The sequence below is a fragment of the Neolamprologus brichardi genome, chromosome 18 (genome assembly GCF_056152115.1).
Source record: "Neolamprologus brichardi isolate AB-2024 chromosome 18, ASM5615211v1, whole genome shotgun sequence".
NCBI lineage: Eukaryota > Metazoa > Chordata > Actinopteri > Cichliformes > Cichlidae > Neolamprologus > Neolamprologus brichardi.
The window spans coordinates 25789953-25900046 of record NC_142121.1 but is presented as its reverse complement, the minus strand read 5'-3'; the positions used below and the strand labels follow the sequence as shown (position 1 = coordinate 25900046).

The following is a 110094-nucleotide window of genomic DNA, read 5'->3' as shown; positions in this document are numbered from 1 at the left end:
CGTTTGTCTGTGGACTTGCGCATCCTCTCAGAGGCGAAGAGCACCGGGAGGGGACGGGGGAAAGAGCCGTTTTTTGACTACCCTGCGCTGCTTGGCAGGGTATACTAAAGAATGACCCAAAGGGACACACTGGTTCATTTGTTCGCTGGAGGGTAAGCCACATCAGTTTCCTCTATAAATTTTACCTAATTTGAAATATATATTTTGAAACATGACCCCCGTCTGCGTTATCTAGCTAACCCGCCATTTATTTTTATTTTTTAAGGCAGCGCGTGCGTGCCCTTCCAACCTTGGCGGTTGTGCGCACGCGACTGTCAAAAACGGTTCTAGTTGAACTTCCGGTTAACCTTTAAAATATTACCAGTGTTGCTGAAAGTATTCATGTGAATGTGCCAGAAAGCGCATTCGAGCTCATTATACCCAGACAGCACAGAGCAGCTCGCCTCTTATTTCATCGTCCTTTAGATGCCGGCTGTTTCTGCACAAGTGAGAGCCTTTTATTTTGATGACAAGTGGAATTCATTTCCGGGCTCGTTGTAGCTTTCTCTGAATGACTTGACCAAATGCATCTGCAACAACAGCCATTGACGCTTATTTTTCTGCTGCTATTTTGTAATTTAAGAAGTAGTTGCATAATGCTCACCTATGTGGATCCAATTAAATAATTTCTTTATTGTATTCCCAAATGAAATGAACATTTACATCTAATCCATACTGAGAAACCCCCCCCCCCCCCCCCAAACACAATTTTTCTGTCGGCTCAGTTAAAGCATTAGATTACAGTCTTGCAGATATCCATCTAATCAAAAAAGGCTTAATTAAATGTAAAAAATAAAACACTTTGAAGTTTTTGTGTTGCGTAACTACCGGCTCTGGGTGGAAGTATGGTTTAAAGAGAAACTTACTGGTAAAATTTAGTTTCTCTGCTGCTTTTCATTATGTAACAGAGCATTTGAATTTTGTACTTCAAATCTTAAAGTTGAAGCTCACACCGTAGTAAAGCAATCCTTCTGATTCATAGTTGTGTAAAGAGGCCTGACAACCAGTTCATTAAGGACAATGAAAGCACAAATGTGACATTTAAGTGGATTGGCCCAGTATAGATTTTTGTTTTAATCCATTGTCTTTAGTTTTAGTTCACTTGTTAATTTTTTTAATCTTCCCATTTAGTCTGTGACCTTCAGAATGGGGGATCCCACCATGCCACAGCACTTCTTCTTTATGTCTCTTGTTATTGCTTTTAAATCTGAGAACTACCCAAGAGACTTTGAATCAGCTTTACCCAAAAACTTGAGCTGGAGGCCTCAGCCTAGTGCTGCCTCCCACAGCCTCGCATTAGAGAGGCACACATGCAACAGCCAGTGTTGCCGAGAAAGTAGGCCAAGGGTCACCGCTGCCTCTGAGCATGAATGTGGGTTGGTCTTGTGAAAGGTAAATATAGCTGGTGCTGCTCAAAAGAGACAGCAGCAAGCGGAATTCACTGCCAGGATGTCAACATATACTACCATGGCTTCTGTAACCTTTATCCGAGTTCTATAATGTGCAACTGCGATCACCAGGAAGCACTTTTCAGCTGTGCGGTGGTTTGGTTTTGAAGCTTTGTCTACATGTCGAAAGCACTGAGTCTTTGGTGAATGCAGAGGGGATCAACAAAAATGACACTATAGCGTATGAATTATCAAATAATACACTAATTTATATCACATGAGAGTTTTCCTGGTTTTGTGTGCACATAAACACGATTTATCCCCGTGGTTAGTCCAAAAAGGTCTCTGTTAATTAATTAATTTCAAACCCATTTGATGACTAAAAATAGGTTAAGTTTGACTAAATTAAACCTCACGCTAAAAAACATAGTGTTTATTTAAATACTTTGAGAGGCCTGGTGATTTTCCTTTGGGGGAAGGCCAAAACCTGTTTGGTGGGCGCCAAAAATGTTTGTATGATGGAAAAAACAACTCATGATGCAGTTATATTTGCACACCTTGATGTGTTAGGATATAAAGTGGATATACGTTTTTGTATTTGTGACCAACTTGGTTTTTGTTTATGTTTATCAAGTGAGCTAAACAACGATCTAATTTGATGACTTCTTATTCTGGGCTTCTCAGGTGGCAAAACTCAGCAAATGAGCTGCGGTCAGTTTCTTCTGAAATGAATCATGAAACCAGCTGTTTGTTTTCATATGTCAGTATCTTGGATATCACAAAACCAGGTCGCGGTGTGTGTATGTGCCCACGCTCATAGATAATTTGGGAACAACAGATTGTGTTTCTGCTGATTAGTGTTTCAAGTGACTCGGCTTATGTTAGTATAACTTGATTTTTGCTGTTTTTGGGGGTTTTTTTGGGCGGGGGTGTGTGTGTGTGGGTGGGGGGGGGGAGGACGGGGACGTATTTGTTGCTACAACAAACTTTTTTCCCGGTCTTGCTTCTGTTCTATTTTCTCACTTTTTTCTCAATACTTGCTGCTTCTTTACTAGATGCGGTGGTACAGTGGGCGCCATTTTAACTTGTCCTCTGGAAGTGGTGAAGACCAGGCTGCAGTCCTCTTCCATTACACTCTACGTCTCTGAGGTTCAGCTCAGCACAGTCAACGGAGCCAGTGTTGCCCGTGTTTCCCCGCCGGGGCCTCTGCACTGCCTCAAGTAAGGAGAAAGATTAGCTGTGCCTAATTGATGTCCACTGAAATTAACACTAGAAAACAGTTATGATGTGGCTTCAATGTTGTCTTTTCTTGGTTTAAGTATTATTATTATTATTATTATTATTATTATTATTATTATTATTATTATTATTAGTATTATTTTGTCCATTAGCTGGCTGCTTACATTTAAAAGGTCTGTGTGTGCGTCTTATATTATTGTAACTTTAATGTAATGAGTTATTTTCTTCTAATAAAATGACTCCTTACTGGAACGTTGCATCACTGCAATAACAAACAAAACTGTGAAATGGCTCAGAAACACTGATAACAGATTTATCTTGTTGCACAGTTCCTTTAATATGTGCACCGTGAGTTGCAAACTGATGTCAAGTTGCTCCTAATTGAAAATGTTTTCTTCAAGAATGCTTGGGCTTTCCTGGGGAGTGAGTTTATTTGAATTGCCAATGCGCTTCTTTTTCTTTCTTATTTTAATAGATGTTATTGTTGTTATTAGTGCCTTTTTTGTTTTTTGGTGGATTCTTTGTTTGTTTGTTTATTTTAGAGAGCAACTTTAACCGAGACAAGAAGATAAACATTTTGGTTTCAGTGGTTATTTTCTTTGACATCTGTAGACAAAATCAATAATTTAAACCTCATGTTGACCTTATAGCTCTTTGGTTGTTTTTGATACTTTCTCTCTGAAACTTATGTAAGATATCCACAAAGAATGGTTCCTGTTTTTTAGGGGGTTGTTGTTGTTTTTTTCTTCAATATAAATGTAAGTAATCTTGTCATTGTGCAGAGTGGAATTTTGTCAGAAAGATGAAGTAAGAGTGACAGTAGAGGGGAACTCAGCATTTGCTTAGAACCTGCTGGAAGCTGATGTGGCTACTTGTAATGACCATTAACCACTGCAGGATTAGCAAGTAAATGTTCAGCTTGCCTTTATAAATATGGACCTCTACTATTGTGCCTTGGCAAGCTGCTATACAAGAGCATGTCAGAGAGCATGTCACTCTTACATAATGCATAAGCGGCTGTGTGTGGAATTTTCCACTGCTGAATGGTGCCGTTAGTTATTTTGTAAATACTTTTATATTTGACAAGCCTCTTATGTTTGGTTCTGTATCACAGGAATATAAAATGCTTTTTATATTTAGAGTATTTATAATTGGCAGGCTACACAGGCAACATGCTGATCTTGCACTTTTGTAGTTCCCCTTTAGCTATAACGTTCTTTAACCATGAGCCTAAAACTTGATTTGTTCTGACAGTAGGTCTGGGATGTTAGTCTGTCAGGCAGTGCTCTTGTCAGGATTTTGTTTAATAACAGTTGACTACTACTTCATTTGGAGAGATTGCAGCTCATGTGGACATTGTTTTGGGCTCTGTATCGGTGTTGTGGCAACATAAGTCAACTTCTTGTGTTGTCTTCAAAATAAGCAGCATCTTGCAGCAGAAGTACACCAACACTATTTCATGGTACAGAGTGGAGAAGGATGGAAGCACGAACTGCAGCATAGCTAACGAGGGGGGTGGGAGGACACACGTCAAAGTGGGTCAACGTGCAGTGTGGTGCATGCCAAGATCCCTTTTAGGGCGGAGGACACCTTCACTCCAAATCACGTGTGTTGTCTGGTTTTAGACTCATTTCTTTCTTGAGGATGTGTCATTTGCTATAAATAATGAAGAATCAGATAACATAATGAATAATAATGAAATAATAAAATGCAGAAATCATATAAGTGGGGCAGAAAGGCAAAGTCTATAAATAGAATTTTTTATTTATTTATTTATTTTTTAGCTAATTAACTTCTTCCAGAAGGATCCGAGCTATGTCCTTTTTTTTTTTTCTTATTTCTGGATTTTTATTGAATATGTTTAAATTAACTTAATGAAACATCTGCATTATCTGATTTGTGGTAATTATGAATTCACAACTGTTATTAAATGTGAAAACAATTTAGATTACGAGTTATCTTTAAACCATTCACTGTATAATATGCTCCAGTGTTTAAATAATGTACATGTTGTGTTTTGACTATAAAGTGAAATATTTCCTCATGTGTTTGCTCTTTCGACAGGTTAATTCTAGAGAGAGAGGGACCCCGTTCACTCTTCAGAGGACTGGGTCCTAACCTTGTAGGCGTGGCACCTTCCAGGTATGTGCAGTATTATCTGCAATAATGTGGGAGTGTTGTGTGTTTAAAACTGCTTCACGATTTCTTTATCAATAACACAGAAACAGAGCCCAAAGTAAGGGAAATAACCTTCACTTCCATATCTTGTGTGTCATAACAACATAAATGAGTAATTATTTTTATTTTTTTATTTTTTTTTGCGTAAGAAGCAGTTAGCTAGCAGCAGTATCATCTGCACTAGCACTGCCCTGCTATTGGAATAAAGGCATGCCTGTGTAATTTATTTTGACATGTTTAATCAAACCCTATGAGACAATTTTTCTGGGGGAAAGTCTTCAGGCTGTATTATGGGCAGCAGCTGAGCTGTTAAATTTAACTCCCGTGTGCTGTCTTATTTACTGCTGAAATACAGATAGTAAGTGCCTCAATCTCTACTGAGAATAGGTTGCCAGTCAACCAGTAGTATTAGTAGCGTCACATATACTTCAGGCTGATGTTGTTCTTCATCAGCATCACATAAATTCAAAAGTCTCCGAATCCAAAAGACAAATAAGGTTTAAAGTGACATTGTTGATTTATTAAAAAGTTACAGTGTTATCAGCCATAACAAACTCATTATGACCAAGTCAAAAACTGAAGTACAACTTTGTTCAAAATGATGTATTGAAATATTATTCAACAGCAGTCATTTTTCTTTAAAGATTTCTTTTTAGTATTTGCAGACTTTATTTGACAGTACAGTGTAGAGGAGACACAAAAGCAAAGAGAGAATGGGGCAATGACACACAGGAAATAGTCTGGAGTGGACTCCAACCTGAGCCACTGCAGTGCCCTTCAGCATATTTCCCCTGGTTGTTCAGGTGAGCTGTAGTGTTGCCCAGTTGTGTGAACATTAAATACAGTGACCTGATATTTATTTATTTATTTTATTCAGGCTTGCATTTTACACAGTGTAAAACAGCTCATATAAAATCTGCAGCCTTTATAACAAATAGTGAATGAACAGGCTCAGGCTGAAGTGGCACTTGGATATGCCTGGCCTATGTTGTTATCAGTAAAGCTGCCCTCATTTCCAAGTAGAAGAAGAAAACGCCAACAAACAAACCACAATGTTCTCAAATATAACCCTCAAACATATTTGTAGAGCATTTGTTTTAATGCAAGAAAGTACTTGGGCAATTTTATTGCTTTAAGCATTATTTGCTTTTTAAAAAAAAACCCCAAAAAAACCCCAGAATAATTTAATTACATAATGTGGGACCTTAGACACTGTGGTTAAGTGTGATCATAGTAACCAGACTTGCTAATAAGCCACACTGCTCTTTTACTGTAACATAACTGTCGAATTTATTCTCATTTAAGTCAACCCTCAATGTTCCACACAGTAAGAAAAGTAAGGAAGTATAAATGAAGAATGAATTATGTTGCAGGGCATTAGAAATTAATACATCACTTGTTTTATAAAGAATTACTGACCACTTTGAAATATTTGCTTTTAATATAATCAGTGTGTTGTTTCCATGTTAATTTGTGATCAGTCACATTATGTAGAAAGTTGGCTTCATCAACCTTGGATCTTTAGTTCCATATGTTCTACAGTTTGTTCTATTTGCTTAAACCACAAAGTCTTAACACATTCAGGCTTAAATACAATAACACAAAGGAGCAGTGGGATTAATTGTGCATGCATAATATGCTCTCAAAAAAACTCTCAGAAGTAGCATTCAGATTTACGTATTCTGTCCTCACAGATGTTAGATGAATGTTACCTTCTGTTTTGTTATAGTTGACTAAAACTACAGAAATAAAACTAGACTGAATGAGAACTGAAGTGGTTTGAGTGCTCATAGAGCGAACTAAAATGGACTAAAACATACAGAATGTACCTTTTTTATTTTTAGGCTTTAAAAATGTGGTCACATTCGTCAACACAACTGGTCTCATGAGGCTTTGGCGCCTCTATTTATTGAGACTTGGAATGCCTACACAACTTTAAATTAGATGCCTGAACAACGTGATGTTTATGTTGTGCTGACATTTTGCTCCTGACCCTTCACATTATTGGTTTTAAGGAAACTAAACACAAATAAATAAACAGCAAATAAAAACTAAAGCTACATATTTTTAGTCAATATAAACAGAAACATGAAAACCTAGAAACTAACTGAAAAAAGCAATACGAAAAACTCAAAATGGACAAAAAGTAAAAAAGCTATTCATCAAATATAACATTATAATTACTATAGCATCAGATTTATGTTACTGAGGTATTTGTGGTCCTAAGAATACAAGTGCTGATGCACATGGATGCAAGGTGCTCATTACCTGTGTATATAAATGCACACTGTACGTATGCTGTAAATGAGGTTGAGCTGCTTCTCCTTATAAGGGTTCGTTTGACTGAAATGTTGCAATTTAATAAGTATGTAAGCAGTAAGTGAGACAAAGAGTGCAGGACTGTAATTCAGTTGCTTTCACACTGAGGAATGTCTGAAATAATGGAAGACCAGGAATGTGCATGTAAACCTCTCTCAATCACAGCAGCAGCACGATGGAAATCTTTGCTTCAAATCTGTGCGGAAATGAAAAGGTTCCCTAATTCTTAGCTTATCTGCCCTAACGTCTGGATGCAGTCAATCAAATTCCCATGAAGCAGCAGCAGCAGACGCCGGCCAGCTGTTACGCTTTCATCATGTGACAGCCACTGCTGTTGTTAAAATGAAGTTTCTAAATTAAGGCAGTTGTGTTTGTGTATAATCCCTCTGCCTCCCTGATCGTTCTAGTTCTCTGTAGTTACCGCTGTGTCACCGCCAACGTCTTCTTCCTTTTCTGGTTAGTTTTGCGTATCGTCTGTGTCATGATTTCATGATACTCTTTCTCTTCTCGTGGGCCTTTCACTCTTTGTCTGCCCTTTGGGTCCATCCAATGCATCTGTGTCTGTCAGTCCTGTGTTGTTGTTGTACTGAAATGGCTGGCCATGACAGCTATAGGAAGTAGTGCTATAGGAGGATGTTATCACCAGTGTTGGGAAGGTTACATTTAAAATGTATTCCATTACAGATTACAGAATACATGCCCCAAAATGTATTCCGTTACGTTACTCAATGAGAGTAACGTATTCTGAATACTTTGGATTACTTAATATATTATTATGCTGTTTACAACTACGTGAATGTACTATTGCTGTGATTTATTACTGTTACTGAAGGTCCGCGGCTCAGAACCGTAGTAAAGGGACCTCTGGCTAATACGTCGGGCTCGTAGCCGAAAACTAGCTTTACTTTGTTGTCTGGGTCAACTTTGCTTGCGAGAGACAGAGAGAGGCGTTGAACGGCTGCTCCAACAGAACTTGTTGTTTTTGGAGGAAAACACGAACACGGTGTACACTCGAGTCTTAATAGCTTACTTACAACTGGGCTCGTCAGGCTCTCTTCTTGGCTGCAGTGGTTATTATTTTATTTACATGCTTCCAGCTCCCGTTTTTGCTCGATGACAGCTTGTACTTTCCCCTTTTCTCCCTCCCTCACTCACAGACACATAACACGGGTATGGCAGTCCATTTTCCCTGCAGCACGGACTACACTGCCTATGATGCTACATTCTTTAGAGCCACACAAAGACTGTTTGGGTTCTTTAGAACCCAAACAGTCCTGACCCACGACAATATGAAACAAGGAAGTACCGCCGTGTAATCCATTTATTTCAACAAAGTAACTGTATTCGAAATACCACCTTTTTAAACGGTAACTGTAACGGAATACAGTTACTCATATTTTGTATTTTAAATATGTAACGGCGGTACATGTATTCCGTTACTCCCCAACACTGGTTATCACATAAGAGGTGAACCTGATGAACTCGCTGGCAAATTATGTGGTTTTCCACTGCTTTATAGACAGGATATGACAACAGGAAACATGGTGGTTAATAGTTAACCCATATATAAAAATAAATAAATAAAACAACCTCAAGAAACCATTTTTAAGGTTCCACTGCTTTGTGTTTTGTGGGAATAAAGAATAGCTTTTAACTAATTTTATTCACTTTGTTTTCATTCATAACCATTAATTTAAAGAAGCATATTAGGATGCAGTTTAAAACAAATTACATTGTTTGTAACGTGGTGAAATGTTAGTATAAATAATTTTAAATGGATTTATGAGCTGCTCTCATTATTCAGAGCAGCCAGATTCATTAGTGCTCACAGTACAAACAATACACTGATCAAAATGCCACCATTAGTGTCCGACAAAATAATTGTATACGCAGAATTGTAACAAGCGACTTTAGTATAATTGAATAAAACATCTTATTACTTTATTTATCAGCAGGCGGAGGTGTGAACTCCAGTGCTGTTGTCTGCTGTGATATTTACGAAACGGCACTCTGATGCTGCAAAGCCTCTGACACTCAACAGTCCACCGTGCATGCTGCTGCCGTTCATTAACAACACACTCGACCCGATTTCTACACAGCTTGCACCACGAAAATCTCTCTTTGCTCGTGAGCTGCATACATGCTTTCAGAGCCAATCATATCATTCGTCTACAGAGCAGCGTGATTACATTTTGCATGCATGCTCTCAAATCCAGAACGAGGGCTGAGAGCAGAGGTCACGGAGTTTAATTCCAGTCAGTGTTGATTAAATCCTATGATTTCATTTATAGAAGAGCAGCTAGAATCATGGGAGGAAAAATCTGTTTCTAAAGCATGACATCTGTGCATGTGCACACTAGAGAGGCACATATTTATCAGTACTGATGTGTATTTGACTTGTTGGCTGTTATTGGCCTGTCAGCAAAAAAAATAAGAAATGCCATTTACATCTACTGCGTGTTCCCCATGTTCAGTTTGGGCAGTATTTAATTTTGTGCAACTGAAATGATGTGTTTGTACTTAATATAGCTAACTTGTTAATCATTTACACATTAAATAGCTCTGCAGGTACAGTCACAGCTAGTATGCTTTTGTTTTACATTTACTCCCTGGACACGTCATTAACTTCTTTTCTTTCCTGAGTCTTTTAGTAATTAAAGTTCTCTCTCTCTTCCGTTTTAATCGTCACACAGGGCGATATACTTTGCGGCCTACTCGACAGCCAAGGAGAAGCTTAATGGAGTGCTGGAGCCAGACTCTACCCAGGTGCATATGGTGTCGGCTGGGATGGCAGGTAATGATTGCTCCTTCCCCGCCCCCTTTCTGTCTGTCTGTCTGTTTTATCTGCCTGTCTGACTGTTTGTCAGTCTGCCTGGGCAGTGTTTCTTACTGATGGGTTTTATTTATAAAAAAAAAAAAGAAAGAAAAGAAAAAAGAATTATTTAGTTTTTCTCTATCAAACAACTTTCATTATTTTTTTATTTTGTACAATTTAAGTATCCTAGACACCACCCTTCCCCCAGACCTGACGCATGCTAAAGCTAACTGATAATGTCTGTTTTTAAGTCGGCATTACTTAGCTATTTCTTGTATAGAATTATTAATATAAACAATCATTGATTTATCAGAAAGCACAATTTAAGCCTCTTGGGATCGAACTAACCTTGATTATTGTGTATGTCAAGATAAGTTATTCATGTCTAAATACTGCAGTTTCTACAATATTTCAGAGTTCATCCTCTACTTTAAGAGGACCTTGAATCTGTAAGAGCTGAAAGGTTCTTATCACATCTTTTATTACATACCAGCTTCTTTGCAAACAATTCCTTTCTGTAACTAAACTGGGCCGATAATGCAGTATCTTATCTCTCCATGGTAGCCTTGATAGTCCCCGAATAGTTGAGGAGATAAATCCTGATATCAGCAGTGCCAGAATTTCATGTACCCATACCAGATGAAACACTTCAGGCTGCAATTCCCCCACTGCTGATCTGTATTTGGTTTTATCTGTTATACAAAAGAGAAAAATGTTACGGTCCTCAAAGTTTGGGTTGTGCTTTCCTCTTCTCTTAGCCCCGCTGTCCCTCATGTACTTCGTTAAAGTTTTTTGTTTTGAATCCCCTCCTCGCCCTTCTTTCCTCTTTTTTTTTGTTTTCTGTTTTTTAAATTCTTTAATTTTGAGGCCTCTCCAGAGGACACTGTAAATGGTTTAACATCCCAGTTGTTACTTAAACAGTGTGGTCTGGGCCCCCCTCCCCTTTGCTCTGTGTGTGTATAGAGAAGAGAACACGGCCCCCAAAGGTCAACCGGGGCCCCTGGCACTCGGGCGGACACGTCAGGTAGCACCCCATTTCTTTACACTGGTATGATGAAAACCATGGTGATTTTTCTAATTAAATTCATAATGGTTATTCATTTTAATGATATTAGCATTGCTTACGGCAGTGTGTTTGCTGCTGGTGTGTAGTTTTAGATTCATGATGAAGTTTATTATTCCTTAATCTTAACACACACCTCCCCCTCCCCTTTTTACGTGTTTCATCAATACATTAAAGGTAAAGTAATGACAGTTTTTGTTGTCAGCACAAACGAAATGCTAACCTTGTCACTGCCACAGAAGGCTGCACTCGGTGTGTTTTTCATTTTGTGTTTTGTCATCATTCATCAACACTGAGTGCTTCAGTCATTTCTTTCCAAGGAGAACTGGACTGACGGTATTTTCACATTTCACGTGTTTACTTGTTAAATTAGTTGAATTTCCTGAAGACAGTTAATTGCCTTAGCAGTTTGACCCCATCAGTATTGGCACCACTTAAAGATAAATTCATTATTGTGGATAAAATGCAGTGAAAACATACACATGTAAGTGATAAAAAGGGAAGACATCAACACACATAGAAAGAGATGGACCTTGGTGTTTAGTCTTTGTTTCATACTTATAACAGTTGCATAAATTTCTCTTGTAAATCTCAAAGAAATGCAGGTAAGGATATAAACACAGTCTGACTGTTACCACGCAAGTGCTTAAAAACTAGCTTTAAAAATTTCAGCTGTTTTAATGATGTTGTGGACTGATGTTGTGAATGTTTTGCTATGATACTAAACGTATCCCTCACTCGCTTTTTCATCTTTATTGTCTCTAAGATTATCAGTGCTTATCAGTAATAGATTTAATGCGGTGGTCAATGCCAAAACCTCAGGGACAGTTAATTGATACTGATGCTGTGAATTCGTGCTCAGTTTATAAACTAACTTTGTGAAGTCGATGTCTTTTATAGCTTCACTGCTCCTGCAGTGGGAACTTTTTGTATGGATTCAAATCTCATTTCTTTACTTAAGCTATTTTAACATATGAACTCATATGATCTGCTTCATAAGCACTCTCACTACTGTAATTCTTAGTGTGGTCTACCTGATGTTTGTGGGAGTCGACTGTGATATTTTTGTTCTACAAAACAGAAGAACAGCTTTAGACTTGGGTTTCGTTTCAGCAGTTAATCTAAAGCATGCTGCTGTCCCTGAATGTAGGTCAAACCCCTCAGGAAAAATTGCACAGGGATTATTTGAGTATTGAAGGATCATAATATACAACATGCGGCAGCGTTTCCATGTGCCTGTTGGTCTGCTAAGCCCAAGAACACACTTTTTGTTTTTAAATTTACATAAAATATAATCATTATTATGTTATTAGAAATTTAACATTTGAACAAATAGTCAAATATTGTGAGTTGATACAGTTTTAGACTAAAAATTAACTGCTCTGTGTCATTGAAGTAAATGGTAACTTAATGCACTCCCGCTGGTATAGCATGCGCCGTTTCCTCATCAAGTTAAAAGCTGGAAATAAAGTCCTGGTGGTCTTTCTCCTGTCACCCATATTCATGCACACATTCTGCGTTGTGATTGAACTATCGAGTGTATTATGCTAGCGCACCACATCCGTAAGTTAAAGATCATCCTTTTGATTTTCATACATTATTTCATTGTCATCAGTCACTTCATTCTTATCACATATTCATGCAAAGTTTCTTCATTCTCTTTATCCCTGTCACATAAAGTGTTGAGTCTGTTACACAGAACGGCAAGGTTAGCATTTCCACCGGCCTCTTTTATTTTCAGACAAGGAGTTTTAGGTTAGAAACTGATATTGGCTCAATGGTTATAAGGAACACCTCTCCAGTTTATTTTTTTATATCTTTGTGTTCTTGTGATTTTTAGCTTGCTCTCATGAGATAGAGCTGGAGGCTTGGATTGGTTTGGGCCTCTGATTAGTCGTCTTCTTTACTGCAAAAAGTGGGGATAAAGTAAAAGTAATAAAAATGTAACACAAATTAAAGCAGTTTAAAGATGGGTAAATTATACGGGTTGGGGCACAGAGTTGGGATCATAGTTTGGTGAAAGATGGAGGGTGGTATGAGTCCTTCACCCCCCATCTCTTCTCCATCTACTTCAGAAAGTGGGTTGATGTGGGTGGTTGGTGGGATTTGGGGTGGATGTGACTGCTGCTTGTGTGTGACTGTGGTACAGAAAAGCCTGTGTCTATTTTAGGGCTTTACTGTAAAGCTTTCACCCCTGCGTGATTGGGTGGGACATCCCCGCCATCTGAGCCCCCCATATCTGCAGGCTACTAGCTGCAGCGGGGAGGAGCTGGAGGAGCTTTGCCCCTCCCTCGTGAGTACACGCCATAGAAGCTACTTCATTCTACTTCCTCCTTTTTTCTTCTTCCTCCTTTTGTTCTCCTCTTCTCTTCAACAGACCTGTGTAATCCTTTCTTCTTCATGCAGTTGCCTTAACATAGGTCTCTGCTGCATCGATACACTAGACGTGACTGAGGTCTCTTCATAGCCTTGCCCTGGTCTTAGCTGTTTTCTGCAAAAGGCCATGTTTTACTTCTCACTGGTATATCCGTTTAGCACAGACTTTTAAAGAGACTTTGTGTCATTTCCTAATGATACAAAGTGCAGATTAATTAGCTTTATACCATGCACAGCAAGCTTTGCATTACTGTACATTATCTAGCATTTCTACTAATCAAGAATAGTTGCGATCAGTTACAAATTAAGCTAACATCTACCAAGTGTGTTGGCAGGCAGATAGTGAAACAGGGTTTACTCACCACGATTAAAAAGTAACGGTTACACTTTAGACTTCCTAGCAGTGACTTTCCACTAGTAAATAATTAAAGAATCTCCTTTAGACAACATTTTTCTTCACTATGCTGTAGTTGTGCTAGCTGTGCTAGTATATGGCCTACAACCTGTCTGTAGTGTCCAGTCAAGTTAACCACTGGTTCAGATTAGAATAAATATAAAGAACATGTGTTTTTAGGGACCAAGACTAAATGAGCATTGCTAACCATTGTAGAAAATCTAGAGACTAATCAAAGCTAAGGGTCAAACCTATTGTGTTGTGATGTTTATTCCTGTATGGGTAGATTTGTTTGTAAACACTGATTAAGGTGATGTGTGTAATGCTATGTTAATAAAAACGTATGAGGACAAGTTCTAATTACAAACTTATTCATTTATCAGCCACATGTAAAGGCCTAAAATGAGTTTGCTGCTTGCCTACATTTGCTGCTGTTTGCAGTTAGTTTTTATCCAGATCCATACATAAAAAAATATCTAGACAGTCATAGCTGAAAGCTGCTGCCTTCATGCACTGTTATCTGAGATCTTTTACTTCAAAAGGAGAACTGTTTACCTGTTGTTTATATGCACTTGAGTAGCATTTCATATGAAGAGGATCAATAAGTTAACAGATTAGATGTTTTTCGTGTCTGTAACTCAAAATGTTTTTTAAAAAATTCAGATTTAATTGTTTTACTGTTGTCTGAATTAATGATATCGATGTATTTTATGTAAGACTTGTAATGAGATTAAGTTAAACACCTCAGCCAGTTGATCCTGTTTCCTGAAGTGCTTTCTCACTGTATTTGTACCATGTAGCTTAATCTAGTTTATTTTAATGTGTTCTTACAATGAGTGTCTCTGCCTGTGTCTGAACCTCTGACCTCTTCTAAATTTGCCAGGGTTCACCGCCATCACAGCCACCAATCCCATCTGGCTGATTAAAACCCGTCTGCAGCTGGACTCCAGGTGAGAAACCTCAAACCCATTTTTCTGATAAGTGTAAAAATGATGGAAAAATGCGTTATTAAACGAATGAGAGTAAATTATTCTAAAAGTTATTTAATTTTAATTGAAAGTGTCTGTGTGATGGCAGGAATCGCGGCGAGCGGCGTATGAGTGCTTTTGAGTGCATACGACGAGTGTACCAGATGGATGGCTTACGAGGTTTCTACAGAGGTATGTCAGCCTCATACGCTGGCATCTCTGAGACTGTTATCCATTTTGTCATCTATGAAACTATCAAGCGAAAATTGCTTGAGTACAAGGCTCAGGCCAGCATGGACGAAGAGGAGGAATCTGTCAAAGATGCCTCTGACTTTGTAGGGATGATGCTTGCAGCAGCCACCTCCAAGACCTGTGCCACCTCCATCGCCTATCCTCATGGTAATCTTCTCACTCACTTTCATATGTTGTAGTCAAAGGATAAGGGTCTTAATATTTAATACTTCTATTGTACCCTTCCTCATACTAGCTGTGTCCCAAAACGTAGGCTGCGTCCTCCTTTTCCCCAGATTTGAAGGATGGGTCGGCTGTATCCTTCATTCATCGCGCAGCCCAGCCAATTCCAGTTTCCAAATATGGCGGCAGCTACTTAGTTTTAATATTACTCTTATTACTCTGCTTGGTTTATCAAGACATCACATATTTGCAAAAGTGCTCCGGCATTTTCGGAGACCTCTGTTACCCACCAGATCAATAGCTAGCCGGGGGTTAAATAAAACTTATAAAAATGTATAAACTTTATTAATCCCTTGGGTGGGTTCCTCTGGGGTTTTCACACAGCTGAATAAACAAACAAACAAACAGAAAACTGATTAAACAGAAGTATGAGATGGTCAAGAATTTACGGCAGTGCCCTGTTATATTTTAGATAGCAAGGAGTAGACGGCTGAGTGTATTAAACTCCACCGAGACAGCGGTGACACAAATCTGAAGGCTAGACCGTCCCATTTCACAGCCTCGCACTTCCGTCCTCTGAAGGATGTGACCTAGGTTTTGGGACACAGCTACTGTTTGTGGTTCAGCCTTAAGAATATTTATTCCCAGCAAAGAAGTAATCTTTACAAATGGATCCCGAGGGCAGACTTTTAGTTCAGTAAATTTCAGCACTTACAACTGAGGCGGATGTGTAAATAACAAATGCATAAAGTTAATTATCTATTTATGTTTTTAGTTCTTTTATTTTAAATAGTTTCCAGTTGTTGGAACCAAAATAAGAACCCTGTTTTTAACATGCTGTAAATTAAACATGCAGTCTGTACCATTACTCAAACAGGGCAATGAAAGCTGTGGTCACTGGGAATTATTTTCAGCCTTGGACTAATATTGGATAGTTATATACAGCACCAGGGACTGATTCAGAAAAAAACATGTTATGCCAAAGCTGAGTGCAATGTTGTGGATTATTTATATTTTGTAACTGTTGCAGAATAAACATGAAGCTCTATTACAAAATGTAGAAATAAATATAATGCTGTTCTGTACTTGGACAAGATTTAGACTATAGTTAGTCTGATAACTGGTTTTGTTTTTTCTTGCCATTTGTTGGTACAAATGGAATATTATTAGTATTTTTAAAGGACAGGTGAAACGTATTAGATTGGGAATCATTAGTATCCTGTCTTAACTTAAAAATGTTTATAGATAATCTTATAATACTAAGATTGTGATAATTGTGCTGAATGAGCCAGAATGCAATGCAATGTGAAAAATATGTTTCGTTTTGAGTTAGTTTAGGTCGACTCGCCACTTGTGATTGGAGAAGAAAGGGGTAAAAAAAGTCTACTTGTATTTAAAAATACTGCTATGATTCTCCACCTACATGTACAACCTGCAGCTAAATTCCTGTTTGGATTGTCTGAAGTCAACCTGGGACAAAATCAGTATCTATCATGTTGAGGGTAGTGGGTATGCCAAAAGTGAATCATTTGGAGAAATTCAACTTGGTGTCTCATGAATGGGAAATTACACAACACTCAGAGGCAAAGTCTGACACGGCCAGTGGAATATGTAACTCAAGTTTCTTCCTCTTCTCTAATTGCAGAGGTGATCCGCACACGACTACGAGAGGAAGGCAGCAAGTACCGCTCCTTCTTCCACACTCTGCTCACAGTACCCAAGGAAGAGGGATACCGGGCGCTGTACCGCGGCCTAACCACTCACCTCGTCAGACAGATTCCCAACACGGCCATCATGATGTGCACATATGAGGTGGTGGTCTATCTACTTGGCTGTTAGCCTATCGTGAATGTCTCTGCTCTGTTTAAACATGGAGACCGTTAAGTGACTGAGAAAGATGACCTTTTGCTGGAAACAGTGGCTATGAAACGTCAAAATGAAGATTAAAGGAAACCCGAAGACACTCGTGTGGACCAGAAAATGACAAATGGAAAAAAGATGAAGAAAGAGACAGGACCATATCGGCATCGTCCCCACCAGCTCCTTTTGTTAGACTGCTGAAACGGATATAGAGTAATGTTGGCAGAGGAGGTAACATGGCCAGAAGTGAGGAGGCACTGACAGGGAAGCCACAGAAACAGTTTGGCACCTTGTACAGCTGTCGACTCAAAGTTTATGCAGTGTTCGGTGGACTTAACAGAAAGGATTTAGCTGGCATCCTTCTCTTTAGACAGAAGATAAACTTCTTTTTTTCCCCTTTTTTAAAAAAAAACTTTTGTAGAGATGCCGTGGGAGGAGAATGCTTGGAGACAACTCAACTTGACAAGACAGATGGAAACTAAATGTAGGTCACTTTGAGTAATCCAAAAATCTCTGTTTGGTATGTTTAGTCTGCACTTGCCTTAGTGCTGTGATACCCCGGTACGATTAACTGACTAGCAGCTGAGGCGATGATGGCGTATGATGTAAAGACATCCCCTGAGCCACACACCGTTGCACTACAGAGAGCGTGGCTTCAAGCATTCTCCTCCTATGTCCCCTAGAGGGCCTGAATCTCATACACAGCCATGCACAAACTGGCCAAATACAATGATACACAATAATGAGCTTGTGATAGTGACTGTCACTTGAGCACATGACTGTGACACTAGTCGGTGTTGATGAAGACTATGTCAAAACGCTGGCCTCCATTCAGTGTTTTATTCCTCTGTGACGCAGTGCCTGGTGGTGACATGTTTTTGCTGAAGGTGGCCTTCACCGTTTCAGTGTCGCTTGTTTGTATTCGTTGTTCACAACAACCACCCAGCTGAAATTATTTAATTTGTTAGGGGCATGAAGCATGGGCAAAGGTATAAACACGATAAATCTGGGTGTCGATTGGGATCACTTTCTTTGAAATTGTGAGTTTTTAGTCTTAGGCGGTCTTACTAGTGCACTATTTGGTAAAAATTTAAATCCGATTGTTTCCATGGCCAGCTTTTGTCTCCGGTCACTGCTTAGGGCTTAAAAATCTTGGATAAAAACACGAGACCAACGTGTCCTGTTTCTGATGTGAAACATGCAACGCAGCAAAAGGTACCAAGTATCTTCTATTAGTGTTGCTACTTGAATATAATGTGACGGTTCGGGGAAATATTGGAGTCGGAGCAGAGTGATGGAGTTTTATCACCCCATAGCCTGTTTGTACGTGAGTGTGTCTTTATGTTTGTGTGTGTGTGTTTGAACAATTTACATGATCTGTGTGTCCGTGCATTCGCAGGCCTTTGCGCCTGCATGTATAATAAATAATAACTACTCCAGATCTCCCTCCACTAACTATTAATCCTGCAAGACACTGGTTTGGAGTACGGAGAATCTCCTTTATGATACTGGGAGCTTTCATTCCCACTCTCATGCCAGTGCTTGCTTCCAGTGGCTTCCAACTGACCCGATAACATGCACTTTTGTGGCCTTTTAGGCTTGTGCTTTGCATTTTTATTGTGTGGGCAGGTTAAACTTGTACATTGTAAAGGAAAAAAAGTATTACTGTATATCAAAATGGTATTTTGCGCAACTGTTCCTAGAGCAGATCTATTGTACAGTTAAGAGTTGTCTGTAGTTGTGAAGGATGTCCACATGGTTGTAAATAATATAGATACTGTGTATGCATATCAAATTTTTTTTCTTTTTTTCCCACCCTTAGACCCGTTTCTGATCATGCTGTAGTTTGCATTAGCAAATGATTGTTTTCATGGCTTTGACATGAATATTGATGTTGCTTGACAGATTTTTCTTGTGTTTGTGTGTTGCTGTAAGCTGTCGCGCTATCACATGCTTACACGTAGCTTGCAAAAGCTGCTCAACCAATACAAAATGTAAGCATATGAGCCACAGTATTGGTTTGTCATCCATCAAAGTGTTCCAGTTTGCAACGTTTGGATGTTTCTGTCATTTGGTCTGTTTACATTGTTTCGTACCTTCTATCAGATTTTGTTTGGTTCTCCTCAGTTTTTTTTTTTTTTTTTTTTTTTTTTAAAGAATATAAAAATGGAAGTTAATTTATTGTGAGCTTAAAAACTGGAATCATCTTTCTGTGATGGTACCATTGCTGCGTAGGATGGTTACAAATTTGTTACGGGAAAGGTTTATTGGTGAGACTGTGAAGTTGCCCGTTTAACTGACCACTTGAAGAGGTTCACGCAAAGATTACCTTTTGGTAAAATTTGGCACTTATTATCTTTCAAATTGTGTTTAAGCTTTAATCAGAATTTCCCTTGGAATACAGAATTGTGTCATCTTTAACAAAGCACTGTGCTTTTCTCCAAAGTATTTTTCTCCAGTTAAAAGAAAAGAAAATCTAATAATTGATGCATTACGTTCTTGAACACTCATTTCCCTCATTTGAGTTGCAGCATCATTTCAGAGGCAAACTGAAGTGTTGTAACTTGTAATAGTTATTGATATTTAGTCTCCACTGAGTTGCAGCCCCTCCCTCTAATTAAACAAAACAAAAAAAAATATGTTAACCAATTTTAACATCTCATGTTTTTCCTAAAAACACTAACTAGTTGTTTTTCTTCAGCTCTGTTGCAGTAATACTTGAGGTCATATTACCAAAGTGTGACATAAACAGACAACTGGACAAACAGTGCAAACATTTACATTTCGTTACCTCTCATTTCAAAGGCTGTATGCAATTTATTGTCTGTAGCCTGTGTGCTCGGTCAGAATGCAGACTCAAGCTGGGTTTACTGAAAACCCAGCTTGAAGCTTGTTCTTTTCCAGCTCAGTCATGAAAATGTTTGTTTTTGTTTTTTAAAGCAAAATTAAATAAACATGCATTTGCAACTAAACCTGTATCTATTGTTTTGTTTTTTTGTTAAATTTCTTGTACTAGCTCCAAATTGCATCTGTCGTGGGACACTTTCATTCATATGGATGTTTCTGTTGTCTTTGGATTATATTATCCTGGAACAACAGGTGATAGGTCAGAACTATTTGGGCCTCTTGAAGGGGAAACTACATGATATTAGGCAGGTGATTATATGCACCACTTCAAAAATATTAGCTTAAAAATATTCCCATTCTTGTTTGATTGTCTTTTTTGGGAAAAAAAAAAAAAAAAGGAAACGTGTTCAGTTTTGTAAACAAAAATATCTAATTAGCGAATCACATTGCAGCAAATTAATTCAAAGAGGTATGTAGACATGATCAAGACTACCTGCTAAAGTTCAAACCGAGCATGCGAATGGAGAAGGAAGGTGATTTACGTGACTTTGATCTGAGTATTTCAGAAGCTGCTGATCTACTAGGGTTTTCCCGCACACCCATCTCTCGAGTTCACCGAGAATTCTCTGGAAAAGGAAAATATCCAGTGAGTGGCGGTTCTCTGGGAGAAAATGCCTTGTTTGGTGTCAGAGGAGAATGGCCTGACTGCAGGGGGGGGGCAAAAATAACTCGAGCGCTTTTTACCACCACTCCTGAAAACTGAGGCTATAGTTCACAAGGACTCATCAAAACTGGACGTTAGAGGATTGTAGAAAACATTCAGATGGCAGTGTAAGAATTTGGCAAAAAAAACAACATGAAAGTTTGGATCAATCCTACTTTGTATGGATGATTCTGGCTGTAATGTAATCCCATGTAAAGCTGTGGGGGATATTTTTTGGATGACTCAGGATGTGCATTATTGCAGCCTGAGTATTGTTACTGATCATGCCCATCCTTTTAAGATCACAGTATACCCATGTTCTGGTGGCTGCAGGACCATGTCACAAAGTTCAGATCACCTCAAACTGGTTTCTGGTGAAAATAGATCAAAGTCTCCGAGGAATGTTTCCAGCGCCTTGTTGAATCTGTGCAATGACGAATTAAGGGGGTCCAGTGTACTCAATGAAGTGGTCGCTTTGTGTATAACTTTTATAGAAAAAGGATCATGAAGGCACTGGGGAATACTCCGTCAACTGTTTGCATTTACCTGTTTTCACCGCCAGGGGGAGCTAAAGTTCTTCCGATGGAACTGATCAGCGCACCGTTCAGTTCTTTAATATTATATTTCCGTTATTTCTGTTTTCATGTCATGAATAATATATGATTTAAATGATTTAATCCCATGGTGTAAAATAAAAAGAACATAATCTCTTCTATCCATCATGCTGAGGTAGATTCGACTCCGCACATATCCTGACAAAAGTGTCTATAAAATGTACGTAAAGGATGATTGAAACAATCCATCTTTGCACTCGCTGGTCGGAATAAAAAATAGCCCAAAGACATTAGTTGCTATTGATTCTGTACCGTTTTTCTGTTTGGGCTATTCAGCACAACTAGCACAATCACACGTGGCCCCTTTTTATGAGTGGGTGCAGATCAATCAGCCCTCCTCTGATTTACTTACACAAAATAATGTGACTCGAAGTTACCGCAGCGGACCACATCACTTACTCTTGCGGTGAAATATCTTAATTGACTTCCAGTTAACAGCCTGCTGACCTGTTTGGTAATAAACCTTCAGATGGAAACCACAATACAAGAAATCACATGAACCATGGGGGTCGCGATGCCTTCACAAACTGTGAGAAATTTAGAGAATATGTTAGCAAATTCATCTGCAAAGACAGTGTGCTCCGGAGATTTTATAGCACATATATAATGCTTTTTCACATTATGTGTCATATATGTATGTAAACTATATATACTGCATTACAGTATAATACATATATTAAACGTGGATAAGGTTTCACACAGTGAGTGGGTCTGGGTAAAGCTTCAGATTTTTTTTCCCTTTAGATATCACCATGTCATACAACCTGAAACTCACAAGGGGGCAGTTAATACGTGTAGGAACTAAGTGACTCACTTTTCTAAACACTGAAGTGGCAGCAAGTATCCTAAAGAGAAGAGCTCAAATGGCTTTAACAGCATTTGAAATTTCAGTACAAGCAGAAGTTCAGTTTACAGCCTGAGTGGCGTAATTATTTCGAAGGACACGTCACAGATACGATTTAAACTGTTTTTATAAGTGACACAATGAACTGTGTCAGCAGTGGGGTTTGCCATCGTTTTTATAATATCATGTACTGCTACTTCGGGATTCCCACTTTACGAGCAGCTTTTGAAAGCACCATCTTGACCCAATCGCGACAAAGCAGAAAGCTGCGTTGTGGCTGAAGCGACCAATCGGCGCTCGTTCTGTGGAGTAAGCGGACTCTGGGTGCTTGCCTACCTTGATGTGTCGAGCTCCTGTTTACTACAACAAAGAAACCGTCGCTTAATCGCCAAAAACATTAGTAACAGCGCTGGAATAACGTTGTTGTCGTCAGCGGAGGAGGCGAGGTACTTCGTTTCTTCGTATCCCGCGGAGATTTCGCCCGGGAAAACTATCATTTGTGGACTGATTGAGGACTGGTCGGTGAGTGTTATCCCCGTGTATCCTGGACCGCCCGCAGGATTTGGGTTTCCTGCATGCGAGCAAAATGTGAGGTTTTTCTTTATTACGTGTCATCAGCTCTCTTTGTACTGTTGACTGGTTGCACAAGTTTACGTAACAGTACCACAATTTAAACTTATAGTCATTGCTGTAGTTCAGTCGTGTGATAAAGTTTCCTCTGTTACTCCGCGGTGCAGTGACATCTCAGGGTGCATGAATTCACCTGAGTGTCCACGTCTTGCCATCTCACCTCCTTTGACATCATCGCAGAGCGCTCAGATGGAAAGAGTGACACAGATGATATCTGTGTTGCCTGTCTGTGTGTGACAGAGGGAGAGATTAGTGTAGGTCATTAAATGAGTACATGTACATGGTTGAAATGACAATAAAAGCCTCTTCACTTGACTTGACTTGACTTGAGTGATCGACATTTATATTAACGCAGTAGGTAATTGTTTCAAAATTCTATATATAACCCCCAACTTTGAAAACAGCCCAATAAAAATGCTGTTTTTATAGCGAATTTTAGGTGTCAGTTAGATTAATCCATCTCGTTAAAGTAACACCGCTTTTCCTCGCTGCACTCTGATTTATCTGTGTTTCCACACCTTGGCTTTTATTAAGCTGGATAAGGTGACAAGGACATGGAAGATGGAGACCAGATGGTGGGAGGGGAGGAGAGAAAAGAAGGGTAGATGATGGAGGGTGAGAGGAGAGTGAAGGAGAGAGGAGAAGGCCCTGGAAACTTGACAAGACAAGAGTGCAAGGACACGTGTGCCTGGTGCAGTGTGTCTGCATATGGCTTTCTAACAAGTAATGGGCAAAAGTGTTGGTGTGGAAAGATGGTCGGTGGATTGTGCTTGTTGATGGATGACCTGTCTAAATAGGGGAGGGTGGGGGCTTGCGGAGGAGAGGAGGGAAGATATAGAGATGAAGCAGAAGGAGGAGACAGAGCTTTGTAAGAGTGACAGGGGGTCATTTATCTGCCTGTTGGATCTCACCAGCTGGTCACTACAGGAGATCAGACTGTTTACCAGCATTTTCCTTCACTAACTTCTTCCCTTCTGTTTCCTTTTCATCTCATATCCTCAATCCCCATCTCCTGCACTTTTCTGCTGTTCTTGCCACAGTTTCCTGTCTCCTGCCTGTTGTCCTATTCTGCTGATTGAATTATGGACACTTGAGCTGTTTACACTTTAATTTAATGGCCCAAACACTCAAACTGACATTGTAGCTGCTACGTCATTCATTCATCTATCTATCTATCTATCTATCTATCTATCTATCTATCTATCTATCTATCTATCTATCTATCTGTCTATTAGGGGTGCAACAATACTCGTATCGATATTGAACCGTTCGATACAGTGCTTTCGGTTCGGTACGCATATGTATGAACAATACAAAACTTTTAATTTATTTTATCAACTTTCCTTCTGACGATGCTGTCTGTGTTGAGCACTCAGTGGATCTGTGCTCGACAGTGCAGTCTAGGCGGAGTTGTTGAACGCAGATTCACTGAGCGCAGGGCAAGCTAGCAAGACAGAAGTTAAGCTCTCCTTGCAACATGGCAAATTGAACCTCCCCCACCCTCATTCAGATCTGGCCTTTGGAACTATCTTGGTTTTCATGTCATGGACAAAAGTAAAACAGTATGTCAGATGTGCCACGCAATGCTCAATTGGTGGGAACTAGTGCGTTAGCGCAGTTAGCTTGTTAACGTTTTGACGCTGTCCAGCCCCACGCACGGGGCGATCCGCGGTAACTTGTTAATGGAGATTTGCCGCGTTGTGGCGTTAATGACATTTTAACGAGATTAACGCTGACAGCACTAGTGGGAACACAACGAATATGACTGCACATTTACTCCGACACACATCATCCTAGTGCAAAGACAAGTGGAAGCTGACAAAAACAACCAGCACGCATGCTACAAACTTTACCCGAGTCATTTAGACAGCCGCACATGATTCTCCTTATGGGGACCTGATATGTATGCTGCTGACAATATAGCCAAGAAGAAGCGTATAGTATAGCTTTTAATTTTGAAAGAGCCATTTCTCTGTAATAAACTCTTTTCCAAAGATGAGTGATTTCTCGATCAGATAGATTTATTTTTTTTATTATTTTGTTGTTTCAGCAACATTAAATTTAAAAACTGTCCTTTTGAGTTAAAATATATATTTATAATTTTAATAAATGATAAATTAAAAAGGCATGAACATTTTTTTGTATCGAAAATATATCGAACCGTGTCACCAAAGTATCGAACCGAACCGTGAATTTTGTGTATCGTTGCACCCCTAGTTTTTAGATGTACTTTTCTATCATGCAGGCTGATATATACCATCGATCTTATTCTAGCGTTCGCTAGCGAGATCACCATTTAACCTCACATTCACACTTTCAACCATATGAGAATCTCCAGGCTTCACTTGCACAAATCTAGAGATCGGTCGGTGATTCTCCAGTTGTTAAGGAAAATGTGTATTCCCCAACCGGTTGGTGAGTGATTTCTGGATGAAATCAGTTGCAGAAGTGGTTGCTAGCAAATTTCTGCGGTCTACTGTAGTTTGCTTGGAAGATGCAGACTTGTCTGCAAACACTTGGCAACTACTCACTGAACAGTGGAGGACCTCGGTAAAAGTGTGGCACAACTTTTACTTTGAAGGAAATTTGTTTTCCAATTCTGTTCAGTTCAATTCAGTTTTTTTTTGACTTTCTAAAGTATAGTAGTAAGTATAAAATGGGCTTTAATAAAAAGAAGTATGAACAAAAGTGTACTTAAACTGTTTCCTGGTGCTTTCAGCTATCAGGTGATTTTACTTGTTTACATCTGCACTTTAAATTCTTCTTAATGCAACCTAATCCTGTACTTCCTATACATTTTTCTCTTCTCCTTTGCTCATTCAGCTCTCTTACTTTTAATCTGTTTTTGTTTTTTATTTTCTGTTTTATTTCCTGCTTTTCTCCTGGCTCAAAAAAGCTCCTTTTTATCCATCTAGAGGGACTAATAAGCTGTGTTATGAGTCAGTGTAAGGAAAGAGGCAGATGGGATTCAGCTTGTAGGCCTGATAAGGATTTTTTTTAGCTTGGCTGTTTCTCATCACTCCCTGTCTTTGGTGTTTAAGCGGAACAGATAGTGTCTAGCATTATGGATGTAGTGGTAAAAAGCACCCAGATTGAGATAGTGAAAGTTCACTGTGAATCAAGATGTCAGAGTTGTCCCTTACTGACGGGTGACTTTCTCTAACTCATAAAAGCAACAACAGCCTTATTGCTCATTAATTAATCAACGTCTTGGTCACAGAAGCAAATATTAAATCTGATTTTAGCTCATTTCTTTCGACAGTTGTTGAACATATTGCTCATCTGTATTCTGCACAGCTCCCAATGTGTCACTGTGCTCATTATTCGGTGAGACACAAGGCGATTTGGTGACAAGCTAGACAACATTTTGTAGTCAGTATGAGCGGCTTTCCATCAGCCATCATTATTTTTAATTACTTTGTTTCTCCGCCTCTCCCACTGAGGTTGTTTTGTACCACAGAAAGCAGGCTCTGACAGGAAGCAGACTCAAAGATGTGAACCTGTGAAGTCTCAAATTAAACTAAATCAAGGTTGAAAATAGATCACAGGACATAGCACAGAAAGTTGCGGCTCTAATGGAGAGAGTCATGTTTTGGCAAACATAAGCAAGCGGTAAAAACTACGTGTTTTGAAATAATCTTTAACCTGCCTTTCTATGTACTGTTCCATGAACAAAATGTTGTATTTCTAATTGTACTTAAATGTCACATGTCCAAACTAAAAAGTTGGCTTGTTCGCAGTGAATTATGTTATATTTTGAAGTCTCTAGTTTGGTATTTTGGCTATCAAAACCAACCGGATGCAGAGTGCACATCTTTCCCTAGCAACAGATGGTTACCAGACCTCTAGGTCTGTGTATCTGCGGCCTAAGCGAAACAGGAAGGAATAGTGTTACTTGGGTAACTCTAAACTGCTCAAAAAAATAAGGGAATAGTCAATCATCACAGTATAACACTAAAGCAAGTTTAACTTCAGGAATGCCAAACTAGCCAATTTGGGCAAGAAAAGGATGACTCCCTAAAAGGGACTGATTTTGTAGGTGGTGACCACAGATTATTGCGCTCTGTCCCACCTGTTTTTTCTCCAGTTTTGCTTTTAGATAGTTTCCTTGTCACTTTGGTAGTGTAGCCTCAACGAGGAAATAAAATAAGTAGAAAGTAATGCTTGGCATTTTGTGATATAAATAGATAATTTAGACATGTCTTTTTAGTTGATAAGAGATCAATGAATTGGGTGATCTGTTATGACACAACCTAGCCAATCAGCAGAGAGCTCCCAGCGACCCTTGCTGTTGACCTTGATCACGTTACTTCCTGCAGTCGCAGTTGTGTTCGGGTTTGTACAGTGCTTTGGGTTCGTTAAATAGTGTGTTACTTAAGCACATTTGCTATATAGGTTACTGTTCAGAACTTTGCCCTGCTTAGCAGTGAGTAAGAAAAAGTCACTCAGCTAACTTCGTTATTCATGTTTTAAATAGTGTGACGGAAAAGTTCCCTAGCCGCTAAGCTAACAGCTGCCTCATGCTCAGAGTGTGTGGGGGGGCAAAATGGCTAGGAACTGTGATTGTTTTACTTTAAAAGTAAATTAGTTCTATGAATCCAACATGCTGCTTTAGTTAAGTTGGAGTATGTGTGTTCTCAGTGTTCCTAGTGCTTACGATTTTGGTCTGGTTATAGCTTCTTTACTCTTCTTAATTATTTGTAATGAGGGTTAAAGTAGCATGTTATGGATACCTTAGACATTATTAAACATGGGCATAGCTTCTGTGTTGAAAAAACAAATGATACCATGGTGTAAGTTCCCAAAAAAAATAAACTTAAAATAAAACAATCGAGCTAAAGGCCACCAGAAAGGCTGTCTGACCCGACCTCTTTAAAGTGTGTCATGGTCATGCCATGTTTCAAAAAGGCTCATCTGTGGTGTGAAACTGCACGCACATTGGCCAACAAGCTTTCGCTTACAAATCATAGCCAACCAATGTGGTTTCAACCATATCTGCCCTTCCTCCGAACCTTTTTTTGTGTTTTTTGCAACCAAGATAATGATGGAGGAAACGCTCAACTACAGGCATTAAAAGATGACTTCAAAAACCGGTGAATGGCATCACAGTAGCTACTTCCATCTTTTATACTGTCTGTGGATGGTACCAGCAGCCCGTTTGTGCTGCACTGGTAGCACAGATGTTCCTGGATGGCACGTCCATGCGTGCTGCCAGAAAAGCGTTTGCTGTTACTCCCTGAACCGTCTCAGGAGTGTTGAGGTGATACCAGGAGATGACTGTTGCACAAGGACATCTAGACAGTACCCTAGAAGGGCATCAATCTAGCAGCAGGACTGGTATCTGCTCCTGCAGAATGACCTCCAATAGTTACTTTTGGTTTTATGAGCAAACTAACTGAAACAGACTGGATGAGGGCCAGATGACCTTTAATGGGACCTCTGGTCACAGCTCAGCACCATGCAGCTTGCTTGGCATTGCTACCAGAAAGGCTGGTTTGTCACTAGTGCTGTTTTTGTCACGAGCAAGTTCACACTGAGCACATGACAGACATTAAGGACACTGGAGATGCAGTGGGGAAGGTTATGCTACGTACAACACTATAAATTACTCATGCAGCATGAGTAGTTTGGCAGTGGGTCAGTGATGATCTGGAGAGGTGTATCCATAGAGGGTCACAAAGACCACTCATTAGCCAATAGTACATTGACTGAAGTCCTCAGACCCACTGTCAGACCTTACACTGGTGTGGAAGGCCCTGGATTCCAGCTGGTCCAGAATGATGCTAACTTCAAGTGGTCATGGTGTGTAAGCAGTCATTCCCCAGACCCAATCCAACTAAAAACCTCTCGGACACTGAATCAGCGCATGCAACGTTACCAAATTGTGCCACACACTGTCCTGGAGTTCACTGGGAGGAAATCCTCTAATTCCCAGATTCACTGTCTCATCAGGAGCATGCCGAGACATTGTTGGGAAGCACGTGGAGGCCATGCAGACTAATGAGTCACATTATTGCAAAAGCTGGATCAGCCTTCAGTTTTTAGCTTTGACTTTTGACGTGATTTCGAAGGGTTGGCGATTTTAATTTAACAGCTGACCGCTTGTTACACTGTTAAAATTTTCAACTTGAATATTTCATTCATCAAGTTCAGATGTGCGATTTATGTGTTCATTTTTCTGCCAGGGAGCTTTCTGCTTGGCTAATTCATAGCTGTTAAGAGTCCTAATAGTATTTTGAACCTTTTATCTCTGCCTGTCTTTGGACGGCAATGTAAATATGTGCCTTTTTTACCCTGCCAGATGGAGAGGGAATAGATTTATATTCAGCAGCCTTTTGTTAAGTCACTCTTGGATTGCTGAGCTTACAAAAATGCTTACACACAGACACACAAGCCTATACTTTAACACACAGACATCACTCAAGTAAAAATCTGCACTCTCATGCAGGGCTGCACTCTAAAGTCAATGACATTAACCGCTGCAGCGAGAAGCAGAAAGGAAGATGGTGTGTTCCTCCTGCCCTTGGCATGTGCTTAGTGTTTAAATGCAGTAGTGTGTATGCACATTCACCTGTGTGTTTGTTCCTGTCTATGTGTGTGTGTGTGTGTGTTTGTGGGTGGTATTTTGTGTCGCTAAAGTACTTGTGACTCACAGAGGCCATTACAGTGACAGGGTAACTCCAGTAATGGTGCACTTTATAGTCATATTGGCAGATTTCCTCCTTGTATGGGAATGTCAGGGATGCAGTCACAGTGCCTTATTTTCCTAAAACCATTGCGTGCATCTTTACCACAAACTGCACCTTAGTTGAATCACCAGTTTATCAGGATGCACGCAGTCGATGCTTCTTGTCATTTTATTGTCATTTTGGGTGATTTGTGTCTGTTTCAGGGAGTTTGCTGCAATAAGTGGTCAACACACAGCCCTGACGAGCCGCCCGTAATTTCAGAGTCCTTGGGAAGAAAACAGGGAAACTTGCAGTCATTAGTGCTGTGACAAATACCTGGGTTTTCAGTTAATGCCCGCTCTTCGTAAACCCTGTCATTTTAGCTCATTTCACCTCATCATGCCCTGTCTTGTCACGCATCATTTGGCTTCCTGTCGCTTACAATCATCTTGTCTGACATCTTGTCTGATCTGATTGAAAGTTTGCTCCATCTTGCGGTTTCTTGAGAGCCAAGAGGGCTGTGTGGAGGAGAGTAGCGGTGCGCTCATTTACATATAAATGACGACAGCGTCTGAGATTCTGTCCCCCTGCTTATTTGTCATTTTAAGGCGATTTAGTGTCCGTGAGGTTTGCCAGTGTGTGTTTCTGCTCAGGATAAACGTTTCCTTGTGTTGTTGTGTGTGTATGTGTCAGCTGAGCATCGGTTTGCATCGGTGCGAGGACAATCGGCTCTGGATCATTTGCCTCATGCTTTTGTCTGACTGTGATTTCATGTCTTCCACGGGACTATCTGATGGCTTTTTTTTTAGGAGGATAAAATCAATTTACTCATCCTGGAATGTGAAGAAGGCATGTGATTGTTTTGTCTAGAGCCCCAAAACATCAGATAGCTGTGAAGAAAATGAAATGGAAAGAAAATCTAGAGGGCCTACTTACTAATGTTGGCTTCAATGACAGGTGATATTTTGTTTTACTAAAAAAGGAAACTAATGTATTTCCTGTCAGAGCCTTTCTTTAAAATCCTGGAAGGGTTCTCACATGTCATCTGTGAGTGGTGTTGTAACTGGAACGCTCGCTGGCTTTGCCAACTATTTTCTTTATAAAGTAAAAATAGACCAGACAGAATCATAAGGCCCAGTTACAACACATCACATTTGCACAAATATTGAAGTTAGATTTGTCCTGAGGCTTTAAAAGCAAAAGCAATTTCAAAAAAAAAAGAAAAAGTGCTGAGATACTTGTGGGAAATTCAGCCAATGACATGTTGTGGAATATAACAGAACCATGTGTAATAAAACAAGCGTAGAGGGTTTGCATTTCTTATCAAAAAATGCACACGGCACTCAAGGAATCCTGAATAGAAATCTGAAGGTGATTTCTGTGTTTGTCCCACCTCTGCTGACAATGAGCCAGTCACCAGTCAAACCAGGAAATACAGTCATCACCCCTCGTTTCTAATTCACTTCCAAGGAACCAGACATGCTTGTAATTTCTTTTTTTTAAGTGCTCTTGTGTAATAGTTCTCCACGCTTTTGGCTGCTTATTCACCTATCTTCAGTCCAGTCCTTGTACCCGACCATTTCCAGAGGAATGCTTTTTATGTGTGTATCTTTAAGCCACTTAAAACTGACCTAAGGAATCAATTACAAAGGCACCTGACTAGGGCGATGAACCAGTGTTGTGTCTACACGTAACAACAAATTGGCAAAGAACCAGTTTTTAGTTGTATCTGTTAGGGGTGGGGGAAAAAATCGATACTGTGTAGTATCGTGATATTTTGTTTGCTAATAATGTATCGATACGGTCAAAATCTACAGTCCTTCCTATTAATTGCTGCTTCCATAATTCCTCTTCTACTCCACTGCAATCGGGAAATATAAAATATTTAGGTATTAATATTTCTCCCAAGCTTGCAGATCTAACTAAATTAAACCATACCCCACTTTTAAAGAAAGTAGAAGGTGATCTGGCTAGATGGAAATGTCTACCCATATCACTCATGGGAAGGGTTGCTGCTATAAAAATGATGGTATTACCAAAAATAAATTATTTATTCTCAATGATCCCAACTAAACCGCCGCAAGATTGGTTCAGATCTCTAGATTCATATATGTCCAAATTCCTTTGGAAAAATAAGCCCCCACGTATAAGCTTAAAAACACTACAAAAGACCAAGGATAAAGGAGGATTAGAACTACCTAACTTTCAGCACTACTTCTTAGCCAACAGGCTTCAGTTTATCTCAGGATGGCTAAAACATACCCTCTTAGATGAACCTTGGCTAGATGCAGAACAAGCACTTTGCAATAATCTAGAGATTTCAGATCTACCATTTATCAGCTCAAACATCCAACGACATGAATGCTTCAAAAGCATCAACATCAGCTCTTCTCTGACAGCATGGTGGGAGTTTCTGAAATTGACAGTCTTCATTAATCCCATGCAAACGTACACCTATCTGGAACAACCCTGACATATTACAAAACAATAATATGATAAACTTTTCAGATTGGAATGGTAAAGGAATCAAATATGTAGAACATATACTAGAAGGAACAGAATTTATTTCATTTGACAGACTAGTTACACAATATGGGATCAACAAGAAAAGATTTTTAGAATATCAACAAATTAAATCCATAATAAAAAAGACATTTAAACCGGGTCACATTGAACTACAAACACCACCAAGTGTGGTTCAATTTCTTACTCTTAAAACCCCCAAATTACTATCCAAAATATACAGAATGCTTTCTAAAACAGATGAATCAATATCACTTCCTATTGCAAAATGGGAAGCGGATTTATCAGTTAACTTAGACCAAAACTTCTGGTCTCAGATTTGCTTAAAAACCTTTCATCTAATCAGAAATCCCAGTCTTCAATTAATTCAATACAAAATACTACATAGAGTGCACTATACAGGTCATCGGATGTTCAAGATGGGCTTTGCATCTACCAACAACTGCTCACACTGCCAAACCAATTCACCGGACAATTATATCCACGCTCTTTGGTTCTGTCCACCAGTTCAGATGTTTTGGCGTGAGATATGTGAAGACTTATCAAAGTGTCTGAAATGTAACATTCCAACTTCCCCCTTGGTGTGTTTGTTGGGCAGCTTAGATAATGTCACTTCAGAAAAGAATATAGCCCATATGGTTTTCACTGCCCTATGCATAGCCAAGCAAAAAGAGCTCATGAACTGGAAAAATAAAAACAATCTTAATTCTAACCAATATAGAAATTATCTATTAGATTACATTAGTCTTGATACAGCCTCTGCCACCACATCAGATCAATCGCTCTGGGCTCCTCTGATCAGCTCCATCACCTAGTGGGGGTGGGGGGTCATATTTTGGTCTCGCCTTCACTGTTGTGATTGGTGTGGGGGTAGGGTCAGGCTTAGGGCGTCAGGGGGTTCCCCGGGAGCATCTTCCTTGGGGGGCTCAACCCGGGGTAGCGGCCATGGCCAATTAGGGGCTCTGTTGGCTCTTAGGTGGCGGTTTCCTCGTGGCTACGTGCAGCGGGGCTAGGGGAGGGTCTGTGCTGACGGACGGGGGTTACTGACCTGGTAGCCTGGCTGCCCCTGGGTGGGTCCGGGACGGGCGTGAGGTTCTGGGGGCGCTCCGGCTCTGGCCTGGGGCCCTGGCCGGGCCTCGGGGGCCTGGGTCCTGGTTGGTGTGTTGCCGGGGTTGTGGGCGGGTGGGTGTATGGGGTGCATCGAGCCACCTGGGGGGCTCTTCAACTGGTGGGGGGGGGGGGGGGGGGTTGTCACATCTTGCAGGAGCTTTCCTCTCTCAGGAACTCTCTCTGCAAGAGGGGGAGATACAGGAGAGGTGGAGGAAGATCTCAGCCTGGGCGTCTATTGTCTTATGTAGTCTGGAAGATGAGTGGATGATGGGGTGGGCGCAGTTTTCTCTGTGGTGGGGTTGGGTGGACTGCCCCGGGCTCTGTGGGGCCGGGCGGCGCCGCTGCACTGGGCCCCGGTTCGGATGGGCCTGGGCCCCCCTTCCCTGGCGGACCGCGGGGTATGGGGGTGCCTACTGGGGTCAGCGGGGGAGCTGGCCCCAGGGAGGGGTCACTTGCCCCTCCCTTCCTTCCCTCCCCATCTCCAGCTGCCTCCCTCTTCCCGCTCCACCACAACCACCCACACATGCAGGGCCTTGGAGTAGGGGTGTGTCACCAGGGTGCAGAGGAGGTAACCCCCCCCCCCCCCCCCCCCCCCCCCCTCTGTCCCCTTCTGGCTGCCTCTGCCTCAATTTTATCCCACAACTTAGACATTCACATTACTCACACTCTCATTACACATACATATAGGATCTTGGGGGTGGGCACGTTACACGGAATCCCAATTACCATCAGGGTGTACACCTCACCCCTGGCGTTGTTGCCCACCTCTCAATTTTAAATACACGTAGACATTGAGGGCTAGCAGGAGGGACTATGCGCTTACCTGCTGCTCTCTGGCAGGTAGCTCCATGCCCTCCTGGGTTTTAAAGGCACCTTAGAACACACATACATCAACACTACAATGAGCGGGTGGAGGGAGGTTAGGAGTCTTCTCTCACCCTCGTTCTCTGCGGCCTGCTGGAGCAGGGGGGCTAGGAGGAGGAGTTGGCTGTCCGACTGGGGTCCGGAATGTGGGGCCTCCCTGCTGCTGCGGAGTCGGGGCGGTCTGCTTCTCCCCACTGCAGGGAAAAGGGTAACACAACCTGGGTCTGGGTGCAGTTCCCCCCTCCAGGGGCAAGGGTACCTAGACCCGGTTCGTAGAGTACGCTTAGGGAGTGTGATTGTGTGTACAGCGTCTCTTTATGTCTGTCTCCACGTTGGTTGAGTGTGGAGTAAGTGCATATGAGAGCATGAGGGTGGGAATGGATGTTTGTATCTGTGTGTGCCTGTATGTCTGTGTATATATGTCAGGTTGGGTATCAGACGCCATCTCTCTGAGGACATCTCAGGCCCTCCAAGGTTTAGAGGCCTATCTCCCCCCACCACTTCGCCTGCCGGGGGCGGACTCCCTCAGACATCGGTGCGTTGGTGGTTCTTTGTGTCCGGGGGTGGGCTTCCAGGTACACACCGGCTCACTCCTTGGCGGCTGCTTATCGGGGCCTGGAGCCTGGGGCTCGCTTGGGCCACTTCGGAGGTGGGGTGCGGCTCGGTCACTCAGGCACAGCTGGCTGCCGGCGGGGCTCACGGGCACGTCACTGCAACCCCCCCTGGCTTCTGCTCCGTGGCTGCTGGGTGACCCCTTATCTGGGACTCTCCTCAGCTCTTTCTGGGACAGTGGCACGGCTGCCCCTCTGTTGGTCTTCCTTGGTCTCTTGTGTTCTGGGGGCCTCTGGATGTCTGGTGTTTTGATTTCCTCCATATCTGCTTCATGCCCTGGAGGACGGGGCAGTGGCCCCCCACACCCTCTAGCAGATAATTACATGAAGGAACCTTTTAAGAAAACAAGCGCGTCCATGCTCACAGGTGTACACACGGGTGATCACACACACAAACTACACCCTTTTTGGCTCCTACCTCAAAGCACACTGTGCTGTCGATCTTACGTGCTGCACAATAATGTTTAATATTTAGTATTTACTGTCATATTCCCATATATCATTGTGATGTTGTTTATTCTATTACTCTCGTTCTCTTCTGCTTGTTTTCTTTTTTTCTTTCTCAACAGGTGATCCAGGTGATCGATATATGTATTTTTTTTTTTTTTTTTTTCTGCTTATTCTGTTGGTTTTTGTTTTATGCCCTTCTCCCCCGTCCCTCTTCTCAACTGTTTTTCTTTCCCTCTTTCTTTCTCCCTTTTCTTTCCCCCAGTCAAGTCTGTCCCGTATTCAGCAAGTGAAAATAAAATAAAGAATAAAAGGTGAATCAAATGGACCATTACGGCAAAGCTGGGATGGTCAATTTGGGAAAGAAAATCCGTTGGGCATCTTTCTTCGCCTTTAGACAATAATTCTGATGGCAAAAGAGCCAAACGGGACAGGTTTAAAAAAAAAAAAAAAAAAAAAAAAAAAAATGTATCGATACAGGGACAGCAGAAATTGATATTTTGTTACAAAAAAGTTTTTTGTGCTCTGGCTTCAGAGCATGTTGATCCTTTTTCTGAGCAAGAATCCTGACATTCCTTCACTGTCCAAATGTGTTTAACTTGTTTTTTGGCAGCAATAAACATGACAGTTTACTTATTTTAATTTAAGACATGTTTTATTTTAATTAAGTTTAAAACTTTTTTATTTAATGTAAAATTATATTTTGTTTTAATTTACTTTCAAATTCTTCTGTTGCTGAAGGGGCTGCATAGTTTTCATAAATTGCATAGTTCAGAATAGCTATAATTGTACCAGATGGTTGCATTCAGTTAAGTTGGACTAGACTGTAATACAAACCGTTCAGTTTGTCAACAATAAAACTGAAATGAGAGAAAGACTGAGTGTGAGACTTTGATATTAGATAAAATTAATATTGATAAACTTTACCTTTATGTACAGAATCTGAATATTGCAAAATATTTTTTAAAAATTGCTATAATATCGTATCGTGCGTTAAGTATTGTGATAATATCGTATTGTGATAATATCGTATTGTGGGATGTATGGTGATTCCCACCTCTAGTATCTGTAGAAACTGTGTTACTAACAAAAAAGCCTGGCTTATCTGAGTGTGGTGTGCACTGTGTGAGGAAACTAAAAAGTGGAGAACAAAAGAAGAAGAGGCAAGCCTGAAACTCTAGCCCAAGCAGATGAATTGTATTTGAAAGGCATGTCCTTAAGAAAGATCCAGCAAAGAACTAACACAGAGCCTGATGGATGCATCAGGCAGATCTACTGTTCACTGAAGCTTCATCAGAAATGGTCTCAGTGGAAGGGTGAAGAAGCCATTCTTAAGAAAGTCTGAAGTATACAAGAATTTGACTGAAAATCTGTGGCAACACGCCCGAGGGAGTCATGAAATAAAATTTGCCATCAGTATGTATGGAGGAGGTGAGGAGAGTGGTACACTTTGAAATCACAGTGGAGGCTCTGTCACGGTTTGGGGCTGCGTTTCAGACAGTAGTGTTGGAGATCTTTGCAAAATTGATAGAATTGTAAATGCAGAAAAGTACTGTCAGATTTTGATCCACCAAACAATAACACCTGGAAAGCATCTGATTTTGAACCTGTTTCTTTTGTTGTTATAATATCTATACAATTTACTGATCACGTCATTTGTTTACATACCTGCAAAGACTGTCCAAAAGTGAGCACTGTTTTCCAATTTCACTACCTTTCCACAACCATTTGAAAGCAACATAAACACTTTTGATGTTACACATAGTTGAATGACAGCAATAACTAAAACGCATGCTGTTTTGAGGCTTGCGTCTAGAGAGCAAAGAGGTCGCTAGAATATCCAGGGAAGAGCTTTTAGCGAACATACTCGCGTGATTCAAATTAGACGAATCACATCTAGGTCGACTCTTCATGTCAGCCTCTGTACATATTTGGGTTATTGCCCAAGTCTGCTTGGCAGATATTCTAACCTAAAAGGGAATAAACTGAGAGAATCTGCTTTTCAAATAATCACAAAAACTAATGATCATTGATGGTGACTGCTTAGAGTACAAGAAACATCTCTTAATGACTGCAGTATCTGTTAAATTAAAAATGAATTAACAAATTAAATTATCAGCTCATGCACTTAAATAGCAATGGTCAAAGTGATAAAGCTCGCTCTATCAAATTAGAAGCTCTTAATGATGTAAACTCGCATAATGAGATAATAATGATCTACAATCACTGCAAATTATGTTAAAAACTAACAAGAATCAGGAGATATCTCCTTAAACATTACCTGTCCTTTCCGGTGTGTCAGCAGGTCCGTTGGCTTTGGTCGCACAACTGCACAAAAGTATCGATCTTATCTGTAAATACTGCTGGTCAGCCTTTTTCTTTTTTTTTTCCTTCTTTTTAATTTAAGGGCATTTCCGACTCTGCCTCCCACTTTCTCCCTTTTTCTCTCTTTGGCTCTCTCTGACTATTTTCTGTCCATAATTACAGAGCTCATGAAAGCGTTTAGAGTCCCATGAATATTTAAATCTTGGAGGGGAAGTGTCAGGGGAGACCCATGTGTGTCTGGTCTGCCCTAATTATGGAGATGGGCCTACACACAGACACGCACACGCACACACGCACACACACACACACACACACACACACACACACACACACACACACACACACACACACACACACACACACACACACACACAGACAAAAGCCAGAAAATGATTAAAAGCTCCCAATTTGAAAAAGGTTAATATAGGCTTAAACAAAGCCTGCATTATACATTTAAACAAAGGTAATTCAAAAAAATGGATGTATGTGTACACACACACACAGACACACACAGCAGGGAGATGATAATGGCACAGCTGGTTGTAGCTTTGAGCTGGCTCTTTTTGCTCACTGTGTTGTTTAACAGTAAGCTAATGATGGGCATGGGCATTGAAGAGTACTAAATGTCATTGTGTATATTTGTAGCCAGCAGTCTGGGGACTGGGATGTTTTTTGTGCCATGTCAAGTCAAGACAAGGATGAACAGAAATGTGACTCACTGAGTGTGTGATGGACACTACTGAGTCAGGGGGAGGAAGGGGGAGGCAGTCACGTTTTTTGAGTGGAAAGCTTGAGGAGAATCGAAGAATGCAGTGACAGACCTATACAGCAACACATGAAAAAGGATGAAGGTGGAAAGTTAATAGGTGGTGTAAGGGGGAAGGATAGAGAGAGAGAGGAAATGAGGGGCTGGGTGGTGGATTGAGATATGCAAAACGATGTAAAGAGGGAGAAAGGAGGAAGGTGAACAGTGCGAGAAGGAGCTGAATAAGAAGGCTGTGAAGGTGAGAGGAAGACAGGTTTGCATTTAAAAAAAAAAAGAGGCTTGTATTGTGAGTCATTACAGAGTGGCAGAATGGTGAGGGATGGAGGTGACTGGTGAGAAGAGAGGTGTAAGGAAGTGTGGGAGAAATATGAGAGACTTAAATGGCACACAGGGAGGACAGGAGAACTGGAAATACACTGGAGTGTGTCACTGCCGATGGTGATGTATGTGTAAGGGTGAGAAGTGAGGGTGGTGAATTTAAGCACAAGTACAGCTTTGGTTTCAGTTCTGAAGTATAAGTATGCAGGCAGATATGTACAGAACTGCATTCATTTAGGAAGCTCAGATACTGCCAGAGAATTGAGATCAAGAGTTAAAAAAATGGTCTCAGCTACACAGACCTACAGACTAATCGGCAACCATCTACAACCAGTATTGAGGGCAAAAATGAGTATTCACTGACTCTTTGCAAGTGGTTGCCATAGGTTGCTGGCAGTCTCTACAAAATCGATTGCTAAAGCCCCATTCACTTAGCCCGAGGTACTGGTTGGTGACACCTGGTATCCACCGGTCATTAGAGAATGTGTGTGTTCCACAACCAGTTGGTGAGTGGTTGCTGCTAGTATGAAATTGGTCACCTCTGTAAGCCTCTACGACTGCTTTGGTTGCTCGCAGGTTGCTACGGTTACCAGTAGTTTGCATTCAAGATGCTGACTTGTAGAGCAGGGCAATATGACCAAAACTATTTATCATGATATACAAAATTTATAGATATATAAAATTTGCGATAACGACATAACTGACAATATATTTGACACTAGACAAAATTCTTTACAACTCCACAACTTTATTACTGCAAAAAAAAAAAAAAAAAAATCAATGTATTTTCACTTAAACAAGCAGCTGTTTTTTATGTGCATGAAAGTTATATAAAAATTTAACAGTGCAAATGCAAATTCCTTGCTGACAGTTTAACCAAAAGGCATTTCCAGTGGAAATTTGCCGACATATCCTGAGCATAACCATGTATAATATCCACAAAACTTAAAAAGAGGTTATACACACACAATACGGTGATATTATGTTGAAGCACAGTACGTATCACTCCGCGAGGCTCCTGCCTATGATAGCCATAATGCTCCGACAATTCATCAAGCGGTGCGGCTTTGTAGCTTAGCAAAGTCGTACTGAAACATTTGACAGATTTTCGAGCGCCGTGTACATAAAATCGTTTCGAGGTCAGTAAACACAACCAGAATTCATACATAAGGCACACGGGATTATAAGGGGCACTGTCGATTTTCAGAAAAATCAAAGGATTGATTTTAAGTGTGCCGTATTTTCCAAAAAACATGGTAATAACGACGGCCCGCTAGCATGCTCTAGCAAAAATAGTGCTTTGTTGTGTATCTGACGGACAAAAGCTAAATCAGTTCCACACCACTGAAGTTGCAGCATTTTAACAAACCAATTCTGGTTCATCCGTTTCATTCAACGATCCACTTTCGCTCTTCTCATTCTCCGCCATGCTTTTTCAGCCATGTGCGTATGAAAACAAAGGCACTGCACATGCGCGTTTTACCCATATTCTATCGCGATATTTCATTTTCTTATCGTTGCCCAACATTATACCGGTATTACCGTGAACGGTATGATATGGCCCAGCCATACTGACTTGTCTACAAATACTTGCAAACGGTAGTGAAACTAGAAATGGAGAACAACCGCCTTCAAAATAAAAGTTGCACCTTTTGAAATGTGTTGGTTTTACAAGTAATGCATGACTTTCACTTCTCTATTCCCAGTTTACCATGGCATCATGGCATTTGGTGAGTGTCTGGTTCACCCAGCAATAGCCAGGAATCTCCAGCAACCACTTACCAACCAGTCAGGGAATACACATTTTTCCCTAGCGACCAGATGTTGCTAGGGGCTCACTAGGCATAAATCTAGTCTACAGTGACATCAGCCCGCTAGCCTCAGCTACTCTATAAGTGTTACATAACCTCCCAGATGGTCGACAGATTAAAAGACGCACTGAGATTAGGCGATAGCAGATCTCCAGTTCAGCTTTGGTGCTCCAGAGTCTCTTGACTCTGCTGAGGAGAGATATCCAAAACATATTCTCTCATAAAGTGTATGTCACTTCTAAATGACCTACACCCATTCACTCGGGTTGAGATCTGTGACTATGAAAAAAAACTGCATACGATCCTGATTATTTTTCATTAAACTATTCAGTCAGCCCTTCTACACTATACGATAACATCAGAGCCAAGACCCATTAGTATACTTAATATGGTTATGTATCTTGCTCTTGCAAGCTAGACTCTCCTCCCAAATTTAGCGTACTTATAAATGCCTTCTATATGACCTTTTTGTAGTTCATCATGCTTTAAATTAGGTTTTGTTTTTTCTTTTTACAGTATTAGAGTTTGGCATTTTAAAGCTTTCGGTACCTCCAGTGATTTTTATTAAAGAATGCGCTTTAGCAATGCAGACCTTCCCTTCCACCACTAATCCATCCTTAGGGTAAAAATGAAATAAGAACAACAAAGTGAATAGATTTTAATCAGCCGAGACTTAGTGAAAAAGAAGCTTAGAGCATAATCGCATTCATTTATATGAAATAGTGTTCACAGCAGGAAAAGTTAAAAAGATATGTAAAAATGCCGTGGTAGTTATACCCCATTGTGACATTACAGTCTTACTTGGGTTGTCACGTGATGAGGTGTGAAAGAGTGGACAGTGAGTTTTGCTGATTTGTGCAGATGGGATGCGGAGTACGGCTCCAGAATGAGCTCAGTGGAAGGTTTCATGGAGGTGGACTGAAATGACACCTGACAGCAGGGATTTGACAATGCGATTGGTGTGGGGCATGGCAAAACCTGATTGGTTGACCTGAAAAGTGTATGTGTCCTCTGTCAGCCAGCTGAGTTGGTAATAGGAGACTGAAGACTGGGGAAAAAAAATCTAGACCCTTTACTATGGCAACATCTGGGATGAAAGCCGAGCAAATTTTCTTGACAACTTACTAAAGTTCTCTTTCCTCTCTCACCAGTGTTAAACATCTGCGACAGACCGGGAGGATTTGACGTCCAGTCTTTTGAGCTCTGCGGTGACGACGGGAGATCGGGGCTCTTCTCACCGCCACCATGTGCGAGCTTTCATCAGGCCACTTCACAGCCCTCTGAGCGGAAACTGGACCACCGCCGGCGCATACTGTGAAGGCACGCTGCCGCCGCACAGACAGTGACGCACACGCGGGTATGATTATGAACACAGGCAGACATGCACAGACACAAACACACGTGTCAGCACCACTTATAACAGACCACAGTTTGATGAGGTGTGTCACCAGTCTGAGAGGAGTGGAGCCCACTATGCATATGTGTGTGTGTGTGAGTAAGAGAGCGTTGGTTAGCAGTTAGTAATCACTTTATCACATAATTGCAATCACCGATCATCATCCGACTACAGACAGTCACTGCATTAGACGGGTTTGTGATGTCTTTCAGCATCTGTTTTACTCCCAGTAGAAGGCAGAAAACAACTGTGGAAACAATATCTTTCAGTGTGGTCCGCAGTCCCTAGCAGAGCCTTTAGAAGTGTTCTAGTGGTTTGTGAGATTCCTATTTTAATTTGGTGCTTTTAAATTTGAAGGAAGGTTTGTTCCCCTGGTTTCCATTTTTAAACCTGAGTTGGTGGACATATGTGAACCCAGAGAGGGGAAAAGTAGTGGTTACATTTGTCAAACAGTACATGTCATGTCAAATACATGCCACTCATTTCTCCCTTCTCAACAGTTTCAGCCATTAGTACGGTTCAGAAAAAAGGGAAACTGGTGAATTGTCTCTAAAGCTGTCACCAGAACCAATACTTAACCTTTCTGGGTACACTGTATCATTTAATATCATCATAGATACTATTTTGGTATTAGTGTTGTCAGAAAAAATGATACCTGGATACTAATTGACACAAAAATTACATTTAGATCAAACGCAACAGTTTCGATACCAGCGAGGCTGTCTCTGCTGCCTCCTGCTGATGCACAAATTCACACAGCACTCCTGCACACAGGCACACAGCCCCTCCCCTCACTAGCAGCTGAACACATGAACAGCAGCACTTTAAATGTGCCAAAGCATTTTAAAGACTGAACCCCCGCTTTTTATGAAGAATTCTGAGAGGTCAATAAAGCTCCTATTTCAAACACAGTGAAGTATTTAACAGTTAATATAAACGATAACCTGGCCAGCACCCACCTTAACTACTAGTAGTTATCCACATTAAGGTAATGGATTGCGGCTATGGCTAATAATGTCTGTAATGTTAATGGACAGTGTTAATTTAATAGGATAACGCAGGTACTTGTGTTGCGTTTCTCTTAAAGTCCTCAACTGAAGCAGAGGAAATCCTTCCAGCTAGACAGAAACGGTAGTAGTCTACTTTAACAGCTATATGCTCAGCAATGACAATATGGTACCAAAACACCAGATGGAGAGGAACTAAACGGGGCTTTAGCTAAATAGATTTGCCGAAAACCAGTTTGTTCATAATTTTTCCAATAAATGCCTTCTAGTATCAAATGCATTCAAGTATTGAGTATTTTTTTGGGTAAGGGTGAAGAAAAACCTGCACGGCACTATTTAAATATAAAATGTGTGATCATCGCTCTTTTGTACCTGTGTGCTGTTCTTAACTTAGGTCAGTAAATTTGTAAGGTATGGAACAGATGTACGTTTTTGTTTTTGGTTGTTATTGAAACTGCCCAAAGAACATTTGATAAAAGCATTTCTAAAAGAAAGTTGGGAAACTGTTTCTGTAAAAACAGAATGCAATGGTTTGTAAATCATTTAAAATCTGTATTTATTGAAAATGTCTTTACATTTATTATGTATCATTATTATTATCTAAAATATTGAATATTGAGCCAGACAAAACATTTTAAATTTGATACCAATAACACACCAGTGCACTGTTAAAGGCATCAGATATGATAGTATGGGTGTGAATTCTTTCACATGTGTGTGGGTACCATGTACAGGTGTCGGGTTAACTTACATTCAGAGAATATCTCTTATAAGGAAGGTCTGGACTCTTTTGGCAAGACAGTGTTTAACCACAGTCTGCATGTGTTGCAACAGAAAGGCTCTGTAGTAACAGTCCCAGCACTAAACCGGCATGCCTGCAGTCTAAACCGTTTGCCCACATTTGGCAATAAAAGCATTTGGCCTGGCCTATAAAACAAAAAGTAGAACAAAGGAGGCCCTGAAATGCAAAGCAGATGAAATCCTGAATCAATGAAGAGAAAGAGAACATTTTACTTTTAAAACATTTGGTCTCCTTAGTCCCAGGCGCCTACCAGTCCCTTTGGAGGTTTTAGAATCTGTTGAAGAGATTATATATCTCCCCTGGCCTGGGAATACCTGTGGATCCCCCACAGAATTGGAAAATGATGCCGGGGAGAGGAACATATAAACTGCTCAGTCTACTGCCACTGCCACCCAACTTTGATAAGCAGAAGATAAGAGATGGGTGCATGGATATGAATTCACCCCTTTTTATACCCTCACATGTGCACCCAGCTTCCTCTACGAGTAGAATCTAATTCTCTGGGAAACATTTATTATGCATATATTGTGATTTTTTTTTTTTTTAATGTTTTGTAAAACTATGATAAAAGATAACGGTGGCTCAGCTTCACATCGAGCAGATATGGACCAAAAGTATCGACTGGAGTTTTTTCTGTTTGCACTTCTGTGATTTGTAAGATCTAAAATGTTTTTTTAACCATTTCCCTCAGAATAGGTGCCTGCTGTGACTAAATTGAGAGCTCCCTGAATGAATCGAAACATTAAGGTTGCATTACCGAAAACCACATTGCTGAGCTGAGAGACACTAAAATGCTCCACAACTTTAGAGTTGGGTGATAATTCCCCGGGGGTCCATCACTAACAGCAATCCGTTTCACACGAAATGTAATCGGTGCATAAACAATGATAATGGTTGAACATCGTACATGGTACATTGCTCGCTGGCGGAAGAGTGTAATTACGACAGTGTTTCTAAATGACCTCAAATATAACTTTGTCATTTTTGCCTGAAATGTGTCAAAATTCATGGTAATTAAGTTTAGCATTTACATAGACCTGTTATTTACATATATTTAGGTTAAAACAACCAATATGACGAATAAATAGACCTCAATTTAGCTTTTGAAATATGTTTTTCACACACTTACGCAAATTTAAACAGTATAAAAGAAAGATTTTCATTTTGGTTGATCAGGACCAGTTGGTGGCTCCATGAGTCATATTTTACACATTTGCCTAACAACCAAAAGATCCCCAGTTCAATGCTTGGAGGAGACTCAGAACCCTTTGGGATTGCATCAGAAAGAGCATAAAAAAAGCCAGCTTCAACTTAGAAAGCTACCCGCTGTGGCGAGCCCTTGTGAATAGGGGAGCAGCTGAAAGTAGCTTTCATAACCAGCTGGCAGAGTGTTACATCCTCAATCTTAGTTCTTATCTGTTCTTATAGACCTGCGATCTCTTTCCCTGCTATCTTCTGATTTGTTTAAGGGAAAAGAACGTACAGTTTCCTTGTCCAGTGTCCTTGCTATAAAAACGGTACTAGATAGTTTCTTCCTTCATGTGTTGTTAGCTGTCAGGTTCACAGGAGCCTTGTGTTGTCTTTATTTTAGAGTTTGTAGAGTCACTGTTGTTTCTGTTTTTTTCTCTTTGTTCACCTTGTTGCTCAAGGGAAAAAACATCAGCGTGGTATTTTCACTCATCTTTTTATATTTATTTCTTTTTTTTATAAAAGCATTCAAGCACACACTAGACTCCATTTCATAACGAGTGTACTGCAGCTCTTGGAGAACTCTCAGGACAGAAACAGTATGTCATCCTGTCAGCACTTTGTGTTTTACTGCTGACATTATTCTGGGTAAAACAAAGTTTGTGTGTTCAGAGGGTGCATAGAGCAAAAAAGGTTAAGAAAAGCAAAGTAAAAAGATAATAAGGAAAAATACCACTGCTGAGGACTCTGTGAAGCCAATAAATGTGCAGCAAGAATGGACAAATGGAGGGCAGATGCAAGGCATGAAGCAGGTACAGAGATATTGAGACAGACGGCCATTCAGCGATACAGACAGTTGTGAACCAGCTGTTTGTCAGCTGTTCCTCATCATCTTTTCCACGATACAACAGGTGGTTGTATTCGGCCGACAGATGCCGGCAATTTGTGGCGGCGGGATGCAGTAAGTGCCAGTTCATTTTTGGTTTTCTGGCTGATTTGTCTGCATCTGTGACGCATCAGAGCAATTAATTAATCAAGCATTTACTTTGAACCCATTTTAGGCAAAAGGAAGTTAAATGCAAGTTTGTGCCAGTGTCTCAAGATTTGCTTCTTTGTTTTTTGAGCAAGCAAACTGAATATTTGGGGGTTTTGTTCTGTTGGTTGGCGAAGGAATGCAACCTTGAAAACCTATCCTGGTTTCTAGACAAAATTGTTGCTTAATGATTAAGAAAATAGTTCATTTTATAAAGACAGGAAAAATAATCCTTGCGTGCAGTCTTGTGGGGGTTGAGAGGTTTGAGGATGTTTGTGCACACCTTCCATAATCCAGTCGGTCCTTTGTGTGGTTAAAGGATTAGTAGCTATTTGAAATGTTTGGGTATCCCATGCTTGAGATGGGGAAATTTTCCAATATGTTTTCACTACCTTTTTAAAGAGACTTTTTTCCCCCCATTACAGTCGTGACATAAAAGAAACATTCTGGTGTAATGCATCTCTTGTATACAGAAGAGTGGCCCTAGGGAAATATTTGGCCCTGTCGAGGCTGAAGGAGAGGATGGATAAATGACAGGGAGCTGGAGCGTTGAGGAAGGCAGAGGTGATATGGAAACGATGGAGCAGTTGATAGGGAGCTCATTATTCTGTTCCTATATTTGTCTCTCTATATTCTCCTCTCTTATTCTTACAGTGGAGACATCCTCTGTGTAGGCCTACAGCCTACTGAAATCTGTCGCCGGCGTGCTTGTATCTGTGCGCGTGCCTCCTCAGTACTTCTGTAGTTGTCATGGCAACATTACATCTTCTGGCATATGGTGTTGGTGGGGGGGTTAAGTGGGTTTGATGTAAAAGGAGCCAAGGTGTTTTGTTTTCAGAAGGATATATTCATCAGTTTGACCTTTCACCTCACCATATCAGCAGTGTGAATGTTTGAGGTGCTTTCATTTAGAATTTTTTATTTTTTGGTCTCATCTCGTTGCAGTGAGCCCCGCCTTCATTTGACTTGCCAGCACAAAACTAAACAGTCGCTTGGAGCTTGTAGTGTTTGAATGTTTGCTGACACACTAATCCTCCACTGCCGCTCAGCGTTTTCTCTCTTTGTTTCTCGTTCCTGCCCGTGGAGTGAGAGGAGAGAGTCGATGCACACTGTCACCTGATCGTTTTTCATTTTTACATTTTATTTAATTTATTAAATTGTCTCCCAGTGTTCTCAAAGTATGGTGCTCAGGCCATTGGCAGCAATTGGTAACATTTTAACCAGACTGTCACGGTCTGCAGAGACAGGCCGTGCGGTGGTGTGTGATGGACCCAGGTGCGTACACAAGTGAGTAGACGGGAGTGAACTTAACAGAAAGCGAGCCTTTATTATGGCTGAAGACAAAGTGTACAAACAAAGCAGGGATAGCGTGACTAAACTAGACTATAACTAAACTGGGCAAACTAATACTGAGACAAACTAAGAAGACTCAGAGACTATGATGATCACTGCAAAGACTGACCGTGAAAACATGGAGGTGAGAACACAGACGACGCGACACTGAACACAGCAAGACTGAGGACTAAATACACACATGAGGTGATCAGGGGAAGTGGAGACACATGAGGACACAGCTGACTAGAATGAAACATAATTACAGCACAGGGGAGAGTAAACCTAAATAGGGCAGGGTGATATGACCAAAAATATTTATCACGATATACATTTGAAAATTTGCGATAACGATATAACTGACGATATAATTGACACTAGACAAAATACTGTACAACTCCACAACTTAAACAAGCAGCTGTTTTTTGTATGTGCATTAAAGTTACATAAAAATGTAACAGTGCAAATTCCTTGCTGACAGTTTAACCAAAAGGCATTTCCAGTGGAAACTGGTCGACATATCCTCAGCATAACCATGTGTAATATCCACAAAACTTAAAAAGAGGTTATACACACACAATACCGTAATGCTCCGACAATCAGTGTTGCCAACTTAGCGACTTTGTCGCTATATTTAGCGAGTTTTCAGACCCCCTAGCGACTTTTTTTTCCAAGAAAAGTCGCTAAAAAAAGACGTGAAAGCGCATATTGCTTTTACTCTCAACAAGCAGCGGGTGCTGTAACGCAGTCAGTTCTTCTTTTACTCTTTTACTATTAAGCTGTTTTGTGGATCAGGTTTAAAACTACTTATAAACACACACACACAAAGTAACTCCACCAGAGTGCCTATTTCGGGTTACTTTTGCCGGTCCAAACCCGGATTAAGGAGCAGGGTTGGAATTGTGACATTACAAAAAACAATAATTGCTAAAAGAAATTTAATTTGTAGTTCTAAATAAATTCTAAATGCATTTATGACGTTTTTTGCTCACTTTATGTCTCGTCCACGATGTTATTTCTCTCTCCAGCAGTGTAGGTTACAATTACATTAGCATGACCAATTATGCAAATTAGGTGATGACGTCATTTAGCGACTTCTAGGACAACCAATAGCGATTTTCCTTACTGAGGAGTTGGCAACACTGCCGACAATCCATCAAGCGGTGTGGCTTTGTAAGCTTAGCAAAGTCGTACTGAAACATCTGACAGATTTTCGAGCGCCATGTACATAAAATCGTTTCGAGGTCAGTAAACACAACCAGAATTCATACAGAAGGCACACGGGATTATAAGGGGCACTGTCGATTTTCAGAAAAATCAAAGGATTGATTTTAAGTGTGCCGTATTTTCCAAACAACACGGTAATAACGACGGCCCGCTAGCATGCTCTAGCAAAAATAGTGCTTTGTTGTGTATCTGATGGACGAAAGCTAAACCAGTTCCACACCACTGAAGTTGCAGCATTTTAACAAACCAGTTCTGGTTCATCCGTTTCATTTAACGATCCACTTTCGCTCTTCTCATTCTGCGTCGCCGCCATGTGCGTATGTAAACATGTTTACATGCATCGCCGCCATGCTTTTTATCGTTGCCCTAAATTACACTGGTATTACCATGAACGGTATGATATAGCCCAGCCCTAAACCTAAATGCAGTGAACAAAGAACACCAGACTCTTTCAAAATAAAACAGGAAACCCAGAGACATGAAGATAAATCATGACATGAACTTAAAAAAACCACACAGACATGTAACATGACAGGTAGAGGCACGAATCAGAGAGACTGAGTACAGGGGGAGATGACAGAAACAACTAAGAAATGAAGGACTAAATAGCCACCTAGAAATTAACTAGATCAAAAATGGATACAAAAATACATAAAACTCAAACACTGGGTCACACGACACAGCCTGTGTGTGACAAGGACAGAAAGCTTTCCTGTGCTTTTCATTCGTTCACCGTTTGTGTCATATCATGATATAGCAGCCTAGGAAGAGACAAAGAGAGCGGCATGAGTAATGTTTAAAAAGAATGTAAACCACAATTACCAATACTGATACAGACTGTCGAGAACTTGTCATCGCTCATCTTCCTTTAGCAGCCACAACCCTGAAACACAAACATTGGGGGTGCTCAACAGGATCTTGTATAGAAACTAGACTGAGTGTGCAAAACGCAGGACACACATTGTTTCAAAACATGTATTCATTGCTATAAGGAAATAGTAGTAGAAAGGTTATGTATCAATACAACTTTCTCCAAAACCCAACGATAAAGAAAATCAGACAAAATGTTTTGCTATCACTAAAAATATTGACCTTCATGTTGACTGACTAATGAGTTATTTTTTTAGCACTTGAGTTGCACATAGAAGAACACAGAATGGAAATATTTGACATCCTTCCAACAGAGCACATAGTGCTGATTGGTTTTGCAACAATTTCCATTTTGCATGTTAATTGGAAATGGAAAAGGAATTAAAACACTTTACCCAGACAGCCCTATTGCACTGATGAGCAGCTAGATAAATCAGAATTTGTATAACCAGCGAGCGAGCGAGTTATGAGCATGTGTGATAACCATGTTTTAAAAGACTTGTCTAATACTTTGATTTGCTCATGAGATTGTCATTTGTCTCAATAGAATAATGGTTACATAATTCTTATAATTATGGTGCCTTATACAAAACCATTTTTTTAAACTCAGTGGAATAGTTGAAAAAATTGATGGACTGCATAAATCTATATTCATTTAGTAAGCCTTTGGGAAACACTGAGAATTAAAAGTTGCCAAACATTTGTGTTTTGGGGTTTTCCTGGTAGAATCAAGTATAATTTGAGCGTAATATCACTACCTTGGTTTCAATGCAATGGTAAAAATAGGAGCAGAGAAAACTGAATGAGCTGTAGAGTGATGAAGATTATTAGAGAGGTCAAAAACGGAGATGGACAGAGAGTGACACCTGCAGAGAGATGCTAATCCCAGAGTAAAGTGGATTACCGTAGCAGCCTCGTGCTCCCTCCCACTCTGTCTAGAGGAAATGGAGCTGCCGTAAGCTGCTAAGTTGCTGTGGGCTGATAAACTGCTGTCTGTGCTGCTGTGTTCACCAGAATGCTGCTCGATAGCACTCAACACTAAAACTCTTCTTTAATCGTTCTGACGTCGCCTACGTGTCGATATAGTATCCGACTGTGTGGCTGCTGCATCTCGAGTCTCTACCGCGCATGAGTTCACAGACACATTTATTAAAGTACCTTAGCAGAGAGTTATTGAACAACCTGTGTTCATTCAGATTTAATGTTTCCCATCTATACTGAAAACTGAGTCATGACAATACTGAATTCAACCCTTTAAAGCCTGAGCTGTGAAATAATTGCCAGAAAATTAAAAAAAAATTGAAAATGGAGTGTCTATTGAACCTTTATTGAACCCATATGAGTTTTAATTTGTATCCTGTTTGCTGCATTGGGCAGTTTTTTCTTTTTGGTTTTTTTTTTTTTTTGGGGGGGGGGGTCACCCTGATGATGTAGAAGTCTCGAAAACATACACTAATAGCAGTATTGATTTTTGATTAGCTTGCACCCATGCACATCAGCACAGATAGCATGGAGTACCCGTTTGCGTTAATAATGCACCATGAAACACGGGAAGACATGGAAGGAGAAGATGACTGACAAACATGAAAGCAAACTACACATACACATAATTTTGTGTATAGGAAAACTCAACAGGCTATAATGAATCCTATAAAATATGAACAGTTTTTTAAAATCTTTTTGATCCCTGCAGTATTTTATAAATTTTTAATTTATTATATGAATTAAAAACGTATTGTACATCTTGCTAGTACTGCCTTGGACCAGGTTATTCAGAGATGCTCTTCTGCATACTTTAGTTTATTTGCGTTTTGTTTCCTTGTTATCAGCTCAAAGCAGTCTGGCCATTTTCCTCTGACCTCTGATATTAACAACGCGTTTTCATTCAGAGAAGTGCTGCTCATGGGATTTTTTTTTCTCCACACCATTCTCTGTAAACTCTAGATATGGTGTGTGGGAAAATCCCAGTTGATCAGCAGTTTCTGAAACACTCAGACCAACTCGTCAGGCATCAACAACCATGACATGTTCAAAGTCACTCAGATGACCTTTCTTAATTTTTAAGCTCAACAAGTCATCTTGACCTGCACGTCTAAATGTGTTGAATTGCTACCATTATATTTGTATTAACAAACAGGTGTGACTAACAAAGTGGCTGGTGAGCATATATTGCAGTGATGTGCAATAGTTGGCAGTCTTTAGCTGTTCCTGTGACCTTGAATCCTACAGTTGCACGTAAATACGTAGAAACATTGAGCAACAAAGGTGAAAACAACACGCACACCAAACTTGGGAGGGGGGAAAAAAAGACCTGTCTGTGGATGCTAACACTGCGGTTGTCGCAGAGTATGACAAGAACAGAGTGCGTGTCACCTGTTGTGACAGGGCTAATATCGCATTTTGTAAATGGGTCCCTTTGCTGAGTGTGACATGTGGTAAATGGAAAATATGGCACTCTGGGTTTGATGGAAGCGTTAATGGTGCTCTGACAGATTATATGACCTACACAGCTTTTGAATGCAGAACACAAAGATGAAAGAAAAGGCACTTAGGAAAACTCAACATGCTGTAGTCTGTGTATATAAATATATTATTTATACTTGCTCAGAGCAGTCCTGATAACTTTGTATCTGCATCTCTGGTTTATTGATGACTGTCAACCTTGACATTTTTCACCCTGATCCCGGCCTCGTCAGGTCCACGTTGAATACAGAGTCGATGTACGCTAGGGCCGCCACAAACGATTATTTTGATAGTCGACTAGTCACCAATTATTTTTGCGATTAGTCAACTAATCAGATCATGCATCCATTGGACGTAAAACGTACGGCTTATTGCACCAGCAGCATCTGCTCTTATATAACTATCATTAGCTTACAGCTTTAAGTCTTTAAGGTATGTGCTAACTAAAAAGAAAGACAAGATGATAGTTTATTAAATTTTAATGAAATTTGCAGATTGTTTTGGTGAAGTGTAATAAACTCCTTGCTATCTAAAATATAATGGGACACCGGAGTTTATTCTCGAGCATCTCACACTTCTGATAATCAGTTGTCTGCTTGACGTTTATTCAGCTGTGTAAATTTCCCAGAGGAACCCACCCGAGGGATTAATAAAGTTTTATCTATCTATCTAAAAACTATAACTTTAATCTCAGCCAAACCGATATACTCAGGAACCAATAAAATATTAAAAAGAAGCCAAACAATAACATTTTTAAGTTATCTAAGTGACTTATATATGTTTAACCTGAGTAGCAAAAGACGGCGATGGGTTTGAAAACGATTTGCCAGGAGTCCGGTGTTCTCACGGGCTCTAGTGAGCCTTGCCCCTGACTAGCTATCGAGCTAGTGGGTAACAGACGTCTCCGAAAACGTCGGAGCACTTTTGAAAATATGAGGTGTCTTGATAAACTGAGCAGATATTTGAGGTTTACACAGTTACATTCTAGCCCGAAAATATGTTAAACGTTTATTTTGTGACCCAAAAAGAATAATAAGAGTAATATTAAAACTAACTAGCTGCCGCCATTGTTGGAAACTGAGCTGGGCTGCGCTATGAATTCTGGGACAGAGCTACTTCTTCTTCTTCTTCGGGGTTTAACGGCAGCTGGCATCCTTGTACATGCAGTGCTGCCATCTTCTGTTTCAGTCCGTTATTACACTCTTAAATCCTACTACTTATTCCTGCATCTTTTGGGATCTTACAAAGCTTCAAACGACGCGTCGACTATTAAATCAGTCGTCTGCAATTTTGATAGTTGATTAATCGTGGCAGCCCTAATGTACGCTAAACACAGAGTATGTGCACTGTGACCTGGATTTCGTTTTACTAAAAGTCAGCATGTGGGAACCTGTGAACTCATCAGCCTCCATTTGAATACTTTTGCCATGTTTTATTTTACAGGAATGTTTTTTCATAACTTAGTGAAAAACTGCTTTGAAAGTTAGAGACTTAAGTATTTCCACAGCTTCACGTGATGTTAAAGTTCAGTAACGTAGTGAAGGAGATGCACTAAAGCCTGTGTGCCATTGGATTAGCCGTGTGTGTGTGTGTGTGTGTGTGTGTGTGTGTGTGTGTGCGTGTGCGTGTGCGTGTGCGTGCGTGTGCGTGTGCGTGTGTGTGTGTGTGTGTGTCTGGTATCAGTGTCTCCACTGATTACTTCTGTCTCACCTTTTTTTTTATCTATTTTTTTAATCTGATTGTCTGTCTGCATGTGTAACCGGTTTTCTTGTCATGACTCAGAATTCGAAACAGCAGTTAAGTCAATGGAGAATACAATGACTAGTGTAGGTTTTTTATGGATTTCCCACTGACCACATCCATGTGCTGGTGGCACACACGGGTTCCAAGCATGCACCTGAATGTCTGAGGTGCAGACACGAAGACAAGCGTGAGACTGCAAACATCCCGTTGTAGCATCTCCAACGCTGTTAAACCTTAATGCGATAAGAAAGATAAATCTATTCCACATATGACATGTTCATATGGCTGCAACACTCTGGAGATGACAAGCTGTCTAGAACTGTAGTAGTCTTAAAAAAACATGCTTATCTTTGAGACACAGCAGTGTGATAAGCAGTTTGATGTTGTGGACACAACTCTGTTGTTTTAAACAAGGTGCCGCGTCCAGTAATACAGCTTTGATGTTCTTGACGTTGTAGTCTGAGCACACGCTGAATGTCCAAAGCCGTCTTAGGTGACACTTAATGACTTCTTGCTGCAAATGACTTGGTTTTCATACGACATTTAATTGACTGGCAATACTGAAGTGTACTGAGGGCCTGCAGTCACAGATGAGTGTGATTTTCTAGCTCTCTGTGGACAGGAGACAGCCACCAATCAGACACGGATCTGTGCATGTATATGCATAAGTTAATGATTTAGGGTCTCTGTGGGATATAGAGACGGCACGTGGCAATGAGGGGTCAGCGGTGACAGACGCAGGCCAGCAGCTGTTAAAGGAAGGGAAGGAGGGGAGGAATAAAAGCGAGTATAAAAGGAGGAGTGGCAAGAGGAAGTGCTCGAGTGATGAATGGCTGGGCAGAGCTAGAGGGTGAAAAGGGTTGTGATGAAGGGTTTGGAGAGCAAAACGACAATGAGAAAAAGGCCAGTGGGTGGAGAGAGGGAGAGACGGTATCAACTGAAAAGACCTGACATATTTTTTTCAGTCTTAGTTCAAACACATTAAGAAGGCAATTATAGAGCTGAAATGAAACCGTTCAGTTGTGCTGCATATGTTTGCAAACGCTCGTGTAATGGGAACAAGTGTTCACACATGTGATTGCCTGTGATGGTCTTAAGCCACCTATTATCCCAGTAGCAACCTCGGGGGATGAAGCTAAAATCTGTAGTTCTCCAAAAAAAACCGGTTAAGACAGCTTCAGGTGAAAATGGCCGGCTCTTCAGCAAATGTGGGGAGGGGGATTTTATAACTTGCCCTTTTAAAATGTATCATCCCTTAAATTTGCACCTTAATAAGGATGTGGCTGCTTTAAATGAAAAGTGGGTGGAGACACGATAGTTATCGATGTTAGCCGTCTACTCCTGACTGTGGTGATGGTGCCTCTTGGTGCATTTTAATGCAGTTAATTAACATAATACGGCTTACTGTGCAGCCAATTGTAGAAACATGGCATCCACGAAGTCTGTTATGCTCAAGTCTTTTTTTTTTCTTTTTTTTGCGTTGCATCCATGTTTGTGTGTTGGACCCAAAATGTGTTTGATCCACTTATTAGCCAAGCAAGACAGCTTCAGCATTTCACCATCTTGCTCAAATACAGTCCAATTCTATCTCCTAAAACACAGAAGGCAACTGTTCACGTGGGTTATGTCTATCTTTTATATACAGTCTTTTGTTGTTATTATTAAATAAATCCTTTTTGATAATTTTGTCTTGTTCTCACATGTAGATCATTAAAAGGAAAGAAGATCAAATATGGAATAAAAGTTGAAGCTTAATATGCCTTCATTTTTCATACATTCTAATAGGAGGCCTTTTCAGTGCTAGTTTTCACCAATTCAAAGGCCTTGATAGTGCCATATGTCAGGTTTAGATGTTTAGCATCCGAAAGCCACATTAATAAAGAAAATACATTTTTTTCTTGCTGGATCTCACCAGTTACACATTAGTTTGTTGCCAATATCCAGTTTAAGTGTGGTCATTAATTGCAACATGTTTCTTATCTTGGGGCTCTTTAAAATAAAGTCTGTCACTGTCAACTTAACCTTTATAAACTGTTAAACCTTTTTGACAGGAGACTCTTGATCACTTAAATGAGACTTATACTTTTTTAATAAATCTCTTCTGGACAAAAGTGTAATATTTTGTTATAGGTAAAAAACAATGATCCAAACAAAGACTGTAAGTTTAATGAAATTTCACACGTTTATTTTAAAATGAACAAAAAAGCAGATCAAACATTTCATTCGAGTTTATGGGCTGCACAGGTTTGGAAAACAAGGGTAAATAGTAGGAGGGAGCATGAGAGACCGAGTAAGGTTGGGAGGAGGATTGGGGGAAGGTGTGGAGACTGAGGGTTTTGCGTAAAGAATAAGAGCTGGGTGAAGAGTAGGAAAGAGCACGAGAGAGTGGGTAAGGTAGGGAGGAGGTAGAGGGGTTGAGTTGGGGTGTAGGGACAGGGGGTAAAGGGCAAGAGTCGGAGGGAGTGAGAGGGATGGGAGCCAGGAAGAAGTTTGGGTTTAGATCTTCAGTTGCTGTTTTATCTTCCATCTTCTCGTCACTTTTTCTCTCAAGGTTTTCTTCGATGTCCTCTTCAGTCTCCTGCTTTTCCTCCTTTTCTTCCTGCTTTTTCTTGTCCTTTCTTGGTTTGTCCATTCCCTCCTCTTCTCCCTCGTGGTTTTCCAGTTTTTCCTCTTGGGAATTTGTTTCCAGGGTTTCTTCCTGGTGGTCAGCGTCGGGTGCAAGCTCCTATGTAGACAGAGTAAAATGTATTTTACTGAACTGTGACTCAGTCTGACAGAAGTTGTTAGGACCAAACATGACATTATGGTAAAGTGAAATGATAGCGGAGACAGCTTACCTGAAGGACGTTCATCCATTCGTCCAGATTTTCCTGTAAGTTCTCCATCAGAAGCTTGTTCTTAATTTGGAGCTCCTCCACTCTTTTCTTCTCCTCTTTCAGGCTCTTCTCGGTTGATTGCCACTTGCTGCTCCAGTGTTGTTCCCTGGTGTTTATCTCCATGTCTTTTATGGTCGATTCATGGAGGAGTTCTACCCAGGCTTTGGTTCGAGCTCTTCTTTTCTTCACACATCTTTGAAGCGCCTCATCCTTGAGTTTGAGCTCTTCTTGGAGGCTACTCACTTCCATTTTGTGAGCATCTTCAAGGACGGCAATCTTCTCCTTCAAAGATGCATTTTCCTCCTTTGCAGTCTTCAACTCCTGAGCGGCAAAATGGAGTGCATCTTTTAATTCTTGCACCGTTTCACTTTCAGCAATCTTGTTAGCTTCCTGCTGCTGTTTCATATCAGCAGCGCTAGTCTGCACTGGCCAAGATGCCTGAATGATAAAAACATGCACGTAGTCCATAGTTAGAAAAATCAATCACACAGTGTGATGTGTGGCATTAGAAAACTTTAAGGTGACACAAGAAAAAGCAAAACCTGAGTCCTACAGATGTTATAAAAACACAAATGTTCACAGAGTTTTGTTAAAAGTGCTTTCAAATGTTTAAGTATTAAAAATTAAAGTTAAACTCCAAAGTGTACTCTGCTTCCTGAAGATTATGAAAGCTTTAGACACATTTTGAGCAAAAAATTCAAAAAAGCTTTTTGCTCGCTCACACGAGAAAAGCTTACCAGATTTTCTGAGACAAATGTTGGGTCCATTTGGGCTCAGGAAACACTGAAGAGTTGCTGTTACGCTTGTTTAGCTGTCGATATTTTTCCAAAGCATTCGTCGAGTCACAGCAAATAGCGAGAGATGCTTGTAGGTTCAGGTTGGTGTTTAGATATGAAATATTCAGGTAAACACTGCAAACACTGTGTTTGGAGAATCCTGTTCAAAAATCATCAGGCGATAGTGACAGCACTACCCAGGTGTTACCATGGAGCCGATGTTGTTTTGGTTTCTGTGTTCTTGTTGTTACTGACTGAACTTGAAGCTATTTAGCTATTTACTGTGATTAAAAATTAAAACTAGTTTCAATCAGAAAGAGTCCTTTGGGTGTAGCAACCTTTTCACTTAATCCTCAGGGGACCCGTGAGGCTTTCTGTCCTATACCTTTCATTACTTTCACCTCCAGCCTCACCTGAACTGTTTTGAGCCGTAAAATGTGCTGTGCAAAGATCTCCAATCCATGTTTTAATGGTGAACAGTCATTAAAGAACAGGGTGTAGGGGCTAATTGGTTTAGAGAGAGTAAAACAAGAACAGGCACATTCAAATTGAGACTGTGGTAAATTTTCAGTGTTTAAAAGCGGAGCGTCAAGTAAAATAGAGCTGTGTGAATATCTCATACTGGATAACCAAGAGAAATAGAGACAAACTTTTTACAAACAAATCTGGTTTTCAGATTCTGGGTTTCTCGGTTAGCCGTCGACTCCTGACTGTGGTGATGGTGCCTCTTGGTGCATCTTAATGCAGTTAATTAACATAATACGGCTTACTGTGCAGCCAATTGTAGAAACATGGCATCCACGAAGTCTGTTATGCTCAAGTCTTTTTTTTTCTTTTTTTTTCTTTTTTTTGCGTTGCATCCATGTTTGTGTGTTGGACCCAAAATGTGTTTGATCCACTTATTAGCCAAGCAAGACAGCTTCAGCATTTCACCATCTTGCTCAAATACAGTCCAATTCTATCTCCTAAAACACAGAAGGCAACTGTTCACGTGGGTTATGTCTATCTTTTATATACAGTCTTTTGTTGTTATTATTAAATAAATCCTTTTTGATAATTTTGTCTTGTTCTCACATGTAGATCATTAAAAGGAAAGAAGATCAAATATGGAATAAAAGTTGAAGCTTAATATGCCTTCATTTTTCATACATTCTAATAGGAGGCCTTTTCAGTGCTAGTTTTCACCAATTCAAAGGCCTTGATAGTGCCATATGTCAGGTTTAGATGTTTAGCATCCGAAAGCCACATTAATAAAGAAAATACATTTTTTTCTTGCTGGATCTCACCAGTTACACATTAGTTTGTTGCCAATATCCAGTTTAAGTGTGGTCATTAATTGCAACATGTTTCTTATCTTGGGGCTCTTTAAAATAAAGTCTGTCACTGTCAACTTAACCTTTATAAACTGTTAAACCTTTTTGACAGGAGACTCTTGATCACTTAAATGAGACTTATACTTTTTTAATAAATCTCTTCTGGACAAAAGTGTAATATTTTGTTATAGGTAAAAAACAATGATCCAAACAAAGACTGTAAGTTTAATGAAATTTCACACGTTTATTTTAAAATGAACAAAAAAGCAGATCAAACATTTCATTCGAGTTTATGGGCTGCACAGGTTTGGAAAACAAGGGTAAATAGTAGGAGGGAGCATGAGAGACCGAGTAAGGTTGGGAGGAGGATTGGGGGAAGGTGTGGAGACTGAGGGTTTTGCGTAAAGAATAAGAGCTGGGTGAAGAGTAGGAAAGAGCACGAGAGAGTGGGTAAGGTAGGGAGGAGGTAGAGGGGTTGAGTTGGGGTGTAGGGACAGGGGGTAAAGGGCAAGAGTCGGAGGGAGTGAGAGGGATGGGAGCCAGGAAGAAGTTTGGGTTTAGATCTTCAGTTGCTGTTTTATCTTCCATCTTCTCGTCACTTTTTCTCTCAAGGTTTTCTTCGATGTCCTCTTCAGTCTCCTGCTTTTCCTCCTTTTCTTCCTGCTTTTTCTTGTCCTTTCTTGGTTTGTCCGTTCCCTCCTCTTCTCCCTCGTGGTTTTCCAGTTTTTCCTCTTGGGAATTTGTTTCCAGGGTTTCTTCCTGGTGGTCAGCGTCGGGTGCAAGCTCCTATGTAGACAGAGTAAAATGTATTTTACTGAACTGTGACTCAGTCTGACAGAAGTTGTTAGGACCAAACATGACATTATGGTAAAGTGAAATGATAGCGGAGACAGCTTACCTGAAGGACGTTCATCCATTCGTCCAGATTTTCCTGTAAGTTCTCCATCAGAAGCTTGTTCTTAATTTGGAGCTCCTCCACTCTTTTCTTCTCCTCTTTCAGGCTCTTCTCGGTTGATTGCCACTTGCTGCTCCAGTGTTGTTCCCTGGTGTTTATCTCCATGTCTTTTATGGTCGATTCATGGAGGAGTTCTACCCAGGCTTTGGTTCGAGCTCTTCTTTTCTTCACACATCTTTGAAGCGCCTCATCCTTGAGTTTGAGCTCTTCTTGGAGGCTACTCACTTCCATTTTGTGAGCATCTTCAAGGACGGCAATCTTCTCCTTCAAAGATGCATTTTCCTCCTTTGCAGTCTTCAACTCCTGAGCGGCAAAATGGAGTGCATCTTTTAATTCTTGCACCGTTTCACTTTCAGCAATCTTGTTAGCTTCCTGCTGCTGTTTCATATCAGCAGCGCTAGTCTGCACTGGCCAAGATGCCTGAATGATAAAAACATGCACGTAGTCCATAGTTAGAAAAATCAATCACACAGTGTGATGTGTGGCATTAGAAAACTTTAAGGTGACACAAGAAAAAGCAAAACCTGAGTCCTACAGATGTTATAAAAACACAAATGTTCACAGAGTTTTGTTAAAAGTGCTTACAAATGTTTAAGTATTAAAAATTTAAGGTTAAACTCCAAAGTGTACTCTGCTTCCTGAAGATTATGAAAGCTTTAGACACATTTTGAGCAAAAAATTCAAAAAAAGCTTTTTGCTCGCTCACACGAGAAAAGCTTACCAGATTTTCTGAGACAAATGTTGGGTCCATTTGTGCTCAGGAAACACTGAAGAGTCGCTGTTACACTTGTTTAGCTGTCGATATTTTTCCAAAGTGTTCGTCGAGTCACGGCAAATAGCGAGAGATGCTTGTAGGTTCAGGTTGGTGTTTAGATATGAAATATCCAGGTAAACACTGCAAACACTGTGTTTGGAGAATCCTGTTCAAAAATCATCAGGCGATAGTGACAGCACTACCCAGGTGTTACCATGGAGCCGATGTTGTTTTGGTTTCTGTGTTCTTGTTGTTACTGACTGAAATTAAAGCTATTTAGCTATTTACTGTGATTAAAAATTAAAACTAGTTTCAATCAGAAAGGGTCCTTTGGGTGTAGCAACCTTTTCACTTAATCGTCAGGGGACCCCTGAGGCTTTCTGTCCTATACCTTTCATTACTTTCACCTCCAGCCTCACCTGAACTGTTTTGCTGTGCAAAGATCTCCAATCCATGTTTTAACAGAAATGTTTTACAAACAAATCTGGTTTTCAGATTCTGGGTTTCTCGGTTTCCCATCAGAATTTATATGAATAAAGAAATTTCTGCTCCATGTTAGTCGTGTAAGTAGCAATAATAATAACAGTAGGAAAATATTTTACTGTATCTTTTGCACTGTGAAGGATGAAATACCATTAGGTAAAAAAAAAAAAGAGAGAGAGAGAGAGAAATCCAGCTTTAATTAAGTTACAAAAGAACAAAACAGTCAGGCTTGGCCTTAGAAAGAGAGAAATGTGTACGTTACAGGCTGGACAGTAAAGCTACCTGGCACTGACGGTGTAAAGTGAGGAGCCTGAAAGGCAGAAAACTGCATGAGTGCACTGCAAACTGAGATTGTGCCTCATTAAGTGAGCTTTCCTATAGTGAAACAGGACATGGTACGGTTGTGTTTTAATGGAGGGAGGAAGAGAAAGAGATATGGGAGGGAAATGAAAGCAGCAGATCACTGTCTGTCCCTCCTGCTGCCTCCATTTACCATCATTGATTGTGCAGCCAGTCTGAATTAACGCCTACCTGCTGTACTCAGATGGTCAGCACTGATGTGTGCAAGAGGGAAAAGGAACTGTGCACCCTCTTTTTTTTTTTCCTGTAAGCATTTTATTTCACGCAGTATGACAGCTAAGTGTTGGTGAACTCTTCTTACACTAGGGACGATAAATGTCCACCTTCAAGGACGTATTCCTTCAAGATTTAAAGACGTGGACATCCCGCAGACATGAGGACATTTTGCGGGTAATTGCACCTTAGGTTCAAGGATGGGAGGTCAGTTAAAGGATGGTGGAGACTACTCGATATTGATGGCAGGTTGTGTGAACTGGTACCAAGAACCTCCAGGAGAAATCAAAACAACCTCAGTTTATTACTTTAGGAGTTATATGGGAAAACTGATGTCAATCTCTCGTCCGTCTGTAAAATATAAAGCTATAGCCCGCACCCAGCAAATTGAGATTAATAGAGAGACTGGTGACAGAAGACAGACAGCATCCACCTACCTCTAAATCTCACTAATTCAGATTATCTGTGTTTTGTTTAATTCCCACAAAACCCCAAATAAAAATAACATATTGTGGTTTTATGAAGGATTATATGTGGGACTACATCCTCTTTGTGATTTGGATCCATATAAAACAGCTGATTCTTTTCTGTCCTCCATCAGCACACTTTTATTACCTTACTCCTGTCGCTTTTCCATCAGTACATAGTAATTCTACTGGTTATATCAAATATACATGTGTATATATATATTAGCCTGTCCCTTTGACTGTCCTCACCCTTCACCCTGAGGTGGCACATTTCAAACCCTTTTTCTCTCATTTCTCCCACTTTTGTTCTCCCCTTCCATCCATCCGTCTCCCCCTCTCTGTTGATCCCTCCCCCCTGGGCGATGTGGACAGTTGGATGGCTTTGTGTTTGACACGCGTGTTGGTAGGACACACACACAAATGCACGGGCACACACACTTCCAGTTCCTATTGTCAATAAGATGCTCAGCTGTGAAGCCCCTAGCCCTAATTGTGTGGGGTAAGGACAGTGCCCTTATTGTCCTGCAGATTAGCGCATACGCACACCCACCCACACACACATGTGTCCTCAGACCCCATGGGGTCCCTTTAGAGTGGATGTGCCTTGAGGCAGAAAATCAGGGGCAATTTACGAAAGGGTCCGTTAGGGGATGGGGGATGTACCGCAGTCCTCAGCTTGAAGCTGTAATGTCAAACAGTTTCTTTGGTTTCTTATTTAGGATGACAGAAGTCAGTCTTGTGGTGTATTAATGGAAAAACATGCAAGAATTTGTTAAGGTGAAGCGTACTGACAATTTACTCAGTGGCGTTGATGGATATGAGCCCTGAGATGCAGAAAATATAGAAAGCAGTTAACAGAAATCTTCCTACCCTGCACATTTCTCTTTGTAGCAGAATAAACATTAAAGTGATCAAACTCAGGGCAATTCATTTCTTTGGTTTAGACACAATTACTTAAGGAATGAAATCTCTATATAGTATAATAAAATAAAGGAAAGATTTTGTGTTTAACACCTAATGTTACTTTATCGCTTCTTCTTGGATTTTGCATACAGTATGTTATTGCTGTCATGCTGGACAAATGCAATCAATTTGTGTGATCACTGGTTTGAAGCAAAGTCTCCCAAAACTAAAACCCGGAAAAGCCTCTTAGCCACGAGAATTAGGGGGCTGAGTTTGGGGGTTTGTATTTTAAATGCAAATTAGAAGTACATAAATTAAATAAACAAGAAAATATACCTTCACCTTGTGATTTGACGTGTTTACAGCTGATCCTAGACTATGATGACAGAATACAAAGGATTGCAGAAATTAAGCAACCAGGAGTTCCACTTTATTTCATGTGAGTTTGTCTAAAAATAAACACGGGGAAAGTCCAAAGTCAGATACGCTTTCATCAAAAAACAAAAACAAAAAAGCTTTCTGTGGAAATGGAATCTCAGATTCTTTCCCAGATTTCTGACTTTCCTTTCTCACTCCTTCCTTGTTAGCCTACAGTGACCTGAAGCCTACAGTGAGTGCTTACATTCAAAACCACTGACCTTCGGTGGATGGTATTTAGAATAGTGGCAAGTCAGTAAAGACACTGGTTTGAGTACATGCAGATGTATGAACACTATGTAGGGCAAAGGTAATGTTTGTGACCCATTCAGGTGATCCATAGCTCCCAGTGTGTTTATTCACATCTGTACATTTCCTCTTTTCCACCTTGAGCCTGAATGAAGCCAGTTAACTGGCTCTGACGTAAGTGTGTGTGTGTGTGTGTGTGTGTGTGTGTGGTAGTTCTCAGCACTCGGAGCCATGTTCATGTTAAGATTTTAAAGACTTTTTAAGCATAGGCAAGTTACACAGTGACAGCGCAAACAGGAAAAAGAGAACGTTCACCTTCAAAATAAAAGTTTTTAAATACAAGTGACCAATTCAGACTTGAAGCGCTGAAACCAGTCACCAGAATATTTTTAATGTAGCCCCAAAAAGCAGTCATTTTCACCGCTAAGAACCACTCACCAACTAGTTAAGGATTACACATGTTCCCTTGTGACCAGAGGTTGTCAGGGGGTCACTGCCCGGTATCCAGGCCTGTGTGACTGTGGTTTACTATTATATATCTCTTTTAATCTATAACTAATGTGTAAAACAGCAACTTGCTGGTTTAGTGGGCATAATTGCCAGACATTTCCTTGACCCCTAACAATGATGGAACATCTTGTAGAGACTTTAGAATTCCTGATTCAATCCCATAACAGAATGTTTTAGATAAAAAAATACAAAAAACATAGCAGCTATCCAAAAGCTATTCATGCAATCTAATCTGATCTTTCTTTATCTAACACTGACACACACACACACACACACACACACACACACACACACACACACACACACACACACACACACACACACACACGCTGAACAATGCATCAGGGACAACTTGGGGAGCCAGGGACCAATCCAGTCGACCGTCTCTTCCACCTGAGCCACAGCCATCCTTCTCATAAGCCATCCAGCAGTAGCACCAAAACCATTTTCACACATGAAATATAGACATTTCAGGGATAATAAGATCTGGACATTGTCCCACATTCTCTGAAACTGCTATTTCTAACATGTACACACGAACGCGGGCAATCCACTTCAGACGTGTTCTCACTACTGGAGTATTTCTACGCCCTGCCCTGGGTGAGAGGAGGTGTCTGGGTAGAACATATTTCGTTCACTGGTATTGAACTGCTATCTGCATTATTCCCACCTTGGAACAAATTGGTGCATTCTAACATCATACAAGTCTTTGTTGTTAGATATCAGGTAATCTCTAGTAAAATCCAGGGATGCTGTGAATGCATTAAATGATTTAAATTCACAGCAAAGCAATAAATATAGTCCCCAAAACTCTGAACTGTCCCTTGAAATCTCGTTTGTGTTTTCGTTGCGGGGTGGTGGTGTTGTACATGAACTCCTCATTAAACGTGATCTCACTGTTAGTTGTAGATGTCTGAAAACAAAAGTCATACAAACCAAGATTTACTCTCACACAACTCTCTGTTATTGCAAATTGCGCTTGAATGCCTGAGCTGACATGTGATGTAATGATACAGTGGGAGATGTGTTGTCGTGGGGGTTTTAGTTCCCCGGTGGTCATGGGGAAAGGAAGCTCATACAGGAAGTGAGCTGGCAGGGCCCCGGTCCTGCAGGATTACACATCCACACGACTATATATGTGTTAATGTGTCTGCGCGTGTGAGTCAGCAAACACGTGTGTGCCGTGTTTTCTAAATGCCACACGGTGATGAGAGAAAGATCCGAGGACAGAGTGTCCGGAATGTGCTTGTTTTGTCTGTAGTACTCTATTTACTTTCCTGATTTCTTAATTGACTGATGTAGCTGCAGGAAAAGGCTGATAAATGAACATAGTCATCGCATCACCTCAGAGTTATGCAGTAGTTATGCTGTAATTTGCAGTTGTGGGCAGATAAAGGAGGTGACAACAGGAAAGAGCAGCCGGCACAGAGTGTAATAGAGCAGAACAAAAGAGAGCGGGGGTCATCACCCAGACAGCACTGAATCTAATGTGCTAATTGCACACATGGAAAGTGGACAAAAAGGAATACTTGGTACTCAGCAACAGTAATCAAACACTGTGAAAACAATTATTTATTCTTTTAACCTTATTTTTTTAAATCTTTTGCTTAATAGCTTTTGCAAGAATGTCGTCCTCGTGTGTTTAACTGTAGCTTTCCACGTACCAGTGCACGTAGGACACGACCTGCCTTTCTCACCTTATCGCCTGAAATGTGCACATGATCCGCTCGTGCACGTGTCGGGGTGAACGTGTACGTGAACATGTGTGTCTGTGTGTGGCTCCAGCAGTCGGGGCGGGGGTTGGTGTGGTTGGTTGGCTCTGTGTGAGCTCTTTGTGAGAAGAGGGGAGTCATGGGTGGGGTGGGGTGGGGGGTGGGGGGGTACCGGGTGTTTCTCTCAGCTGCCTGCTGGTCTGGTTGCTGTTGGTAACTTTGCTTGATTAGATCAACGTATCGGCTTTCAGGCCTCTCTCCCGCTCCCCCACCCCACCCCCAGCTCTCCTCTCGGAAAGGCTGAAGTGGAACTGAAACTGGAGTGGTGCTAAAAGTCAGCGTGGAGCTGCGAGTTGCGGCGGAGGAAATCGTGACGGTGCTGCCTTGGAAACGCTCGTCGGAGTTCGAGCACAAGTGAGTTGGGGGAAGGTGGGGGGTAAGAAAAGAAGTGATAGCCTCAGGACAGATAAGCTCCAGGGAGAGAAAAAAGGGAGGGAACAAGGGAGGGAGGAGGAGGAGGCAAGAGGAAGAGAGAGAGAGGTGGGAAGCTCTCAGAGGAAAGCAGTCTCTCTCTCTCTCGCTCTCTTTCTGTCTGTCCGACTTGCCGGCTGCTTCTTCTTCCTCCTGTCTTTTTGGGTTTTCTGGCTGCCGGCGACTGGCTGGAGGAGTTTCAGCTTGTTTTTCGCCTGCCTTTCGGATTTGAACATGGACTCAGGCTGAACAGCTACGCGCACTGAGCTGTGAGAAGAGTCACTGGAGATTCCCCGTAAGCAGCTTGATCTGATCTGATGTCTACAAGGTGAAGTGTGTCTTTGCTCAAATATCCCGCTGAGAGAGATTGTTGCTATTTCAGGAGTGTGTGTACTTGTGGAAGAAACAGAGCAGCCTTAGAGCGATGAAGTGCCCTTTGTGACAGTTCATACAGGGATAGACGATGAAGGTTAAAAGTCGCTGTTAGTATGATTCATTTTTCATCATGTTTACGAGAGACGGTGATGAGCCTACGCATTGCTGCTTTTGCTGGAAACATTTCCTCCTCTTATGGATGCTGCTTCACACTGAGCCTCTCCTCCCTCCGGCTCTCCCTCTTCTTGCTCACCTTCTGTTGCTTTTAATTCTCTTAATGGTCTCGAGGTCTCAGCTGGTCAGCTGGGATACCCCTGTGTGTGTATGTGTATTTGTGTGTGTCTGCTTGCGTCTGTGTGTGTGTGTGTGGGGGGGTCAGCTTTTGTTTGGGAGAGAGACAGTTGGGAGTTCTGAGATAAACTACCTCTGGATTTCCCCCCTGCTCACATGCAATAAGATAGATCCTGCTTTTTATTTTTAAACACTATTGTTTGTCTATATATTTGTGAGCACCTGACTGCTCGCACCGCAGTAGCATTTCTCTCACTGTTGTGTTTAGTCTATGGATTGGGGCAGGAGGGCGTATTTGTGTAGTCCATTCTGGGATAGAGAGATAGCAGCTCTCCTTTCTGACTTTATCCTTTTGTTTTGTCAGCTGCTGACCGCTGTTTTCTCTCTCTTCCAACCCTTCCATTGTTTTTTGCTCCCTTAAGCTCTCTTTATTTCACTCAGATCCAGATCCATGCAGCTTTACTCCTTTGCAGCCGCTGCTATTTAACATTTTCTGACAGCTTTTGTTGATTTTGTAATTCCTTTTTTGTCTTTCTCTTCTTAAAAACTAAGAGAAGTGGGGAGGGTTCTCAGTGTCATGCTGTGTCCCTCTCATTCTCTCTCACTCTGTGTGTGTGTGTGTGTGTGTGTGTGTGTGTGTGTGTGTGTGTGTGTGTGTGTGTGTGTGTGTACTTTTCTCAATCAGATATCCGAGCAGAGCACCATGTGAGCTGTGTCTCAATCCTAAAACATACAGTTTCCATTATTTTGGTTTTGCCAGTCCAGGTGTCTAAATCTCAAATATAACAAGTTGTTACACGATGCTGATCCGATGGAAATGTCAGGATGTTGGTCCAGCACTTTTGCCTAACTCGGATGGCATAAACAACTGAGTGAAATGCCACGAAGCTTTGGTTGCCATCATTAGATCAAAAAATGTAATTCAGCCAATATTTTTATTTCATGACAGCCCCATTGTTATCAGCTGAATTTTGAGGTTTATCCTCATTACCAAATGTCGCTTAGCAAAAATGGTTAGCCATAAACTGCATCTAAGAGATGCAACTAGACGTCCTCCTGACATCAAGCCTTGAGCTGGTCACAATGATAGGCCCGCCCTAAAGCGTGCATTGCATTATTGTCCTTTTTGACTAATGGGGGTGTGCGTTAAGAGTTCAACCTAGCCATCAGGTCACCAGCAAAGAGTGTAATGGCTTCACAGATCGTGGGAGCTGGAGGTCATTTTCCCATATGCTTCTGTAGTGCTGAGCTTTGTTTGCAGTCAGTAGTGTCGCCTCCTGCTGGTCAGTAAAAAGAATACACATGCCAGACGCTTGAGCGCTGATGTCACTTTTAAAGCCCAGAAGCCAATTTTTAGTTAGTGTGGCTAAAAGGGTAACATCACTCCTGTACGTCAGCATGTCAGTATGTTAACATGCTGCTATGGGTTTTTCCTTTATTAGAATTCTAAATGTGCGTTTTGCAGGTTGACTAATTAATAAACTTTTAGCTCCAAAAAACTCCCCAGTGTTTTGTAGTTGTATAAACAGAATATCTGTGACTCAGAGTTTTCGACATCATTACATCATACGAGGTATATATGTATATATGTTTTCAAAAATTCCTGGGTTGTGCTTTCACTTGTGTGGGCGTGACACGTTTCATCACACTAGTGGAAGCGGCTCAGCTAAGTGAGCGAGGCAGCAGCAGTGCGTCATATTCACACAGAATTTGATGCAGTTTTTTTACTGCTGGGGTTGTGAATCTGCCACAGCTGCCCCAGAAAGCTTTATGTATGGCATTGCCAAGGCCGCGTCTGTGTGTGGACACGTGTGTCCATATGTCTGCGAGAGAGGGGTGAATAGGCTCTGCATAGCTGTCCATAAAGGGGTGCTCAATCACTGTAGCGCTAATGGTCTTCCCTTAGGGCGCCATGGATTTTTAAGGTGTTGCGACAGGCATGGAAGAAGCATAGCAGCTTAGAAGCAGACAGCATCCTCTGCATCGTAGAGTTTCATAATGCTGGAAAGTAGATCAGTTTCAGTTCCTAAGTCACCCGTTATTCTGTTTAATATTAAGGCGAAAGAGCAGAGCACATTAATGTGAACCGAGGAGGAAGATGTAGGAGATGGAACATGATTCATTAGGGAGCGTCGTTCCAGGCAGCGTCTTTGTAAAGTTAACTCTGTAAAGAGTTAACACACTGATGGAACAAAGAAGGAGAGCGAGCGGGAATCCATCAAAAGCAATGCATCAGAGATAGAGTAAAAAAAAAAAAAGTGGGAAAAGGTAAAAGGCAGCCATTAACTTTCACGGTACATGTGTCATTTTATCTGTGAGAGAGTGTTTGCGACAGTGAGCATGTGCAATAGTATGCAGCTATGTCCGGAGTTTTGCAACCTGTGCTTTTTCTGCTTGCTGAGCTTGCATTGCCATGCCACACGCTAAACGCCATTACAAACTGATAGGGTGTCAGTTCTGCTAGTCTCCCTGGATTTAGTGGCACTGGAAGGCAGAGAGAGGGTAGCAGAGACAAATGGGTGAGGCAGCGGGAATGAGAGCTGAGAGAGAATTTAAGGAGAGTGTAGCAAATACAGGAAAGCTGTTGAAAACAGCTGTGTGAAGAGACAGGAAAGCGAGAGGGTCAAACCTACAAAGGGTGACTGCGATAGAGCGTGGTAACGTCTCATTCTGCTGAAGCCTAATAAGTCCAGAGGTGTCATCAGCTGGAGGAGTTTAAAATCCCAGTCCACTGTCTCTGTCTGTATTTTGACATCATGTTAGGAGCCAGACGGTACAGTTTATGTCTGGCTCTGGCATCTTCATCTACCCAGGGATTCCCTCAGTAGGAATGAATGTCAGCAATGTAGAGAGGATGGTAGTTTGTTTAATCTAGTGGGTACAGCTGTTGCTATGAAGAGATGCTGTATGTTATAAATGTGTGTTTGGGATTGTGTGTGAGTGCTGGTTTTGTACGCTGTGGTGCCCAGATGTCCTCCCAGGAGTGGAAAGTGGAAGAAGTGACCATTTTGTGATTCATTTTCAGACGTCACGAGAATGATGCAAAGTTGCGGTAATTTGGAGTGACAGGCAAGGTTCACATTTGGGCTTCGAACAAAAAGGCAAAGCAGGGTTGAGCAGAACAAAATCATGAGACACATGAAGTTTGTTTGCCTGCTCCAAAGCTTTACAGTGTTTCCTGACAGACATCTGTGGCGCTGCGTGGTGAATTTTACACTAAAGAATAATTAATAGATATTTTAACTGTTTTTCTTAAATTCTTAAAGCCAACCCGTTGACATTCCTTCAGAGGGGAAAAAACAGACACCTCAATATGTCAGGAGGAAGCTGCTGAATTTCTTGTTCAGTAACTGAAACAGACACGCGAACTTTCAGCTCGCTGCTCATTGTGTTTAAATGGATGCATCTGTTTGACTGAAATTGAGTCTGGCTCTGTTGCATGTCATAACCTTTTTGCTCTAAATGAATGAGAATGTCTTAAATTGGCATTTTGGCAAATAGGCTAATTTGCTTTCTTGCAGATGAAGTAAATTAAGATTGAAAACGCCCCTGATAGAAAATTACAGCGAGCAGCCTGCATAGTTAGCTCAGCATAAATAATAAAACAAAGGGAAAACTGCTATCTCGCCTGTATTGAACTAACCAGCTGCTGGTATATTAAACAGACAGATTTAAGTGGTGTTTGTGGCAAGGCAGGTGAGTAAGTAGATTTCCAAAGAATATAATAATACGATAATACGTATGATTTCTTCTGCTGTCGCTGTCTAAAGGTGGCTGTGACTCTCAGGCTAGACATTCACGAATGAACCGATAATCAGGAAGCTATTAGCCGTTATCCTTTGTAAACGTCTGCGTCGTTTCTTTAAAAGTCCGTGATTAACTGCCAAGCGAGTGCACACTCGCAGTAAACACCGGCGCATTAAAGACTGTGCTGAAGACTCGGGACAACTCGGTTTCTGTTAATCACAGTTTTATTTTTAAAACGGTTTTATTTTTATAAACACAGCGCTCAGGGTTCTTGGCGTAATTTTTGTGGAAAAGCCCACAGACGTTTCTAGTGTGTTCTCAGAGGGTGGTGCAGTATGAGTGAGAGGTTCCTCGGCAGTTTCCTTTCCCTGTGTGTGAGCTGTCCCTGCATGCGTGTGTCTGTGTGTGTGACTTCAAAGCCTGTCTTCCCAGTCAGAGCTTGCTGGTCAGTTTCAAATGAAACACAGTCCGTGAGACAGGCCGACACACTCACACGCACTCGCGCACACAGTGCACGCCTCTAATACAATGTTACATACTCACAGACACACACACCTCCCCCGAGCTTCCAGGTGGCGGCAGCTTGTTAGTGGTACAGCAGGAGAAGCCAGATGAAGCCAGCCCACACCAGCTGCACTGCCCTCTACCTGCCTTCTTATCTCATTCTTTTCCAACTTTTCACCTCACTGTTAGTGGAATTTTTTTCTCTTTGTGTCATATCTTAAAGACGACTTTGCCGATCGTCTATTTTAGCTTTTTTTTCCTTCGTTTTTCTTTCTAGTCTCTCTTCTGATCCTCCCTATCCTATCCTACCTTTGCATATTCCTTCCATATTAAAGCTAATCAAACTCCTAATTTAAACTAGTAAAAGAAAATTGATATCTCCTACCACAATAGTGGCGGTGCACAATCGCGTACTATCTTGTGACATTATAGATCAAATGATTAATTGACCAAGAAAACAATAATCATGGAGTTATTAGAAAAAAAACCCCTGCCTTCTTTTGCATGTGTGTGTATTTGGCACGTGCGTAGCTCTACGTCAGCTGCTGTCCACTCCATACCTGCCTAACTCTAACTGACTGCATGAAGGGATGAGTGCAGTCTTAAAGGAGCCGGTAGCAGGAGAAGAGGAAGATGGAGGGAGGGAAAGTAAACAACAGATGGTGGAAGCATGTTGCTGCTACTCGCAGCAGTATGCCAGCCCACCACCAGCTTCTTGCGAGGTTACTATGCAACGGTGACCGTGACGATATGGAGGTCAGAGGTCAAGTGCTTCCTTGATGACGGCTCCGTAATGCCACGTGCCGTGCCAGACTGAACCAGCTGAGACACATGTATAAAGACGCTGAGAGAGATGTTTTCCTTGGCTGAGGTTTGGCGGCGATGACTGTTGAAATCTTCCATGCAGCGTCCACCCTTGACCCACCTGCCAGCAGTGATGACACACACTGTGGCAGCTGTCTGTGCTCTGTCTGTTTGTGTGTGTGTGTGTGTGTGTGTCCGAGCGCTGAGTCGTTTCATGCTGAGGAGTGAACTGAGTAGTGGCATACATTGGCTGGTGTGGCTGGTAGGTGCCATGACCTTCACGGAGAGGGGAAAAAGAAAGAGAGCAAGAGAGAGAACTGGAAAATGCACGTGGTCAAAACGAGACGCTCGTATTCGTGTTGTGGAATATCTTTCTGAGGACCAGCTTTAGGGCTCGGGTGTGAGGACTTTGAGGAAAATGACGACATTTGAACTGATCCTGTGTGGAGTTAAAAGGTTTGAATTAGGGTTGGGGTGAGGCATTTCAGCTGTGATGGCTGAGGGTCAGCCCTGTCCACAGACTATGAGTTTTTCACCATTGTTTTTAGTTATACCTTACTTTTTTTGATATTGTTAACCTTCAGATATTTTGCCATTCAGTCCCCAATCTTAATCTACAGTAAAAAAAAACAAACAAAAACAAAAACAGAGTTTGAGAAACTTTTGTAAAAATGTACTTTATTGAAATATTTTTTTTTTATCTCAATGTCATTTTTTTAGGCTTAAGTAACTAGTTTGAGTAAAAAAAAATGAGACAATAGACCCTATTTGGAAATTTAGATACAGTAGCAGAGCAGTTTCTCATGTAAACCATAAATAGCAGTTTGTATTGTCAATAGCAGAACGAGGTTAGATGTTCGGTAGCTGCCTTTTGTGCTTTCACATTTTTTTGTAACACAGCGCAGTGTTGACAGGTAAATAAGGTGCGAATCACTCATATTGAAGTGTGAGACACTCTTACCAGAAGAAGCGTCAGTTCATTTAACACACACACACACACACACACACGCACGTACACACAGACAGTCACTTTGTGGCTTATTCAGGATGAGGTAAATACAAGCAGCAGACATGCAGGGAGCTGTGTGATTCACTTCCCCGTTTGCATGAAGTGTGGCTGTTTTCCTGTGAACAGGAAGCAGAAGCTGTCGTTCCAGGAAGAGATCATTACGTTGGTTGAAGTGCACCGAACCTGCCTGTATGCGTGTGACAACGAGAAATCGTGTCTTTGTAGCAGCTTCGCAGCCTGAAATAAGGGTTTCAATTCGTTTACTGCAACAACTTTAAAAATAATTACTAAAATAAACAAGTTATTTTTTTGTCTATTTAAATGTCCAATTTCCAATTTATTTAGATGTGCGTAAATCAAATAGAAATATCACAAGAATGTTATAATGACGTGACCGGATTGAGAGAAATTAATGATTTGGATTCCCAAAGTGGAAGTGAAATAACAGGAAACTAACTAAAAACTAAACTAAAACTTAAAGCGCCTACAGTGGAAACTGATTTTTACCAATGAAAACGCAAACTGTTTCCTAAAAATGAAAGCATTAACTGTGGTCACAGCTCGCTCTTGTTTTATGTGTGTCACACACATGAGCGTCAAAGACAGAACTGGAGCCATGTTTCATCATTTTACCAAACGCCTCGGCATGCAGACTAGCTGACGTTTTCAACTCCGTTACACAGAGGATTGGAGATAAATTATTACCTTCTGCTTTCCGTTTGCCTTCTGTTGATATTTTTGCAGACTCAGGCAATACCCATTAAATTTGCATTAACTAAATGAGAGTGTGGCAGGTTCAGATCTGGGCTATGTTGCACAACTGGGCAATGTTTGCACGGTAACATACGTGTGTTGGCACCGGCGCATGACTTTCTTGGTAGGATGCATGATGAGTCAGAGGAAATACACGGGTCTTTGTGCCAGTAATTGTCCTGTTCATTGTGTATTTCTCTGAAATCAAAGCCACACAAAATCTGTGAAACAATACGTTTTGCCACCCGTTGCCATCACTGTGCTTCTCTTTCAGCTCCTCTACATTTTCTTTCTTTTTTTGATATCTGCTAACGACTGGTATTCATATCTCTGCTTTTATTTACGTGTTTTTCCTCTTGTGCTTCTCTCAACAGGAGTGACAGCGGCTCTGTCTTTCTGAAGAAATCTGTGGCATGAAACCAGATCACACAGGTCTCTCGTACACCTTCATCTCCCTTTACCACTCTCCAGTTAGAAACACACTCCTCAGCTTCACTGCATTGATGAGGTAACGTCAGGCTCCGTGCAAGAACCCACCTGCAGCGACTCCTCCTTCCCCTCTTCCTTCCTCTTCCTTCTGTCAGTCATTGCACCGCAGCCATGGGCCAAAAGATCTCTGGCAGCATTAAATCAGTAGATGGTCGCGGGGAAAGCGGTGGCTCCCCATCCTACCGACCCCTGACTCATCGCCGGCAGCACCCTGAGCTAAGGGGCCCGGATTTCTTCAAACCTCCCAGGCTGGATCTCCTACTGGACATGCCGTGCGCTGGACTGGAGACTCAACTCCGTCACGCGTGGAACGCCGATGACCGGTCGCTTAACATCTTCATCAAAGAGGACGATAAGTTAACGTTTCATCGCCACCCTGTCGCTCAGAGCACGGACTGCATCCGGGGGCGGGTCGGATACACGAGGGGACTCCATGTATGGAAGATCAACTGGCCCGTCCGGCAGCGAGGCACCCACGCTGTGGTCGGAGTGGCAACCTCCGAAGCTCCTTTACATTCTGTTGGCTACACAGCGTTAGTGGGGTCAGACTGCGAGTCCTGGGGCTGGGATCTGGGACGTAATAGGCTCTACCACGACAGTAAGAACAGGGCGCACAGCTCACTGCCCTCTTACCCTTGTTTCCTGGAGCCGGAGGAGTCGTTCACCCTTCCGGACTCTCTGCTAGTGATACTGGACATGGACGAAGGGACCTTAAGTTTTATGGTGGATGGACAGTATCTAGGAGTGGCATTTAGAGGACTGAAAGGAAAGAAACTGTATCCCATCGTCAGCGCCGTTTGGGGACATTGTGAGATATCCATGAAGTACATCAACGGCCTGGATCGTAAGTAATTGCTTTTTGGTGACTATTTACACATTATGAACATAATCCAGCAGTAATAGTAGTAGTGGAGACTACTCAGAGTTCATAATCACATGACCTTAGATAAGCGGTCTCCAACCTTTTTTGCACCACGGACTGGTTTATGCCCGACAATATTTTCACGGACCGGCCTTTAAGGTGTCGCGGATAAATGCAACAAAATAAAACTAGTACCAGTACCGAAAAAAAGAAGATTTATTCATAACACACGTGAAAAGACCCAGGAAAACCGATAACAAAATAACGCTGAAAACCGATAAAAACCCTGAAAACCATACATTTCACACCTGAGCCTCAACTCTCACGGCCCGGTACCAAACGACTCACGGACCGGTACCGGTCCGAGGCCCGGGGGTTGGGGACCGCTGCCTTAGATGACCTATCTACAAAAAATGCCTGATATAAAAAAAAAAAAGGAAAAGAAAAAAAAGGAAACCACTGAACTAAACTAATGTGGCGGTGTCGTAATACGACGCATGCCTTCGTGATGTTGTAAGAATTTCAGTTTGTTGTGTCACTCTTCTGAGATTGCAAATCTGACACACTTTCTTTGGCAGCAAACGGGGTGAAAATTAGTTTGAGTACCACTGGAAGGAGTCCACGTGTTCTGCAACATTCATTATTCAGTACTCAGTACTGAAAGCATTAGTGTCTCAGCGGTTTGAGTGTGCAATTTCTAGTGGTTTTTTCTTCTTCTTTTTAAATTGAAGTGCTTTCGTTAGCGATGCTTGAAGCCGGAGAGGAGTCTTGAGTTATTTCACAAAGACAAAGAAGGTGTTTTTTTTAAACAAAGCAGTCAGATGTTAGCGATGGATGCGTTGGGTTGATTTTGTTATATTTTTCAGTGATTTGGCTTTTTTCCAGCTGTAGAAGTGTATCATGAGCTAACTGTGTTTCAAATTGCTGTGGCAGACCAGACATATGGTGCACACATGAAATATTCGTAGTTTAAATTACTCTTCTGCAGGTTTTTTGGTTTTGATTGGGTAAACAGATTGCTTGTGATTGTTTTCTTTGATCTCTGAAGTCTCTCCCACTGTCTGCATGTGCGCGCCAAAAGAGAAGAGCCAGGCTCCTCCATCACAGTCTAAACAGTAATGCTTTGAACGTCTCGTTAAAAGCTCACTTAGACGCACATCACGGACACTTACACGTATGAACACACACCTGCCAGGAAGGGAAAGGGTGTGTTGTGACAACAGGCTTATAATCTCCCTCCCTTTTAGTTCGCTGAGCCCTGTGGGTCTTATTTGATTTCACAACAGGGTGTGCTTTTGTGTGTAACCCCAACAGCAATCTCAAAGGAAAACCCGTCGCTCTCTGTAGTTTGTTACATCTCATTTCTCTTTGCCCAATCATCTCAATTTTTTTTTCTCTCAAAACTTCTCTGCTCTCCAGGGACACCATGACACCAAGAGCCCATTTTCTTCTCTAAAAAAAATAACAGGCGTAATTCCAGCTTTAAATTGGGGGGGTTTTTTTGGCTTAAAATTGCAGCTGGCCAACTGGAATATGAATCAGAAAAAAACCCCTCTTGCCTGAACTGTATTTATTTTCTATCCTTCAGTTTAACTCCTGTTATATGTGTGCATTTAAATCTTTTAATCTCCAACCTGTCACTATTAAACATTGTTTGACTGCTTAAAAGCACCGTACCTCAGTCATTTTTCATTTATGTAGAATATTGAGTCCGTTTTAAAGCACTCGCTTCTACAATCTTACAGCCTTCATGCTGTGAAATGAGGTTTGGCTGTGTGTAAAGCTTAATGCAGGGAGGAGGGTAGAGGCCCATCGTCGCAAGCCGGCTGAGATGTGTGTATGAGAGATAGACACTGACACGGCATGAAATTAAAAAAAATACATATTTTTGGTCAGAGTACAAAACAGAATGAAGAAGACTCAAAAATCAGGGGATCTTGGGAAGACACTGGTTGTAGAGAGCAAGAAATATCTAACTAACTGTAACCAGTCACAGCTTTTATTAGAATACGGTCTTTATTATACAGCCGTGCATTCAGAATTTCCCAAACAAAGTAAATGAAATCTCATGTGAATGTGTGCGCAAACACACGGAAACAAAAGCGTGTTTGAGAGAGGCCTAAGGTAGGGGAAGTCCGCTCGGACTACTAAATCCGTAACAATTCATTCGGTTTCTGATTCCACTCATTTGTTGCTGAGACGTCGTTTTGGGTTATTAGCGCTCCAGGCGTCGCTCTGAATTCCAAACAAAGACAGCAGTGAGTGATATTTCAAGGGTGTAGTGAAAAGGTGAAGTAAACAGCCTAAAGCAGGGTCTCTTTGACGCAGGGCAGGCTGTGATTACAGTCTGTGCGGCAGCTTCTTTCAGTATCAGTTTTGGATTGAATCGGCTCGTCTGCCCTGCGGATGACTCGAGTAGAGAGAATGAAGTCATAATTGCTGTCTGCCTGTGAGTAAAGGAGTGTCTGTGTGCACAGCAAACCATGATTGTGTGGTCAGCCGAAGAACAGACGTTGTTTCACCTTTTTGTTTTCTTTTTTCACGGTAATCGCTCGGCAGTGACTGTATCTAATGAGCCGACCTATGAGAAGCCACCGTTGGGCTGTTTGTAAATTATTATTGGAGGAAGAAACAACGCGATTGCCGGGTATTAAAAAGAGATTTGTTGGTGCGCCGTCTTCACGTCACCCTGTTTGCTTTTCTCATCACTCCAGCTCAGGCCCCTGTTGCTCTGTGATCGTCATTTTTGCTCCACCTGAGATCATTAATCCCATTCCTGCAGTGACACACCGGAGAGCGATGAAGCCAGCAGCACTTCAGGCTCATGGCAGTTTTTGTAAGATTGCACAAAGTGACCAGAAACGGATATGAACTTCAGTCTGCATTGTCCTGCACATGTGAGCCCTCTTCCTTCAGAGGCGTCCTCCATAAACATGTGAACTGATCTGTTTGCCAGTTAGAGTATATTTAACTTAATAGATGCTATGTTACATAAACTACATATGCAGCTAATTTCTTTGCAACCTTAAAGGACACTCTCCTTCTTCTCCTTGGTTCTTTTTCTTCCGCTCATAGTTTTCTCTTGTCCTGTGTCTATAATTGTGCCAATTAGTGGCACTTTGATTAGCTAAAATGGGAGCTTTAGCCCTGATATGTGCCATTTTCTCTCCTGTCTTTGTACTCCAGCACACATTATGCAGAATGCCACTGCAAAATCTGGCAGTTTAACAGCTAATTTACAAACCACCCAGAATATAATTCCCTTTTTTCTCTGAATAATTAAATGCAGTTTCTGGGCACATATTGCTGTTATCAGCTTATAAAATGCAATTTCTGGGGATGGTTTTCACTACAGTTACTTGTCCAGAATTTCTTTCCTGCTGGTGAAGCCAATGTCTGCGTGGTTTTCTCACGTGGCTGAATAGTTCCCCCGTCCAACAGCTGTCATACGATTTATCCATACAGACAATTAAGCCGACCAGTCATTGTTGCATCATGGGCTGTGAGGGAAGCAAAGGGGAAAACAGGGTTGAAAAGGTTGGGGGGGGGAGCAGATAAGGTGGGAGAGAGAGTGAAAGAATGGAAGAAAACCCAAGAGAGACGGTTACAGCTGAGAGAATTGGTAAAAGCAGGATAACATCTGCAAGTCGCAGCGAGCATACTGAAGTTTTATCAGGAGAAGGGTGGAAGCGGAGCACAAAGGCAGCGAGAGAGAAGGGCTTGCACAGTAAGGGATGTGTGACAGGCGCACAGCTGATCAGCTCTCTGAGCTGAAAAAGCTGGTATTGTTGGTATTGCAACACAAACCACAAAAAACACATTAAAAATGATGAAAAATGAATCTTAAAATATTAAAATGCTGAACTTTTCTTTTTGCAGCATTTCACAGACACCGGCACTACCACACGGTTTTCTCTGCCATTAATTTATACTTCACAGTCAAAATCACAACTGCCGGCTTATTCGGGATTATTCACATTCCAGTAGATCTGTCGACGTGAAGTGACCCAGTTTCTTTCTCCTGTAAGCCAGCTGAGAGCTGACACCCTGACCTCCCTCCCTCTCTCCTACTGTTTAGTCTGCATCACATGAGCTTACACACTCCAGGTCAGACCTAAACCAGCTGCAGCCACCTACTCACTAGAACGTCACACAGCGGTCTTAGTTGTGTCTGGGTTGTTTACATGAAGATCATGGCACCCTAAGATCCCCAGAAAGCGCACTGTCTGTCAGTAGGAACACTTTAATTGATGTCTGTCTTTTTAGGTTCATAAATGATCAGGAATTCACTCTTTAGTTGAAAGTATTTAACCTTTCCAGAGCTTTTATAGTAATGATTGCAGTTTTTGTTCAAGTGCTGGTTTATCAGATCAAAACAAAGTCGGCACAAACTCAGTTGCCCTCCTTTGTGATATTAAGTCATGCAGATTTGGATTTCTTAGATCTGCTGCGGTTTTGAGGCGCTCCCGTCTCAGATTTCTGCAGGCGCTAAAATACGGTGAGGGTTTTTTAAAATTGTGTGTCGGTAAAAGGACAGAAATGTTTATTTTTGAAAACAGAAAAGCAACTCGTCCTCGAGGAAGTGACTACTTTCTATTGAAGTCGTTTCAAAGATCACTGTGAAGTCGAGCATTGTGGCATGTGGGAAATTTAAAGGTGGGCGTCATAAAACCACAGCATATAAAATTAAACCCAACATTTTTAATTTGGATACTTTAGCGCTCGTTAATTTCCTTATTATTTGGCTTTTGCATGTAAATTTCACTCCAGGATGGATGGACGGGATGCCAGTATCTGAACCATCAGCATTCATGTTAGGAGCAGTGACTCAGCTTCCTGAGCTAGTGCGTGGAGTTTCGCACCAACTGCTGGCTGTGATATGTGGGTCACTGGGTTGGTGATTTAGCTTAACTTGGCTGCCAGCCTTAGGCTTGCATCCTGCTCTTTATGGTTCCCTGATATGTCTCCCTGTGCTTTTTACTGTCACATTTGCATGCATCACTGGTTTGTTTTTCTCTGTCTTGTTCGTTCGTTTCCCCCGAAGTGTTTGCTCCTTTGCACATTTAGCTATAAGCAGCTTCTTTGTAGCCCACACACTGTGGGGAGGGGGGAAAAGAAGAAAAGTTATACTTTGTGCTTTTCTTTAAACAACCCGACACTGATTTCTTCGAAATATTTTGATCATCCATAATTGAGAGAGCACTTTGTTTTTGCACCTGCTCTGCTAATTGTGCAAATTTTTTACTGGCTAATTTGTAGTGCCTACGCAGTAGCTTAATAGCTTGTGCAAATTGTCTCAGAAGAAGCTACGGCAACAACTGTTCTGCCTAAATTAAATGTCCTCAGTGGCCGAATGCCTCTGATATGTTCTGGGACTCTGCCTTTCTTGATATATAATATTAAGAACACCTCTGATTGGATGCTCTGACACTGCAAAACAGGATTAAATGACACAGAAAAAGCTCAAATGGAGGTTTGAAAGTGCCTCATGTTTCTTTTTCCATCCTCTGCTTTGAGATCTAAACACCCTCGGCTGCAGCGGGGAACGGTGGTGTCATCTCAGTGTGCTCACAATCAAATATTTAACAGCAGAGATGAGCAGCGAAGAAGAGAAGAAAGAGGCATAGAAAACATAAAAAAATAAAATGGAGATAGACAAAGTAAAGAATTGGAGAAGAGCGGAGGGGAAACCAGCGACATGCGAGAGATAAAAGGCAAACAGAGAACATGAACTAAACAGAGCCTAAAAAGTGAGGATGGTGATTTTATTATGCTCTCTAGTGTCAAAGCTTTAAGAAAAAAGAGGCACTAAAAAAGCAACAGGAGTGAGGAAGGAGAAAAAGAGAACAGAATAGAGAGAACTGAACAGATAAATATAGCTAAAAAAAAGTGCATGGAAAGTGCGATGGAGGCAGCTCTGAAATGTGGGAATAATCACAGATTGGCAGCTAGAATGAGGACTGACAGAGACAGGCTGATAAAAGGCAAAGAAGGGAAGGAGCGCTATTAGAGATGAAGAAGACGGGAGGTGTACAGAGCGAACGAGGGCCAAATTGAAAGTCATGTCGAGCCACTGGTGTCGGTTCTGGTCACATAAACTGATAGATGATGTGGGAATCATGGAGCAGCGCTGAAACCGGGTGCTAATGAAGAGCTCCAGGGCAAACGTCGGTCTGATTAGTAAAAGGACAAGTGCTGGAATATGAATCAGTGTTTTAGACATACTCAAACACAATCTAATGCATATAACGACATTTGAGATTTTTAATCTTAATCCGTGTGAATATTTCAAATATTTAGTTAAAATAATCAGTGTAAAGCTGTTTATCAGTGTACTTAGCTTATCTCGAGCTGTTCCTGGGCCTAAAAATGCAATAATCTATGATCTCACAGCAATAATCACTGGCTGGCTTTTATGCAGCTTCATTCACAGAGCTTTAGAGAGAAACTGGGGTAACCTTTTCCAGGCTTAAGCTTGTCGACTTAAAATAGCTAATGACCTTACCGTAGCTAACAGCTCAACTGCTGTCGAGTGGTGCCTTTGCCCGAGTCGATTATACAACTTTAATTGAGAATCCCAAGTCCAGCGTCAGTGTTTCAGTTACAGCGATGACCTGGTTCAGCTTCTGAACTTCTCAAAATAAGTGGACTATTTAAGCAGATCAGCTGCACTGCAAATTAATTGCCTACTTGTAAAGCCAGATTAACTCGAGTTGTTTTTTTTAGATGGTTTCAGACTCGAGAATGACTGCGCGTCTGCTGAACTGTGCTGCGTGTCTGCAGCGAGTATGTGTCTCCTGGCTGTTTTCTGTTCCCACTTTCTTTCTTCGGCTGCTTTTTTTCCTTCTTTCTTTTTATTTCTTTTTTCTTTCATTGATTCCATCACATTAATGGGCTCATATCGATCTACACCCCCCAAGACCAGAGCCGTGCACACCTGCTCTTACTAATGTAAGCGCTGCTTGACATTAATTTTGTGTAACTTAGTGCCGGAGAAAAAGGTCAATAACGGGCAAAGAGGTATTTTAAATTCAACACAGGATGAAGTGTTACACGTGTACTTTTCACATTGTCCACAACATTGGTGGCATTTTGCAACTTTAAAAGCACAATTATAGCTTTCCTATAGCTAACTAATGGCAAACACAGTCTGAAGTAGTCTACAGCGAGGAGGAAAAAAAAGTCTTAAGTGCTGAATGCTTCCCTGTGAATCTGTGAATAGTCACATAGCCGGCGTGTTAACATTTCCCCACTGTACCGCCAGTATGCGTGTTAAAAGTTCTGCTATCAGTTGTGTTGGTTTTTGTGTAAAACAGAAATGGCCCTCATGCTGAGAGAAGATGAGAGACAGACTGAATTACTGCAGAAAGAAATCACTGTGATTTCACACCTGATTATCTCCCCATTTATCCTGCCTCTCTGTCAGGACTGATCCATTTCCCCCTGTCTGTCCCGTCCTGAGCTTTTGTGTGTGTTTCGTAAGGCTTTTTCCCCCCCGGCATGGGATACAGAACGCTGCAGGTTTTATTAAGTGATGGCATTTTGTCATTCACACAGGGGGTCACTTTTAAGTTAACGGTTCTTACATCTTCATCCAGACATACCTGAAACAATGATGGAGAGAGCCACGGTGTGCACGGCCCACACGAACAACCCCAGAGAGACAGCTTTGTTATTTTGTACATGTTCAGACTTGGTGAAGCTACATGACGGCCTTTGGAGTTTTTATGAGAAGGCGACCCGGGCGCTTATTCGGACATGGAGCCAACATAAGATGCCATCCTTTAATGGAAAGGGAATAGACAGAACTGTAGAAACACACAAGTCCTCGTCAATTAACTTTTAAAAGTCTACTTTTAAACCAGGGAAAGGGCTTTAGGTGAATCAGTTTTGCTTTGCAGCCTCTTATGCAGCGCAGCACCAGCCACCAGACAAATTTATGCAAGCATGAGAAGCTTAGAAGCCAAAATTAGTTTTGAAAGCTCAGCAGTGGCCTTTTACAAACCCATAAATCCCATGTTTAACGCTGCCACAGACAAAACTGTGACTGTGAGCCACGCTTTTCCCAGACACTGGAGCCTTGTTTGGGTGACATAGAAGAATAATAATACCTTAGACTGTTGCCTTTACTTGTAGGTAAATGCACAAAACTATTTGGGTGCTTGTGTAATCTTTCCACTTTAATCGAAAATAAATAAATAAAAATAAACCAGAGGAATGATTTTGATAGTGTTCAGGCTCTGATGACTCAGAACAGCATTGTTTTCATTTATTAAATCTGCCACCAACACACACAAACGCACACACAGTGAGGCCCACAGGTCCGATGTTATTAACAGGGCGATCCAATCACTTCCCGGCTTTGTAACGAAGGAGAGCAGTAATGAATGAGAGCAAGATAATCCTCCACAATCTTCGTCTCCTTTCATTCTTTGTTCAGGAAGCTGTAGGCACAGCCGCTAATCAACACTTCAATTTGGCCTCCTGACATTACCAATTTACTGACAGGCTGGATTCCTTTTGTGCGCTCTCGTGGATTCAGTTCTATTTAAAGGTCTCTCGGCCCTCTCTCTGTGTCTTTTCGGCAATTTTCCTCCCCGATGAATGAAACTCCCTCAGCTTATTCAACTGTTTATCAGTTCATTTCCTCGACTTATTTTTGCGGCACTGCAGAACAACTGCTGTTGCGCTCCAAGCTATTAGCCGAGTTAAAGGTACCTGAAGGCACTGATAGTCCGAACGCCGCCATCTCTCTTGTTGATCTGGATGTTTCTCCTCTGCTGTTTCCCTTGTGACATACAAAGAGGAGCTAAAGTCTGTCCGTGAACTACGTCCACCTGTTCCTGTTAAAAGCAAGCCGCTCTGTTTAGATGACAAAAGTTCACATGTGTCCTGTTTGGACATCTTGTCAGAGCGATGTCATGGCTTTGGTTAAGGGGTTTGCATTAGTGTTCAGGAATCCTGGCCTTTAAAACAGCAGAGACGTGATGTAATGGATTAATTTTTATGCCCTTGGAATACCTCCTCTTAATGTTTCTAATCATGGAAAGTTGGCAGCTCTCACTTGGTCTTTAAGCAATTTCCTCATTCACACTCATGCAGTTTGCCACCTTCACACATGTGCAATCCTCTTTTGTTTGCCACCTAGCAGCTTCACTGGAGCTGTTTTGGGTGGAGTGCAGTCCTTAAAGTTGCCTCACTCTCATTTTTCTTTGACTAGCTTGCGACATTACTCATGTTTTCATAATTTCCCTGTCAGGGATTCAGCGTGCATCCACTTAAAAAGCCAGGTCACTCATGGAAACGTAAATAAGCACTTACAGAAAACAGATGTACCGTGGCAATCTGGTCTCCCTAACACTGTTTATAAAAACAGCAGGTTCATAATCAGATTTCCCTGCTGCCCACCACCTGATTCGGAAAGAATTACACACCTATTTTAACTGTTACATTAAATTGAGATACTCCCAGGTCGCATTGGAAGTTCGTTTTCCTCATGTACAAGCTCGTTAGGGAACAAGCTCATTAGAAACCTTGTTATGCCGGGGTTAAACGGCCACAAAACTGAGGCTGGGGAAATTAGTTTTCTCAATTCCTCTCCACGATTTCATAAAGCTAGTTTTGTGTATACAGGACACGTATGAAATCAAGTTACAGCAGAAAACTGACTGTAACATGAGGCCATATTACTGAACTCTAAACTGTTAATTTACCATTGTGATTCGATTTGTCGTTTTCAGAGGTGAATCATCTTATCTTATCTTGCATAAACTCATAAGCATCACAACTATCCTAGCTCTAGCTAGCCAATAGGCTGTCCTAACCTTTACTTTTCTACCAGTTATCATTAGCTGTTCGAGCCAAACAACGGCACTTTTATTGTATTTACTCAACCAACCAACCATAGTGTTTGCCTCTTAATTTAGAGACTTATGGGAGACCCTAAGCGTATGTTGTTGTTTTTTTGCACCACTATAAAGTGCAGGTAGCCACTGCAGTATTCCCCTGAACAACATGTGTCGCCACTCAGGCAACAGCGTGTAGTGTGACTGATCCACAACATAAAAGAAACCCAGCTGCAATAATGCACTTCGGTACTTTTGCGTGCGTCAGTTAGGTGTATCAGCGCACGTATTTAAAAGCATGCGTATGACTCAGTGTGCAGCTGGTCTGCATTCTTCATTTGTTTTGTGCTTTTTCTGTGCTCACTGAGCTTTCAAACATTGTACACACAAGACTACCATTTGCTAATGTCTACAATTAGCGTCGATTTCACAATGAAATCCAACAACTGTTGTGCTCGATGGTAACCTTGGAGACCAGCAGCGCATGCCTGTCGTGTATAAACTTCTCAGTGGCAGAAATGACTGTTCTGGCCTTTTGCTCTCTTTCAAAATAAACACACGAAAAACAAATAAACACAGTTGATACGAAGCATCGAGCAGCTCTCGACTAACACAGGTCACCGGTTGATTTGATGCTTTTCACATCTTAATTCTTTAATTCTTTAAGTTGTTTTTTTTAGTTTTGTTCAGTTTTTTTAATAAAAGTTGAATGACTGTAATATAACGATGCACTTGCTCAGCTTGATTTCACTGTGCATTGAGTCAATACAAGGTAATTCTTTCAGAGTGTTTTTGCTGATGCCCTGTCTGCCCTCCAGCCGAGCGCCACAGCGGATGTGTTCTTTCATTTCGTGGCATCAGAGATCTCGGGTGATAACACTTTTGCCTGCCCGCCCAAACATAATTTTTCTACTGTAACTCCAGCGAAACACCATAGAAAGTGCGGCATTTGTGGCCGTGTGACCTGTCGTGTTTTAAGTGCTTTGCTTGGGAACGCTGTTGAAATCTGCTGCCAAGCATGCAAAAATTGATGGACACAGAAAAACCTACGGAGTTGTTTCCCCACATGATTCAGACACAGAAAATGTTTCTTTTAAGTGAAGAGGCATATGGGAAAAGTGTATTTGAAACATGTTCATGCCGATATTTCACTGATGAATTGTACCATAGTCTCAAGTTTTTCTACCTGCATATATCACTTGTATGTTAAAATTGAATTACACCAGTATTTTCAGCTCTATCTCTGTTGCTGTTTTCTTTTCATGTGATTTCAAACATTTAAATCGTTATACTGGGACAAAGTCTATATTTAATACCATAGATGCTCACCCCTCTGAAAAAAATAGTTGTGGAGCTTCAATCCACGTCCATCTTTTTTTCCCCTGACAACCAGTAGATCTCTTTATACTCACTGCACACTGCTTGCCTGTCCTCCGTCATACGCTTTGACTGCAGAAGTTACATTTGAGGAACAAAATGTTCAGTTGAGGCTGTCAGAGATATGTAATCCTACTTTAATTAAAGTGTTGTGTAGAAATAGTTACTTAGTATTTCAGATGCTTGACTAACAATATACCATCAGGTGCTGGTGTGTAAACCGAATGGTGACTCACTCGGTGTAAAACACAGTGTGATGTAATTCTCGGTTCTGTAAATTTATATTTTATGTTCAGTTTATGACTCAGCTTCCAAGAAGAACAGATAGTGACAAAAGTTTGTCAGTGCACTCTAATCTTGTGAGTGGGTGTGTGATGGATGGCTGTAATGGAGTAAAGATCCACAGCGGAGTGCATCAGAGCAAAAAAAAATAGCCGAAAAAGTCACCTTGCACTGAATCGTTTTAGAGCATGAAGCGGCACCGTGGGTCGTCTCAGCTCAGCGGTGTTAAGCCGACTAGCGTATGACTTGTTTATGAGCCCGAAGCTAGGGGGAAGGTGAGTGAGTAAATGGAGACATGCCAGAAAAATCCTTGAACAGTGTGCGAGAGGCCTGTATGGCTTCACATAAACTACAGTTATATGCAGCATTCACTCTTCCATTACTAGCTCATCTCTTTTATCTAGAAAACACAGCTAGTGTCTTTGTTTTGCTTGTCACGTCATGCACGGATACAAGGCTGCATAAGCACACAGCAGTGCCTCAGCAAAGAGAGGAAAGACTCTTTTAGAAGAGGACAGAACCGCATTAATCAGATCAGTCGGACACTTTTGCATTTACGTGAGCATTTATGTAATTATGACTCATGTGCGTGTTGGTTAGTAACAATTTCTTTTTTGTAGTTTTTGTAATTTCTTCAGCTGGGGTCAAATACACTCACTGGTTTTGTCTGTCAGTCTCTTCTAGACTGAGCTAATCACATCTTGAAAGCACCTTTGTACCAGTGAGGAAACAAGAATGGACTTCAGCATCAAGGTCAACAAAAGCTGTGGCTTTTTTTTTGTAGACTTGCTGAGAAAGACAAAAAAGCTGCAACTTATGCACTTTGTAACATCAAGGTATAGTTTTTTGTTAAAGGGCCAAAGATGTGGTTTACTAGCTCCTGGAGCTTACTAGGTTTCTAGGCCAGGTTATCACGTAAAACTGTGTATCTCAACGACTGTGGCGAGGGCTTTGTGATCATGGGAAGAAACAATAGAAAAAGAATACGAGAAAATTAGGAGCTTTGATTCAGTTCACTTTTTTTGTTTGTTTCTTTGTTATCCTGGTGGCTGCAAAAGTTTTAGCAGTCCTGTGAAACTTTTAAGCGATGGTAGCGACAACGAGCAGTATCAGAAACCTCTAGAAACCTCTTATGAGTCCATTTATCAACCAGAATGTGGGACATGAGTCGAGACCAGGGGTGTCAAACTCACTTGTAGTTCATGTGTCACATACAGGCTGATTTTATCTCAAGCGCACTGCAGCTTGAGGTCAGTTAAGAAAAATCTCAAAAAAGTCTCAACAATTCGTCTGTTTCTCCACATTCAGTTGCTGTAATCAAATTAACCTCACACCTCTGCTTAACTGTCTTACTTCGGTGGGGTATGGCCGGTCATGGGTAATGTCTAAAGTTTGAGACCTCAAATTAATACTCTGACACCTTCTTTATTATTAATGACTTGCAACACCATGCTTTTTGATGCAAAATACAGAGAAGTACAGAAGAAGTTTTCAGTTTTCACACTTTTCACCCACCTTTGCAAAGCTAAATGTCTCAAAAATATGGTTTTAGGAACCAAAGGCAGGACGCTGAGGCAAGAAATAACAAACAAAAAAAAAAAACGCTTCTTAATTAAGCCAGCAAAAAAAGATAAAAACTTAAAGCCCAAACAAGGAGTCTCAACATGATCCTAAATGAAGATCATGAAAATAACTAGAGGGGTATACTACAAAGGCGGCTCAATAAAGCCAGGCTTTCCTACTCCAGTCAGAGATAATGGGCATCACAACAGCAATTATCAGGTTTCTCTGTCAAGTCGGGCTTTCTGTTTCAGTCTCTCTGTCTGCTCGCATGAACGGGGGCGTTTCACACGTCATATGAGTCTTCTTTCACACAAAATGATCCTTATGAATGCCGCCTACTTCAGTCACAGATGTTATCAGGTAATGATAATAAAATGGCATTTAAAAAAATCTATAAAAAAATAATACAACACAGTTACAAACAAGACAAAAGGTTAATGCTGCCAGAAATCACAGAGTGATAAAATAAGCAATTGAGTTTGAGTTATTTGAATGCCGATCGTGCTCTCAGTGCTGCTGTTTGTTTCTAATGTGACGGCTGAACAGGTATTCATCGCGCGCGTGTGTTGTTTTTACATGACCAGCTCGCCTAGTCATGTAAAAAGATGGGCACTTTTGTCACACAGACAAGCTCAACATAGATTGCTAACCCATTAATCTTGCTTCACAGTAAACCCCTCTGAAGAGGACGATCTGACTACGGATACGCAGGGGATTAATTGGAGACTTTTAAAGGATTAGGCATATTTGAACAAAATCAAAGGTTCAAAAAAAGATCAAAAGAGACGTACGGGGAAAACCAGCAATCACAGCAAAACAGGAAAAACTCAAATGTGAGATAATTACCACAGAGACAAGACGACTAACATTAAACGTTAGTTAGGGGAGATGCTATGTTAGATGTTAGGGAAACACTGTCGTAGTCATGACCATGTCATTTGAGGTGAGCACTAGCATTTAAGTACACGCTGAGCCTGACATTGACAGTGAGTCTGTGCAGATATACTAAAGCTGAGTTTGTGACCGGGCTACAGCTTTATCGGACGCCACTCATGTCTCTTGCTGCTCGAGCGGAGCACGTTCCAGCGCTAAAAGTCAAAGATATTTCAGCTTTTAGCTCACCAGCACTGCACATTAAATAGGTTGTCAGTTGTTTCATAGCAACAGCAGTGGCCTAGACGAGTGCTCACCTCAAGCAGCTATTGAAGCTAGACAAATAAAAGGTGCAGAGGGTTATTTATAGCTGCACGTCATTCACTATATTACTATTAAAGGTGAACGCCATTCCAATTCTTCTGTTTAATAATTTCACTTGTACTCTTTAACATTTCACAGGCACCTCTTATGCTGAAGTGTGGACTCCTGACCAATAGCGATCTGCTATTACATAACACAGATTGCAGATCACTAATTGGCAACTATAGGTATTGTGTAATTCCCAAAACACTTTGTTCCCAGGCACTGTTTGTCTTGATAAGGAATTTCACGGCATATTTAAAGCTGATAGCGCTCACCCAACCGTGTGTCAGACTTCATCTTGTGCAACGAAGTCCAATAAAAATCATAACAAGGTATCAAATTCCAGATGAGCTGCAGTTTCGTCAGAGATGTCAACACGGAGACTTTGAAGGAGGAACTTTACTGTGTTATCAAATAGAAGATTACTGGCAGCAGTTACACGCTAACAATTTTGTCAGCTCGAAAAGTCGTGCTTTTTGGAAAATTAAAACTTTCAGTCGTGCTGTGAGTGCAAGTGAGTTTGTATGTTAGGGCCCACCATTCATCCTAAAATAACTGGTTTTAATGGGCCTCTGACATCAATGTTCAGAGGTAGCAAGGAGGGTTAGTTTTAAAGCAATCTCTATTAAAAGGGGTTTATGATATTTTGTATTTAAACTCGTAAACTCGATCGCTGATAGATCACAGAGTCTGCCCGGGAAGAGGTGACTGCTGAAAGCATCTGGTGTAACGTTTGGTTCCAGTGAAGCTCTGTAAACACAAATCTCAGCAGCTCATGTCTGGAGACAGCAGACTTCTTGGACCAAATTAATATCACAGCAGCTTTCTGTATCTAATTAAAAGAAGCGGCAGGACAAAAACAAATGCAGCGTCTGCACGCTCACTAATTAATACACTGTTGAAAATCTTTGCATTGCTTCAAAAATGGCAAAGGACTGAAAAAAAAAACCCCTAATTTTTATGAATAGTTGGGTTGGATTTATTTTTTTCTTAACAATCTGAACAGTCTGGAGCTCTCCTAATGAAATATTTATTTGAATATGTGCATTTGAAATGGCCTTTTCTGGTCACGCCTGGTGTCTTGGGCAGACAGTGACCTCGCTGCTTATGGCACAAATGACCTCGCACGGCATCATGACTGCGAGCCAGAGATGAGAATTAACAGTCTGTCAGTCGAAGAGAGACGGCAATCCCCTGAAGCCAATTGACAGTTTGCTGAGATTTAATGAAATGGGTGGCACACCACACGTCCCTCGGCTTAGGCTGAAAACCTCCAATGGAGTGACAGTGCCTCAATTTTATTTACAAATTGAAAATCTAAAAATATAAGAGGGGAAAATAATGAGAGCGGTGTTAAGAAAGCACCCTCCTTTATCAGAGTTCATCCGCTAAATTTTTCTCCAGATAGCAGAGTTGCTTTATTTGTGTCTGTTTACCCCAAGAAGGGAAATTGGATTTTAATTACTCGAGTGCTGCAAATATTTTTAAAATTAGGAACTGTTGCAACAGTTTGGAGATGTGCATAATTAGAACAGTGAGGACGGAAATCACACAGTGTCTCACATTCCTGATGATTTTAGAAGCAGACTGGTATATGTGCAGTTATAACCAATGGAACCAATGACTGCAATGCAAATGGAAAAACAAGAAAAAAAAAACAGTATTTATTTATTGACTTGATACCATTTTAGTCCTTTAAATACACTCGGTGCATAGTTTGACATTTTTTTGGGACATACACTTCCTTCCCTCTCTCATGTCTATACTAAATATAAATGTGAAGCCAGTTGGCTCAGCTTTGTGAAGGCAGTCTTTGTGAACGGCCTGTGGCTGCGTGTAGGTCTGTGAAGATCCGGATTTATTCTCTTGTTTATTTCTCATGGGTGATCACATAACAAGAGTTTTTGTTACAGCACACGAGAGTAAATGACCAGATGTTGTTGTTGTTGGAGTTGGTGGTTATTACTGCCTTAGGCCAGCCTCCTGATTGGCTTTAAAACTAACCTTGGACCCCCACTGGGCCAACATGAAGTCACTGTTCCAGTCTTTACTTCAGTGTTCTCCTCATCCAGCTGCCCCCTCATCTTTTCTCTCTCCTCCTCTTCTTCTCTCTCCCCCCTGCTCTCAGAGCTCGTATCCCACCTCTCCTCCTCACTGCTCAATCTCATCAGCTCCACCTCGACTCCCTCTTCTCTCTCTTCCCCTGTGTTTATCTCCCTCTGCACACATCCCTCCTTGTTCTCTAGCTCTTTCTTTCGGCTTTGTTCCTGCTCTTCAGCCTCCAAACTCGGCTGTTGTTCTGGCTCCACTTCTGCCTTTGTCTCTGCCGTCTTTTGTTTTCTCCTCGCACTTCCCACTTCTGTCTGCGCCTCGAGCAAAGCTCTCAGCTGCTGCTCTCTGCGTTTCCATTCCTCCTCCAGCCTTTGGTACATGTGAAAGGAGAAGTGCCACCCCCCGTTCTCCTCCAGCATATCCTCCACTTTGCTCAGCAGCTCTCTCACTTGCTGCTGCTCTCCTTCTCGTCTCCTATCCAGCTCGCCTCCGGTGCTCACCCCTCGTGCTTCTTTGTCAGTTTTCTTCAGCCAAGTCCATTCCTGTCTCCTTCCACTTCTGTTCACCTCCTGCTTTAGTCCCCCCTGCGTGCAATTAACAGCTGCCTTGTTATCCAGCACATGGTATCGATAGTGACATTTCTCCATCAGCCACTTCAGAGCAGGGCCACCTGTTTGGATGTGCTCCTGTACGCTGCAGCCTTTTTCTTTTAGCAAGTCTCCAAAAGTGAACAACACCATCGTGTGTCTCCAGACAGCAGAGGTGAGGATTTCCATCCTTCTCTCTACTGCTTTCCTCTCAGACTCGGTAAAGTCCATAAGAGGAATCACTAACAGAACCACATGAGGTCCCTCAGTTCCACACAGCGATAATGCTCTCAGGAGTTCAATCTTCTCCTCTTTGGGAACAAAGTCCTCAGATGTTCCCCAGCCCTGCGCATCCACCACGGTCAAATGGCGTCCAGCAGTGACAGCACCAGCTGCTGCACTGGCCCCTCCTCCTCTCGTGTCAAAAACCCGCCCTCGACCCAACAGGGTGTTACCCGTGGAGCTCTTCCCTGTCCTCCTGGGACCAAGCAGCAAAGCTTTGAGTGCACGTGATGCTGTTGGAAAGAAAAGGGCAAGAAAACTTTGAATCCAAAGGCCTGAGTTCAGTGTGCTTGTTATAGATTTGTCAATTACTAAAGTCAAGAAAGGTAGAGTCAGTGAGTGGCAGGAGTGACTCATACTCGCCCACTTGTAATCATATTTACACCTCATGAATCATATCCATTTCACTGTCTTGGAGAGATTGGAAACAACACTCAGGCTTTTCTGCATCTTTCTTCCCTTCAGTGTTTTGCACACTGGAGGTTTGTTACTAACAGATGCCTGCTGTTATCTTTAACAACAAAACAATATCTGAAAAACTAAAGCCCGCTCAGTCAAAACGTCTTAGATTTGCCTGCAGAAATGTTTATTATTACTATTATTTTTTTTTAACTTTTGTGAAATCTCATCACAAATACACCTTCTAGGATTGCAATTACTTACTTGCATGCATAGGTGTGTTCCACCAGCTCTCCATTGCGGGTGATTTCCAGATGTAGCTAGTATAAGTTTCCTCCATAACAACTTTGGTACCACAGCGGGGATTCCTGATCCAGCTTCCCAGGATAAACAGCGTGTAACATGAAGAGTGTTGAGCAGTGCAGTCTGGCAGAGCGGATACTCCATCCACTTATGAAGTTTGACAAAGGCACCTCCCAGTTTTTATTGCTTTCTTGATATTCCCGAGAATCATTAAACCATCAAATCGTTTATGATTCCCGTCAGTTTGTTTTTAACAATTTTTTCGTTTTTTAACTTTTTGTTTTCGCTGTTCGGTGGATTTTGAAATTTGTTTATTTACTACCCCAAGATTTAAATATACAATAATGTACAAGCAGCGTTGTTGCATTACAGCATAATGGAGATGGTAAGCTTGCATCAATTAAATGTGAATGGCTTCCTGTATGTAGGGATACTGCAGTAGAAGCTGCGGCACAATAACAGCATGCGCTATCGAATGTAGGTTTACATGTTTTATGTGCATAACTTTCTAAAAACTGTCAGTCTGCCCCAGGGCAGCTGTGGCTACAACTGTAGCTTGCCTCCACCAGTGTATGAATGTGAGAGTGAATGAATTGTGGAATTGTAAAGCGCTTTGAGGCCCCCGAAAAGCGCTATATAAATGCAATCCATTATTATTATTAAAACGTTTTAATACTTAAGTTGACACATTTTTTCTATAAAGGCTAAAACGAATCCTTCGTATTACTGCTATTTTTGTTTTTGTCTTAATAAAATATTAATATATGAAGTGGTAAACATCCTCATCACCTGAATTAAAAAAGTTCATTTCATTGACAGATTGCTCATCGACTTACTCACCCTGCTTTACTTCCGTTTTTTGGGTTTTTTTTGTCTTACAAGTTTTATGATTTTACAGTTTGTTTTGATCATAAACCTCTCTGTCTCTGCTGCGTAATGTCCGGGCTCACGTGCCGTGCGTCTCTAACCTTAATCTGAGCACGTGCACCTCACAGATAACGGTGTACTCGGACTGTGAACATGTGCCTGCAATTTTGCGTCAGCCTGTGTTGTTTTTGTGCGTGAGCAGCAGCACTATTGATTGTTACAGTTTTCCATTATCTAAAGCTAAAGTCAGCACAGCTAAACTTAACATAATATCAGAATGACCAGTAATAGTATATTATAAGGCTCTGAAACCTGAGATGTGCTGCATTTCTCCTTTAAAATGGTCTTGCTCACAGTTTAGTGCCAAGTCCATTGTGCTGGATGAGCATGGACTTGCTGAGTTCAGCAGCATTTTGTGTTCTAGGTGCAAATAGAGGCGCAACATTAAAGATAATCAAGTGAAGATATTTTAACTTTTCTTGTAAATTTGCTGATTTCTAAATTAGAACCACAGAGCTGGATTACAATCCCAGGTTAGATTCCACGGTTTAGTCTCCATCCCTTCTGTCTCTCTTATCTCTCTGTTTTTACACCTGATCCCCTTTTTTGTTTTGCACCTGATGCTTCTGTGTCTCTGTGTGTGTGTGTGTGTGTGTGTGTGTTTGTGTCTGTGTGTGTGTGTGTGCTGGGGAAATCCATGCTCTGACCTGAGAGGTTAAGCCAGTGAAGGATCAGCTGGGTTTTTAGCTCAGTCTGTTTCTATTAGGTCGGTGGCAAAGGAGCGCCTGCTGAATGTGTGCACGTGTAAGAACTCATGTTTGTTTACAGGAAGTGTCAATGCCTGTGTGTTTGTGTGTGGGATGATCCTTGAGTTGCCTTGAGGCTACAGGAACAGCAGCAGCCTTTTCCGCACGTATGCTGTCCCCCAAACTTCCCTCGCTTCTTCTTCTTCTTTTTTTTAATTTGTTTTGAACTTTGATCTGCTTCTTCTTCTACTGCTTTGTTTTTCTCCCTCTGTCTTCCTTCTTTTCGTCTGGCACGCACACAAACACACAGCGACCTTCCTAATTGTGTATATAATTAGGTTACCCTCTCTAATGAGGCTGCCCATCTTTGAGATTCTGAAATAGTGTTTACACAGCACATTACATCTGTTAATGTGCTAAAGCCAGGCACTCTCTGTCTAGGTTTGTTTAATTATTCAGTTGTTTTAAAAGCATTTATCCATAAGAAAGAGATTATGGACTCTGCTATAATCCATTGATTGGTTTGTTACAGGGAACGCCAGCTTTCTATTATCACAGCCACAGTGAGCAGTAGGAGGAATACACTGATATAGCAGATGTTGGTGTCTGAACCATAGAAACATTCCCAGTAGCACCAGCCAATCATTTATACAGTTATTCAGTATTTCTGTGAATTTGTTATTTTTCTTGCATCTTTGTTATTTTCTAATCTAAAAAGAGATTTATTTTTATATCCACGTTTACATTAATATCCTTATTAATTAGTTAATAATATGCCACAGATACTCCTCGTCATCTGTTCTCTCCGGCTGTTCCTCTATCCATCTACTCTTTTAAGCTGGAGCCTATACAAGCTGTTATAGGACACCCTGCGCAGGTTACAACTGTAGCACACTCAGATTAGATATGTGTGTAAGTGATCCAGTGTCATCGTGTTACTCAATAAGTTGTTGTGAACTGCGCCATTTTACACCATTAACACATGTTTTTGGCCACTGGGCTATTGCAAGTACAACTTTAACTGCATTTTATGAAAAGCATGGCTAATTAGCTAAATGCTAACGAGGTTAATGGGAACAGTAAGACTAAATTGAAGCAGTAAGAGTTAAATTCAAGCAAAAAAGTAGCTAAAAGATGCTAAAATGCTGTGTAGACTGGTTATTCTGGCTTGAAGTAATAATGTCCTTGACATATATTACACAGGTTAAATGCACAGTTTGAAAAATCCCGAGTCTTCAGTCTCTTTACACACAAGGTCTGGGTCTCTTAATTTAAGAGTTTCTTAGTAAATTATGCCAAAATTGAGATTTGTATGACTAAAGCCGCCTTCCTGCAGTTCAAGGAGATCTGAGGGTCAGACAGGCCCACTGTGCTCTGTCCCTACCTATTTATCACTCTCACTCCGTCGAGTCCACCCTTCCCTCTTATCTCACGACCTCTTCACATCTTTCTCTGCTTCATCTACTTTGCTCTTTTTACCTCTTCTTCACCCCTTCCCTTGCTCCCTTTATTCCTGTCTGCCGCTCTCTTGCATCTTCTGTTCTTCCCTCTCTCTTATCTCTCTGCCTGCCTTCCCAGAGGAGACAGTAAACAGTGGATTTACAGTAATGGTAAAAAGAGAGCAGGGCTTAAAAAAGAAACCCCACTGTGGCTTGTATTACCACCAGCTCTGCTGTACCGGCCAGCTCTGCCCACAGTGCCCATCTTTCTGCGTGACACTAATGTGGCCAGTAAGACGTGAGTCATACCACAGACGATTTAAAGTTACCCAAACATTTCAAGAAGGAGTTTGCTCTAGGAGGACTTGAAACACAAAGGATTTTCTCATCTCATCTCTCCTAAGTCTGTGTGGGACGGGCTTAGAACAACTTTGTTTGTAGCCATTAGTCCTCCCACCCCGTGGCTGCATCCCCCCACCCCCCATTTTTTTTTAGTATGAAAGCATTTTCTAACAAATCCTCCATGGATTGTTGCAACATTGCAGCATTAGTTCTGCACAGTGGCGTCTTCATTGTGTCCTAAAGTGTGATAGCAGATACAGGATGCCACCGGAGGTACATTACTAACTTCTCTCCATGTCTGTGAAGGATGTTTGGCAAAGTTCAGTTTCTAGTGTTTGCAGAGGAGTCGGAGAATAAAAAAACACCTCCCGCTAATCCTCGTCTTTGCTGTTTTTGTTTTTGTTCTGAGGTTTGAATCTGGTTATTTTATACAAATTCTCTTTGTTGTGTCATAACGAATAATTTAAACCCACTTTCTCATTACTGGCTAGGCTCAGATTTGTCAATTTAAATATTTATAAGCTGTTTTTACTGCACTGCTCGCCTCCCAGAAGATCTAAGCAGGCTTTATATTTAATATTCTGCACTGATTTGTTCTACATACAATGTGAAAGTCACACTCTTGGGGGGAGCATATAGTAAAAGCAATGCACTGAGACTCAGACCGGGCGGGAAGCTGCGCAGCAGGGCTGTTAAAACAAGGGAAGTATCTGATAGACCGGATTTTAAATGGGATAAAGATTCAGCGACTTGAGAATCAATTTTTTCCTTCTGTCTCGAAACAGCCTCACACTTAAAGCTTCCGTGTCGTGATAATCTGCTGACTTTCTGGTTTGATGTAGGCAGAAACTTGGCCCACTATTAGAAAGATTTAAAATATGTGAAAAGTAGTTTAACCCCTTGGCATATCAAGCCTTATGTTTAGGCTTGAGGACAAGAAACAGCACGGGAAAGACTCCAGTCCGGCCCACTGGACGACTCTGGAAAACTCTGGACTTAAAAATCTATTTTAATAATTTTTATGGGTGCTTTTTTTCCTTGGCTGATAAAGACTTCTCCCATGGCCATTCCTTATACATCAAAGTACTTAAGTAAAAAATAAAAATTAAATGTCAAAATGACTATTAAATGACCATAGGCTATAGAAACTTTTTTCTTTTGGGCCACAATCCTGTTTTATAATTACAGCAAAGTGTAGGAAATGAGCTGCCAGGATGGTTTTGATAATTTTTTTACATTTTCTTCTCACATTTTAAGCACAAAGAACCACACTTTTAATCATTGAAGAAAAACTAACATATACTGTTGAAATTGCACTTCTTTTGTTATATTAAGACTTCTGTAGTTTCACTGGTGCAGCCCACAGCTGATCAATATGGGCTTTATGTGGTCCACGATGTAATTTGAGTTTGTCATGCATTTACATTAACTGTAAAACGTGATCCTCACGTTGTCGTGTCTGCGTGTGCACGAGAAGTACTGCTGCAAAAACACCGCAGAGATGGTTCAGAGTTGTTTGGTATCTATGGAAAGATTCTGCAAATACTTTTACGACCTTGCCCATGAGCTCGAGTGAAGGTTGAGTATACAGATGGGCTTGATCTGGTGCATACGTAATCGGGCCGTGAAATGTGGTCACGTAGCGATCACGTGAACACTCATGGGCCAAAGATCAATATGTTGACAGGCTTTTGAAGTTTTTAGTTTTCACGGATGTAAATATGTTTTTCTGCCAGAACCTCAAAGAATCTCATCTGCACGTTATATGCACTGTGAATGTAAGCAACCTTACACAGCCTTTTCTACAAGGGGAAAATAGAAGCGTAAATTAGCAAGGACGCTATTTAAATCAGAAAGTCAAAAGTTATGGTAATTATCTTCTGTATTAAAATGTACTTAAGATCAGTACCCACCCCTGCCATGTACTTGAGTGGACTTATTTGCCCTTGAGCAAGCTCAAAGCCTGTGCACGTGGACGTGCGTGTGCATTCTGTATTTGTTTCCTTCACACCGTTCGAGTGTTTCTGATCTTTTGTGATTTGGGGGATGTGTGTCTGTTTGCCACTTTGATTTCCTGCATTTGTGTTTCCCTCGGTAATGTGTGCTCTTTGCATCCGTTTTTCTACCTGTCAACATTTTTGCGAGACAGTTTGTGCGTTTCCTGTGGTTTTGTTTTTGTATTTCATGTTAACAGGAAAACAGTCTGCGGCTATGTGATAGTTTGGTTTTAGATTAGGAGAGAAAAAAAACCCAGCAGGTGTGACATATACCAAGGGGTCACATTATGTTGTTACTCTGTGTATATGTACACAAACTTAGGAGCAAGCTTTGGGATTTTGCATCAGCCCACATTCTAGCTCTGCCACCATGTGAAAACCTTGCAACTGCAAGTTTATTCATTTTCATATTGTATTGGCTTTAATTAAAGGATTAAAGGATTACATGCTCCTCTAAATTCTTCAACCTCTTGGGCTTAGAAAGCACTTCCTAAACAAACTGGATAATGATTAAAAACTGCACTGTCATCAGGCACAATGCAGACCTGTTTTTTTTCTGTCTCTTGTTGACATTTTGAGATAATGCTGCTCTCACCCAACAGCAATAAATTCTTATATGCCAGGAAAGATCAAACACGGTGACCTTAGAGGGTATGAAGAGGGAAGAGGATAAAATGTAGAGTGTGAAAGTGGAAGCAGAGAAGAAAGCAAGCAGAGGGGCTTCTCCTTTGCGGATAGAAGAGCGTCGCCGGAGAAAAGAGCGGAGAGGTGTTTTGTTACAGATGAGATGAAGCCGTGGCAAATGGAGGGAGGAAGACTTGAGGGAGAGACAAAGGAAAGGATCATGTTTTAGTTAGACGTTTCCTCTCTGTGTAATGCGTGCATCTGTCTTCTCCACCCACTTTGGTTTATGCAGTTTGTGGTTTTACACAACTTAGTTAACTGCTAAATAATGCTGGGAAAATAGCATGCAAGTATAAATGTGGTCACCAAAAGGAGGAAATTTGGTTTCTTCAGTGACCACAACCCTACATTAGTGCTCCTTAACACTCCTGAGATGCAACCTCCCAGAAATCTAAGTATATATATATATGTTGTGTCGATTAGCACCTAGTTAAGCCTCTGTGCAATAAAAAGTAATAGGGTTTAAAGTGTAAAGCTTGCTTATCTTGCTAATGCAATAGCCAGTGTTCACAGCTCTGACAGTACATGCATGAACTCAAGAAGTCTTCTGTGTTTCCTGCGTTTCAGTAAATGAAGCTTCTTCTCAGTTTCACTCATGATAGCAGAGCAGTGCAGTTACTGCATCGCGCAAGTATAAATGCAGCCAGCGCTCATACCATCAGTGGTTTCTTATATCACTTCAGTTTAAACGTACGCACTGGTGTTAAACCTGCTGAGGAGCCAGAGCTACTCCTGTAGCTGCTTCTGAGTCCAAGCTGTTTCAGCACTCTCTAATTCCTCTTTATCAACATTCAAATCACATGAAGTGATGTCACCGCACTGCTATTGGAAACAGCACTCAACTGAGCGACTGTGTCGTCTTTGAGCCATGGTAGTAATAAGTGTTTAAACTGAAGGCAAATGGACGTCTTCATGAAGGTGTTTCACCTCTCATCCAAGAGTATTGTTCAGTTCAGTTCAGGTTGAACACTGATTGGTTGAAAAGTGACGGAAAGGGAACACCACCAAGTTCACCATGAACAGGAAAAGTGTGAAGTAACATTTTTAAAAATATATCATGAGAAGCACAGATGGTGGCTGCAGTGGATCATTTTCACTATTTTTAACACTCGGGGGTCCACCACAGCTCTTTGTATGTTATCACTTTACTCTTCTCTGCATCTGGAAAAATGACCAACAACAACAGAAGCAGGAAGCCCACAGACCAGTTGTTTGTAACAGCGGTGTTAATTTTGACAGAAAACTGATTCAGTGTGAGTCACAGTCTAAAATGTGATTTAGTTTTAGTCATAATTTAGAGAGCCAAATTCTTTTAGTTTAAATCGACTACATATCAGAAGATTATAGTAGACCGTATCTAAAGTTGATTCAGTGGACTAAAATATAAAGTGTAGAGATTTGCAGTGTGCACACAGATTTATTTTCCTGTTTATCAAATGCAAATTGTGTCCACATGTCGACCCTTCTGTTCCTCCCAACAAGTGTTGACATTTCGTCGCATTTTCATGAGAAGCAGGCAGCTAGTTGTGCCCAGCCTCCTACCCCGTTTCTCAGCGGCAGATCAAATCAAGCACATCCAACCTTACTGCAAAAAGAGAGCACTTCTGATTGGATGACTTTAAAACTCAAGACTTGTCCCACTTTTCTGCATAGCTTTGACATTATCTCTCCGAAACAACTTCCATCTAATTTTTATTCCTCGACAAAAGTATCTGTACACATTATCATAGTTCGTGCTCGTGCATTAGTTTTTATTCAGTCGTTGTTTTTGTCAGCAAAGAAAAAGCGGCCGTTGATGAAAACCTTGACGTACTTAACACCGTGACAGTAAAAAAAAGCTACAACTCTGCAGAACCATATTTCCCCTCATGATTCGATAAGGGTCGCATGAGCCGAGGTGTGAATCGAGTCGAGGACTTTACGGTCAGAGGAGCCAAAGTGTGGTCGCACCTCGGCTGGAACTCCCAGTTAGACTTGAGAAATTGATGAAGGTTCTCAGATGAGTGCCTGGAATTCAAATAGATAAGACCTTTGTGGCCCTTGTGTGCTGCTTTACCACGACCCATGAGAACAGAAAGGGGACTGAGATGACTCAGTACGTGGTGAAATAATGTAACACAAAAGCTGCATCCTGTTGGTTTCCTTACTGAAAAGCATAGTGGTTTATGTGGGTCTGTGTGAAGACAGCATCTTGTTATTGCAGTGTTAGGCTAACAAAAGCTTTAAGACAAACAAGCATGATGCAGACATATCTGCCATATCATCCAAGCAGATATTTGTTGGTTTTACGTGCACAATAACATTTAAAACATATCCACTAATCAGTATTAACTAGCTAAACTTGCTTGCTGGATTCCAGTCAGAGGGAAATATAAGCAAACTTTTCCACCCAGATGTTAAATGTAATGTTGGAAGTTTTTTCATTTTCTGTCAGCACTTGTAGGCGTTACAAAGCTGTGTAGGTAGTCGATGATGCCATTTCCTTCAGAGCGGGCTCTCAAATGTGAGACAGCTAAAACTGTGAGAAACGCCCAAACGGAGTGTTAAAGCTTTGTTACCAGAAATATATTCAAAAGGTTTCACCAAAAAACAAAAAAAATAGACAGCAGCTGCAGGTCACCGTGGTGTTTTTTTTTTTTCCTGAGACACAATACTGAAAAGTATTTCCTCCTGCCTCAGACCCTTTTTCCCGAGCTTTTCAGCATTCGTCTGTCTGTCAGAATTTATTCAGCATCTGCTCGTCCCCTCAGGTCAGTTTTTACATCCATCATAAAAGTAATGCTGCTGTTGCCATTTTCACCCTCTCTCCTATTATCATTTTCTACAGACAATAAATTTTGCTCTCCGTCGCTGTGCGCCGCATCTCATTACAGGCGCCATGTCCCACTGTGTGCCCCTATTACTGCTTGTTCCCATCGCATCAGACCCAGGGTCTCCATTCATATCCATATAAAATGTCTAATCAGGGAACAAGTTCCAGACTGGCTGGGGTCGCGTCACACGTCGCATCAATCTGATATCGTCTAGTTACTTTCATCAGTAAACCATCTCGCTGAAGTTTGACTTCTTTGTAGAAAATAGATGAGATTGTGGAGGAAGTAAAAGCAGCTGAAAGGTTGCGGGTTTGATTCCCAGCGCACACAGTCCGTGTTATAGACTCGATTTAGAAAGCAGATCGCTGAAGGAAATCACTTTTCCGATGTAATTGGACTTCAGGTGATATATTGGCAATATTTAGCGATGATATTCACTCCTGCAGCGGTTCAAAGCGTGATTCTTCTTGTGTAATGACACAGAGGGAAATTACCTACTACTCACTGTCCGCACTGAATCTCCTTATGAGCTTCTCTAAACACTCGAGGAGAAGCTTATAGGATAAAACACGATGGAAAATGTGTCATTAAGAATGAAATCTTGTCATTACTACACTAAGCTTTCCCACTGAAGTTATTAAGCCAAACTAATTACTTCTGTAATGCAATACAAGGCTATTATACACATCTGGAGGGCGTCTAATGATTTATGTGGCTTTTTTCCCCCTAGCTTATAGTAAATAGCAGCCGCACAACCACCTAGAGCAAGCATAATAATATGAGCAGGCACTTGTGTTATATCTCCTATTGAGCCCACACCTTTGATTTATTGGCCTATAAATACCTCACACACTGTAAAAGATTATATAAGAGTGTCAAATATCAGTGTGATATGAATGCTAATGATACGTGTACATTTACCTACTGGAGTGCTTAAAAAATAAATAAACTGTTACTGCTTTCAAGTTGTTTCTGTCTAAAAGCCTCCTCAGGCACCAGTGTAGCTCACCTGATTCACCTGTGTGCTGCAAGGCTGTTGGAAAATCCCAATTGGACCCTGGGCCATTTGTTTGCTCTCTTACCTTTCCCACCTATTCTGAAACTGTCCTGTCATTAATAAAGACCAAACATAGAAAAATAATAAAATAAAAAGACTTTCTAGGATGTTTTGTAGCTGTAAGGCATTTTAATGCACCATGGTTATCATTCACCTGATTCACTGTCAATCTTTAGGCTTTATTGCAAAGGAATTAAAAATCCATCATGCGTAACGGCTACGTGTAAGGTCGAAGCAGTGCAGTGTTGGATCCTTCAGTTTATTGAAGTAAAAAGGACTCCTCCTCGAGGTGCTTTGATTTCCGCTTGTTATTTAACTAACAGCAGCTAATTAAGTCTCCGTTGTAGCAGAAAAAAATTACAACCAGTGAATATTTACTTCTTTGTCTGATTATTTTAAGTCTTCAGGAAAGAGGAAAGGTACAACTGACAGGGGCTCCCTCCGTGAGCAAGCAACAGTGCTGTTGGTTGGCGTTGTAACTGAAACGGCAATAAACAAGCCTACAAGCATGTACAAATTAATTGGACGTGGTGTAAAATTGCTGCCTTTGATAAGTGAAGGCGCAGATCCCACACACACAAACACACAGAGACACACACCGTTAACTGACTGGCATTCAAAACATGTTGTAGCCACAGTAACTGTCTCTTTGACATTTTCAGATCCAGTCTTTCGCGCCTTAAGATGACTCGAATACCCAAATAGGTTTTTGCTGGCAGAACAAATGCTGGTCGCAGATCGAGCCAGCTTCGATTTCAGTTGAAGGAACGCAGAAGAATATAAGGCGTTCATATCACGTACGTTTATGGGATTAATCTTATCCGGGACAAAGTGGAGTCTCCATAAAGATGACGACAGGAGGTTGTATATATACGTGACTGCGTTACGTAACGCTCACATATCCAAGATGCTTTATCTGTATCCATCCACTAATTCGCCGTAATGCATAAATACACTAGCCGCCTGTTTTCTTAGCAACAAAACCGCACGTGTCACAGAGGATTTGTCAGATACACACTTCTGAACTCATTAGACAGTGTGAGCATCGCAGGGATTTTAAAGCCCACACCGATTTCATTAGTTTCATTGGATAATATTTTAAGCCATATTTATATAAAGTCTCACAAGGTTTTCGAAACTTTTTCGTTCTTTTCCCCCAGCAGCTTCACTCTTTGTTAGTTTTTGTCTTTAAAACACTGTTTTGTTGACTTTTCCTTTACTTAAGTGCTTATTCCAAATACAGTAAAGAATCCCAGTGAGTAAATACTTTGAGAAGATTTGTCTCATTATTCTATTCCTGCATCTGAGACTGGGGGGATAACTAATTAAAAAGCAAGTCACAGTAAAGTCTTTCTGTCTCTCTGGTCATCAGCCAGTGAGGTAGTAAAGCCAGCTTAGCATCCCTGATAGCTCTATATTTAGGTAGCTTACTGAGAACCTTCTGTGTTTGTTTGTGAGCTTTCAAACTGTGAATACATTAAAATTAAACCCAAACAGTAATCTGAGCCGCTACAAGCTGTAGTTAAAAACAAACAAAACGTTGAAATGATGAATTAAGAAAAAGGGGAAATAATCAATTAAACATCAGTGCATGTAAATCGTACATGTCACTCAAAACCGTTGTGTGCAGCTCATCGTATCAGATGCCGATGCCGCCGCAGAACAGCGCCCATCTACAGCGTCTTCCGTTACTGTAAGGCGAGCAGCTCTCATAATGCAGAGTGGTCGAGACAGAGGGGAAAGTAGAAATCAGCGCCGCCGTCGTCATTGTGACTGCGCATAAGTAACACGCTGTTTCTGAGAGCGAGTGTGGATGGGCATTAATGTGACAGTTACACAGCAAGGTGTGGAAGACGGCCTGTCTGCTGTCCTGTTGGCTTAACCTTGAACATATTCATTCACGCACACACACAGCTACAGAGGACGTGATGGTAGAGGGCATCCAGAGTTTACAAGGGAGGTCAGCGTGTGTGTTTTTTGTCTTCAGGAAGAACAGCAGGGGGAGAGGCAGACTAGCAGTGCTTTAATGTCTCTCCAGAATTTTTTTTTGCATTGTGGGTATTAATTAAGCCTTTTTCTCTTTGGTGGAGGAGATGTTTCCAGTTTTGTGGATTATAACAAAAGAAAACGTAAGGCCAAGTTAAACGAAGCCGTGTGGTGAGGTGAAGCATGGGGCGAAGTAAGAACCCAATAAATGTTGGATCCTGATCACTTTAAAAGTGCGAATTAAGGCATTTGGTGCGAGTCTTAAAGTGCCCTTCTAATTTTTCCATTTCCATTCCTCTGACTCATGGTCCTGCCTTTCCTTCCAGTTGGTGCACTGATGATTAGCTGTCACTGTGTGGGGGTGCATTACTACTTTGGAAGGTGGATGCATTAACAGCACAATGCAATAAGCCGTGTTTTATGTGACTAATGTTTTTTCAGGTGGAGGAGTTTTAGGATGTCTGTCTGACTGCAAAGTTAATTCCCCCTCCTACTCATGCCACACTCTGCTCTACTGTATGATTAGGCCAATCAGATATGGTCATCAGCACTAACTGACACTGATGATACTGTTAGCTCCGTGTGGAGGAGGGTGTGAGGTTAAGTTGTTAACATTCGGTCTAGAAAGTTCATATTTAGCACTTAGCTAACCAGCAGTGTGCTTTTTTAAAATTGCTTATTTTATATTTGATTGCATAAACCACGAGTGTCAAACTTTCCTCCAAGTTGCATTCGATTTTTTTTTTCAATTTAATTTTAGTCATGTCCTGCTTCTGAGATGCTGCTTGCAGTTGCAGAGCTTTCGTGATGTCGAGATGTCAGACTTCGTTAAGTGAAGTCACATTTGTCTCTAATAATTCCCATAAAAGCTGTTGGTTCATTTCCTGTTCCAGCTCATGACATAGCGATCCTTTTAAATAAGAGGAGATATTCACTGATGGGGACATTTCAGTAAACTGGTGAAGTTGACCCAGTTTCTAATTTTAGTTGTGACATTTCTGACTAATATTTTGTTGTTACCTGACTGCCAGCTAACCTGGGTATGATTGTGGTATATTTGAATCCTTTTGAATCTTTTACCAATTGTTAATGGCTTAAGTATCAACATTTAGAAGTTACCAGCCTGTAATTATTGTTTGTCTGCAAGGCAGAACCCACAACTTGACAGTCTAATTACAGCGTATCTCACCTGAAAATGAGATGATATGACACACTGATATAACAACTGCATCCTACCTGCACCTCACACAACTTACATTTTATTCTCCACAAGGTCATTGGTTAATATTCTGGAAGCTGCTAAAAGCTCACAACACTGTGTGTTAGTCTCTAGGGGCAAATACATTTAATATATCATATTTCTTTTTTAATTCTTGACTTATTTTATAACAATAATGAACCACTACATTAAATATAACTAGCCATTATTGACATTCACACATAAGTTATTTTATCAGTTACCTGGTTAATATTTTCGTCTGTAATTGAAAAGAAGTTTTTAAAAATCTGTTGATAGGCTGAGTTCATGAAACTACAGTACTGTGCAAAAGACTGGACCCTGTCTCCAGAAATGTATAACACATGAAATAATAGGTGGCTGTTAAGAAACCATTCTTAAGGAAGGGAAACAGGGAGAAAAGGCCGAATCCAAATGTGAAATATCTGGTTATCAAATCGTCATCAGTTTGCATGGAGGAGGTCAGAAGAGAGGTGCAGCAGTAAAGGTCCGCTGCCATCTGTAAAACACGGTGGACGCTCTATTATGGTTTATGGTTGCATTTCAGCCAGTGGTGTTGGGATTTTCCCAAAATTGATGGAATGGATTGTCCTCCCTCTAGAGCCCAGACTGAGTCTAATCATCTTGAGAGAAAACAGAATAAAAGGCAGCCAACATCCAAAGAAAAGCTTTAAATGTCCTTCAAGAAGCCTGGAAAAATATTCCTGAGGACTGCTTAAAAGAAGGCTCAGACTGAATAAAGGTGGCCGTACTAAATATTGACTTTCAAACTCATTCAAATTGTACAACTTGTCTCATGTGCTGTATTTCCACGTATGTTTGCCCGTGCTTCAATAAGTCACTGCACTTGTTTCCTGTTTTTCCCTGCGACATATAAAGAATTATGAGGTGGCTAAAGACTTGCACAGTACTGTGGATTTCTTTAAATCAGATGAAATCACAGAACCTAGAGATATTGTGTTTGCTCTATGCTTACAAAAAGTAATAAAATCAAGCAAAAACAGAATTTAGAGAACGTAGAACTAGAGAATCTGTTTGTTTGTTTTTTAATTTTTAAGAAATTTCTCATCATTATGTAGTTCCAATATTTTTAGGTCGAAAAGTGATCAAGTTTATTACACATATAAAATATAATTCATATGTCTTAGACAACAGACAACAGCAGCACAGTTCAGACAGTCTCCTCTCGTCCTCTGCTGTGTTTGTGTCGAACTGCTCAGACCGCCGCCTCCAGTATCCGTTTCCTCCTTAACTAAAGCTGAAGGTCAGAGAAAAGGTTGACCAGGAACCTTGACTGTAGGCGAGATGTAACAGTGTCACACCGATGTGGACTAGTTTGAACTTTGTGCAAGATATGAGTGTATTTATAACCCAGCAGCCTGCTTCAAATGTGCTCTTAATGAGCAGGAGAGCAAGTCGAGAAGCATGTGTCTCTGTTTCAGTGGGTTTATAGTGGACGCGTTTAAGGTGTCATTGATGGCGCCTGCGTGTGGAAAGTGTAAATATTTAAAGGTGTGCATGGTCACCCTCTATGACCCATTTCTCATTTTTCTAATCTATTCATGTTTAACAAACATAAAGAGGTGTTACGCCTGAAAAATGGCTGTTATATTAACGGGGACATCAAGCAGATGGTCATAAGGGCATTTTTTAAGTGCAGGTCATGTTTTCAATTATTTGTGTCAAATATGTTGACTTTCCTCTAATTTTAAACAAAACCTCTCCGTTTTCCCCTCTCCTCAGCTGAGCCTCTTCCTCTGATGGACCTGTGTCGGCGTGCAGCCAGAGTGGCGTTGGGTCGGGACCGGCTTCAAGAGATCGAGCGCCTTCCTCTGCCCCAGTCCTTAAAAAATTACCTCCAGTACCAGTGACTGACATCGATAGAGCCAGCTGGGAATACAAGGAAGTCCGAAGATGGGTGATTGATGCAAGCATGTCCACAGTGGGAGCGCCACAGCTCTTGCAGATTTCTAAAAGGATGGATATAAAGATGGTGTCTGAACTGACGGGGGTCAAACAAAGAATAGGACAGCACCAGCTTCTTTTGGATTTTGAGCTGCTTTTTTTCATTCGCGCAGAACTTGAAATAAATTCTTAATGATGGCGTCCCATCAGCGTCTCACTCATCCAGAATAAAAGCCCATCCTCAGATGGCACAGCGTGGTTAAGCAGTCAAAAAGACGGTGGTAAGACGACTACCGCCACCTAGTGACGGGAATAAAAACAGCACAGAGAAAGCACACTAAACCCATCCACGGAGGCCTTTCTGACGTGCAGTCAGCGACCATTATCATTGCTGTTGGATCCCATAGCGAGTGTTCGTGATCTCCACTGGCACAGGCTGTAGAGTCCAGATGTCCAAAAGGATTTTAGCACTAATGTTTTTATCAGATTGACATCGGGCCGCGACCAAAAGCTCACACTGCATACAGAGCACATCAAAGTGTGGCTAATGGGCTCTATGCACAGTTTGAAAGTTAGTATGCCAAAAGATATGTCCTGGCTTCAGGGAGACATTAGTTAAAAGATAAGCCCTTTTCAGACATGTAGCATTTCTGGCCCTTTTAAATGAAGACTTATAAAGATATTCGTAACAACTATACACGCACATAATGTTCGTCACGTTATGAAGCAAAAGTGCTCTCTTGCACCGATAGTAAAAATTAACTTAAGGCGGGGGGAGTCACCAGTTCTCACTCAGTTTTAAGATGTTTTAAACATATGACAGATTTGAATCTACTGTTTGTTTTTTGAGATTCCAGTAGAGCTATATGGAAACCGTTTTACATACAGGATGTTTATGATCCTGTATGTGTGGAAATCAATGAATTAGTCGACTGATTTAACCAAACGGATATTTAGGCTGAGATTTCTGCAGATTTTTGTTTATGGTGCAGAATTTTCAAAAAGCTATAAAAAAGTAAAGTGATTCATCCTTTGCTGTGTGCAAAGTCTCTGCAACCAAAGCTTGCTCTAATGTGATTGATCAGTAGAACTCCAACAACATGTGGACTACTAACTGAAACCGGAGTGCTCCCACTAATCAAAAGCTTGTCCCTTGATTTTGCATATTTCACATACAGAATCTGGTAGTGTCATAGTGATCACCCTGAACAAAAGCTGAGAAATTAAGGGCGATAATTATTTAATGTATAAACAACTTTAATAAGTTAGATCTAGCTCATTAACTGTACTTCACTGCCCTACAAACTACAGATTGTTTGAATATGGAGCTCCCAAAACTTCTGGAGCAATGAGGCTTTCAGTTGTAGCAGATGTAGCTGACGATCACCAACAATAATCAGCAGCCTGTCATCAGATTTTTAGTTTAGTGGAACTGCTCTGCGTGTCTGAAAGGGGCTAATCATGCTTGTTGTGTAAAGTATTGGAATTTTTTTTATTTTCTTTTTGATTGTTTGTTTTGTTTTTTACGGCACTGCGAACCATTCCTCACCAGACACTAGATCATGTATTACGATGTCATCTCACAACCAAAGTATATCACAGGAAGCTGCAGAGTGAACGAATGTATCTGCGAGCTGCAGGTCGCGGGCCGGACACGCTGTTGGCACGAAGACGCCACCTGCCGCTGTTTGTAGCACCCTGCTGTAGCTCACCGCGGGCGGACGGTATCCGTCGCGCTCGCCGCACAACTGTCTTAATGACCACGAACGACAAACTGACAGGGGCGGATCTAAGCCGACTCGATCCGCGACTCGAGGCTGTAGCAGCGCGGGCGATGTGCTGCTGGCTCATAATAGGATGCAGATGACCAATGCACAACCACACACGTGCTCACTGAAGACCAATCACGTTTTCTTTCCAATTAAAGACTTATGTCACTTTTTTTGGTTTGATTTTTATTTTTTACTCTTGGGTTTATAGCCTTCATTAATATTATTATTAATATTATTATTGTTATTGTGAGTGTGGGGGTCTGACTGATGACGGTAGGAAGACGATGTTTATTTATAACAGGCTAGTTCTGTTTGTTTCATTAAACTGATCATTGATGGTTACATTCAGGTAAATTAAATGCAAAGATGCTGACGATGAAGGGAGGTAGAAATTAAAAATTGTTTGTTCGATGCTGCTTTTATTATTATTAATATTATTTTATTATTATTAATATTATTATTATTTGTGATGGCGGTGGTCTTACCTCCTGTTTCTGTAGGTTAGGATGGGGGAGGAAAGGACCTGTTCACGTACGTAGTCGAATGTATGGACAGACGGTGCAGTTGAGATGTCAACAGACATGAAATGTGAATAAAAGCCAAGTGAATTTCAAAATAAATCTCTGTGTTTCTCTTCTTTACTTCTTCATCGCGTAAACTAGGCCCGAATACAGCAGACTGCAGGAGCGTTTACAGTGCTAAAGTCAGCCTAAACACATCTTACAAGAAAAAAGGTGAATAAATAAGGTGCGAGTCCGTTGGGTCGACAGTTTCAGCATCTTTAATTGCATCTCCGGGAGCATTTTATCTCCCAAGCAAGGCTTTGGTAGGG

General features: G+C 41.2%; 5 protein-coding genes across 9 annotated transcripts in view; 2 read left to right on the top strand and 3 right to left on the bottom strand.

Annotated features, from left to right (window-relative positions):
• slc25a36a (solute carrier family 25 member 36a) overlaps window positions 1–20025 on the top strand; it is a 20282-nt gene extending 257 nt beyond the window's left edge. Inside the window, exons 1-7 of the mRNA XM_006786721.3 lie at window positions 1–152; window positions 2483–2647; window positions 4731–4808; window positions 9857–9957; window positions 14695–14761; window positions 14889–15178; window positions 16839–20025. The exon at window positions 1–152 is cut by the window's left edge and continues 257 nt beyond it. Coding sequence (XP_006786784.1) covers window positions 112–152; window positions 2483–2647; window positions 4731–4808; window positions 9857–9957; window positions 14695–14761; window positions 14889–15178; window positions 16839–17032 — 936 coding nt within the window. The 5' untranslated portion in view covers window positions 1–111 and the 3' untranslated portion in view covers window positions 17033–20025. The remainder of the gene's footprint in view (window positions 153–2482; window positions 2648–4730; window positions 4809–9856; window positions 9958–14694; window positions 14762–14888; window positions 15179–16838) is intronic.
• A 2344-nt stretch (window positions 20026–22369) lies between these two features.
• On the top strand, window positions 22370–109857 carry spsb4a (splA/ryanodine receptor domain and SOCS box containing 4a). Of its 5 annotated transcripts, none has more exons than XM_087832256.1 (4): window positions 22370–22583; window positions 41286–41491; window positions 73512–74470; window positions 107329–109857. In XM_087832256.1, the coding sequence occupies exons 3-4, from the start codon at window positions 73738–73740 to the stop codon at window positions 107454–107456; spliced, it is 861 nt and encodes a 286-aa protein (XP_087688382.1). In that variant the 5' UTR covers window positions 22370–22583; window positions 41286–41491; window positions 73512–73737; the 3' UTR covers window positions 107457–109857. The 5 variants fall into 5 exon arrangements, with proteins under 5 accessions (XP_087688382.1, XP_087688383.1, XP_087688384.1 ...); XM_087832257.1 differs by having other exon boundaries at window positions 22370–22649; XM_087832258.1 differs by lacking the exons at window positions 22370–22583; window positions 41286–41491 and adding an exon at window positions 65449–65597.
• On the bottom strand, window positions 55355–56972 carry LOC102787434 (uncharacterized). The gene is made up of 3 exons (XM_087831823.1): window positions 56809–56972; window positions 56033–56509; window positions 55355–55920 (listed from the first exon to the last, which is right to left on the bottom strand). The coding sequence occupies exons 1-3, from the start codon at window positions 56836–56838 to the stop codon at window positions 55384–55386; spliced, it is 1044 nt and encodes a 347-aa protein (XP_087687949.1). The 5' UTR covers window positions 56839–56972; the 3' UTR covers window positions 55355–55383.
• Window positions 58381–60049, bottom strand: LOC148097756 (uncharacterized). Its single transcript, XM_087831782.1, has 3 exons — window positions 59837–60049; window positions 59059–59535; window positions 58381–58946 (listed from the first exon to the last, which is right to left on the bottom strand). Exons 1-3 carry the CDS (start codon window positions 59864–59866, stop codon window positions 58410–58412), a joined length of 1044 nt encoding a protein of 347 aa, XP_087687908.1. The 5' UTR covers window positions 59867–60049; the 3' UTR covers window positions 58381–58409.
• Window positions 90765–92412, bottom strand: LOC102791673 (GTPase IMAP family member 6). The gene is made up of 3 exons (XM_006787005.2): window positions 92379–92412; window positions 91446–91948; window positions 90765–91328 (listed from the first exon to the last, which is right to left on the bottom strand). The coding sequence occupies exons 1-3, from the start codon at window positions 92410–92412 to the stop codon at window positions 90765–90767; spliced, it is 1101 nt and encodes a 366-aa protein (XP_006787068.1).
• Window positions 109858–110094: the final 237 nt, after the last annotated feature.

Coding starts and splice junctions, on each gene's coding strand:
- LOC102791673 (XM_006787005.2), bottom strand. CDS start 92,412: ATGGAGAGCTGGTGGAACACACCTATGCATGCAA. Junction 91,949..92,378: donor GAACACACCTATGCATGCAA/GTAAGTAATTGC, acceptor TCTTTCCAACAG/CATCACGTGCACTCAAAGCT. Junction 91,329..91,445: donor TGCTGGATAACAAGGCAGCT/GTTAATTGCACG, acceptor ACCGGAGGCGAG/CTGGATAGGAGACGAGAAGG.
- LOC102787434 (XM_087831823.1), bottom strand. CDS start 56,838: ATGGACCCAACATTTGTCTCAGAAAATCTG. Junction 56,510..56,808: donor CATTTGTCTCAGAAAATCTG/GTAAGCTTTTCT, acceptor TTTATCATTCAG/GCATCTTGGCCAGTGCAGAC. Junction 55,921..56,032: donor AATGGATGAACGTCCTTCAG/GTAAGCTGTCTC, acceptor CTGTCTACATAG/GAGCTTGCACCCGACGCTGA.
- spsb4a (XM_087832256.1), top strand. CDS start 73,738: ATGGGCCAAAAGATCTCTGGCAGCATTAAATCAGTAGATGGTCGCGGG. Junction 74,471..107,328: donor GTACATCAACGGCCTGGATC/GTAAGTAATTGC, acceptor CCCTCTCCTCAG/CTGAGCCTCTTCCTCTGATG.
- LOC148097756 (XM_087831782.1), bottom strand. CDS start 59,866: ATGGACCCAACATTTGTCTCAGAAAATCTG. Junction 59,536..59,836: donor CATTTGTCTCAGAAAATCTG/GTAAGCTTTTCT, acceptor TTTATCATTCAG/GCATCTTGGCCAGTGCAGAC. Junction 58,947..59,058: donor AATGGATGAACGTCCTTCAG/GTAAGCTGTCTC, acceptor CTGTCTACATAG/GAGCTTGCACCCGACGCTGA.